The following is a 144,179-nucleotide window of genomic DNA, read 5'->3' as shown; positions in this document are numbered from 1 at the left end:
AAACTTTTAATACAATTTTTTTTAAAAAGTAATTTTGCTTTGTGACAAGAAGGGGTTGGGGGGACTTGCTGAGTTGAACTTTAGTTGAGATTTGATGTTCTTTGTACTTCTAGCAAAGAACATACCATCATTCTCCTCCAATCCTCCAACCTCCTTCAACGTATCCAATATCTCCAGTACCCTCCACCCTCCCCAAAAAAAATCACCAACCACTAACAAAGACCCATGATTATTTTTAGTTAGCATGTATTATACCAAAAAAAATGTTCTCAGCAATATGATATCATGACGTGTTCTCAGACTTCTTAAGTCTCGTTGTGGCTTCTTTATTTCCCATCGCCCACAGGCCATTACGTAGAGACTTGGTGTAAGATACCAGGAATCAACTCCAGGTTCAATGGCCTCTTGGCAACGTGAACTCATGACCTTTCTCCAACAAAACTATTTCTCCTTGGTAATAATCAGCAACAACATAGTATAGTGTTGACATAATTTCTGACTTCTGCCTGTTGATCTGAAGGTGGGTGTCATGGGCTGAATTGTATCTCCCACAATTCACATGATGAAATCCTAACCCCCAGTACCTCAAAATGTGACTGTATTTGGAGATGGAGATAGAGCCTCTAAAGAGGTGATTAAGACAAAATGGAAGTCGTTTGGGTGGGCCCTAATCCAGTCTGACTGATGTCCTTTCTAAAAGAAATTAGGACACTTCTAGAGATGCACAAGCACAGAGAACCATGTGCACAAGCACAGAGGACCATGTGCGGACACAAAGAGAAGGTGGCCATCTCCAAGCCAAGGAAAGAAGTCTCAGAAGAAACCAAACCTGAGACACCTGGATCTCTGACCCCTAGCCTTCCCTGTGGGAAAATACATTTCTGTTGTTTTTCTTTTTTTAATTTTTTAATGTTTATTTATTTTTGAGAGAGACAGAGTGTGAGCAGGAGAGGGGCAGAGAGAGAGAGAGAGAGAGGGAGACACAGAATCCAAAGCAGGCTCCAGGCTCCGAGCTGTCAGCACAGAGCCCAATGCGGGACTCGAACCCACGGACCGCAAGATCATGACCTGAGCCAAAGTCGGACGCTTAACTGACTGAGCCACCCAGGTGCCCAAACATTTCTGTTGTTGAAGCCACCCACCCTGTGGTGTTTGGTCACGGTAGGCCAAGCAGACTAATATAGTGCGGATCAAGTCTCTTATCTTGGACACTTCTTTTATCCACCTACCCAAGGAGGAAGAGGCTCTATGGATGGTCACATCTGAGGATACTCATTAGGCCACCGTCTTAATGAGCAAATGTGGCTATCTTGGCCATTATTATCTGTATTAGTTTTGGCTGTGGTACTGGGTACTGCAGGCTTTGGAGTGACACAAACCTGGGTTTAAATTCTACCCCCAATTCTTGTAGGCTGTGTGATCTTGAGCACATTTCTTAACCTCTCTGACTCTATTTCCTTATTTGAAAATGGAAATAATAGTGGTACCTGGTAAAGTTCTTAGGAGAATTAAACAAATACATGTAAGGTGCTTAGCACACTGTTAAGCACAATGTTGCCTCAATAACTCCCCATCCTCCCCCCAAACCCTCTCCCCTCATAGTCTTTTTCATCTTGTTTAAAGACAACTAACTCCCTAGTTCAAGGTAAATTCCTGAAGTCATTCTTCACTTATCTTTCTCTAAATCCTCACATCCAATGAGTCAACAAATTCTAGTCTTGTTAAAATTACAAGTCAGATCATTTTACTTCTCTGGTCAAAAACCTCCTGTGGTTCCCCATCTTGGTTAGAGTAAAAGCCAAAGATTTCACAAGGACAAACCAGGATCATTACTTCTTCCACCCACTTGCTACAGCCACACTGATGCTTGTGCTGGTCCTCAAAAAGCCCGTAAGTATTTCCACTTGCTATTCTCTCTGCTGAAATACTGCATTAAACACTGCCATTTTATTTATTTATTTAAGTTTATTTATTTTGAGAGGGAGAGAGAGAGTGGGCATGCATGGGGGAGGGACAGAAAGAGAAGGGAGAGAGAATCCCAAGTGGGCTCCGTGCTGTCAGCACACAGACCGATGCAGAGCTCGATCTCACAAACTGTGAGACCATGACCTAAGCTGAAACCAAGAGTCAGATGCTTAACCGACTAAGCCACCCAGGGGCCCCAATGCTACTATGTTAGACAGAGCTCTTCAGAGAAACACAACCAATAGGAGATATCTCTATTCTAGATATCTAGGAGAGAAATTTATTATGAGGAAGTAGCTCACAATTATGGAGCTCAGATTATGGAGGCTGAGAAGTCCCATGATCTGCCATTTGTAAGCAAGGACTCGGGCAAGCTAGTGACATAAGACCCAGCCTAAGGGCAGGAGAAGACTGATGTGCCAGCTTGAACAAACAGAGAGAGAGAGAGAGAGAGAGAGAATAAGTTCTGCCTTCTTTTTGTTCTATTTAGGCCCTCAACAGATTGGATGATATCCATCCACATTGAAGAGGACAAATGGCCTTATTCAGTCTACTGATTCAAATGTTAATATCATCCAGAAACATCCTCACAGACACAGCTAGAAATGGTGGTTAGTCAAATATCTGAGCCTTTTGTGACCCAGTCAAGTTGACACATAAAATCAACCATCAGAGCTGCCTCTGACTTCTAGAAACATGCAGTCTAATGTAGAATTAAAATAAACAAATCTGGAATGTTTGGAGTAGTTGGTATCTCTCGGTAGAGAGAGATGAGATTATGAATCAAGAGTCAAAAGATATGAGATGTATTTTCTGCTCTGTCACTAGGTAGCTCTGTAACCTTGAACCATTCATGTAACCACACTGGAATGATGATTTCCTCAGATTAATCTTATGTAAAAATGGGTAACACCTACTTTCCAGAATCCCTATGAGGATTAAATAATCAGAGGAAAATGCCTGGCTTAGAGTCTGATGCTATGTAGGCATTTAATAAATATTAGGTGCTACATGGGAATACTAGAGAAATATCCACACCCTAAAAATATTTGAATTAAGCTTGCCTTCTTAGAGTTATACTATAAAATCAATCCATAACAAATCAGAATAGAGATGTGAAAAGTCACATCAAGAGGAGAAAATACAATAGTTTCCAGGCTTAGCAAAACTTGAGGACAGATATTAAAATATGAAAAGAATTTATTAGCCAAAGTGAGGTGGTGGGTCATTTTTATGAGCTGAATTGTGTCACCTCAAAATTCATATGTTGAATTCCTAATGCCCAGCACCTCAGAATATGACTGTATTTAGAGAAAGAGTCTTTAAAGAGATAATTAGATTAAAATAAGGTCATAATTCAAAAGGACTGGTGTCCTTATAAGAAAAGATCAGGACACAGACACACACAGAGGAAAGACCATGTGAAGACATAGGGGGATGATAGCCATCTACCAGACAAGGAGACAGGAAACCAGCCTCAGAAGAAACCAACCCCACTGACACCTGCATCTCAGACTTCAAGCTTCTAGAACTGTGAGGCAATAAATTCCTGTTGTTTAAGCCATTCACCCTGTAGTGCTTTGTTATGACAGCTCTAGAAAATTAATACAGTCATTAATGGAAACTTAGAAAATTGAAGCCAGAAAGGTCTATAGAAACACACAAATATTCACGAAAGAAAGGGGGCTGTCAACCCCCAAAATGCCACTTTCCTATCCTTGGGGTGTGCATAGCTTGAAGAACTCCGCAAGCTATCTTGCCTGAAATCATTACACTTTTGAATCCTCCAACTAAATCCTTTTGCTCCGGCTAGATTTTCAGCAAGCAATATTCTGACTATAATTTGATCTTCTATAAGAAAGTTGATATCAGTTCTTTTCTGTCTGTCCAACTGAGGCCAGCTCCTCCTCCACTTATCGTGACCCTAACATGGCTGTCAGTCTCACAGCCCTGCCTGCCTCACTGAGCCAAGGGCAGCCAATCAGATTTCCCAGTCCCTTGGATACAGTGACTGGCCAGGGTTAGTCACATGACCTTCACAGGCAGCGTTTTTCTGGGAGAGTGATATGAACAATCGAGAGAGAAGGACTGCTCTCTTCTCCCAAGGTTGGGCAACCAAAGGCTTTCATAAGTCTGTAGCTGCCAACGCCATCATGTTGCCTATGACAAAATCTATATGGGAATGAAATCCAAGGAAGAAATCCATGCAAGAGAATCAGAGAGGCAGTAAGAAAGAACTGATAACATCACTTAAACTATTGGATCCAACTATGCCTGAAATAAGCTTCAAACTCATAGGCTTCTCCATTATCAAAGCAAAGAAATTCCATTTTCTGCTCAAGCTAGGTTGATCTGGATTTCTGTCCTATAAAACCATAATAAGTCCTGACTAATATATGCACAGGTCTTTCCTTCTGCCATTGTGAATCTAAGAAACCATGGCTTCCTGGAAATTTGGGATAACATCATAGGTAAAAGTTCAATTCAATGAGTGGAATGTTTGAAACTTTAGAGCCTCTCTTGATACCGGTGGGACACATAAAAATTGCAAACTTTCCTGAGTTAGAAGAGCCAATAGCTCCTTTTTTTTGTTTTTGTTTTTGTTTAACTTGGTCAAATTTGGGTTTCTGACTGAAGCAAGTGTCTGGCTGTCTTTTGATCAGGTGTACAATTATTAATCAGCAAAACCAAATAAAATTAGTCTTTTAAAAAAACTAATTAAAATGATGTTCATTGCGTTTGTTACGAACAATTTAAAGTAATGTAAATGTCCATCAGCAGAAGAGCAGAGGCAGGAGGAAGTACAAATCAGTACAGAGTGCATGAACAGCAATTTGGCAATAATTGTCAAGATTACTTATGCACTGTAGTAGTCTATGTGGGTTGCCATAACAAATACCACAGACTGGGTGGCGTACACAACAGAAATTTATTTTCTCACGGTTCTCAAGACTGGAAGTCTGAGATCAAGGGTGGTAGCAGGGTTGATTTCTGGTAAGACCTTTCTCCTTGGTTTGAAGATGGCTGCCCTCCTGCTGTGTCTTCACATGGTTTCTTTGTGTGCGAAGTCTGGTGTGTCTTCCTCTTCTTTCTTTTTTTTTAAGTTTATTTATTTATTTTGAGAGAGAGAGAGAGAGAGAGAAAGAGAGAGATGGCCTATGTGGAGGAGGGGCACAGAGAGAGAGAGAGTGAGAGAAGGAATCCCAAGCAGGCTCCATGATGTCAGCACAGAGCCCAACATGGAATTCGAATTCACAAACTGTGAGATCATGACCTGAGCTGTAATCAAGAATCGGACACTTAGCCAGCTGAGCCACCTAGGCACCCCTGTGTTTCTCTTCTTATAAGGACATCCATTCTACTGGGTTAGGGTCTCATCCTTATGACCTCATTTATCTTCAATTACCTCTTTAAAGGCATTATCCCCAAACATAGTCACACTGAGGATTAGAGCTTCAAGGTGAATTTGGGGACCAGTCCATAACATACACTACTAATACTTTGACCTAGAAATTCCACATCTACTAACTTATCCTAGGGATATTCAAATATACTTGAATGCAAACAAAGTGATATATGTACAACATTCATTAAGACCTGTTCGCAATAACAAAACATTGAGAACAACTAATGTTGTCACTGGTTAAATGAATACTGATCTATCTTCTCAATGGAATATAATGAGCACATAAAAAGGAAAAGAAACAGTGTGTTTATATGGAACAATCCTTAACAGTTCTTGTTGGAGGCGGGGTGGGGGGGGAAGCAAGGAACAGAACAATGTACATGGTACTGTACAGCTAAAAGTATGAGAGAAATATGTACAAATGTAATCTGCTTGTATATGTATCAAATATCTCTGGAAAATGAGCAAGAATGTAGGAACACTGGCTGCCTTCAGAAAGGGGAACTGTGTTGAAGAGAAGCTTTTAGATTCTTCTAGTAAGTTACGAATTTTGGAAGATTCTGGGAAAGAACTGAAGAATTGGTTTTTGCTCCTTCCAGTCCCTAGAGCAGCATTTCTTACATCCCCTTAGAGTGGCCACATTCTAATCTCTGCCTCAGTGGTCACATTGCTTTCTCCTCTTCATTCTGTGTTAAGTATTTCTCAGCCTCTCCAGAGCCTAAGAAAAGCATCTAGGATTGCACTGAGGGGCCATCTGGATAATGCAGGATAATCTCCCCACCTCAAAATCCTTAACTAAGTCACATCTGCAAAGTCTTGCCATGTAAATAACATTTGCAGGTTCCAAGGATTAGAACCTGGAAACTGTGGGGCCATCATTCAGTCTACTGAAGGAAAGGCTGAAGGAAGTTTACTGGTTCATTAAGTGTGGCAAATATATTATCTTTATGTAATAGAGGAAACTAGGTGAGGGATATACAAGAGTTCTCTCCACTATCATCTCAATTTTTCTATGAATTTGGGATATATGAGAGTTCTCTCTACTATAATCTCAATTTTTTTATAAATCTGAAACTGTTCTGGAAAAGTCCATTAAAAAAAACTAAACATGCAACTGCCCTAATGACCCAAGAATTGTACTCCTGGGTATTTATCACAGAGAAATGAAGACTGTGTTCATGCAAAAGCTTGTACACGAGTGCTCATAGCAGCTTCATTTGTAATAGCCAAACACTAGAAATAACCCAGATGTCCTTTAACTGGTGAATAGCTCAAAAAATTGTGGTACGTGCACACTTTGGGACAGTACTCAGCAATGAAAAGGGACAAATTAGTGATAGACACCATTTGGATGAATCTCCAGAGATTATGCTGAGTGGAAAAAGCTAATTCCTGGGGTGTCCGAGTGGCTCAGTTGGTTGGGCATTCCACTCTTGATTTGGGCTCAGGTCGTGGTCCCAGCATTGTGAGATCAAGCCCCACATCAGGCTCCATGCTGAGTGTGGAGTCTGCTTGAGATTCTCTCTCTCTCTCTCTCTCTCTCTCTCTCTCTCTCTCTCTCTCCCCCTGCCCCACTCACGCATTTTCTCTCTAATTTAAAAAAAGAAAAGAAAAAAAGCTAAGTCCAAAAGTTTATATACTGTATGATTCCATTTAAAAAATGTTTAATGTTTATTTATTTTTTGAGAGAGAGAGAAAGAGCGAGCATGAGTGGGGGAGGGGCAGAGAGAGAGGGAGACACAGAATCCGAAACAGGCTCCAGGCTCTGAGCTGTCAGCACAGAGTCCCACGCGGGGATTGAACCCACAAACTAGGAGATCATGACCTGAGCCGTAGTCAGACACTAAACCGACTGAGCCACTCAGGTGTCCCTGTATAATTCCATTTATATAACATTCCTGAAATGACAAACTTCTAGAAATGGGGAACAGGTTAGTGGTGGCCAGGGGTTAAGGAGTGGGGGTGGGAAGGAAGTGAGTATGGCTACCAGGGGGCAATGCAAGAGATCCTAGGAGTGCTGGAAAAGTCTGTACTTGACTGTATTAAGGTCAGTATGCTGGTTGTGATATTGTACCATACTTTTGCAAGATGTTGCCATTCAGGGAAACAGTTAAGGGTATGTCGTATCTTTATTATTTCTTATAACTACATGTAAATCTGTAGCTTCAAAATAAGTTTAATTTTTTAGTGCTTATTTATTTATTTGAGACACACACAGAGAGAGAGAGAGAGAGAGAGAGAGAGAGAGAGAGAGAGAGAAGGTGAGTGGGGGAAGGGCAGAGATAGAGAAGGAGACAGAGAATCCCAAGCAGGCTCTGCACTGTCAGCACAGAGACTGACACAAGGCTCAAACCCATGAACTGTGAGCTCATGACCTGAGCTGATATCAAGAGTCAGACACTTAACTGACTGAGCCACCCAGGCATCCCAGAAATTTATTTTTTAAGTGATACTGAATAAGAAATAGTTCTAAATCTGAAGGGAACAAAGCAAAGAATTTTATTTAAGTTCAAACGTGAATGGGAAAAAGTTTTGAGAGGCTATTTAATTTCTCTAGAAAATATAAACTGCTAGCCAGCGCTAGATAAATTTTGAATCATGAACCAATGTGTTCCCCTTACCAGCAAGAGGAACTCAGGCCACTGCCACTGCCTTGAGAGGAAGAACAAAGATAATTCTTAATGTATGACCTTCCAATTAGCCTGTTGAAACTCATTACTCAGAAAATAAGTCCAAAAGAAACAAAATATTTTGATTTGCCTTAGCTTGGGCCGTTTGAGTTTAGTGTATCTCATAAATAACAGATTTGGACCAAGCACTAGGCCATCCCATTTCCAGATGTGATCAATATCTTGGTGAGCAGACGGGGTTTGGAAGGAGAGGTGAAGGAGACAGGCCCAGCAAGAGAGAGATGTTGATGAAAGCCTCCAAGAAGGGACCGTGGGTGTCAGCCCAGCTTGAACGAAATCGGCAGAAGGGGAGGTGCCTATGGAACCGTGTCCCAATACTTTTGGGGATCTGAGAGCACAGAGTATCTGACTTCCCGGGTTGAGCCTGGAAAAATGGGCAAAATCTCCCAGCTGCACTGTAGCAAGGCTGCATGAGTCCCAGCAGCTGAGTTGGTAACACTGTGTGGGGTGCAGGGGATCAGGGGTCAGAGACAAGCCATGGATTCTCTGATGCTAGACTCTGGAAAGGACACAGAGAGGTCGCAAGAGGACCTCACTGTCGCAAGGAGGAAGAGGCAGAACTAAGTCAGATGACCAGCGCTGAAAAAGAGTTCTGTCCGCAAATACGGAGATGTGATGAAGTCCATACCCAAAACCCTGAGCAGGTGTCAGCCAGGTCCCCATCCCCCACCTCCAAGCCCTAATGTCAGAAATGTAGGAGCCACCAAAGACGAAGGGCAGAAGACAAGAGGGAAAATACAGGAGTGACTGGGAAATGACTGGGAAAATGAGGCACTGTTTACATGCCTGCCTTTCCACTAAATGGGAGTTCCTAATGGCCAGTCTGTTGGCTTCTGAAAGCAAATAAACTCAGCGACTTGCACAGCTGAATTTTGTAACTGCTCTGCCAACGGATTTTATATGTAGTTTCTATTTTCTCCTACTTTTCTACATGGAAGTATATAACATGTAATAATAATTGACGGATTAAAAGGAAAAATCCAAAATATGGTTTAAGGCCCCAGGATCCACAACTCGTGGCAGCAAGCTGTATTGCCTCTGCACAGCATTGCCAGCTCATATGCCCCTTTGATACGGCTTAAAGTCCCTGGTTTCTCATGCCTTTTAAAAATTTTTTTTTTCAACGTTTATTTATTTTTGACAGAGAGAGACAGAGCATGAACGGGGGAGGGGCAGAGAGAGAGGGAGACACAGAATCGGAAACAGGCTCCAGGCTCTGAGCCATCAGCCCAGAGCCTGACGCGGGGCTCGAACTCACGGACCGCGAGATCGTGACCTGGCTGAAGTCGGACGCTTAACCGACTGCGCCACCCAGGCGCCCCTCTCATGCCTTTTAAAGCCACAGGGAATACACTCCCAACTTTTAATATTCTTTCCCCCAGCACTGTTCTTCTCTCTTTCTTCTGGTGACCAGTAAGAGGGTGGCCACTGGGAGACCTTGTCTGTGTGTCAGGCGTTGCCATTGTGAAGGTCCATCCGGATGCCAAGCTCGGTTGACTCCTAGAGAGCCTCTCTTTTCTCTTGGATCCTGGGCGGAACATCAAATATCACCTGCACTATTAACATTTGCCTTAAAATTTTTAAAAATTTTTTAAATATTTATTTATTTTTGAGAGACAGAGCACAAGCTGGGAAGGGGCAGAGAGAGAAGGAGACACAGAATCCGAAGCAGGCTCCAGGCTCTGAGCTGTCAGCACAGAGCCCGTCGCGGGGCTCAAACCCACAAACCACGAGATCATGACCTGAGCCGAAGTCAGACACTTAACCAACGTGCAGGCGCTCCTTAACATTTGCCTTTAAAGGAAGTCACCTTGTTTACATGAAGAAAGACTTTCATATGCTTTCTAATGGTCGTAGCAGAAACACAATGTAGGAGGGAGAATGCTTTCTCTGTTAGAAAGGAAGGTTATCGGGTGCAAAGGTCTGCCAGCACCAGATGGTTTCTCTTTTTCAATACCAAAAGGATTAAAAGAAAATTGGAAAAGCAATCCAGTGTTAATGCACACCCAACGTGACTATGTCTCTACCTAAAATCATTTCATCTGCCACAACTGGACCTTGTAAAACACCAAAGCTTATGATGGGTAATAGTCCTCCCAACTTAAAGACTCTTTTACGTTACAAATCATTCAACCACCTGTCCCTGAGCCGCTGACTGGGGAAAGTCAGTTCAGGAAATGCCCAGTGGGTGGCAGCATTGAGACCAGGACTGCCCATGCAAGACTTTTCTTAATATAGCTCCCGTTGTTTACAGCCTCAGCCTGCTCCAGCCTCTTCCTCCTCACCTGCTGTTTGTCTGCGCTGGCTCTGGGTCCCCAGGGAAAACAACAGACCAGCTCATCACTTCATGTGGAAACCAGAACTGGGGGCTTCAAAATGTTCCCATCTGTTGGGAGAAGGCCCAGCCCCCCTGCCTTCACTCCTCCAGGAATCTGAATTCACCAAACAGAAATCTGAACCTACCAAACAGAAAGGATCAAGATCTCTGTGCCCTGGATCCAATTCGAGGTTTTAAGTCAATCAACCAACCCTCCAGCATTTTTAAGCAGAGCATGGCATTAGACAGGAATTACAGAACACGATAGCCTGCAGCTTGCAAGCTGTGGGTGAATTGGGCAGATGATGTTAAAGCTGCTACTATAAATGAGCAAAACAGGATAGGGCGTAGCTGCTAAATGATATGCTAGAGACCATAAGCAATGTGAAGTTTCAGAGGGGATTAAGGGAAAGCCAAGCAGAACCTTCTTTCCCAGGGCTCATTAAAATGCCCATAGGGCACCTGGGTGGCTCAGTCAGTTAAGCGTCTGACTTTGGCTCAGGTCATGATCTTACGGTTCGTGGGTTCGAGCCCAGCATCGGGCTCTGTGCTGACAGCTCAGAGCCTGGAGCCTGCTTTGGATTTTGTGTCTCCCTCTCTCTCTGTGCCCCTCCCCACTCAGGCTCTTTCTCCCTCCCTCTCTCTCTCTCTGAAAAATAAATAAATAAAAAATAAAATGCCTATAAAACATCTAAAATGCCAGAAAATTTCAGCAATATCAGATATTAGGGATAAAAATTAGATACCAGGATACCCAGAAGGAGTCTCCACGGATTAGCAGCACGATGGGTAGATGGGGTGTGTATTCATCTCCTAGGGCTCTCATAACAAATACCACAGACTGGATGGCTTCAACACAAGTCTATTTCTGACAGTTCTGGAGGTCTAAGACCAAAGCATCAGCAGGGCTGGTTTCTCCCGGAGCCTCTCTCCTTGGCTTGCAGATGGCCGCCTTCTTGTGGGGCGTTCTCCCTACAGCGTCTTTCCTTTGTGCTCACGTGTGCCTGCTGCCTGTTCTTCCCCACGTCAGGACACCAATCCTATTGGATGATAAACCACTCATATGACATCATTTAACCTTAATTACCCCTTGAAAAGTCCTGTCTCCAAATACAGTCACATCGAGTGTTAGGGATTCAACATAACAATTTTGAGGGGCACAACTGAGACCCAGACAGGGTCCCAAGCCACTCTTTAATTTTTGCAGAGAAAATTGTCTGGAAGGAAAACAGGAAATAAAAGGAAAGGAGGTAGAGGGAAAGGAAGGGAAGGGGCAGGAGAAAAGAGAAAGCCCATTGATGATTGAATTGAGGCCCCTTTTGTGATGGCCCCAGGGACACCTCCCAACTTGACAAAGGGAAGGGAGACTGCCCTAATGAGCAGGGTTGCTCAAAGTAGAAAGTCCTTGAAGCATAAGGCAGAAGAGAGAATCTGCCTCAGATATGCTGCGGTTATAAGTATCCGGGAGGCTGACTCCGAAGGCAAAGATAAAAATCCGTTGCAGCAAGCAGCACTGCATTAACCAGAAAAACAGGCCTAGGGGAAAGGTTAAAGAGCCCCTCAGAAAGCTCTCCTATAATCCTGCCTGCCTCTTTCAACTACAGGTTTAGATGCACGTAAGATTTATTCTGAGTTCAGTGATTATGTATTTGTTTTACCATATGAAAAAAAAAAAGGCAATGACAGTAAAAGGGGTCTGCAAATATACAATAAGCTAGGTGCCTATCCATATTTGCCTTCTTATTCTGTCAAATAAGAACCCATTGGGGCGCCTGGGAGGCTCAGTTGGTTAAGCATCCCACTTCAGCTCAAGTCATGATCTCATGGTCCATGAGTTCGAGCCCAGCTTTGGGCTCTGTACTGACAGCTCGGAGCTTGGAGCCTGCTTTGGATTCTGTGTCTCCCTCTCTTTCTGCCCCTCCCCTGTTCATGCTCTCTCTCTCTTTCTCTGTGCCTCTCCCCTGATCGTTTTCTCTCTCTCTTTCAAAAAAAAGAACCCATTGATATTGAATCAAGTAAGAACTATTTCAATATGAGTCTCTTTGCATTCTCATTGAAGAGTCTTACGTTTGGAAACAAAGCCAGCATTGTTTTTTCCTATGGAGGTAGGTCCAGGCTGAAACTCAAGCTGAAACTGCAGGTAGCCCCTGGAAGGAAAGGTCTGAGGGTTCTGACTGACATTGACATAAGTATTCTTGAACATCGTCTCTACACAGAATTCTCCTCTTTCTAGCATGAATAATAGAACAAAATCAATATGAGATCTATGCAGAAATTCTACAGCACAAAGTAAAACCTTTCTAATGACCAAATCTTTCAGTGGAAAATGACCAGATCTTTCAAATCTTTTTTCCGAACCAGAAGAAAAATGGGAAAATATTTATTTACTTTTGTTCCTATAGGGAATTGTCTCTATTGAACGAGAATGAGGCCTTGATGAGGAGATAAGCTGAGATCAGAAGGAAGGGCAATGAAACTAACGCCCAGGGAGAAGACATAAAATAAATACATTGGGTGCTAGAAAAGACAAGTTTGCAACCTGGTGATACAGAAGGCAAACTGGAGAAACACTCTCTGATCACACAGGAAATGAATAAAGAGACGAAAATGACAACAGAAAAAAGAAAGCAATAGATACTCTAGGTTAAATGAAACGGTGACGTGAAATCCACAGAATGGTAGGTGTTCCCCCCAAAGTTAATTGAATCCAGTCAAACCAAATGGAATGAAAGCATTACTCCAGCTATAATTGAAGTCAATTTCCAAGCACGAAACAAAGCTTTAGCTTTAGAAGAGCTTGTTACCATATTTTGATAAAGATAATGAAGAGAGATCTCTTCGAAGACACAGACTATTAAAATTTTTAAGTTTAAAGAATAATAAAGGGTCTTGAAAATATTCATTCTTGGAAAGAAATTACCTTTGAAAAACAAAAGTTATGAAGTATGGTCAATATAAAATGACCTTCATTAGGGGCACCTACGTGCCTCAGTTGGTTAAGCGGCCGACTTTGGCTCAGGTCATGATCTCTCACAGTTCGTGAGTTGGAGCCCTACGTTGGGCTCTGTGCTGACAGCTCAGAGCCTGGATGCTGCGTCAGATTCTGTTTCCCTTTCTCTCTGCCCCTCCCCTACTCATGCTCTGTTTCTGTCTCAAAAATAAATAAACATAAAAAAATTTTTTTTAAAAACCTTCATTATTGTATTTGATGCTTTTTCTTTGAGTTCTACTATGGTTAGGATAACCATTGCTGCCCTGCATTGGTTTGGGTTTTTTTTGTTTGTTTGTTTGTTTGTTTTTGTTCTTAATTGATAATAGTTAATAGATAATCTCCATTGTTTTACCATCCATGCTATTTTATCCTTTTAATATAATCATTTTAATGTACTATAAATATATTACTCATACAAAGAGTGCATAGAAACGTTTATGTGTCAATCTCTTCCTCTTGAATTCAAATAGAACCTGTGACTTGCTCTCAGCAAGGGATTATGGTCAAGATGATAATCAGGCTTTTTGACTACACTATGTCACAAGACCCTATCTAAGCAGCCAGAAGAGAGAGACTTTCCTCCCTTCCATATGGCAAGAGGGCCCACAGATTTCATCATCTGGCAGGGAAAGGCTGGCAGCCTCTCGTAACTGAGAGCAGGCCACTGGCTAACAGCCTACAAGAAGACAGAGACAAATACTGTAGGACTCCACTTACACGAGGTACTTAGAAGAGTTAAATTCGTAGAGACAGAAAGTATATTGGTGGCTGCCAAGGGCTGGAGGGATGGCAAAAACTGGAAGTTGTTTAATGGGGACGGAGTTTCAGTTTGGGAAGATGAAAACGTTCCAGGGACGGATGGTGGTGATGGTTGCACAACGATGGGAATGTACTTAATACCACTGAACTGTACCCTTAAAAATGGTTAATAGGGTAAATTTTATGTTAAAAAATCACATACTGGAATAGAAGGGTTAGCTAATGCTATAGTGGTAATCATTTTGCAATATACACAATATATCACAACAACACATTGTACACCTTAAACATACACAGTCCATGTCAATTATATCTCAAGAAAGCTGGGGAAAAATTAAGAATAAAATAATTTTAAAAAGAAACAGTGACATAATAAAGGGATGCTGTTTTCAGCTGCAAAATATGTGATAATTTATGAAGCACCATAGGAAACTAACAAAACTCTCTATTCGTGTGTTTCAAAAAACTTATGTGCAGTCTGATGAATGCTTATACGGAGCTACGACTCAAATTAAGAAATAGTATATTGCCAACCTTAAATGCCTTTGTGTGTCCTTTCTTATTCACACCTTAAAGCAAACACTCTCTCATTTTGCTTTATGCTTTTACTATCTGGGAATACATCCCTAAGTGCAAGTTTTTGAAATTTGTATAGATAAAATAGTAATGATTTTCTTTTCCTGCCTGACATTTTTTATTCATCTTGATGTTTGAAGATTCACTACATTTGCTGTGGCTTTAATTTCATTGCTATAAAGTATTCTATACACCACAATTTCCTTAAGCATTTACTCTTGGTGGCCACTTGAGTTGTTTCTTGTTTTGACTAATAGTAGTTATTTCATTTAAACTGGGATTTTTATAAGTAGTATCTAATTGGATTCAGTATCTTAATCCAATCCTTCCCTTTTAATAGGTGAGTTTCATCCATCCATATTGATTGTGACAAACAACACACTTGTTCCTACTTTCTGTTATCTTAGTTTCCCCAAGATGTGAAAGACAAGCTAACCATTAACTCTGTATCAGATGTAGGGGCCAAGGGCAGGCTGTCCCAAGCTGGGCTACTTTGGCATGCAGATTACTGTGAGTTAAAAAGTAATTAAAACTCAGCAAATTCAGGAATAACTCTTTACCTCCCTTCACAACTGCCTAACAAGATTTTTTTTTCTTAAGTAGCTACACACTCAATGGGAGCCTGAATTCACGACCCACAGATCAAGAGTTGTGTCCTCCCTCAACTGAGCCAGCCAGGCACCCCTAAAAAGAATTTAGATAGAGGACCTACTCCAGGAAGGGAGCTATCACCATAGATAACTACATTATGATATGAACTAGGTATACTAGGGAGGAAACTAGCCAGACCTGTTTGATCAAAGTCCTCTATGAACCATTGTTTCCAAGTGGCCCAGCAAACACTTGTTTACTGAACATTTACTCTTTTCCCTCTTCCTATAAATTGCATTCCTTCCCTTTGAAGTCCCAGACCCCTGGGGCGCAAGGGTGGCTTAGTTGGTTAGGCATCCAAAGACTCTTGGTTTGGGCTCAGGTCATGATCTTACTCTTGAGTTCAACAGGGGCCCTGCTTGGGATTTCCTCTCTCCGCCTCATTCTCTCTCACTTTCTCTCTTTCTCTTTCTCTTTCTCTTTCTCTTTCTCTTTCTCTTTCTTTCTCTTCCTCTTCCTCTTTCTCTCTCTCTCTCTCAAAAATAAATAAATAAACTTAAAAAAAAAAAAGAAGTCCCAGGCCCCTACCCCCTTCTCCTTAATTCATAATGACATATACCTCACTTTGCCTGTATTTGGAATTTCCTTATCCACATGGATTCCCCATACAAATGCTAATAAATTTTATTTTCCCCTGTCAATCTGTCTCATGTCAATTTGATTCTTATTCCTGCTAGAAGGACCTTTAAGGGGACAAGAATTCTTGCTCCCTGACACAGAATAAGGGAACTTGATAGGTATGCACCTTAGTTGAGCAGATCTGAACAAAATGAATGCCTGATAAAGACCAGAAATTAAACTATACATAATCTAAACTGATGAACTAACAATAATTATCTTTCATATATTAATGACAAAGCACTGAAATGTTTAAAACAAAAAAAGAGGATAAATGGACAGAAACTTGTTTTTCATAGAATCTTTAAGAAGCCACTCTCTATGATAAATTATATGGATGTGTGTACTTTAAGATTTCATATATTCTAATTAATGTGTTTGATCTTACATACAGCTCTATCTCAAACTTCTTGTATAATTTAAAAATACCCATGCCTTTTTTTCTGGCATCCATGAAACATTTTCAAAGATTGCTCATATAACGGACCTCACTGCAACAAAATTACATGAAACATATCCTCCAACCAAAATGTAATATAATGCAGTCACTAATAACAAAGATAAAGAGAAAATCCTGATGATTTGAATATTTTAAAACATAACCTTATGGGCTATTAGATCAAAAAAGAGAGTACAATGAAATAAAACTACAATTTTAGACTATTTACAGCATAATAAAAAAAGAAGACCACCACATATTAACATGTAGTAATTGGTAAGATATTCAAATGGAAATTTGCAGGTCTAAATATTTTTGTGATATGATGATATAATAAGACAAATACATCTGATCTTTGTCCCTGCTTCATGACACAGAGCTCCTACAACCCTTGGAATTTCCTGAGTGATAGGGTTAAGAGGAGCATTTTTTATTATTCATTATAAGCCCCTTTCAAGCATACCTGAGTTTGGGTTTGGCTTCAGGATAGGGGCCAGTTGCCAGAGGGACCATCTCAGTGATTAGAAGGTTGAACCTTTCAGCCCCACCCCTAATAGGGTCTGAGGAGCTTCTGAGCTGGTGAACACATGGAGGTTCTGGGAAGGTGGCTTGCCTAGAGAAGGCATAGAAGCTTCTTGCCCCTTCCCACATACCCTGCCTTATGCATCTCTTCCTTCCATCTGGCTGTTCCTGAGTTATATCCTTTATAATAAACCAGTAATAGTAAGTGAAGTGATCCTCGGGGTTCTATGAGCCATTTTAGCAAATTATCAGACCTCGTGGGAAACCCTCAACTTCATAGCTGGTAAGTCAGATGTATATGTTGCCCAGACTCGGCACTGACATCTGAAGTGGAAGCCATCTTGTAGTACTGTGGGGTCTGTGCTAATTCTGAGTAGTTAGAGTCAGAATTGAATTAAATTGTGGTACACCCAGTGGGTGCCCAGAAAGCTGCAGAATTGGTTGGTGTGAGAAAAAACCTCCACACATTGGGTGTCAGGAGTGTTGTGCGGGCAGAAACAGATCAAAATAGTAGTCCTTAAAGTTTTTGTTCTTTTTTAAATACACATGAAATAGCTACTCAAGTGAAAATTTTTAAATGTTAAAAAAAAAAAAAACAGATTAGGGGTGCCTGGGTGGCTCAGTCGTTAAACATCTGACTCTTGATTTCAGGTCAGGTCATGATCTCAAGGTTCATGTGATCAAGCCCTGCATCAGGTTCTGTGCTGATAGCATGGAGCCTGCTTGGGATTCTCTCTCTCCCTCTCTCTCTCCCTCTCTCTCTGCCTCTCCCCTGTTCTCCTTCTTCTCTCTCTCTCTTTCTCTAAATAAAACACTGAAGAGAGATTTTAAAAAGGAAATCTTAAAAATCCAAACAAAATAATTGTGGTCTGTTGATTGCAAAATAGTTACAATTAGTCACCCTTCCCTGAATCTACACCTTTTGCAATATGACTTTGCAACTCCTCTCAACAATTCCTCCAAACCCTGATACCGGCTTGGCCTTGTGACTTTCCTATGGCCAATAAATTGCAGCAGAAATGAGGGTTGCTGTGGCTGAGGGAAAGAGTAGGTATGGCAAATGATACACCCTGAAGTGACACAGGACTTCTGTCCACATTTCAATGGGAAAACAATCACGTGGCCATATCTAACTCAAAGGGGCAGAGCCATACAGCTCTACCATGTGGTCAGAAGGAAAACTAGAAATTTTTAGTGAGCAAATCAAACATAAGTTTCACTGTGACCTGAAATCATTTTATTCGTTTGTTTGTTAAATATTTTCTTACTCCCTCCACCAGAGCATTAGTTCCGGGAAGGCCAGGTTCTTGTCTGTTTGTTCCTGCTGTATCCCTAGCTCTTAGAACGTTCCTTGCCTCAAGGGAGGTTTTTAAAAAATAAATTATCGTATCATATAAGATTATTTGATAATGAATTAGAAAATCTTACTAATGTGGAAAGTTTTTGGAGAATATAATTTGAACCATAAATTAAGCTTAAGAAGTAGAATATCTGAAGAGAGCAATTATGCAAGTATAAATATTTAAAAATTACCTCCAAAAAAATCTTCAGGAAGCAGTGAATTTTTAACTAATGAATTCTTTCCAAATTCTAACAGAGTTAATTATAATGCTACATACATTTGATTCAGATTATTTAAAAAGCTAGAAATACATTTGTGAATCACGCATAAGCCTTTTAGCACAACCTGACAAAAAGTTACGTGAGCAAATAAATAAAATTGGAGCCAATCAGGGGTGCCTGGGTGGCTCAGTCAGTTGAGCGTCCGACTTCGGCTCAGGTCATGATCTCTCAGTGTGTGAGTTCGAGCCCCATGTCGGGCTCTGTGCTGACAGCTCAGAGCCTGGAGCCTGCTTCAGATTCTGTGTCTCCCTCTCTCTCTGCCCCTTCTCTGCTCATGCTCTGTCTCTCTCTGTCTCAAAAATAAATAAAAACATTAAAAAAAATTTTTTTTTTAAATTGGAGCCAATCAAATTCAGCATGGCATTACTAGAATTACTGCACCTGTTTAAGTGAAATTTTTTGCTGGATGGTTGGATATTAGGACATCTATTAGTAATTAAATATATTTTGTATCATACATGTGGTCACCTCAATCAAAAGCAATGTTTATCTCAATATCAATAACAAATATTCTTATCCCAAATCAAACCATTAGCCAACATACTGTTCAACAATGAAAGAGTAGAAACAACCCCATTTAAAAACCAGAGGAAGGAGGGGTCAGTTAAGGATTCGACTGTTGATTTTGGCTTAGGTCTTGATCTCACGGTCATGATCTCATAGTCATGAGATCCAACCCTGCTTTGGGCTCAGCACGGAGCACAGAGCCTGCTTGGGATTCTCTCTCTCTGCCCCTCCCTTGTTATACTCTAAATACACACTTACATATATAAATAAATACCAGAGGAGGGAGAGAGCAACAAAATACAAAACACATTCACCACTATTTAACATTTTCAGAAGGTTTTAAGTGAGATAATCCAACATGAAATAGAACTAAGAAATTGAAAAGACAAAATTACCATAATTTCTCTTCACTGGGGTTGCCTCTTTAGAAAACTCAGTGACTAAATGGAAAAAGTATAAGAATTATTGAAAGTTTAGTAAAGTGACTACATATAAAATCATTGCCCCTGAGTGTAAAAGCTTTCCTGTATTCACAACAAAAGAGACACTAGAAATGAATTTCTGGGGAGCATTTCTCAGATGAAACTATTAAAATTATGCTGTTGAATGAAGCAGATAAATGTTTAGAATTATTGCTATGTGAAGAGAGTAGGTTATGTGACAACAACATGATACCATTTTTTGTAAAATATGCATACAAATACCTGTATTTTTAAAGGATACACATAAAAATACTAACACACAGTATTCTGCACAAGACACGTGAAAATATTCCAGATGGACTAGAAGGATAGACATAAAAATATGAATATATAGGATCTCTCTGCCAGAGAATTAAAAATAACTTTTAGGGTTTTCTTTGCACTTCCTAGCATGTTCTGCTATTTCTGCTGCTTTTTTAACAATACAATATTTAAAGAAAATTCAAAGCCGATATATTTGAGGAGAATATCTCATTAAAAAATGCAAAAGAAGATGTGAAACATCTAAAAATAATTTTAGTAAGAGATGTGTATAACTTCTCCAAACCTGAATCACACCTACATTGCTAATGTGAATATATAATAGCACAGCTGCTCTGGAAGAACATTTGGCAGTTTCTTAAAAAGCTAAAATGTACATACCACATGACTTAATGATTATACTCCTGAATATCTGACCCAGAGAAATAAAAATTTGTATTCACACAAAAACCAGCACAGGAGAGTTTACAGCCAATTCCAATCCAAAAGTTGCCATGCTATATGATTCCATTCATGTAACATTCTTGAAATGACAAAATTATAGAACTGGCAAAGAGATTAGTGGTTTCCAGGTTAGGGGGTGTAGAGGCAGGAGGGAAGGAGAGGTGACTAAAAAAGGCGAGATGACAGAACCTTGCGGTGATGGAAATATTTGGTATTTGATGGTATCAGGTATCCATGGAAAGCTATTGTGATACCACTCTATAATTTTGCAAGACATTATCACTTGTGGAAACTGGGTAAAGCATAAACGGGATTTCTCTCTATTATATCTTACAATTACATGTGGATCTACAATTATCTCAAAATTGAAGTTTAATTTTAAAAAAGATTATATAGGGGTGCCTGGGTGGCTCAGTTGGTTAAGCACCTGATTCCTGATTTCGGCTCAAGTCATGATCTCACAGTTAGTGGGTTTGAGCCCCACATTGGGCTCTGTGCTGACAGCAAGGAGCCTGCTCAGGATTCTCTCTCTTCCTCTCTCTCTCTGCCCCTCCCCAACTTGTGCCTGTTCTCTCTCTCTCTCTCTCTCTCTCAAAATAAAATAAATAAATAAATACAAATTAAAGAATAAAATTAAAAAAGATTATATAATGATAAGCAAATGCAGTTGCAAACTTGGATTGGATTGAATGGAAAATTAAATGGAAGAAACAGCTCTAAAGGAGTATTTGGTGCACAACTGACAGAAAGTTAAATATAGATGTGTATTGGATAATATTTATTGTATATGGTAAATTTTTGAGTGTGAAAACAGTATTGTGGTTATACAGGAAACTATACAACTGTCCTTGTTCTTAGTATACTTAAGTGTTTAGGGATAACATAAAACAATGTCTGCACTTAACTCTCAAGTAATTAAAAAATAAAAAACTCTCAAATAATTCACAGTAGGTGGAAGAGGGAAAGAAAAAGAGTCTAAGCACCAACATGGAACATTTCTGAAAGATAAGCAAACAGGCAGACACTCTAAAGAGTAGTGATAAGGAAAACAGCCTCAATAATCAATTGTTATGAACTTTGTTCCATACTAAGAATCTTTAATATTTTACTTGCCTACACAAACTTTCCACTCTCTTAGATAAATGCCGTAAACTTTTTATAAACCTTAAACGTTTTAGTGACTAGAAGCTGTAACCTTTCCCAAACCCAGGTTATCAATACTTGTAAATAGCCATTTTCAAGTTTGCCAATTTATGGCTCCAAAGTCCACCTTCCCTTCTCCTCTGAATGCACTGGGGTCTCATCTTCCTCAGTGGAATGTCAGCAAAAAACAGAGGCCATTTTTATTATTTATTTATTTGTTTATTTATTTATTTATTTATTTATTTATTTTTAATTTTTTTTTAACGTTTATTTATTTTTGAGACAGAGAGAGACAGAGCATGAACGGGGGAGGGGCAGAGAGAGAGAGGGAGACACAGAATCAGAAACAGGCTCCAGGCTCTGAGCCATCAGCCCAGAGCCCGACGCGGGGCTCAAACTCACGGACCGCGCGAGATCGTGACCTGGCTGAAGTCGGACGCTTAACCGACTGCGCCACCCAGGCGCCCCAAGAGGCCATTTTTAGAGGTGGCTGTAGACTGGATTCATGTCAAAAGTCTTGGGACGTTTGGGGTGCCTGGGTGGCTCATTTGGTTAAGCGACACTCTTCATTTCTCTCAGGTCATGATCTCAAAGTTTGTGGGTTAGAGCCCCGCGTTGGGCTCTGCGCTGACAGCATGGAGCCTGCTTGGGAGTCTCTGTCTCCTATCTCCTCTCTCTCTGCCCCTCCCCTGCTCATGCTCTCTCTCTCTCTCTCTCTCTCTCTCTCAAAATAAATAAAGTTAAAAAAAAAGGTCTTGTGAGCTTAATGAAGGTAGGGATCATGGTATAGTGGCCCTAAAGCTCACTCCCCTCCTTCCCAAATATAGATTATGGAAATAGCAAAGCCTTGTTTTTAAGTGCTAAGTTGGTCATATTTTTTTTTTTATCACAATAGGACTTGAAGAAAGTAAACTAAGTTTCAAAAATATAAGGGGAAAAATCACCTTGTATTTTTCACCCTTCTGTAGCATGACTATGTTATCTTGTATGTGAATTTTAAGTTACTGGGGTGTGTAGGAGGGCGGAGGGAGGGGGAGTTTTCCCTGGGGGCGGGTGTTGATTTGTTTTTTTAAATAATACTCAATCCTAGAATCGTAGGAAGAATGAACAAAATACACACCAAGAACCAGATGGGACACAAATTGACAGTCTTTCTGCAAAGTCATTTGTAACAGAAGTAATAAATATTCATAGCCTTTGACCTATCAATTTCCATTGAAGGAAACCATCTTAAAGTCATAATTTAAGATATGGACAAAGATTCATGGACAAAAGTTCATTGACACATTATAAAAGCAAATTCAGTAAAAAGAGCCTTAGAGGAATAATTTACCACAGGCATAGCCATGCACAGGAAACTGTACATTCTTTAACATTATTTTGAGGCATTTTAATTACATAGGAAATACTTGATATAAGAAGTGAAATAAATATAAACTATTTTAAGAGCAACGGAACTAAAGCTGATGAATCATTCTAGTTTCCAGTTTTGTTCCAATTTCTAACACTTTATTTCCTCTCTGGAGTATGATATTTGGCATTTTCTCAATTTAGTTCTGAGGGATTTCCTATCAGAAAACATGCCTGCCTGGTCATAGCTAAAATTGTCTCTTTTTCATTAACTTCCGGCATTTACTGCTCATATTCCTAGTTCACTGATGCAGAAAACAAAAAATGCAAATGATCTTTAATAAATACCTTAAGAAAAATTTACCATCGCCACCACCCTCAAAAAATTTTGGAAATCTTCCAGTGTGCATGTATCAAATCTTCAAAGAGTATCGTTAATTCACCATAATTATTAGAATGCTGTACCCCTACTGAATCTCCTTCAGAAAAGCAGTGGAGTATTAGCTGTTATTCAGAACATAAAAATGACTTTGTTATAAGGAAGTGGTCAGTCTCATTATTTGTTAATGAAATGTTCTACTTAGAAAATCCAGAAAGAATCTGTTCTGTTTTTGCAGAAATTGGGGTGAAAGTATGGTATTTTGGTGGGTGAAATTTTGGTGGCTGAAAGTTTAATTTGAAACTGAAAATCATGTTGTTTGTAACTATCACAATGTATTAACAACAGCACCATATGAAAAAAGCAAAGATAGGCAAAAGCCTCAGGAACCTGGAAATGTCCTACTTTGTGTGATAAGAAACTAAAAGGTGTGATCGCATTAACCAAACACACCCACGCATACACACACACACACACACACACACACACACACACACACACACACTTCCTCTTCATTCCCTTTTAGTAAAGCAGCTTTTAATTCGCTTAATTTTATCATTGTAATAAACCTCATTGTAGGCTGTTCCCAATCTATAAAAGAACTGTATATTCTCCCCAAAGCATTTTTATTTAGTTATTTGGAACAAAATACATATTTTCTATAAAAACAATGCTATAAATTGGGACTAGTTTCCCAGTCTGCCCCACAAAAGACTATTTGACTCATATTGTATCTGAAATAGTTTGCAATGAAAAGATACAATTACTGAAAATAATTCTGTTGTATAAAAGACATTATTTCAACTACATTGTGGGCAATTCAATGAAACTAATCATTACTTATTTAATTGCTTTTTGGGAAAATTATATTATAAATTCTAATCAGGAACACTGGAAATATTTTCCTCTTCTTCCTAACAAGCAAGCTCAAACCACAATTCAGGACACTTGCTATTGTCCTGCATCAGATACTCTGCTCTCCAGTGCTGGTGTGAGAATCTCCATACCCAGCATCCAGTGGGAACATACACAAATCAGGCTTTGAGCTCAGAAACTTCCTAAATGGTAAGTCTCCACGTGTTCCAATTTACAGATAAACCAAAATCTAATATATACATTTTTGGTTTTGTGTTACATTGCCATGATTAAAGTCTTGTTTTGTTTTATTTTTTTACGAATCTTCATGTCCTAAGAGGTCCAACCTCATCCGATTCAAAAGATTAACCATCAAACATGCAAAAATCTGAGTAATTTATTCCATTTGTAAACATTGGAAAGAAGCAGGGTTGAGTAGGAATGTTATAACATTAAAGTAGACTTTTCAGAAAGTTAAACACCAGATTACCATATAAATATAGAATGAACACATGTCTAAGATTTAATTCAAACTATTAATGAAAGAATAGTTAAGATAATAAAGCTGGTGCAAAGAAGACTTAGAGAAGCAGAGATTTTATACAGTTGGTCAAAGGAATGCTGAAATGAATTCGCCTGCTTACTTGATACAAAATTGGTTAACATCCTATTGTGCATTAACCTCTGGAGTTACATTTTTTTTGATAATTTTTTTTAAATTTTTTTTTCAATGTTTTTTATTTATTTTTGGGACAGAGAGAGACAGAGCATGAATGGGGGAGGGGCAGAGAGAGAGGGAGACACAGAATCGGAAACAGGCTCCAGGCTCTGAGCCATCAGCCCAGAGCCTGACGCGGGGCTCGAACTCACGGACCGCGAGATCGTGACCTGGCTGCAGTCGGACGCTTAACCGACTGCGCCACCCAGGCGCCCCTGATAATTTTTTTAATGTTTACTTATTTTTGAGAGAGAGAGTGTGTGTGAACAGGAGAGAGGCAGAAAAAGAGGGAGATGCAGAACCCAAAGCAGACTCCAGGTTCCAAGCTGTCAGCCCAGAGCCTGATGTGAGGCTCAAACCCAAGAACTGTGAGATCATGACCTGAGCCCAAGTCGGACGCTCGACTGACTGAGCCACCCAGGCGGACAGAAATCTGGTTTTAACTGGACAGAAATCTGGTTTCTGGAAACCAGAAACCAGTGTCTATCTGGTTTCTAATCAAATAATAAACAGCAAAGTCAAACATAGGCAAATTCTCTGATGTAGATAAAGAGTTATTAGGCAAACATGTTTAAAAATGACACTGAAAGGACATGTAGCCCTCCTTCTGCTTTATTTCAAGTTTTGGATGATGTTTCTTAATAGTAATTTTTAAAAAATGTGTCCAGAGAGAATGTACCAAGGGAAGCCATAAGGTATCATTTATCTTGATGAATTAACCTGACTCTCAGCTGTCAGTTCAAAAACTGATTTTTTCCACCCAGAGTGCCTGCACATTAACTCAGCTCATGGCAAACAAATCTAAACATCAGACAAAAGCAATTCATTTACATTGAAAATACAACTCACAAATAGATCAGATACTGACCTCCTCTGGCTGGTACATTCTTTCCCTCAAGGAAAGCAATAAATTGGGTCAACTTATCATCTCAACATTGCTTGAACAATGGAAATTGTTGCTTGAACAAGGAAAAAACTTGTCCCAATGCATTGGACACTCACCCATCATTTCCCGCTCTCCCAAATGAATAAAAAAAAAAAGGAGATCCCCTCCTCTCCCCAAGAGTAGAAAAAAATGAGCGTACCCACAAAATGTCTGGGTTCTGGCCTGGGATTTGGGAAGAGGGTAGAGAAGAAGGGCAAGTATTTTTCGTGCCTGCTAGTAGACTGGCTTTACCAAAGAAAACTCATTGCCATAATGACTTTTTAAAATTTGTTTTTCTTAGTAATCTCTACACCCAATGTGGGGCTTAAATCAGAAATCCTGGGATCAAGGGTCTCATATTGCTGTGAATGAGCCAGCCAGGTGTCCCTGCCATAGACAATTTTGGGAACTTCTAATTGAAGGCAGGTTCAAAATTAAACTTCTGTCTCCTAGTGGCTCAGAGTCTGCTCTCAACCTGGACAGTAGACTGAGCCAAGTGCACAGCCCCAGAGCCTGTTATTAGTGTCTGAAGTTTCTCCAGAAGCCTTCCCATACACATCTACCTGTCCACACACCTCACTCACTTCCCTCTGTGCTCCCCATGACCTACCCTCACTCCTCACTACTTACTCTCAACCTTGTTATGAGAACTTTCCCTTATTTTGGTGGAATGGGGGTGGGAGGAGCAAGAAGGGAGAAATGATGGGGTTATCCTGAAACTTATACTCAAAGTGTATTCCAAGGCCGGAATCTTCTGTTGGATAACATTCCTTCATATGCTCCTTTGGCTTTGTTTAGCCACTGTTAGCAATCATGAAACCGGTCAATAGGTAACTGCCTCTACAACTCAACGATTAATGACATCAGGCCATTTCCAAAATTCCTGCCTTTGAAAATGGACAGCTAGGGGGAGATTGGACCCAGGGCACCTCCTCCCCCAAACAGAACGTACATGGGAAATGCCACGCTGGATCTCTGACCTTTTTCTAGGTTCCATCTCATCTAATTCCTCTTCTGATTGATTGATTCATTCTTGATCTGTAATTTTATCAAAGGTTAATCTATCTACTTTCTTGCTCTTCCTGCTTCTGGCATGAGAAAGAATCTGACTGTAAGGTGCCTCTACCCACATTGCAGATACCAGATTGCATCTCTTCCCTAAATATGGTCGCCCTAGATGATATCATTCAGGTGATTCGAAACACTTTATGTGGTGGTTGCTCAAAAATTTACAACTCCAGATCTGATCTCTCCCTCAAGCTTCAGAGGCCTTACTTCCACAGCTTACTAAAAGTCTCTAATTACATACTAGCAAACAATTTACGCCTCAGCAGGTCAAACATGGAACTCCTGATTCTTTCCTTTCCCAACCTGGTCCTCTTTCATTCTTCCCCATCCACTCAGTTGCTCGTCAAAAATATCACAGTCCTTTGTTATCACCAGCTCACACCCAATCAGCAAGTTTTATGACATGGCTGTCTCCCTCTAAAATGTATCCAGAATCTGCCCACTTCTAATCACATCCACTGCTACCCACCAGTTCAAGTCGCTGTCTTTCCTGGATGACTGCAGTCTTTCTTTTCCCCCTACCTCTTGTTTCCGTCCTTGTCCTTACTCTTCATAAAGCAGCCAGAGTGATTCCCATACATGACATCATATCCCTTCTCTCCTTATAAATCTCCTTTGCATGGATTACAAGACCCTGCCTGATCTAGCCCGCACCTGCCTTTCTGTCTTCACTTTTTACCACTCTCTAACTTAGTAGTCTTCTTTCCCCCCCCCCCACATGTCCTTTAAAAGTGATTTTAGGGGCGCCTGGGTGGCTCAGTCGGTTAAGCGTCCGACTTCAGCTCAGGTCACGATCTCACGGTCTGTGAGTTCGAGCCCCGCGTCGGGCTCTGGGCTGATGGTCCAGAGCCTGGAGCCTGTTTCCGATTCTGTGTCTCCCTCTCTCTCTGCTCCTCCCCCATTCATGCTCTGTCTCTCTCTGTCTCAAAAATAAATGTTAGGGGCGCCTGGGTGGCGCAGTCGGTTAAGCGTCCGACTTCAGCCAGGTCACGATCTCGCGGTCCGTGAGTTCGAGCCCCGCGTCGGGCTCTGGGCTGATGGCTCGGAGCCTGGAGCCTGTTTCCGATTCTGTGTCTCCCTCTCTCTCTGCCCCTCCCCCGTTCATGCTCTGTCTCTCTCTGTCCCAAAAATAAAAATAAAAAAAAAAAAACGTTGAAAAAAAAATAAATGTTAAAAAAAAAATTAAAAAAAAGTGATTTTAAAACTGTGCAACCACTACCCTATAATGCCTCCCCTTTGCAGAGCCACCTTTGCAGAGGTGGATGAAAATCTTTTGTTTATCTCCTGCAAAGTGCTTGTTACATTGCTTTGACGTTTGCTTCCAGTTAAACAGGGAATTCAAAATAGCTTTCTCATGACAGTGACAGAAAAGAGGATGATGTCATTGGCAGCAGTTTCAGAGAAATGTTTAATATATGGGCTTGACTCCCTCGGACTGGTTGAAGGAGAAGGACCAGATGATAAAAGAGCGTTCTAAGTACCTTGGAAACTTCCTTGGCAAGGAGGGTGGAGCTGGGGAGCTATTTAAGAATTCCCGAAGGTCAAGTGATCTAAGCCCATTTGGGGTTTTCTCCTGCTTGGATAGGGAAGCTATAAAAACACACCACCACCACACACACCAGTTCAGGACTGCGGTGCAAGGAATTCCCAGATGGATACCTATCCAAGCGGCAAAGGAGTCCCAGGTGGAGTGCACGAGACCCACAGCTGGCCCTGCCCCGCGCCTGCGCCGAAGCCAGCGCGCCCGTGGAGGACCGCCTCCAGGGGGAGCCCCACCCCGGCTCGGCCGCTCTGTCCCCGCCCCCGCCCGATCCCCGCCCCTCGCTGCCCAGGGCAAGCAGAGAAGGCGGAAGTAGGGGCGTCCGCGGCTGGGGCTGGGGCTCCGGGCGGCCCGGGGTCGCGGCCGAAGAGGCCTTCGGGTGGAGAGATTGGCGTGCAGGCAGTCTCAGCTCGGAGTGAGGAGTCTTGGCGGAGCGGAGTCGTGCGGCCGGGTGGAGTCGGCGGCCCAGCGGACGGGAGCGGTGAGTCTTTCTCGGACGTCTCCTCCCAGTGGCCGCGGCCTCTCTTCCCAGAGGTTGCCGACGCCGCCCCCTCTCCCGTTTCTCACTGGTTGGGGTCGCCGCGCCCTATCCTCTTGCTTCCCCGAGGTTAGGGAGGCCGCCCTTTGTCCCCTCGCTCCCCAGAGGTAGGGCAGGCCGCTCTCTGTCCCCTCGCCGCCCCCTCTCCACTCACCTCTGCTCCCCCTGCTTGTGGGGGCCTCGTCATTCCATCCTCCGACGGGAATCCCGCGCCCTCTTCCTTAGCCCTGCCTCTCTGCACCCCGCGTATTCCCCTTCCCAGAAAAGGACATCGCCTCCTGGATTTTCCCGTCCCTCCGAGTTGTTACCAGCTTTTTTAAAAAGGGGGGTGGGGGGGACCTTTTAAGTTCCCACCGTTTTCTGTCACTGTCATGGGAAAGCTGTTTTCAGGTTCCCTGTTGAACTCGATAGACATCCCAGGCAGAAAGTAAAAGAAAAAAAAAAAAAAAGGTTCAGATGACACGAATGTTTTCTCCCCCGCCCCTGCATTCGGCAGTGGTAGCGATTGTTCCAGACGCGGAGTTGATAAAGCTGTTCCTAGTGTTTGGTTTTAGGGGAACTCCAGTTAAGAGCTAGGACTGTCTTGAATGTGAACAGAAAGCACCTAAAGTATGAGCAGCTTGAATGTATAGCCTTGGCGTGTTTCTCCAGAGAACTTGTTACTAATGTCTTGCTACACGGGCGTAGAAACGAGAAAAACTTGTAAAGAAAATCTGAATGTTGGCCTTGTGAACCTGACCACTGCCATATTATCCGCTCCCCTGTGATTACTGGGGAAGATAGAAGAGGTTTTTCTGATTTTGAGGTTGGGGTGGCCTTTTTGTGATTCAAGGAAGGAATGTGTGTGTGTTTCATTCAGGCACTGGTTGCCCTTATCATGAGCAGGGTGTCAGTCTTCATTCATTATATTCTCAGTAAGTCAGAAGTGTAAGGGCGAGGTCTTTGCAGTTTGGGCTACTTTGATTTCAAAAGAAGTTGTTCAAATCCTTGCCTCCAGAAGGAAAATCGTTCGTGCCTAGGAAGGGGAATCCCTCTTGAATTTATATTCAAAATTAAGACGTAACGGTGGACTATTTTGCAGCACTTCTTGGTCATTGCAGGACATTTAACAAGTCTTTGCATTTTAGGAATAGATTTTAAAGAGGTGGTGAATAGTTCTGTTTCTGAAGCTAGTAGCAGATTAAAGGTACTTGCTCAGTATTTTGCTTTATATCATTTTACTTCATAGGAGTTCTGTATTTCGCCATGAATGAATTTTCCATTGACTTAAAATGGACCGATTCGAGACCTACCATGTTGATTTCTTTATCTTAGAACCTTTCTCCTTAGCACCTGTTGATCTTAGAGGAGCACATTTTTGTGCATCACCATACTACACCTGTCCCTTGCCTAAGATATTTAACAGTATACTCTTTGGATTATAATATATACCCAGATACCATGGATGTAAGCCATGATTTATGACAAGGCCGTTTTCAATATTTATTCACTTTGCAGTAAAAATAAGTGGTTGCATCCCACAATATTTAATTAAGGCAGTGCTTTGTCAAAAGTTCAGAAATAATAGAGGTAAAAATCAGTGAATCACTGAAGTAGTAACTGGTAAAAGTTTATTGTACACACCAAAATACTTCTGCAAACTAGGAGTAGCCAAACCAAAACATGGAATGAGGCCCAGGATATTGTTATAAAGCAGCTTACATAGTGAGAAGGCCATGACTGTGTATTCCTAACAGTAATTGGTTATAATATTAGAATTTTTTTTAATGCTAGGGAATTGGTCAGTGGATGCTTCGTATGAATGTTGGGAAACAATTCAAGTATTACCTGTAACTTACTAGCAAGTTACTTAACCCTTTTATGCTCCATAGTTTCCACTTTGATAAAATGGGGACAATAAAATTATTAAATAAAATTACTGTATAGAGCTGCACATAATAATAACTCATTCTTTCAGGCACAGTTCAAGTGCCTTGCACATATAATGCATTTAATCCGCAGTAATTCTGAGGTGGATTCTGTTATTATCCCCATTTATAGATGAGGAAACTGAAGCATAGAATGTTACCTAACTTGTTCAGGTCATACATCAAATGATGGAGAAGAGAGTGAAACCCAGATCGTTAAATTCCAGTACCTAAGCTTCTCATCACTTCACACACTGTCTCTCTAGCCAGAACAGTGCCTCCTCCTTTGTAGATCTTTTTGAGAAGAAGAAAAAGGTATCTGTAGTCGTAAAAAGATGCAGGATTACTGTCTTAACCCAGTGTTTGGCATAGTGGCAGCCAGGATTTTCATAGGAGAATGAAGCAGGCAGGGGGATAATTGTCTACCATATTGACTAGAGGCTTACAGTAGTTTCTAGAACTATAGCATATGTTAGCAGTTTCCCTCAGGTGTAATTATCTACAACAGAGACTTGGTTACATAGGCTGTGAGTTGCTTTTAGACATTAGCTTATACTTCATAAATACTATAATGGTTTAGAATTTAAAGGTTTCCCACCTACCCGTGAAAGCAATAGTTTTCCTTAGGCAGATGAAACCTCACGTGTTTTTCCAGTCATTGATAATGAGACACAGTCACTTGATCTGACTGAAGGCAGAAGGACATACACGTATATATTTTTAATTCCATTTTTTCTACGTAATAGAAATCCCCACACTGAATATTTAGAAATACTTGGAGAATTTTAAATCTAGAAGAAACCAAGATCCAAATTGTTAGGTTGCCCCAAATCACGCATCTAGTAGGGCAGGTGATCACTTGATTCCTCGTTTAGTGCTCTTCCTTGCAGTGCTTGCTGGTCACACCATGCTCTTCGGTTTAGGATACTTGAAGGAACTTCCGTAGCATAATTCAGTTCTTCAGTAGATGCTTAATGAATACCGATTATGTGAAAGATCTTGTGCTAAGTACTGAGGATATAGAAATTCTTGACTTCAGTGACAGGAAACAGACATATAAGCAGATAATTATGATAGAGCTAAGCTTTACAGTTGAGGTGCTTCTCTTCTGTTAACTTCGTATTCTCTCTTTCTCCTAGATCATGGACTCCTTAGCTCATTATAAAATCATAGTCATGGGGCGCTTGGGTGGCTCCGTTGGTTAAGCGTCTGGCTTTGGCTCAGGTCATGATCTCATGGTTTCTGGGTTCGAGCCCCACGTCGGGCTCTGTGCTGACAGCTCGGAGCCTGGAGCCTGCTTCGGATTCTGTGTCTCCCTCTCTCTGTGCCCCTCCCCTGCTCGCACTCTGTCTTTCTCAAAAATATAAAAAATATTTTTAAAATAAGAATCGTAGTCATGAAGCAAAACTCAAAGAACTTGGAAAGTCTTCTGTGAATAACGTTAACTTAGCTAATGCATATCAACCGAAAGGTGAAGTGTACAGGTAGGCTATGGCATACGTGTGTGCCTGTGTGCACATGTTAATGCATTCTTTTCTCATTGTTCCTACAGAGCGGTTGATAATTACGTTACTATGAGTCTGCTAAACTGTGAAAACAGCTGCGGATCCAGCCAGTCTGAGAGTGACTGCTGTGCCGCCATGGCCAGCTCCTGTAGCGCTGCGGCGAAAGATGACAGTGTGAGTGGAACTGCCAGCACGGGGAACCTCTCCAACTCTTTCATGGAAGAGACCCAGGGGTATGACGTGGAGTTTGACCCGCCCCTGGAGAGCAAGTATGAGTGCCCCATCTGCCTGATGGCTCTCCGGGAGGCAGTGCAGACACCGTGCGGCCACAGGTTCTGCAGAGCTTGCATCATCAAATCAATAAGGTACGTAAGTGTCAGAGCCGTGTCCTGTAACGGAGCCAAGCACAGACAACATTATCACCTAGAACACAGGCCCTTCTGGGGCTAGTCTTACACATAACAAGTTACTTAGGGAAAAGAACACTGGACAGCAAGTGGAGAAATTTAGATTCTTATTTCAGTTTCTCCTGCGGTGGGAAAAGTAACTGCTGTCTTGTCGCCTCCTGACCCTCAGGTAAATAAACAGGTAAATCAGCTACTTCTACTTAAAACACTTCTGTTGCACACTAGGAGGTGAGTCTCTATGCTCTAAGAAAATAATATAAAATAAATGTACCTTAGGGGCACCTGGCTCGCTCAGTTGGAATGTGCAACTCTCAGTCTTGGGGTTGTGGGTTTGAGCCCCACATTGGGTGTACGGATTACTTAAAAATAAAAGCTTATAAAAAAAATAAATGTACCTTAAATGATGATGCTACTAGAATCTGACAGTCTCAATCATACAAGGAATGCTACTCTTAAGTGATCAGTTATTTTAGTAGCCCTGTAAAATTGTGTTACCTGGTGCCTATAGACAACTGTAAAATCACCAGTATTTTTATTTTTTATTTTTTTAAGTTTCTATTTATTTATTTGAAAGAGAGAGAGAGCAAGCACGAGCAGGGGCGGGAGGGAGGGAGGGAGAGAGAGAGAGAGAGAGAGAGAGAGAGAGAGAGAGAGAATCCCAAGCATGCTATGCATTGTCAGTGCAGAGCCAGACATGGGGCTCGAACTCACAAATCTCAAGTGAGATCACGACCTTAGCCCAAATCCAGGGTCAGACGCTTAACAGACTGGGAGATTCAGGCACCCATAAATGACCACTAGTTTTAAGGGAAGTATTAGTTGATGGCTGTACCTTCATAATACACCTAAAATCGAACTCCTTCTCATTGCCTCCACTGCTATTGCCAGCTGAATCACCATCAGCCATCACAGGCCTCTTGCTTCTACCCTTGCCTTCTTCCAGACTGTTCTAAATAAAACCTGGTAAAATAAGTAGGATGATGTCATCTCTGCTAAGAATATGGCATCAGGTCATCTGGGATGATAGGCTCAGTCCATTTGCTGACTGCCTCTCTGCTACGCTCCCCTTCCTTCCACCATTCATTCTGCTATTTCTTGGACATGTCAAGTGTGCTCTTGCCCTGGGGAGTTGGCTTTAACTCTTCTCTCTGCTTGGAGCCCTCTTACTTCAGCTGACTGCTTAGCTGACCCTTCCCTTCCTCCAGTGTGGCTCACATCTCACCTTCTCACAGGTACCCTGGCGACCCTATTTATACCACAGCATGCCTACCTTCCTCCACACTCCCAATGTCCCTTACCTACTTTTCTTTTTTCCTTAGCAATTTCCATCCTCTGAAATACCAGACAATTTGTTTGTTGTCTGCTGGTTTAACTGGAAGAAGGCTCCTTAAGAGCAGAGGTTGAGATCTGTTTTATTTCTTGATATTTTCTAAGTACCAAGAACAATGGCTGACACACAGTAGGTACTCAGTAAAACATGAGTAAATCATGGTTGCTTTAACCAAATGAAGGTGTATGGGATTTCCACAGGTGATTCAAGTTCATCTCCTGAGAAATAGATACATTTTACTATAATTCAGAAGTAGATGGGAATATTTCTAGGTGACTAAGGAGTTCTATTCAGAGCAAAAATATTGGAAGAAGTGGGGGTATTTTATGTTCTTCAGTAAATATCTAGTTATATTGGTAAAATCATTCTTAAGCTGACTATTCACTAGTCTTCAAGTTTTTCTCTTTCAACTTTTAAATTAACTTTGCTATAAAACTTGAATTTGGGATAACTACATCCATTTTTGGGACTTGGCTTAATTTAAGTTAGAAGGGAACATGTGGCTTGTATCACTTTTTGAAAAAGATGTGTCACCCATTATTGAATTGCTAAGGTCTGTTTAGGGCAGGTTTTCTTATCCTCCTCACTTTCTGTTTTGGGCCAGAGAACTTTTGTCATGGGAAGTTATTGTAGGATGATTTAGCAGCATGCCCAGCCTCTGCTCATAGATGCTGTGGTATCTCCGTCCTCCCTAGCTCTGAGACCCAGAGTGTCTCCAGATATTGCCAAATGTCCCATAGAGGACAGAATTGTCCTGGTTGAAACCACTGGTTTAGAATATACACGAGAATGATGTTAAAGGCTCAATTTTCTGTTGTTGTTTATTATGATTCTTATCTATATTGTATGTAGGTAACAAAAATGGATTGTTGATTCTCCTATAGGTAGAAATGTATAGTATTTTACCAAGTGTCATGCATCCCAGGAAGGTAACGAATCTTTAGCAGTTTTTTAATAGCAAAATATTCATGCAAGTAGTGGGACAGTGGTCTGAAAAGGAAGTAAAACCCACAAAAGGAAGTCTGAGCCTTTTTTTTTGTTTCTCTCTCCAAGTTAGAAATGACCACTTAGCTTTAACTCTAAAATTCTTAAAGAAACAGCTGTGAAATTTTTCATCTGTTATGGTCATTCAAGGAATCAAAATACATCTCAATCCAATTCCATTTCCATTTGGAGTGATTGCTGATGCTGTGGACAGTGGTTTCCAGTTTACTCTGTAAGATTGTTCTTATTTTCTTTTAGTCATCCGTCACTTAGGTTTGGGGCACCTATTTATTTCCTTTTTTTTTTTTTTTAAATGTTTTTATTTAATTTTGAGAGAGAGCATGTGCCCAGGAGCAGGGGAGGGGGCGGAGAGAGAGGGGGCAGGGGATCTGAAGCAGGCTCTGTGCTGGCAGCAGACAGCCCAGTGTGGTGCTCAAATTCACAAACTGTGAGATCATGACCTGAGCCAAAGTCAGACTCTCAACCAGCTGAGCCACCCAGGCACCCCTGAGCATCAACTTCTATGCTTATCAGAAAGTATTTGATAATGTAGTAACAGTATGCATTCTGAGACAGGCTCCATAAAGACCATGCTTCTCACCTTTACTGCTTCTAAGACATTTGACAGCAGACCCCATTTTTTTGCAGTTTTTTACCTGCCAAAGCAATTAGTGCTATCGGTTTATACATAGGAGCTGCTCAACAAATTTGTGAGTGATTGTCTAGCCTCCCCAACCTGCCACATTTTGTCAGTTAAAGGTTGAGACATCTCAGAAAGTTAAAAGGGAGTGGCAGACGACCAAGCTTCCTGGGGATGGCTTTTCCATCATAAGATCGAATAAACCACTGGGAATCAGGACATAGAGGTTCTCTAACTTGTACCGTGAACATAAAGGAAACCTTCTGTTGCCTGTGAGCCAGAGGATTGTTCAGAGTCAATCTAAAAATGTGGTCTGGTAGGGGTACTGCTAATTGGTTTAACTTTTACTTGTAACCGAGCAACACATTGTAGACATGTTAGCACGTGAGCAGCACATCGAGCTCTGTCTCACTAGTACCCGGTACGGCTGCTGACAGAACAGAAACCTGCCAGACTGCCAAATTCCCACCCTGAACTCTCATTTCAGCTCATGCCAGTCAAAATAAGATTTCATTCAAGTATTTTTTCTCGTTTTTTACTTAAAATCTATCCCCGAATCTAAAATCCCATAGTTTTTGATAGGTAATCAAAAATTGGTGCTAGTTGTATTCATTCAGTGAAGAACAATTGTTGAGCTGTCCACCGAAAGACAGTTTATTTTGGTGATATGCAATATAAGGTATTAAATTATTTTCCATAGGAAATAGTAAGTGGAGAATGTGTATGTGGCAAATGAAAGTTTGTGGGTTGTGTTTTCTTTTTTTTAGTTCTTTTAAATTTATTCAAGTTGTTAACATAAATTTTGTGTTTTCTAACGTTAACATTTGTTTAAATCTAATAAATGTATGTATCTTACTTGTTTTCTTTTAGGGATGCAGGTCACAAATGTCCAGTTGACAATGAAATACTGCTGGAAAATCAACTATTTCCTGACAATTTTGCAAAACGAGAGATTCTTTCTCTGATGGTGAAATGTCCAAATGAAGGTTGTTTGCACAAGATGGAACTGAGGCATCTTGAGGTATTAAAAATTATTTTCTAGCAGTTAGCATATATGCAAGGCAGTTCCTAGAGAATAGGCACTTTGCTGTGTCCCATCTGTGCCTAGCATATAGTGATTGGTTAATAAATTTTTGCTTATTATCCCGATTCTTTCATAATTGAATATAAATATAATTAGAAACCATAAATTTTTAACGACCTTTTTTTAAAATTTAGTTAATTTTTAAAATTTACGTCCAAGTTAGCTAGCATATAGTGTGACAGTGATTTCAGTAGATTCCTTAATGCCCCGTACCCGTTTAGCCCATCCCCCTCCCACAGCCCCTCCAGTAACTGTCTGTTCTCCATATTTAAGAGTCTCTTATGTTTTGTCTCCCTCCCTGTTTTTATATTATTTTTCCTTCCCTTCCCTTATGTTCATCTGTTTTGTATGGTAAAGTCACCATATGAGTGAAGTCATATGATAGTTGTTTTCCTTTGACTGACTAATTTTGCTTAGCATAATACCCTCTAGTTCCATCCACGTAGTTGCAAATGGCAAGATTTCATTCTTTTTGATTGCCGAGTAATACTCCATTGTATATACACCATATCATCTTTATCCATTCATCCATTGATGGACATTTGGGCTTCTTCCATACTTTGGCTATTGTTGATAGTGCTGCTATAAACATTGGGGTGCATGTACCCCTTTGAAACAGCACACCTGTATCCCTTGGATAAGTGCTTAGTAATGCAGTTGCTGGGTCATAGGGTAGTTCTATTTTTAATTTTTTGAGGAACCTCCATACTGTTTTCCAGAGTGGCTGCACCAGCTTGCATTCCCACCAGCAGTGCAAGAGATCTTCTTTCTCCACATCCTCACCAACATATGTTGTTGCCCAAGTTGTTAATATTAGCCATTCTGACAGGTGTGAGGCAGTATCTCATGGTTTTGATTTGTATTTCCCTGATGATGAGTGATGTTGAGCATTTTTTCATGTGTCGGTTGGCTATCTGGATGTCTTCTTTGGAGAAGTGTCTATTCATGTCTTTTGCCCATTTCTTCACTGGATTGTTTTTTGGGTGTTGAGTTTGATAAGTTCTTTATAGATTTTGGATACTAACCCTTTATCTGATACGTCGTTTGCAAATATCTTCTCCCATTCCATCGGTTGCCTTTTAGTTTTGCTGATTGTTTCCTTCACTGTGGAGAAGCTTTTTATTTTGATGAGGTCTCAGTAGTTCATTTTTGCTTTTGTTTCCCTTGCCTCTGGAGACGTGTTGAGTAAGAAGTTGCTGCAGCTAAGATCAAAGAGGTTTTTGCCTGCTTTCTCTTCAAGGATTTGGATGGCTTCCTGTCTTACATTGAGGTCTTTCATCCATTTTGAGTCTATTTTTGTGTATGGTGTAAGAAAGTGGTCCAGGTTCATCATTCTGCATGTTGCTGTCCAGTTTTCCCAGCACCACTTGCTGAAGAGGCTGTCTTTATTCCATTGGATATTCTTTCCTGCTTTGTCAAAGATTAGTTGGCCATACGTTTGTGGGTCCATTTCTGGGTTCTCTATTCTGTTCCATTGATCTGAGTGTCTGTTTTTGTGCCAGTACCGTATTGTCTTGATGATTACAGCTTTGTAAAACAACTTGAAGTCGTCTTTTTTTTTTTTTTAATGTTTATTTATTTTGAGAGAGAGAGAGACTGATCATGCACGCATGAGCAGGGGAGGGTCAGAGAGAGAGAGGGAGAGAGAGAATCCCAGGCAGGCTTACCACTGTCAGTGCAGAGCCCTATGCGGGGCTTGATCCCACAACAATGAGAGCATGACCTGAGCCAAAATCAAGAGTCAGGCGCACAACTGACTAAGCCACCCAGGTGCCCCGAAACCATAAATTTCTTATTCCATTTCCTGTGGCTTTGCCCCAGTGATAATAAGAAAGTCAGGGGTGCTTGGGTGGCTCAGTTGGTTAAGCATCTGACTCTTGGTTTCGGTTCATGTCATGATCTCGCAGTTTCATGGGTTTGAGCCCCAAGTCAGGCTCTCTCCCTCTCTCTGCTCCTCCTCCACTTTGCACTGTCTCTGTCTCTCTCAAAATAAATAAACTTAAAAAAAAAAATCTAGGATAATCTTATTAAAAGAAAAATCAGTATTCTACTACAAGTTTTTTAGGTGAACATTATCTGCAGTAAAACTGAGGAGCATAACAATTTTTTTTATTTAATTTTTTTAAATGTTTATTTTTGAGAGAGAGAGAGGGAGAGAGAGACTGTGAGCAGGGGCAGGGTAGAGAGAGGAAGGAGACAATCTGAAGCAGGCTCCAGACTGTGAGCAGTCAGCACAGAGCCCGTCACGGGGCTTGAACCCACAAACCGATCATGACGTGAGCTGAAGTCAGACACTCAACCAACTGAGCCACCCAGGTGTCCCAACACATATTAATATATTAACTTATATTTGAAATGCACATATAATCACCAACATCCAAAATATGTCTTGGGGCACATGGGTGGCTCAGTGAGTTAAACGTTGGACTTCAGCTCAGATCATGATCTCTCGGTTTGTGGGTTCGGGCCCCGTGTCGGGCTCAGGAAACTGAAATCAGAACCTGAGCCAAGATTAAGAGATGGGCACTTAACCCACTGAGCTTTGAAGGTGACCCAAAAGCATTTGCTTTTAAATTAAATAAGTCAGTTCTTAGCTTAGTTATTTTATAAGAAATTAAATATTGTTTATGTTCTATTTGAGATTAAGTGTTTAAAACATACTTGTAACTTGCCCCCCCCCCATAATTAGTTCCTTTTGAAGGAATGGTCCTTTTGACACAATATTCAATTGATCATCAGAAAATCTGACTTCTTTCCCTAATTGGATAGTTTTATTCAAGTTCAAGTTGCCTAATTGGATCCTTTTTGTTCAGGTTCAATTGTGAACTTGAGAATTCACATTCTTTGTATAAATAGTTCACAACCGTTATTTTTAAATTCTTTAAGGCCTTTATATGGTGTGTGTTAAAGCAGTCTCGGTAGCCATTTCTATAAAAGAGAACAGTACATTTTTGGAAGAGATTATTTTAGGAAATATCAAAAGATTGGCAAATATTAATCAATTATTTCTTTCTTATTATAGGATCACCAAGCACATTGTGAATTTGCTCTTATGAATTGTCCTCAGTGCCAGCGTCCCTTCCAAAAATGCCAACTTAATATTCACATTCTCAAGGAGTGTCCAAGGAGACAGGTTTCTTGTGTAAACTGTGCTGCATTGATGGCATTTGAAGATAAAGAGGCACGTACCAGCTTGGATTTGTTAATTTCCCTACTTCTTAAAAAAAAAATGTTAATATACATTTGAGGGTAAGAGATGAAGATGTTACTCCGAATCCGGGTCTCTGTGATCATTTGTGGGAAGCTTGATGTTTAAGAAAGAAGGTTCAGTAAACCAGTTAAGTAAGTGTAGGGTTTATACTTGTATATCTTTCTTAGAAAACATTGTTTATACGACGTAACCACTATAGTAGATCTGTGAGTAACACAAGCTTCTAGGAAAGACTTGCTAATCTACTTTCCTATGTGATATGTTTTTTTAATGACCAGTCTTGGATTAGAGACAAACAAGTAGAATGATTACTTTATCAGACTCACACTTTTCACTTTGAAAAGAATGGGTTGTTAAAACCTTTAGGGAGAATAAATTAAATTCCACAAAGTGTGTTCCTTTGGTGATAATTCATCGAGCTGTACACATGTAATGAATTCACTTTTCTGTACATGTTGCACTTCAATTAAAGTGTGTATCTTTAAAAAGAAACTTCATGGTGCTTGGCCACACCGTAACCATAGAACAGTTTTCCATTCAGAAACTGAGATGTGGAGAGGTTAAGTAATTTTATGTTAGTGTAGTCAGTGGCAAAGCTAGCACTGAGATCCTAGAACTGGATCCCTGTCTTATGTCTTTACTGAAATAACCTACTTCTAATTTATGTCTTTTTTTATAACTAATAAGATACTTCTTTAAACTTTATTTCTTATAAATTCATCTTGGTAATTTTTCCTACTTTCTTAGAAGATCAAGCATATTCATTAGGTTGATGAAATACTAAAAAAAGTCTGCTAACTTGCTAAAAATGTAGAAAGGTTTGAGGCATAATGAGAGCAAATTGATGTCTCTCTAAACTTCAGTAAATTAAATGGACTTAAACTGGAAGCTTAATGATTTCTCGGCATATCGACTGAACAGATCTATTGTATTCTGGAACACAGAGCTCTCCGTCTGGAGCACATGAGAACCTGGGCACTAAAGCCTCTTGCCGTAATAATACTTGTCTTCTTTTACCCTTCTTGAAAAGAGTTTTACCTAAGTCATCATGCGGCTATTTGAAATTTTTGGAAGGGGGCCTTTGGAGACTCCTAGTATTGGTAAATTTTGTCCAAACTAGTCATAGATGCTGTGCCTCGGTTCAAAAGTGGTGTAGAAGATTCTCTTATGTGTACTCATACTCTGTTAAAGAGCTGGAAGGCAAGATGGATCTCTCATTACTCCACTGGCAGAGGGAGGGCAAATAACCTTTGTATATCATTCTTACATTTTTGTTTTGCACAAACTGAGGTCCTTAGTTTGTTTATAGTGAAAGAATTACTTTTTATAAAAATAGACTGTTCTTACTTTTTCAGATTTTCTCATGCTTTTTACATATTTTTTTAATAAAATTTAGATCCACGACCAGAACTGTCCTTTGGCAAATGTCATCTGTGAATACTGCAATACCATACTCATCAGAGAACAGGTATAATGATTCCCTTTCCTAAGTTAATATTTCCATCAGATGAAGTAAACAAGTTAGGTTTTCAATTAAAAATTTAAGTCAGTAAAGCACAATGAATATAGGTTGAAGAAGTATTAAAACTGAAAAAATTTTCATGTAAACTAATACAGTACTTTCAGAAAGAACAAAATATTCAGCTGTAAGTACTTAAAATTCCTGTCATTAACATAATACCCATGTTTATGTGTTTTCTTAAAAATTCCCACCAAACCCAGGTACTTGTCAGGTAAAAATAAGAAAATCTCCATGTAAAGAAAGAAAACTCTTTGAGAAATACATACTTGTACGCTGTGAAATAAGGATCTTGGGTCTGCAGAGAGAACAGAGAGAAAGAGTGAGAGAACAGTGAAATAGAAGAAAGCAAACCTGGTCAGTAGCAGAGCACTACTTGTAGCTGTAGGCCCTGAGAAATGTTGGGACATTTTGAGATTTCCAGGATTGGTAGCGCCTCTGTCATTTGTGCTATAGGTCACTAATGGGCATCATCAGAAGTAGTAGTTATAGTAGAACGCTGTACATTTGTATTAATAGAGAAAGGAAAATTCCATCTGAGTACTATCTTTTGACATTTGGAGAGTTTACCCACAAAATATGAATATTAGGCACTAAATATTTACACACCCATGAAATCTGCAAACCCAAAGATCATAATTGATTACCTTACTAAGTAGCAGCAAGCAAACCAAGTTTAGTCAGTTGACTAAACTTTTCCATTTGTTTTTTAACAGTCTTTTAGTTTCTTTCCCAACAAAGCCTTAATTTGAAGGTGTTAAACTTCTTTTTGCTTATGAAGTCTCACCTCCTTAGTTTTTGTTTTCTCTGTTTTAATATTTAATATGTATCACATATTAAACCCAGTAAAAATAAAACAATGTAGGAAAAAACTCTAGCTTAAGAGAGAAAACCTAGGTTTTGATTTTGGCTGTGCCACTAACCTGCCCACTGATCTCTGACGAGAAAGTTGACCTTCTAGATCAGGAATCAGCAAACCAACACACCAGCCAGTCTGGCCTACTGCTCGTTTTTGTAAATACATTTTATTGGAACACAGCCATGCCCGTGTGTCTGTGTGTTGTATATGGCTAGTGTACCACAGTGGTAAGTTGAGTTGAGTACTTGGGACAGAAACCATAAGGCCCACAACGCTGAAAATATTTATTATGCGTCTCATTACACAACATTTTGTAGACTGCTGTCCTAGACTATACAACATGAAGGATTGGAGTAAGTGGTCTCAAAGGTCATTTCTGATTGAAGTATCTATGAGGAGAGCCAAACTAAATTTCTAAACGGAATTTGGTACCACTTTCAAAGAACATAATTTTGCATAATGGGTGTCACCTTGAAGAATGTGTTTTAGAGTCCCCAAGTCAAAGGCTGTGACTTTCTTTAAAACTGTTATTAATGTGCTTTAAAATACCTTCTAACATCTGCATCTTCCCATGGTAATCAAGGCATGCCCTGGTTAAAAAAAAGTAAGAGGACATATGAGACAGTCATGAGGGAAATAATGGGTGCAGCCAGTGGTGTCAGTGCATAGTCCCTATTAACTGGTCCATGCAGTTAACTGGTCCCTATTAAATGGCCTGGACCACAGCAGTCCTTGAGTTTGCAGTTGTAGTTGACATTAGAAGATGTTTTTTCTCTGAAGTGTCCCTAGAGGGCGTTCGTTTCCCAGCAATAGAAACAAACTCGTTATCTGGAATTTTGAGCGATTTGGGGGGATGGTATGAGATGTTGCTATTTCCTTTCTCTGTGACTTTGGAAGTAAATACTAATCTTTGTGGGCTACACGCTTTCTGTTGTAACCACTCAACTCTGCATTATGCAAAAGCATCCATAGACAATACATGATTTTGTTTAGATGAAATGTAAATCTTTATTTCAAATGTGATCTCATCAAACTAGAACATGACATGCAAGGAAAACCATTTTTTAACCTTTGTTTTGATTTTCAGATGCCTAATCATTACGACCTGGACTGTCCTACAGCCCCAATTCCATGCACATTCAGTACTTTTGGTTGCCATGTAAAGGTAAAGCTTGTTGTTTCTTCTTTAATTATTGAATACCGATGAAGAAAATTCTGTTACATAGTGGATTTGAGAGTACCAGTGGACAGGGAGATGACTGGCATGCACTGTTGTATGAGTTTGGAGCTCCAAACAGAAACTGGGACCCAGGATATTGATGGGATGCCTGATGGTGATGGAAGGTGCGATTGAGATCATAGAGTGAGTGTGTACAGGAAGGAGAAGCAGACCGTCATAGGAATCGTGAACAAACTGTATTAGAAATTGGAGGAGATGGTATGGTTATGTTCTCCAAAAAATTAGTTTCAAGACTAATGATCAGTTGTGTCATGTTTGAGATCGATGATTATTGTAAGTCATTCTTTCTGGAGAGTACAACTATGTTTTTGCTTTTCCATTATACTTTTTTTGTCTGACTTTTTTACAATAAGCATGCATTTAGTAATTTTAAGAATAAAAAGAAGAGGGCCGCCTGGGTGGCTCAGTTAAGCCTCGACTCTTGGTTTCAGATCACGATCTCGTGGTTTTGTGAGTTCAAGTCCAGCGTCAGGCTCTGTGCTAGCAGCACGGAGCCTGCTTGGGATTCTCTCTCTCCGTCTCTCTGCCCCTCCCCACTCACACTTCTCTGCCTCTCTCAAAATAAATAAACTTAAAAAAAAAAAGAAAAAGAGGAAATGATATATGCCGAGATTACATTTCGTGAGAGGATTCTGTATGTGTGCGTAGAGAAAAAGACTTAAAGGAAATGTATCAAAATGTTAATGGTAGTTAGGTGAGATAATAGGGAACTTTCATCTTGGTCGTCTATATTTTGTTTTTCTATAATATACACAAATTGCTTTTATAATAAAAGTTACCATAAGTATTTTTTCATGTAACAGGATGTTCTTGACGACCTAAGAAGAGTGTGGAGACAGGGAAGATTATACTTTGCAGTAGATTTATAAAATAAATGACTTGGGGACAGTGCAGACGGACTGCTCTTGGTCGTAAAAGAAAGAGGGAGAAAATGGTATTAGCTAAAGAGAGACGTGAGATCAATAGAGAGGTGTGCCTTTTTTTCAGTAGGAAAGACTAATTGGAGGGAAGGGTCAGGGGGAGAGAATGAAGATAAAGGAAAAGGGGCATGACTGAGCAAAACCTCTGAGGTGTTGAAAATGCGAGTGCCAGCAAGAGCCCAGGTGAAGCATTAATGTTGGGCAAGCAGAGCGTCGTCTCTGAGTCAGATGAATGGGTATGGATCCTGATACTTCCGTAGGTGGGAGGGAGGTTTATCTGAGTGAAAGGTGAGAGTATTTGGCACATAGCCTCACTTTTCCAGTGGATGAAAAGATAAGATCGTCTCACTAGGTCAAGAATTTGTTGAAGAAGATGGTAGGGGACTGAGGGAAGTGATGACATTACTTAAAAACCTTTTATTTGGCTTGGCTAGGTCCCTTCCTAGTCCTCACAGTATCTAGTCCCAACCTAAGGCTTGTGCTTGGTTTTTAGATGCAGAGGAATCACTTGGCACGCCACCTGCAAGAGAATACCCAGTCGCACATGAGAATGTTGGCCCAGGCTGTTCAGAGTTTAAGCCTTGCGTTACCTCCTGTACCTCAGTGTGATATGCCTCCATACGATTCTTCCTCTGCGTCCCGGGTTTCCACTGGGTGTCACCCAGAGGTCCAAAATTTCCAAGAAACCATTCAGCAGTTAGAGGGTCGCCTTGTAAGACAAGACCATCAAATCCGAGAGCTAATTGCTAAAATGGAAACTCAGAGCATGTACGTAAGTGAGCTCAAACAAACGATTCGAACCCTTGAGGACAAAGTTGTTGAAATAGAAGCACAGCAGTGCAATGGGATTTACATCTGGAAGATTGGCAACTTTGGGATGCATTTGAAATCTCAAGAAGAGGAGAAACCTGTTGTCATTCATAGCCCTGGATTCTACACAGGCAAACCCGGGTACAAACTGTGCATGCGCCTGCACCTTCAGTTACCGTCGGCTCAGCGCTGTGCTAATTACATATCCCTCTTTGTGCACACAATGCAAGGAGAGTATGACAGCCACCTCCCTTGGCCCTTCCAGGGTACAATCCGCCTTACAATTCTTGATCAGTCTGAGGCACCTATAAGGCAAAACCATGAAGAGATCATGGATGCCAAACCAGAGCTGCTTGCCTTCCAGAGACCCACAATCCCACGGAACCCAAAAGGTTTTGGCTATGTGACTTTTATGCATCTGGAAGCCCTGAGACAGAGAACCTTCATTAAGGACGATACTTTATTAGTGCGCTGTGAGGTCTCTACCCGCTTTGACATGGGTAGTCTCCGGAGGGAGGGTTTTCAGCCACGAAGTACTGATTCAGGGATGTAGCATCCCTGCATGTGTTTAAAAAAAAAAAAAAAAAAGCTGTCTGGAGAAAGCCGTCTTTCCTTGCCTTGTTCTCAATAATACGCAAACAAAAAAAGAAGTGGAAAGACATTGTACCCAGCAGCGAATGCTATTACTGAGGTCACTTACCGCTTCTTCCCGTTACAGATCTCGGAAGTGGTTTTTCCCTTGGAACCTACATGTTCCACAGTTTCACAAAGACTGGAGTGCCTGTGGCATATTGCAGCGGCTGTCTGTCTGTCTGTCAGTCAGTATACCTCTTTGTTGCACTTCATGGGCTTTTTTTGCTCCAGTGTGTTTTATTGTCAAAAAGCCCAGGGTTGGAGTAGTAAAGCTCAAACCTTTTAATAATAATGGACATTCCTTAAAACTTCAGCTTATTTTTATATTATATGTAATATATTAAATTTGAGAATCACTACTGCCTCGTGCTGGTGCCAGCGAGAATTATTACTCTGGAGCTGAGTTCTCATTTATTTGACCTTCAGATTTCAGATTTCAGAGGATCTGAACCTTAATCCTTGGAAAGTTTAAGTTCTCATTTACTCCGTTTCCCCCCCACCCCCGGGGTGCGACTAAGGATATTCAGAAACTAGTTTAAACCCCAGGTATAACCTTACCTATTTAGTGCAGACATGTCTGTTGAATAATTCTTATTTGTTTCATTCTACGTGGCTTGCATATTTCCTTGAGGCTACATGTAGCATCTTCTCCAGAGTTTCGAATGCTGAGGACCATATGGATACCAACTGCCCAGTGTTATGCCATAAATCCGTTTTTGCCTGTTCACTGCAGATTGAATTCCACAGCCTTACGTATGTTCTCTGCTCCTCACGGCTTATACAACAAGGAGATGCACATATATAATCACCAACATACAAAATATGTCATGGGGTGCCTGGGTGGCTCAGTCGGTTGGGCGTCCAACTTCAGCCCAGGTCCTGATCTCACAGTTCGTGGGTTCGAGCCCCGCGTTGGGCTCTGTGCTGACGGCTCAGAGCCTGGAGCCTATTTCAGATTCTGTGTCTCCCTGTCTCTCTCAGCCCCTCCCCCACTTGCACTCTGTCTCTCTGTCTCTCTCAAATACAAACATTAAAAAAAATTTTTTTTTTAAATATATCAACTAGTCAACCAACATGGCATCTCCTGGTGGTGGCAGAAGCAATCTGAGCCAGAAATTTTCAGCTCTTTTGAACACTCTCTGGGAGTTAGTTAAATGGAACAAAACTGATTTCCTAAAGGCAGAATTTCTTAATATCTGGGAGATCCTTGGAGATACCTGAGAGGTCATCAAACCAGGGTGGGAAATCCTGGTGGTTCTATCAGGACTTAGCATGAATAGGTTCTTTAGTCCAGCAGTATATACCTGAGGAGAGTCATGTGAAATGTATCAAAGTGGCTAAGTGTTCCTAATAGAGATGGTTTTTAGGCCATTTGTTGGTTAAGGCCTATAGATATAAATATGGTGAAATCTCATTCTCAGGGAGTCCCACAGCTAGTCTAGGCTCTTAGAAGACTCTGAGAGGACCCACACACTCTGCTGTTTACACAAGATTGTTTAATAATATCTGGTCGTGAGAGATGGTACTTTTGTTTAGAGAAGCCAAATCTGAGCGTTCAAGATCAGCCTTAATTTCAAGAGAAAGCCAAGAGACCTTGTCTGTGGAGCAGAATGGTTTCAGTTCCAGGCTGACCCAGCAAGTGTCATTGTGGCCTTTCCCTTTACCTGTCTGTCTGCCCCTCTCCCCCAACATTTAGACTTCCTCTCTGATGGGTTCATGTTCTAGAGTAAAAACAAAGGTCGTGCAGGGATCCTGTTCCCCAGAGTTACCAACCGTACCACCTGCTCATCACCGGTTCCCAGTTTGCTTCCTTGAAGTCTGTGTCCCTCAGCCGCCGTGCCTTCCATCTAGCTCCCAGGAAGCGCTGCGGCACCACCATCTAGGTTCGAAACCCTGCACTGCTGCCCTTCTTGTGACTTTTTCAGTGAATAACTGTTGAGTTCCATTTAAGAAGTAAATGGTAGTTACTTTCATTACATAGAAAAAGCCTGAAGGAAATATACTGAACTATTTTTGAGGACTTATTTTTTTCTTTGTGCTTTCTTCATATGTTTTACATTTTCTACTGCAAACGTAACTTTTATCAGAGGGGGAAAAAAAGGGGTTGCCACAAAACATTCAACCCTACCAAAAAAGGAAATGCTATTTAAAAGCTTCCTGGTCAAATTTCTATTAAAAGCATGGCTGTGCTTTAGGTTCTGAGGCCAGTCATTTCCTGCTTTGGTTATGTTATTTTTTTTCCTACTATACTTAATCCAAACAAAAACAGTTTTTGCTTGATTTCAACTTCTAGCTTCAGGTTTCTCATCTGTAAAATGAGTTGGTTTAGATGTTTCTAAGGTCCACTCCAGCCATAAAATTCTGTTTTAAGAAATTAAGTTGTAACCAGCAGAGTGTTGACAATACTTACTAAAGAGTTTTGCCAGTGGGAAATGGCCTAACCTTATTTTTTGCTGACATAATATTCTACTTCAAATGTGTCCATCAGCTGGGTCTCCTCTTAATTCAAATAAGCAATTTTTTTTTTTTTTTAACCCGCAAACATTTTGTAAGAAACCAGGCACTTATTTTATACTGGCCATTCATTGTGAATATAGAATAAAAGTAATGGTCAAACTGTCATTCTAAATAGAAACTTTTGTTAAGATTTCAACTCAGAATCAAGCGTGGGTTTTCAGATCCGCCCCACTCGCACGTGCTGGTTTCACTCAATTGGCTCACCCAGTGTTTGCCCCATGTATTTTTACTTTATTGACCTTTTAAACATGTTTATCTTCTGACGTCATCTTGAACTTAGCGAAATTGTTTCCTCTTTTCCCAGAGGTGTCCAACCCAGTGTTGGATGAAACTTGTTGCAAGTCATGTATTTTGCTGCAGGAAAACAAGTCAGGATGTCGATTGGTAGTTTGGTAGTTTTTACCGACCCTCAGCCCTTGCAGCAATGGCGGTTTCTGGCTATGCTACAGTGGGATGCAACTTTTATTGTGGGGATGAATAAAGTGAAGTAGAATGAAAGGCAAGTTTTGTTCCTCTAATACTGGATTAACATAGAGACGTTGGATGATACCTGGCAGTTTCTGTGACAGGTGTAAAATGATGTTCTCCATTACTGTTTCTGTACCCAGTAAGTCTTAGATGAGGTAAGCAGGAAGAGGTGAGGAATTATGCATCCAGTTAGATTACATTCTCCATAAAGAGGAACAGTTATCCAGGGAACTGTCAATTCTCTGGTGACCAGAAAACACTTTTAATTAGTAGAGAAGTTTTTCTAACTTAAGACTTTAAAGCAATGTTCTTTACTTGTTACTCCTCATTTTTTTGGCTTGCCTCGATTAAGTCACACTCATCATTTTATACAAAACACCATTAGGTGTTTTTTGTGATGCCTAGCTCTACAACGCCTAAGCAGTGCAGTGCCTTAAATGAAAAATGGACAATAGTCATTTGTATATTTCTTTTGGAATACATTTTTCTCTAAATTTCCCAGATTCGCATGATAAGCTTATAGTTAGCTTCACAGTTGATACCATTGCCATCTATGGAATGGGGTCAACACTTCCAAATTCCCAGTATCCAGAAAGATGATTTGATGAAACCTGGTTAGATGGATCTCTACAGATTGTAATATTCAATTCCAGCCTTCACTTACAGTCATGCACTTGCAAGGAGAGGACTACTGGTTTCTCTAAATGTCACCTAAGCCTTTAATGCTTTAAAGCTTTTTCCTCCCCCCAGATTGTTACTATAAATTTATAAGATACTAAAAAATAATGCCAGATGGGGCATACATTTTGTAGAATGAGGAGATGTGGTGCTCTTTTTTTCTCTCTCAAAGTGCTTTCTCAGCAGGACACTAGCCCCGCCTTGAGGACAAGAGGGAAGGAGAGGCCGACTCTTCTGCTCCCTCCAGGCTTGCCGCTGAAACAGCCCTCCTGGAAGGTCAGCAAAGCACACTGCGTTGCTGCTGCCCAGCGGGGTTTCTGGAAGGGAGCACCTGCTGGAGATTCCCTGCCCCTGCTGACTGATGGCATCTGCCCAGTGCTCCTGCCCATGGACTTCAGGGTCCAAGCTAAAGTGCCAACGGGGAAGAGAAAGTACGGATTCCTGTGTTACAAGAGAGAAATGCCGCTGGTCTTAGAAGCCTGTAATGACTTACTCCAGTCCTCAGGAGAGTGTAAACATTGAGGGACAGGGACAGTGTCCCGTTCACCACCGAAGTGGTGAGTGCCACTGCACAGCGCCTGGCACAAAGTACATGCTCACAGACTTTTAGTAAGGAGCAGCTAACGAAAATTCTGGTTCACGCCAGCCAATTTCTGGTAGTTTATTTGTCGCATGTAAGTTTTGGGTGGAAGTGTATAGACGGGTTTTTTTTGTTTTTTTTCTTTTTTTTCTTTTTTTGTTTTTTGGTTTGTTTGCTTTTTACCTCTGCGCTTCATGATATTTTCAAACGTTCAAAAATGTTGAATGAATTGTACAGTGAACAACCACCACCTACGAGTAACATTTTGGAACATTTGCTTTCTTACTTAGAAAGTGTTAATTTTAGGGGCGCCTGGGTGGCGCAGTCGGTTAAGCGTCCGACTTCAGCCAAGTCACGATCTCACGGTCCGTGAGTTCGAGCCCCGCGTCGGGCTCTGGGCTGATGGCTCGGAGCCTGGAGCCTGTTTCCGATTCTGTGTCTCCCTCTCTCTCTGCCCCTCCCCCGTTCATGCTCTGTCTCTCTCTGTCCCAAAAATAAATAAACGTTGAAAAAAAAAAAAATTTAGAAAGTGTTAATTTTAATGAGACTTCCTCAAGTTTGGTTTCTCTTTAAAAATCTAAGATAATTAGCCTCTACCGAGTCATCTTAAACTCTTCGAGGAAACGTGTGATATGTGAGTTGTAGCTAGAATTGTAGTCCTCGCTTTCAGCTCGTCTTCAACTTGGAAATTATTATGCTGAATTTTAATCTTATTTATTTTGCCTGAAGTGATCCTTTTTATAATGGATTTATGTGAAAGTCCTCGATCAATTGTGCAGAATATTCTGATGTTATTTTCGCACTTGATAAATTATCCAATTAATTTCTCTGGTGAGAATGTAATTTGGGGCCCATTTTGCTTACACAGGGTTCCAGGATTATGTTCCCAGAGGGCTGAGGAGGCAGTGTAATTTAGCATATATACCAGTAAATTAGGAGTGAAGAGACTTCGGTGTTACTGCTGACTGACCACGGGCAAATCTGTTCTCTTTGTCTCGGTGTCTGTTTAGGTACCTGTAAAGAGGAGGATAACATTTGAAATTTGGATATTATTAAGTAATGGGTAACATTTATTAATGCTTGGATCTGTTCAGAAAGATGCTTTATGAGCCCGGGAGGCTCTTCTAAGTGTGTAACTGTATGATAAGCTATGGGATGAAAGCTGACTTGAAAATGAAAGCATGGGCCGTGGTCAGAGTATCTTATCAAAAAGCCTGCTGTTGCTCAGAATTTACTATTGCTGTGGAATTTGTGAGCAGTTTTGCTAATCCACCTGGACTCAAAATAATGTGCTTTGTGAGAGGGAGTGAAGCAAAGGTGGCAGGGGGAGGCTAATCACAGAAAGACCGAAAATCAGTGTTGAGCAGGACATATGGAAGGGCGTGCGTTAACGGCATTACCAAGATTCACTGCCACACGCCCTCCACTGCCCCCCCTCCGACCACCCCCATCACCATGCACAACACAGACAGCAAGCCCTGCTGCTGCCCCGGCTCAGCCTCTGGTGATCTCCGTCAGGATGGCGGAGTGGCCGAGGGATAAGCAGGGTCTCTACTCCATTGGTAGATAAGCGTGACCTGTTCTTTCCAGCCCAAGGTTATGCATATAGATTCACATGCATCTCACAGAGGCACTTGGAGGTTTTACAGTAGATCATGTATTAGTAGTGGTTACAAGAGTATCACCAAAACAGAGTTTCTGGAATGGCACCTTAACTGAATATTAACTTAGAAGAAAACATGCCAGGGGGCGCCTGGGTGGCTCAGTCGGTTAAGCATCTAACTTTGGCTCAGGTCATGATCTTGCAGTTCCTGAGTTTGAGACCCGTGTTGGGCTCCGTGCTGACATCTCAGAGCGTGGAGCCTGCTTCAGATTCTGTGTTTCCCTCTCTCTCTGCCCCTCCCCTGCTTGCACTCAAAAATAAATAAACATTAAAAAAAATTTTTTGTAAAGAAGAAAACATGCCAGACTGACCTGCCTACCTGCTCCCACCTGTTGTGGATATTGTCAGCCTATATATAGCACCAACATCTTTACCAAAGGAGTACTCTTAATTAAAGTGAAATACATGTATTAAAATATAACTGGTATTCTGGGTGTTTTAATAAAATAACTATACTGCTTGGATTTTTGCTTTATCTTTGTTTTATTTTGGAGACTGTAACTCACTATATTGGGAGGGAAGAATGATCCCAGGCGCTGGTTTACACATGAAATACAATTAAGGCTCCTCCAGGAAATGGTAAATGAGGATTCATTCTAGCGCTCCATTTAGGCTGTGGTTTTCTTCCTAGGGCTTTTAAAACTGCATTTTGCAAAATAAGACTAGGCCCAAAGAGAAAACTTTCCTACAACCATCTTAGGCCCAGTGAGAAAACCAGGTAAATAGAAAGTATGAAACCAATTCCAGGCTGTGGCTGTCCCCAGCCACCCCCTTGCTGGCAGACTGTCCAGACATGGTTTTAAGTGATAGCTGCCTCTACCATATGCCAAAAAAGCATTTTCAGGAAGCTTCCTGTGGGTCAGTCCTTGTCTTTTCTAAAGGAGGCTCAATTTCCCCAAGTGGGATACGAAAGCTGGTAAAGCATGCACGTGCTTCACAAAATGCCGCCTTCATTTTTAAAGTTCCAAAAGTGAAATCCTGGTATTAATCCCAGAATAAGCCATAAAAAAACTTTTTTTTAAACATTCCACCTCTAATTTGGGTTAGCTTCTTGACACTTACTTCTAGTCCATTCTTGTAGATGTGCTGTTACACTTGTCACATTTTTAAAATTAATTTTTGCATGGCGACCAACAGGAACCAGGATTACTTTATAAAGTGACAATTGTAATCTTTTCAGGAAATGATGCATGATCGCAATAATTTTTGCTTGGTCTGGGTGGGGATTTGCACATTTTAATATAAAACGAGTCAGCAAGTCTGAGCTTCCCAGAATTTATACTTCTGGCAGCTAAATAATAAAACCTTGCTGAGATGGTTTTGAAATCCTAAAAAATAATCCTCATCATTATCCCAGACTTTCTCCTGGCCGCTCCACCCTGACTGGCAGAGGTTGATTTAGAAAAAAAACAAAAAACAAAAAAAAAAACCAACTCTTTGTGGGAAGGTCTGGCGTGGTAATCCCAGCTCTGTTTCCCTCTGTCCAGTCCTCGAAGTGTCTAGATGCAGACAAAGCCCCATCAGCAGTGCTTAAGGAAGCTGAAGCTAACTAGTCATTCCCTTTAGAATAGTTAGGGGCTTGAAAGTCAAGTTTATTTCAAACCTAATCTGATACTCTTTTGGAGCCTTTGTGAAAAAAGAAAGCAGATTTTCTGGGTACAACTAGGGTCAGTGTTTTGCAACGGTTTTTGTTGTGTGTTTTTGTTTGCTTTTTGTTTTTGTTGTTTTGGCTCATGAACCACAGTAAATGATATAGATATATAGATAGATAAAAGATAAATAATAGAGGTAAGATGAATAAATAATATGTACCCTGACTAAACTGTGACAAAAGGTATTTGAAAAACTTGCTTTTACGCCATCTGATGCGTTCTGATATTTTCTGTTCTTTTTTAAATGTAGCCCCAGAACCCAGATGAGTTCATCAGAATGCAACTTGTCTTTTGAGTCAAGATCTGAGGATTTAAAATAGCCCAGATTGGAGGCCAAATTCATATGCGTTCCATCTCTCTCCACCTAGTAGGGTGCTACCTGTTTGAATACAGGGGGGCTGGAGGGAGGGTGAAAAGAGGAGAGGCAGATTGCTTCCTGCTATGTCAGAGTTACTGGCAACCATTAAGTGTCTCCTTCATCAGACTATGAGCGAGCCTTCAAGGGAAGGGCCAGCCCTTCTAATCTCTGATATGATCCTGGCCCTCTCAAAAGAGAGTCTGTCTCCTACAGATCTCAAATGAACACAAGTTAAATTTTTTATTTAATTTTAAATGAGGGAACGAGGTGGACGTTAAAACTAGCAGAATCCAAAGAACAGACACAGTCCAGGAATATTTAAATGAATGTCCAAATGGACGCAAAGCTAGCTTCTTCCTCCACTGGGGAGGGATGTCAAGTGAACCTCTCCCCACAAGAACCTCTCCCCACAAGATATAATTTTCGCTTCTAAAAACAAGAATTATTTTGCATTTTCTCAGTTATCTACAGGACAGAGCTGAAAAATAGCTTCCTTAGAGTCAGAATGAAGGGTGTACTCTAGACAGGATAATGCAGCGTCTCATCAAAACACAAAATTTCCCCCACCCCTGTCCTAGTAATAATTCATTGCAACATGTGAATTGTAAGTAAATACGTCTGGAATACCTGTTCCTGTACCTAGAAGTGGACTACTCTGACAGCTGGAGTGAGGGGACAGCTGGTTGTAGCTCCTACAAAGCTCCACACTGGGAGAGTCACAAGCCAAGCAAACCCAGCTTAAGAACCACATAGCAGTAGGGGGCAGCAAAGCTCCATCCCTAAAGATTGCAGACTTCGGAAAGAAAGTTGTAAAATAGGAGTGACCATGGACTTTTGAGTCCATAAATCTCTCAGAGATTGTATGCAAAAAGTTGTACTTTGTGCATTTTTCTGGTAGGAGAGTCTTTTTTTTTTTTTTCCCACTTTAAGTCTGATGAAACTACAAAGCAATTTCCCCAAATAGTGGAAATTCCACGTCCCGATTATTATAGTCACAACTTAGTTGCCAAATTAGCTTCATATTGGAAACACCTTAGGAGTTATTAGGTTGGCCCCTACAAACCTGTTTTTGTAAGGTCACTAGAAGAGATGAATATTGGCAATTTGTCAAGGTTCAACTTTCATGTAGGGATTCCTGGTCATCCTCACTGTGATACAGCCAATGGGTAGAACGTCTGAGATCAACTACCGTCTTCAGGTTGAAGTTTAGGAAAATGGACTATTGGACTCCAGTCCATCCCAAGGCCTAGAGGTTTAAGCCCAGCCTTTTCTGGCCACTCTGAACTGTGAAAACCAAGATGGCCTTAGGGCCATGACCCCCTACCCAGGTTACTGAGGGGCTTTCTCAAAGGGTCGGATCTCTGATCAAGGGCCTCAGAGTCTCCTGGGGTGCTTGTGAAAATGCATATCATTAGACCCCATGCCAAACCCTAGAATTAGAATGAGTAGTGGGCAAGGTAATCTGCATTCTAAATAGGCTCCCAGGTGACTCTTCAGCAAAACAAGAGAGTAAGTAATCACAGGAGACCGGAGAGAGAATGAGCTGAGGTTGGTCAGCTATATCAAAGTATAATTGTTAAAATGGTAAAATCATGGCTCTCATTCAAATATAGGATGGACACGTGTCAAAGGTTTTGTTCAGTTCATAAATTTACAACAGAACCAATAGATGGCAAAGCTGATTCCAAGAGCATTTGAGGAAAAATGGTTGATATAATCTCCCAGGGAAAGCATTTCAAAACAAAAGAATGTTAGAATAAGATTGCTAGGTTAAAAAAAAAAAACTAGTTAATATCCTGCAGGCTAATATAACCGTAACCTTTGGGGCTATCTTTCCTACCAGACAGAAAAATACAAATTAACCCATAACTTTGCAGTGGCTATCACCAAACAATAAATAGCGAAGTCAAACACAGACATATTGTGCTAGAAAATTAAATAATCCTGGGGTGACTTAGTTAAACAATTCCCCAGTAGGACTTTGAAAGGACTTGCAGCCCAACTTTTTGCCTTATTTCCAAGTTTTAAACACTTCTTTTTTACAGTGAACGAAGACAACACAATATGAAATGTGTGGACTCTGCTCCCAGAGGAGCAGCGAGAAAATTCAGGCTAGAGCAGATCTATTCAAACACAAGAAACACTTGATTCAGAGGGGAGAAAACTGACTGATATTCAGAATTCACGTACAGCCTTCTTGGATTTATTTCAGACACCAGCCACAATCACTTCCTCTTGTTTTGTAAATAAAGTGTTTGGTCCTCTTTCTAGTTATCTGGCTTACAACTTCGTCATTCCCTAATAATTTCTTAAAGTCTCTCTGAACAGCCTGCTAAGGTTTTCAGCTTTGTTCTTTTGTTTTTAATCTAAAAATTCAGGCACTTTATTTGCTTAAACATGAAAAAATATCCTCTGATTTTTCCAAAACAATTGTTCACCTTGGGTGAACAATTAAACTTTCAGCTTCAAGAAACATGAACCAGAATGGAAATATCGCGTGTCCCAACTCAACCTCCATATTTTTTCATAACTTCTTTTGCCTTTAGAGGGCTAGTTTAGGAATGAATGTATCTCTGTTGTGAGTAAACATCTGAGGTTCAGCAGTATTTCATTTCATTTCAGTTCCTTCTACTAATTTCAGGTAAAATTAAAATTTAGTAATTTTTGTAAAGTAACCTTCCAGCAGGTTTTCTCTACGTGAGATTACCGAGATTTTTTTCTTTGTACTTTTTCGTGTTTTTCCTTTTTGAAAAAACCAAGAGCGTATCTTTTTCATTATTTTCTTAAAACTCACTTTATTGGTCAAATTTACCATTCCTTAAGTTATTGATAATAACAGCACCTACCATCTATTGGCTCTTTAAGTTTTGACAACAATAAAGTCTTAAAATTTTTTTATAGTTTGTTGATCTTTGAGAGAGACAGAAAACATAAAGTTTTATTTTAAAATAACTTTATTGAGATATGTGCCACATATCATAAAGTCCACGCATGTCAAGATATTTATACACCAATGTTCCCAGCAGTATTATTCACACTAGTCAGAAGGTGGAAACAACACAAGTGTTCATCACTGGATGACTGGATAAACGAGATGTGGTCTATACATACAGTGGAATAGTACTCAGCCTTAATAAGGAAGGATAATTTGACACGTGCGACAACATAGATGAACCCTGAAGACATTATTCTAAGCAAAGGAAGGCAGTCACAAAGGACAAATACCGTGTGATTCCACTGACCTGAGGTGTCTAGACTAGTCAGATTCAAAGAGAGTAAGGGACCGTGGGGAGCTGAGAGGGGGGTTTCTGCTTGACTGGGACAGAGTTTCAGTTGGGGAGGATGAAAACGTTCCGAGGGTGGATGTCAGTGATGGTTGTACAACGATGCGCACGTACTTAATGCCAGCGAAGTGTACATCCCAAAGTTATCAGAGTGGCAAAGTTCAGGCTCTGTGCATTTGCCACAATAAAAAAAAAAGGAACCCCTGCAACCTCAGAGGTACAGTTCAGGTCGCTTTTTGTAACTTTACCCAGTGATGCAGCAGCAGCATCAATCAGTTTTAGGGAGTTTTCATCTCTGTGCAGGATCCCTGGTGCCCATTCCCACTCCACCCCCAGGGCAACCACCGATCTACCTTCTCTCTCTAAACATTTGCCTTTTCTGCACATTACGTGTATATGGAGTCACACAAATGTGGCGTTCTGGGTCTGCCTTCTTTTACCCAGCGTCACATTTTTGAAGGCTGTCCGTGACGTAGCACGCGTCCATAGTTTGTTCCTTTTTCAGTGCCAAATAGAACTTGAGTGTGTGGATACACCTCGTTTATCTACCCGTTCATCAGTCGAGAGATGTGTAGGTTGCTTCTAGTTTCTGGTTATTACACATCATGGCTGCCAAGAATAGTCATGATTTCACCTAACCCAGAGACAGCCTAAACCTTTTCTATGCCCTATGCACACACATATGTATGTGTGTATATATGGGTGTGTATGCATATGCACATGTCTAGATATTATTATTTTTCTCGAATCCTGCAAGACTGGCATAATTAGCTGCATTTCACAGAAGAGAAGAAAGGTTAAGTAACTTGTGAAGGGTCACCCAGCTCGTTTTGCTGGGCATCGACGAAGGTCTGACTGACAGCAGTGACATGAGGGTGACAGAGGAGACAGAGGTCTGTCTGGATTGTCTGTGGACTTGGCCCCCTCCCATGTGCTCACTGGCTCTCAGGCGGCAGGTTTTGGAGGCCTGGCCTCAATGTGCCTCACACACACGGGTGGGGAGCCTCACGGAGGGAACTTCCCTCAAGTAGAACAACTTCCCTATGGGAAACCAGGAGTTCCAAGGGGCTGCCCGGCAAGCTCTTGCTTTTCTCAGTGACTGTAATTCTCCTTGGTAATTTAAAAAAATTTTTTTTCAACGTTTATTTATTTTTGGGACAGAGAGAGACAGAGCATGAACGGGGGAGGGGCAGAGAGAGAGGGAGACACAGAATCGGAAACAGGCTCCAGGCTCTGAGCCATCAGCCCAGAGCCTGACGCGGGGCTCGAACTCACGGACCGCGAGATCTTGACCTGGCTGAAGTCGGACGCTTAACCGACTGCACCACCCAGGCGCCCCTCTCCTTGGTAATTTAAACTTTTTTTTTTTTTTTTTTTTGAGAGAGAGATCCTGTAAGCAGAGGAGAGGAGAGGCAGGGGGAGAAGGAGGGACAGAGGGAGACAGAATCTCAAGGAGGCTCCTCCCTGTCAGCGCAGAACCCGACACGGGGCTCAAACTCACCAACCATGGGATCATGACCTGAGCCGAAGTCGGACACTCTGAGCCAACTGAGCCACCCAGCTGCCCTCTGCTTGGTAATTTAGGTTACATTTTCCAAAGAGTAGAGGAAGAGCGTATCACGGTTAAAAGCAAGGCCTCTGGAGCTGGACAACCTGAGTTCACATTCTGCTGTTGCCAGTTTCTAGCTCCCTGGCCTCGGGGGCAAGTTATTTACCTTCTCTGTGCTTCAGCTTCTTTATATGTAGAATGTGAATAATGGTGTCTACGCTTCTGGGTTGTTCTAAGGTTTAAATGAGATAATAGAGGGGCATCTGGGTGGCTCAGTCAGTTGAGCTTCCAACTTTGACTCAGGTCATGATCTCACAGTTTGTGGGTTCGAGCCCCGCGTTGGGCTCTGTGCTGACCGCTTGCTCAGAGCCTGGAGCCTGCTTCAGATTCTGTTGTCTCCCTCCCTCTCTGCCCCTCCCCTGCTCTCTCTCTCTCTCTCAAAAACAAATAAACATTAAAAAAATAAAAAATAAATAAGGTAATAGAGAGGGGCGCCTGGGTGGCTCAGTAGGTTGAGTTTCCAACTTTGGCTCAGGTCATGATCTCACAGTTCATGAGTTCATGCCTTGCTTCAGGCTCTAAGCTGACAACTAGGAGCCTGGTGCCTGCTTCAGATTCTGTGTCTGCCTCTTTCTGTCCCTCCCTTGCTTGTGCTCTCTCTCTCTCTCAAAAGTAAATAAACATTAAAAAAATAAATGAGGGGCACCTGGGTGGCTCAGTCGGTTGAGCAACCGACTTCAACTCAGGTCATGATCTCGCGGTTTGAGTTCGAGCCCCGTGTCAGGCTCTGTGCTGACAGCTCGGAGCCTGGAGCCTGCTTCGGATTCTGTGTCTCCCTCTCTCTCTGCCCCTCCCCCCCACATGCTTTGTCTCTGTCTCAGAAATAAACATTAAAAAAAACATTTAAAAATAAATGAGATAATAGAGAGCAAAGACTACACTAGCACCTGGCCATAGCAGGTCCTGAATAAGTACTAAATGTTGTAATTACTTGCTACAGAATTATCCTTGGAGTCCCAGGAGCTTAGAAGACACTTGGGGCCCCTACGTCATCCTGACTATCCATCACCACGGCACATTATGCCCCAAACTTCAGCCTGTTTTCTCTGTAGGCTTTTCCAGATGCGCCTGCCCAGGTAGTAAGGGAAGTGGCAACTGGTGGCAATACCCTCTGAGGGAAATACCCCTGGAGCTCGAGGGCAGAGAGGGCTGCAGCCCAGACTGCCCACTTCAGAGAATGCTTCATTTCATGGCTGCCTCCAGCTTCCCCTCCCACCCTAACGATGGGCCCATCTGTCCCCCACTCTCTCTTGGGGCTCCCCCAGCCTCTTCTGCCTGATCCTGCTATCTGCCCCCCCCCCACTCTAGGCATCTTTGTGTTTTAGGTGAAGACCAGAGCTAGCAGTGGCTTGGGAAGGATTCTCTGGGGGTTTTCGACTCTGATTCCCACCCACCCACAAACGCATGACTTCATCATGGAGTAGGTGAGTCTCTCCTCTTGAGAACTGCCGAACCCTCCCCTTCAACTCCAAAGGATTGAAAAGCTCGAAACCTAAAACCAGATAAGATGGCGCTCCTGAGCAGCAGGCAGCTGATCAAATCGGGAGTGGATACATGATTCTTTTTTTTTATTTTTTTTTCTTAATGTTTTTATTTATTTTTGAGACAGAGAGAGAGCATGAGCAGGGAAGGGGCAGAGAGAGGGGGAGACACAGAATTGGAAGCAGGCTCCAGGTTCTGAGCCATCAGCACAGAGCCCGATGCAGGGCTCGAACTCACACACTGTGAGATCATGACCTGGGCTGAAGTCGGATGCCCAACCGACTGAGCCACCCAGGCGCCCCCATGATTCTTAAACTACACGAGGTTCTCGAGAATTTGGACTGAGAAAGTCAAAGAATCAGGCTGCAGTAGCCCATGAATTGGAAAGTCTCTGTACCGCTTGGAGACCATGTGTATAGAAGAGCAGCGCATTCGTAAAGTGTGAGAGTGTGTGACAGAAAATCTAAGGGTCTTAGTTCTTGAAGGCTTTCCAGTCCAGCGTCCCAGCAGTACCCACAGTCTGCTTGTGTTGAAATGGTCTCCTGCGCCCTCAGGGGTCCTCTCCAACTGGTTCGAGAAAGCACACCACAGGCAGCAGAGCTGTGATTCAAGCCCATTGGCAAGAGGTCAGACAGAACTAGTTTTGAATCTTTGCTACCATTTTCTAGCTGTGTGACCTTAGGAAAATGGTTGTCTCTCTGAGCTTCAATTTCCTGGTCTAATGGGGATGATAAAATTTACTTCATAAAATCACTCAGATGATTACACACAACAATGAATGAAATACTTATGGTGGTACTTGGCATATAGTTGATGACCAATAAATGATAATTTACGTATTATCATTTATTGAATCATCCTTTTATGAAATATGCATGACTCTAGAGGCGCATGAGTGGCTCAGTCAATTCAGTGTCTGACTCTTGGTTTCAGCGCAGGTCAGTTTCATGGGATCGAGCCCGGAGTCAGGCTTGCACTGGCAGCAGTGAGGAGTCTGTTTGGGATTCTCTCTCTCCCTCTCGTTCTCTACCTCCCCCGCACTCACATGAACATGCACTCTTTCTCTCTCAAAATAAATAAACTTAAAAAAAAAAAAAAGAAATATGCATGACTCTAAATTAACAACACCAAATTTCTTTAGTTAGTGTTTACACGGTATATGTTTTTCCATCTTTTAAATTTCCAATATTTCTGTGTCCCAATATTTGAAGTTATGTCTCTTATAAGCAGCCTATTGTTATTTTTTAATCTGATGTGACCATCTTCATCTTTTCATTGGAGTCTTTAGCCCATTTACATTTAATGTAATTACTGCTGTACTTGTGTTTACGTCTACCATTTGCTACCGTGTTTCCTTCCTGGGTTCTCAACCAAAAGTCCAGGAGGTTTGCCAAAGCTCCTCCCCCTCGGTGGGACTCAGGCCTCTGGCTCCTCGGCATTATGCAGCAGGTGAAATCCGTTCAGCTCTTTAGTTCCCAGCTTCTGTTCTCAGCTGGTTCCCTGGAATTCTCCCTGTATGCTCAGCTTAGGAGTCAGACAATAACTTGAGGGAAACACGTTTGCAGATTTTTCATTTGCTCCTCTCCATCTTTCTCCCTTCGAGTTCCAGCTCCTCCGGCAGCCTTCACCTCTGATCTCAGCCCAGTAAGACTGCAGTTCTCTGCTATCACCCACTCCTCCCCTCCCCACCCCGCCCGTGATCTGGGAAAATGCCTTTGGGAAAAACCGGGATGACTGTGCATTTTGCTTCTCTCAGGGATCATAGCCACGTGGACTTGCACCCAGTGCTCTTCAGTTCCTTCAAACGGTTACCCTACATATTGTGTCCAGCTTTTATAATTATTTTGACAGAAAGATTAATCTGATACAAGCCATTGCCCTCTGGCCAGAAGCAGAAGTGTTACCGTACTTTCATCTATTAAGCCCTTCTCACCACTGCCTTAGAGTGGACACCAGAAGTTTCCGTTGGCAGGCAACTGACTTGATCCTAGTTCAGTCAACGGGGAGGGAGATGACCTCGTAAGTTGGCTCCCAGACAAAGCTATCTGAGATGTTTCATTCATCTCAGACTGAAGTTTAGGCATCTGTTAAGTTATGCGGCCCTGAGAACATGCAAGAATTCAGGAGCCTAGTAGGTACAAGGTATTTATATTGCTTAGGATTCTTCTCAGAGGACCAGACCTAGGCCAAAAGATCATGGAAAATGAGAACGAATTTAATGAGTGGCTTGGTGAGAGGGTCATATTTCCGAAGGGAGACCAAAGAACGAGGCAACTGGATAAGGCAATTGCCTACAAGATCACTTCTCTTAGGGTTATGAAGTCACTGAGTAAGCCACCAGAAATAGCATCCAGTATCTCTTGGGGATTCTGACAAGAGTCAAATATGCTTCACCAGTAAACTCAAGGATGCAGAGGAACAGTCACCAAAGTTACCTGAAAAGATGTCGTGGTGTCCTTAGGTCAGGGCGACCAAGAATCGCTGTGTGTGTCTGTGGCTCTGGATCGCATACCCAAAGGAAATTTCCGGTCATGAGTAACCTGGGTTAACTGAGAGGATCAGTGTCTTCTTTTTTTTTTAAATTTTTTTTTTTCCAACGTTTATTTATTTTTAAGACAGAGAGAGACAGAGCATGAACGGGGGAGGGGCAGAGAGAGAGGGAGACACAGAATTTGAAGCAGGCTCCAGGCTCTGAGCCATCAGCCCAGAGCCCGACGCGGGGCTCGAACTCACGGACCGCGAGATCGTGACCTGGCTGAAGTCGGACGCCCAACCGACTGCGCCACCCAGGCGCCCCGAGGATCAGTGTCTTCTTTAGTGAGTGGTTTATCAGTCAGGGTCTATCATGGGGCAAAAGCCACGCCAACATCCAAACGGAGAATTTAACACACAAAAAATTGTTCATCAGGTATTGGACAAGTCAGTTGGCAAAGAGGAGACACGGGGGAATCGCAGACGTGGTGAGTACAGGGAGCAGCAACCACCCTTAGGAGCCGGGACACAAAAGGCAGAGGTGGGGATGGTCGACGTTGAAAGGGCTAGAGGAGGGGCCCAGGCCGGCTGGTGCTGCTGCCTCTGAAGGGACACGTCTGAGGCTGCTTCTGAGAGTGAGGAAAACTTGAGGCTGATCCTAGCCACTGCCATTGGACCAGCCATGTTGACAAAGGCAGGAGACTGGGGTAAGTCTGGGTCTTCTCTTTCCCTGGCTGCCCAGCCGCCCTCCAGCGCCCCCTGCAGGCAGAGCCTAACAGGAACCCAGCCGACCAAGCAGAAATGTGGTTTTAGATTTCCAGCCCCAGCATCCCAAAATACAGAAAAGAATGGAAGCTGAGAGACGACAGCTTAACAACCAACATACCAAGAAGATTTAGACTCAAGTGTAGGAAGATTTAAAAGAAAACAAACTAGAGCACTAAGACTTTTGTGTGAGGAAGGAATCTGTGCATATTTGGTATTTTAGACACATGATATTTAAGAGAATAAGGCCCTGTTCAGGGACAGTTTTATAATTCCACTTTAAAATGTATAATTGAGTAATTAATTAAGACTTGTGTTGTTTTTTTTTTATGATGTCTTCTAAGCTTAAATAGAGTATAAAAACATTTAAAGTTTCCCTTAGTCATAAGTTTAACTTTTGAGTTTCTATAAGAATTTAGGATTGGGGAAGATTTTGTATGCCGTCAGAAAAAGTGAAGTACTTAAAAAAGAAATATTAAATTTATAAATGTATTTAGAAGTGTTTGAAGCGCTGAGCTACGCTTGTAAATGGGAGCAAAGCATTATTCAAAGGCTCCTCCAAAATTAATGCTAAAATCTGCTAGACTTATAAACAGAATAATAAAATTTGTGAGTTAAACTTAAAAGCCTAAGACTTTTAAATTTGTATCTTAAATTGAATATGGACTCTGAAGACATTATTACCTGAATTATTTATTAAATGAATACTAATTATTAAACTTATTAAAATATTACTTTTAAATCCAAATTTAAACTTACTAATTTTTAAACAAACAAACCAAAACAACGCACTGCAATCTTTCCTGCACGGGAAATCAGCTGTTCAGGACGGCAGAATCCCCCCACTCCCCCCCACCCCTCCCCCACAAGGTTTTCTAGAAGTGGCTGGAGAAGAGCCAGAGAGGCAGCTTTGTTTCTCGGCTCTCTGGAAACGCTGAAACCATCCCACTGTGTAGCGGGCTGAGGGAATGTGCCCCTGGCTTAGCTGTTCTGCCTCTTCATCCTCTACCAAGCCAGGACACCTCATGGAACACAGGAAGGATGGCCACTGGACGTGGGGCAGGAGAACCCAAGCCTCGGTTTTCCCATCTGCAAAATGGGGGAGACGCCTGCCGCGCACAGTTGTTGTGGGGATCAGCATAGTGCTTGGCACACCGGGGCAGAGTCTGAAGCTCCCTCGTGTTGGGCCTTTCTTGGGTTAGGGCCGGGAGGTCCTTGCCTGAGCACACGGGCCAGGAATACTCCCGCTCACTTCTTGGCAGGAGAACTTCAAAGAGATGGCCTCCCGCCAACAATAAGCACACGTTTCAGGCCCTGAAGGAATCTCTCACCACAGACAGAAAGGGGACAGGCGAGGAAGGAAGCAGCTGGCTCGGGAGCAAAGCAGCAGCCTGATGGACAGGGTCCGAGAGCTCCACAGGGACCGGCAGGCACCGGCTGGAGCAGGAAGGGGAGGGGCCGCAGGGAAGGGCCTGGTCCTGGCCCCCAGCGGCGTCCACGGGTCACCGAGCCACGTAGCCTCAGCTGGAACATGGTTCTAGAGAGCGGCATGGGGAAGGTCTCTGCCTACAGAGAAAGGAAAGGGGATGAAGGGCTTCTGTACGAATACATGGGAGGGAAGGAGTGGCGGTCAGAATTACCACCATCTCACTGTCCAGTGCACCTGACTTAGAACTTTCTCTGTATTGCTAAGCCCCTTAGAACTTTCTCTGTATTGCTAAGCCCTAGGCATGCAGACACAAGTCCCGCGTATCCTTGCCTTCCTGGGGAGGCACCTGCACATGTAGAGGCAGAAGTGTCTACCCAGAGAAGCAGTGGGCAGGGCGCCCGGGGTGTGGGGGCAGCAGGAACAAGGTGGGGTGCGTGCACGTGGAGGACGCCTTCCAAGACAACGAGCCATCCAGTGAGACTGATGCCTCACAGGGAGGGAGTCAGGGGGCAGCAAAGGAGGCCGGGAAGGCAGAGGAGGGCCAGCTTGGGAAGGACTTTAAAGTCACGTTCCAGTGTGTGGATTTTATTGGAAGCTAGGGAGAAGTTTTAACTACGTTTTAGAAAAATCTGCTGGGGACGTGCATGGGGAGAGATGGAATCTGGAGACAGATACAGGGAGTACCCAGTTGGAGGGGTCCAGACGGGGGAGGATGAAGGCTTGACAAGCAAATGAGATTAGAAATCAGAGAAAGGTTGGAGCAAGAGACTCCAGAATCATGGTTGGCGTGGGAGGCTGGGCCAAGGCACCTGCCCGCCCACTACAGTCTCATCTTTGTAGGGTCCCCAGCACACTCTGTGGTGGCTCTTCTCCTGCTGGGACAGGCAGGCAGTGGAGACAGTGCCCATGACATCTCGAGATGGAGGTTATGCTGTGTCATCTCGGGGAGGGTGGGCAATGGAATCCCAGGGCCACCGTCGCTGGCCTGGAAACCTCAGGAGGTGGCCCATGAGCCCAGGCATGCAGGCGGCTTCCAGAAGCTGGCAAAGGCGAGGGGACGGATTCTCCCCCAGAGCCTCCAGCCAGGGCCGCAGCCCTACCGACGCGTGGATCTTAGCCCAGTGAGACCCATGTCAGACTTCCAGTCCCGTGAGGCGATAACTGTGTGTTGTTTTCAGCCACTCAACGCCATTGCCATTGGCGGCCATTTGTGATGGCAGTGACAGGAAACACAAGCAGATCATAACGCTGGGTGTTTTAGAGAGAACTTCTCTAGCCACCTCACCCAGGATTGCCCTCTCATCGCACCCCCCGGCCACTGAGGTTTGCATTTGATTTCTTCCGGTGTCTTTTGTTATTTGAAACGCCTGTATTGAACCGATTGCCCACCTTCCCCCATTAGACTGTCTCCAGGAGGGCGGGCACCTTGCCTGGCTGTCCATCACCGCATCCCCAGCTCCAAAGCAAGTGCCTATGACACAGTGGCCGCTCCACAAACTCCTGGTGGATAGATGAGCGAGTGTGACGGTGCACCAGTGACATGACCAGAGATCTGCCAAGGCACAACATACAGCAGCTCTTTCCCACCACATAGCCTCTGAAGGCTCAACACAAGTGTACATGCGCTCCCCCCCACCCCCAACCCCCCACCCTCCCCCGGGATGCTCAGCTCAGGTCCCACCTCTTTGAATGCTCTTACTAACCAGCCTTCAATCTCAGTCCAACTCTGCTCCAGCCCTCCTAGGAAAACACACGCAGAGAGTAAAATATTATGGATTCCCTCTGCCAAACAGATCGGAGGGGAGCATATGACGAGAGAGTCCGTGAACAGACACGGTTAAGTGTCCCCCTCCAGGTTAAAGGCTCGGGAAGAGCCCAAACTGGTTTTAGAAGAGGCCTTGCCTTCCCAGACTTTGTTCAGTGTTTTCCAAGCTCCGCAGACAGGCCGCCCCTCCAGGAAATGACTTGCCGATCCAGCTGAGGACGGCAAACAAAACCCAGGGGACACTGGCTGAGGTCAGGCTGCTGCCTAATCCTGGAGTGGAAGCCGGCACAGAGAGCGTGAGGACAGGATGCATGAAGAGCTGGGGGCGGTGGCGCTTGCAGATTCAGTCCGGCCACACAGCATGGGGACAGGGAGGACGTGTACCAAATGACGTTTATTGAATCTATTTTGGAAACAGGCAACATGAAAGGTTTTTGGTTTGTGAGCTCACTCAGAGCTCCGAGTCGTGTTAGCTTCCTGTCATTAGAACTCAGCCACTGGAAGATTCTAGCTTCATCTTCTAAAGGGGCAAAAAAGTGGTTGCAAACACAGCCATCACTCTTGCCGTAGCTCAGATGGCTAAAATGCCCATAAGCATCAACAAAATGGTGTGTGTAGTCTGAAATATTTACAGTACGAGATCAGGCAGGTACATCAAAGGTGAAGTTGTAAACTGGCTAACAGTCATCAGCAAGTAAGTACAGTGGGTCTGGACTGACACTCCCATTCTCATCCTAAGAGCTGACATGTTTAACCGATGACTGCTGTCCTCATCAGGGGCATTTAGTATACGGACAAGGCATTTAAAAGCATATAGATCTTGAACGTTGTAAACTAAAAAGCAAACCCAAGCCTGATTAATTACCTTGCCTGGATCAATGAAGTGCCAAGTGTACCAGTAAGGACACACACCATCAGTTAAATAAATCATCATGTTGTTACTTACTGACGTTCTATTTGCTAACGCACGTTAGTCAATTTGTGGACTTTATCCAACACATACACAGAGATAATTTTTTGTTTGAAATTCTCAGAAGACCTCCTTTGGACACTTCTCTTCCACCCTCTCTTAGAAGAATAAAAATGAGACAACTTCTTAAAGTTTCCAAATCAGAAGCCATCAAAAAAGCATGACTCTGGTCACGTTCCAGATCTTCACCCAGAAGGGATGTGCCATCAAGGCTTCGATGTGCTTAGAAAGCCTCTTCCCTGCTGGAAGCTTACACTGTCCTCGTCCTCTCCCAGCCTCCTCCTGCCATCTTGGAGGCCAAGCTGGCTCCTGTCTCTGAGATTTCATAAACAGTTTCCAAAGACCAACAGCACACCTAAAAGGTGCCAGAAGGCTTCAGGGGATCCTCCTCGCTTTCCGGGATGTGTTATCAGTGAGGCCAACAGGCAGATACAAAGAGAAGAACAGGGGTTCTAGGTGGATCAAAAGCCCAGACTTAACACTGGGGGAGCAGTGTTAAGGATTCAGCACAGTACCAAAGCCTGCTGCCCCAAATAGCATTTTGAGAGCTCAGATGTTGGAAATTCCAGGCACTTCTGGCATCGCTTTAATCACAGGGAATGAACATCTCTCCAAAAGGTCCTGCCCACATTCCCCCCATCTCCCTCTATGGTGAAGCACTGAGACATTCCATTTGCTGCCACCCTCTGCTCACGAGGCAAAGTGAGGCTCCCAGCCTCAGTGCTGTCGACCGTGACACTCACAAACACAGGCCGTTCTGGATTCAAGTCCAGTGGCTTCCGGCGCTCAGCAGCTGATGAGCCCTGCCCACCACGGATCCCCTGCGCCCTGAACAACTTCCAGGCTCCTTTCCTAGGGGGGCTATTTTCTAGTTTGAGGACACACCCCACTGGAAATGAGCAGTGCAAGATCCTACGTGCAAATATTTGCAAACACTTCCTTTTGAAACGATGCACATTTACAAAATTCAAGTCAAATCCAGGAACAGACTAATTGGTTGGTCATCAGCTGGCCCCTCACCCACAACAGGAAAATGGTCAGTGTCTGAAATGAAAGAGGAATGAAGGCACCAGCTACTCCACCCAGGAGGTTAGTTCCTTGAGCTTGGTGGGGAGGCCTGAGAGGGAAATGCTGAGGCTTTGTCAAAGAGGGGACTTCCCCAGCCCCGTAGCCCTCCTGGGCCAAAAGGCAAAGGTGGCAGGTAGGATCTGGATCCGGGTGAGAATGGCCCTCACCCGCGTGAGGGGGGCAACTCTTTCCAGTAATTGTGAAACTAAAATAAGGAAGGTACACTCCCAGAGTCGTGCTTGGTCGGGCTGCTGCCTCCTTCCACTCCCCACAGAACAGGCGGGAAGGACACCCCTCCACTACCTGTTCTCACCTGTGAGCCCCGCATCACAAGAACCTAACGGGGAACTCCAGAGGCCGATGCATCCTCGCTGGCTTTGTGTGTGGCTCAGCCGACCTCCTGCTGTCATAACGCCAGGGGGGCCCCGGGCTGCATCATTGGGAGCGTCGGACAGTCCGCTATCTGGGAGAAAAGCCCAGAGAGGGGGGTCTGGAGTCAGGCAAGCAGAAAGTGAACATTAGGCAGTTGGGTCTGTGTGGCTGCAAAGAGATGGTCACAGTCACAAAAACAGAGAGGTTCACACCCGGGATTTCCACTAGGGCACTTGGGCTAGGCCTGACACGGGCAGCGTCACCCGCAGGAAGAGCCCCTTGGTGAGCCCCTGGGGATGGGGCGGTCCTCGTGTTGGTGACCAGGCCGGAGCTGGGAAGTCCCAGAGGCGGGCATTCAGCCGAGGGAAGCACAGTTCAGCTCAGAGTCCCCCTGGCTGCCCCCTGTCACCTCCTCCAGCTCATCAGGGCTGTCGGTGATGTTGGGCTCACTGGAGCACTGTCGGTGGGGTGGGGAGAAGCTGGGCGGCAGGAGCAGGCACTTGTCCTCACCGCCAGGCTCCTCGCCTAAGCCTGAGTGCATCATGGTGGCCATGGCCAGCAGCTGGATGTCTGAGTGGGCGTTGGCCACCGTGTGCCTTCGGACGCTGCCACATTTCTCCAGGTAGGCTTCCCCCTCTTGCTCCGTCAGAGGGGTCAGAGCCATCTCATTCGGCGGCCGGCTGACAGTGGTCGTTGGGGAGGCGTAGTTCAGGACAGCCACCTTGGGCCGGACCCTGGAGTGGCGTCTCGCTGCAAGACAAAAACCAGCAAAGGCGGTAACTGCCAGGGACACAGGGCCAACCGCGCCTACTCATCAATTTGGGAGAAGAGGGAGGTGGTGGCTCCACCTTCAGGAGTAGCTTCAGGCACAGTTCGGCTGGATGCAAGGGAGGAACCAGAAAGGTCTGCCTGCTTCCCTCGCAGCCTTACCTGCGTGCGCCCGACACCGCCCCGCCGACATTCCCACCGTAGTAGGGGTCGCCAAAGGGCTTTCCGGGACAGACTAGCTTCAAGGGGATCTCCCCTCCTTCTCAGCTGCTGCCTGAACTTCACTGCATTTGCCCTAAATCTCCTTTCAACCGGTCTCCTCCAAAGGCCTGGGCACAGGCTGGACCAGCTTCTACAAGAAAACCCCCAGCTCTGTGGAGCAGGAAGTGGCCTCCCCAGTGTCAGCAGATGAAGTGGAAAAGGCCCCAGGAGCTTAAGGTCCAGCTTACCCGAGGGGGCCTTAAAGCTAGGGAATGGGACGTCCTCCAAATCATCTTGACCAGGGCTACAGCGCTCCCCTCCCACCAGGCCACTGGCCCGAGACCTATGTGCTGTTCACGTCCTACTCGCTTCCAACAGCCTCTGGCACCATCAAAGAACGGGCTGGGCTCCACGGATGGCCCCGTGGAGCCAGACACACAGAGGAGGGCTGGACATGAATCATCACCAAACCACCGCTGCTTGAGCTCTCCCCACATTCTAGAAACTACGCTAGGCCTTGACATGCACTCATCTTTTGACTCCTAAAAACTGAGCTTAAGTCATGATAGGTTTATTGGCTCCCACTTTACAGATGAGAAAACGGGAGTATCAGAGAGGTGATGACTTACCGACGTGCGCGTCGCTAGAACACGGTACAGCGGGGAGTTAAGGGTGGCCTCCCTGCAGACGCTGCTCTTCCCGGACACCCACACAACATGCACGTAACTACAATAGGCTGAGTACCGCCAGGGAAGGAAGGACAAGCCAAGTGCATGGGCTTCAGAGGCAGGGACAAGTGTATCCATGTGTCAGGGCGGATGTAGCCCGGAGCCGGTCTTCAGAGTAGCAGAGCTCCCAGAAGGGAGGAGTGACAGCATTCTGAGCAGTGGGAACAGCCCGAGCAAGGTGCCGAGACAGGTGCGCCACCGGGCCCCAGCCTGGCCGAACACTGTATGCATGAAACAGTGGGGACGTGCACAAGCAGGCGGATGGCCCTTGGTCCTGCAGGAGGGCCCCTGAAAGCCAGATGGAACCATCGGTGATCAGACAAGCCCGGGGATACGGCGCAGGATGGGGGCTGTGCTCCAGGAAAATGCACCCTGCAGGAGTTATGCAGGGTTGGAGCCCGAGGGCCCAGAAGTGAGGAAAGCCAGGATCACGACAAACCTACATCCCCTCTGTGTCAGGGAGGTCTCCTCCCCACGCTCCTGGAGAGGCAGCCCATCTCTTCTCTCACGTGGGCCCTTCATCTGTATGATGAGTGGGATGAAGGACCCCAGCGAGAGACAGGACTGAGAATGGAGGGCTGAGGACCAAGTGGGTTCTGTTCAGCCTCTCTCTTTCTACCGGGGCATACTTCTCCCGTCTTTCCAGCCACCCACCCCATTTTCCCATCACGACTTTCCACAGCTCCCATGTCCTTGAGACCCCGAAGGCCCCCCCAAAAGCACCCTCTCTCAGCAGGGGGATGCAGCAGGCCGCAATGGAGAAGTGTGACAGGGCTGCTATTCCTGAACACTGGCAGGATCAGAGGGGAAGACTTAGTCCCTAAAGAGAAAGCAAACAGTGCTGCTCAGAGACTGTCCTTGGGGACACACGGCCCACTCTGCTTTAGTTTACTCTTGGCTCTTCCTGTGGGTCTGGAGGGCCCAGACGCACACTGTCGTCACTTCCGGAGCTCACGCTCCTAGACGGGCATCACAGTGAGATGGGCCATGTCCCCTGCAAAGCTCTCCGTGACCCCTGTCACTGGACGGTTCTGCATGTCCTTATATACACATATATGCACAGGCAGCGACAAGAGAATGAAATCTTAAGCCCTAGGATAGAGTCACCAAGTCTGCTGGCTCTGAGCCCAACAGGAAATCTTTGGCAGGTAACTAATTATTTCTCAAGACCCAAGTAATATGTAGAATTTTACTGTGTTCCCATCCACTTTCTCACTGCTGAGTCCCAATCTCCCTTTGAAACACCAAGGCTACTCTCATTATTCCCATTGTTCAGATGAGGAAGACTGAGGCTCAGCCCAACTCTCACAGGCTCTCAACAGCCATGCCCAGACTTTCCCCACTGCGTGCTATTGTGTCTCAGGGTTCCACTGCTGCCTGACCCCCCCACGCCCCCACCCTCTGATGCCAGGTAATAGCAAACACTGTCCCCTGAGGTGCCAAATAAGAGGCTGCTACTGGCTGGGAGAGGCTAGTTCAGCGGCCTCTTTGGGGAAGAATGAAAAGGAGAGATGAGGTGGCAAAGAGCGACCAAGAAGCAAGGATCTCATTAAAGAACCATCCTTAAAAAAATGCCCTCGAAAACCATCCATTTGTCCCCTGCTATTAGAAACAAGCACCTACAATAGGTAGTTGCAAAGATCTGTGTTGTGGCCCAAACCTTCAACCAGCTGGGCAGGAGACCGGGCTAGACTGTTCGGTGAGCATTTACTACACGCAGATCCAGGAAGGGGAAAGAGCTAGAGCAAAGGCTGGGCTGGGCCCAGGACACAAGGTAAGTTGAGGGCATGGGGGATAGATGGGGGACACACACAGCATCTCTGGAGGAAATGAGGATTGTTTGATCGTTTCCAGGGGCCCTACTCCAGTAGAATGAGCCAGGAAGGGTGTTTCAGATGAGTGCCTGGATGTTCTCCGTCTCTCTCCCACACTGTTAGCCAAGAAGCCCAAAGTCCTGGGGGCAGTGGGGGGGGGGGTTGGGGTTAACAGGCAGAAGAGACAAGAGAGGCCACTTTAGCTGCTGCTGCAAGCTGGAGCCAGAGTGAGAGTGGCCAACATGGAGGAGGGGGTCTCCATAACATCTGCCCTCTCCTGCCCCAAACATTCTGAACTGCAACATGCAAAACGCTGTGGTCGCTGCTGGGAGGGAGAAATGTGAATCTGACATGGGGCCCGCCTCAGGGGCCCAAGCCCAGTGCACGTGTGTGTGTGTGTGTGTGTGCACCTGTGCATGTATGTGGTGGGGGCTGGGTCAATGAGCATCTAGTACGTGCCATATACTGTATCAAAAAAGGAGGTGCCTCACCGACATGGTCATCTTCTGACCATTTTGTAGAAAAGGAACCTGAAGTGAAGATGTGAAATAACTTTCCAGCCAGTCAGCGGTGTAATCCGGATTCAAGCCCAGGCCTCAAGGCAGAGCTCCTGCATGCCCACTGGGAAGCCTACACACAAGTACCTGTTAAAACCAGATCAACAAGTGGGGGCACCTGGGTGGCTCAGTCGGTTAAGCGTCCAACTTCAGCTCGGGTCATGATCTCACGGTCCGTGAGTTCGAGCCCCGTGTCGGGCTCTGTGCTGTCAGTCCAGAGCCTGGAGCCTGCTTCGGATTCTGTGTCTCCCTCTCTCTCTGCCCCTCCCCCACTCACGCTCTGTCTCTATCAAAAAATGAATAAACGTTAAAAAAAAATAAAACAAACAAAAAACCCAGGTCAAGTATGGAATTGTTGAATCACTGTATTGTACACTTAAAACTAATATAACACTGCATGCTAACTCTACTGGAATAAAAAAAAAAAAACGAACAAGGTCAACGAATGACAGGGCAGAGGTACAGGCAGGAGCTCTCTGAGGAGTCAGAGGAGGAGAAGTCTTGAAGAGGAGTCATTTCGGATGGGCCTGCTCCAGAGTGACTGACGGATGGAACCCAGACATTCACTCACACACTCACTCAGAGCAGACACCTACGCTAGGGCCTGGGGTACAAGAGGAACCACACGTTCCCTGCCCTCGACGAGCTAACAGTCTAAGGGGGAGACTGACAAATCATCAGGCATGACTATGCAGCATGGCAAGGGTCGGGATGTGGTCCGGGGAGAGGCACATACAATTTCTCATCTGGAGGCATTCCAAGGGGGCCAGGCTGCCTCTAGCTGGGGACCATATCATAGCAGGTAGCAGCTCTGCCTGGGCCCTGCCCTGAGACAGGGTGGCATCTTCCTTCTCTGTGTTCAGCTCTCTGCAGCTCAGAGACATCAAGTAACTGACTCTAGGCCACACAGCCAAAGCGCAGCCCTTGTGGTTTCTGAGGCCCCGCTCCTTCTGGCCTTGCCTCTCTCCTTATGGCTGTTCCCTGCTGATGACTCACGGGAGAGGCCTAGGACTCTTCCTTCTGCCTGCTGGGTGGAGTGTTTTGGTTCCCAAGACTGGGTGTGGGCAGAGTGGAGACCACAGGGGCCGCTGGGCTGTGCCGAGTCCCCCGGGGCAGACAGCGTTTCCTCGATAAGCTCCCACCAGACTCCAGAGTCAACCTCAGACAAGCACGTCAGCGGCAGCCCCAGTGGGGTCAGACCACAGGCCAGGCTGGAGCTGAGACAGCTACCCACACTGTTGTTGCCTATCATCTTCCCGGCCTTCTCATTTGTACCAGGGAAAGTCAGGCCCTGCCACTCAGAGAAGAAAATCTCCCTTTAAGAGGCTGATTAAGCTGTGGTCACCCCTCGGGGGCTGAAATGGGTCCTTCCCTTGCAATGGTACCCTTTGAGCTGGGAGAGGAGCTGTGTCCTGCCACCTGGGCAGGCACCCACCTCCAGACCTCCTCCTCCTCCTCCTGCCTTTCACACGGGGTGGGGCAAGGGGAGCCTTTCTGCCTTCATCACTCCCCAGGCGCCCCACTGAGCTCTGGCATTCATCCCCCTACACCGGAGCCAGCAATGGCAGTTCCTTTCAAACCCCAGAGAAGCAAAGCCTGGATGAGGCGGTCCTCGGGCCCTTTGTGGGGGACTCCGTTCCCAGGCCTTTGATCTCCCAGGCTCGAAGGAGTGGCCGCCATAATGCGGGTATTGTGCCCTCTGCACGCCAAGCCCATTGTGGACGTCCCTCTCCAGGCCCAGGCACCTGAAAGCCCATGAATGCCTACTTGTCACGAGGAGAAGTTACAGGGTCTTGAGGAAAAGGGCCCTCCCCTGGAGACACAATGGAGGAAGATCTGTGGGAGGCCAGGGCTTTTGTGTGAGAAAAACACAGCACTGCTGAGTGTTCTGAGTGTTTGCTGGGGGGCCCGGGAGGCAGCCAGGGCAGCAGCTTGGAGACTTCGGGAACTAGAAAGGTAGGACAAAACAGTTTTGTTTTTGTTTTTGTTTAAAGATTTTACTCCTCACCTCCACCTCCCCACAGCTCTGGAAAAGGGACTGCTTTGGAGGAGAGCCACATTGCGCACACAGTTGCTCCCACGAGCCTCAGAGTCCTCTCCCTCTCTCTGCCAAGCCTCGTATATCAGGGGGTGAGGCTCGCTCCTCACACCCATCGGCCTGGCTGACAGGAAGAGAGCTTTCCCCAGAATCCCCGTGGGGTCAAACGTGCCTGGACAGGCGCGTGCAATGAGGGGCGCCCCCTGGAGAAACTGCTTCTCTGTCTCTGGTCATCTACTCCACGCAGCCCTGGGGAGGTCTCTTCCGGAGTCTGAGACTGAGACAACCACAGCACTCCCCCACCCCTCAGTGGGCTGTGCAAAGAGGACAAGTGCCTGGTCAGCACCTGAAATATGACAGGCATTTTGATAAGTGGTGGCTTTTGAGATGAGCGCTCCAGCTGCCCTCGACCGCTCCTCACCCCTGGATGCCCCCCCCTCCCCTTCCCCTTCCCCGCCCCACCTTTGCTCCCCTCACCACCAACCCCGCCCCCGCCCCAGTGGACCATGGCAAAGCCCTCCTGTGGCTTCACACTTCAGTTGGTGGTCTGCACGCTCCTCTCCTTCAGGCAGGATAAACGTCATGGTCTCCATGTTTTACTGAGGGGAAGACTGAGGCACAGAGAATCCTCACTTTATCTGGCAAAGGAGTGTCCTCAACAGAGAAGAGATCCATTGTAGCCATGTCAACTTTTTAGTATCCAGAGGTTCGGGGTGAAATGTCTGGCCCCGGAGCCCTGAGGAGCTAAGGAATAAGGGGGAAGGATCACCTCCTCAGCTGTCCCTCAGTAAAATCACAATGACCTTCTAGAAACTGACAGGGGCGGGGGGAGGCTGGAGCATGTAGGATAACTGGTAAAGTGCAAACAACCTGGGGCTTTCAAATCCCAGCTCCAACAGCCAAGTGACCTGAACCCTCAACTGTAAAATGGGAACAATGGTGCCCACTCTGCGGTATGGTCTCCAGCCCACCCAGCATAATGCCCAGGATGTAATCTGTGGCCTGTGCCTTCCCTGGCCACCAGCCGCTTTGCAACTCTGACGGTATCTTGGTTTTTCAAATGCTCCAGCCCCTCCCCCCGCCCCTGCCCCGTTCACCACTCTCCCTACCCCAAAGGCCTCCCAAAGATCTCTCCCTCTCCCTGGGATAGCTCAGCAAACAGCGAAGGGAGACTACCTCAAATCCATCCTACAGGACTCAGCACAGGTATCACTTCCTTTGGGGAGCCTCCCCTGGTTCCCCCAGTCCAGGTGAAGTGCCCCTGCCCTGGGCCCTGTGGCCGATGTACTTCCCCCATTCAGAGAACTTGTTCATTAATGAGTCATGATGTACTGTCTGAGACCTCCTCACTGGACCGTGTGCCCCACAGGGCAGAGATGGGTCGGTTTTACTCATGGATATACCTGCAGCACCTCCTAAGGTACCAGGGGTAAGGTTTCAGTATACATTTGCTAAAATAATCATAATCAAACAATCCATAAGAGTCATTTTCTTCCCCTTCTGTCCCTCCTGAGACAATGCCCCACACAAGGATTGTCCTTGGTATAAAAAAAAACAAAAACAAAAAAAAACAAACAAAAAAACCTCAGACCTTTGCTTTATACTTTGACAAAAGAATGTACTATCCTAACTGGGAAGCCAAAGGTGTCCCCTCTTGGAGTAAGTACTCCCAGAGCAAACTTCCAAAACTGTCCCTGTTCCTGGCTCTAGGCCCAGCCAATGGCAAAGTCCCCGACGTGGCCCAGCTCACCTGATGGTGTCCTGACATCTACCCGGATCCTCCTGTCCCAAAGTGGGTGAGCCGGCAAGCCAGTGGGCTGAGCTGAAGTAAGAAGGTGGGCTCCAGGGAGGGCGTAGCAACGTGGCGCCCCGCTCACGGCCAGAGAGGCAGGGGACGGTTTGCCCTCAGCCGCCATTGCTACTCTGGCTCGTGCCAGCCCCTGGGCGGAATGAGTGAGTGAGCAAGGGTGGAAGAGAGGGCGGGGGAAGGACTGGGCAGGCGGGCTGGGCCAGCACCCCAGATGTGCGGTGGCTGTGGCTAGGCTGGTGTCTCCAGAGAAAACACACGAAGGGGCCAGGAAGACTGGCAGCCAGCCCTGCTTTGCTTGCAGTAGTGAGGCCCAGGAAGGGGTAGGAGCCAGGCTGGAGGCTGTTCCTCTGCCCTTTCCTTTGACGCTCGGCTGCAATTCCATTAAAGCAAGGAGAGGAGGCAAAAGATTCCCAGTTCAGGGAATCGCTTTTCACCTCTGCAGCTCTGTATGGGCGCCAGTCAGCCCCGCCTTGGGGTGCAACTGCCTGTCGTCCATCCACTAAGTATTTTTTGAGTGCCTACTATCGCCAACCACCATTAAAGTCACTGGGGATAGAAAAATTCCTGCCTTTGGGGGACTTTCATTTCAAAGAGTGACAGGAATGTGTCTTATGATAAGCCTGTTATACGGCTATTTCCCCATCTGGACCGTGGTTTCACAGAGAGAAGGAACAGATCCCGTTCACCTCGAGATTCTCCAGGGGGCCAAATGCAGAGCCTGACGCTAATGCTAGCCTTACAGCCACCAACAGGATTTGTCCCCCAGTCCAGGAGCCCCTTTCCTTGGCATGTGGGCCCTGGCAGTACCTACAGACAAGGAGGTGGTGACAGCAGCTCAATTTCATCTGTCCCTGGCCGCACATAAAATGAGTTGGCTTCACATTTCAAGCTGCTTTCAAGGGAAAATCCATCATGGGTGGTTTCTGCACTCGAGTGTGGGGCGTGTAATAAGGTATAGTTTCTGGTGATCAGATACAGGAAAAGTATTGCAGGCCCACAGAGAAGATCAAAGCCACTGATCAAAGATGCGGATCAGACAAGCAACACCACAGAGGCACAGTCCCTGGGGAGGCATCGTCAGGCGGGGAGGGTTACGGCCACACAGGCCAGCAGGACACACGAGTGATTACCAGGCACAGATCTGCACGGACCCACATCAGAAGTCAAGGGCTTGGACATAATCCAGGCTCAGGAAAACAGAGCTGGCAGCATTATCACCAAAGCACTCGGCAGCCCGAGAGCCTTGCCCCTTACCCAACATAAACGCGGGACCCGAGACACCACGGTCCTCACTGATGCCGAGGAACGGAGACACCACTTGCTTCACCAGTTCCTCCAGCTGCAAATAACCCTCACTTGGGCCTGTGGGCTCGTGAACGCTCTGGAAATAAACATCCAAGAGAGACAAGGGTCAGTCAAAAGTTGCCAGGGCCAGCTGGCACTCAGCCACCAAGTCCTGATTGCCTTCCTACTACATTCAAAGTGGTGACACCAGCAGGCGGCATCTCTGTGGCTGGAATGAAGGAAACTGAGGCTTAAAGCCCGAGTCACTTGCCATGGGTCACAGGGATCAGAACTGTCCAGGGCAGGTGGGACTGCCCACTTTGGTCCCAACCATGTAATCCCACCCCACTGCCACAATGCAGGCACTTTACACGGACCAAAGCAGAGGCCTCTCAACAACGCAAGGAGCCAGGGACGCTCCCTCATCGTCCACCTTCTACAGATGAGGAAGTAGCACCCAGAGAGCTCAAGTAACTTTCCCAGGAACACTCAGCTGGTGAGTGGCAAAAACCTGGGACTGGAATGCCGGCTGTCTGGCTCTGAACCCATCTTACTGCCACTTGTTAAGGAGGTTAGAAAAGAAAGGGGGACAGAATATGGAAAAATCCAGAACAGTAGAAGAAAGGGAGACTCACTGCAGAGCCAGACAGATGTTAGGCACCAAGATGAAGAAGAGTTAGTTCAAAAGCCCAAAAGGACAGGAGTCCTCAGGGCTAAGCCTGAACAAACACCAACTAAAACACATGACAACGGTCAAAACCAAAAAGGAGACAAAACATGACGAAGGTTCTCTAGAAGACCAGTAGACTCCTAGGGAATCCAATATCTTGCTGGAAAGGGCTCGAAGCCTTGCTCTGTGTTGAGGGACTGCGGAAAGACAGAGAGAAAAGGCTCCGTGGGGGCTCCCCCCGGCCCAAGAGGACGTCCCACCAAATTCTCAAATTGAAATTGATGTTACAATCACCTTTACCTAAAAAGTAAAAACTCCTCACTGTGCTGGAGTTTTCAGGGATTAGAGGAAAAGATGGTGGAGGGGTAAAGCGGGAAGGGCCCATCCCACAGGTGGGGGAGGCCTGGGTGGGGTGGAGCCTCCCCTGCACACAGGCTGACTTGGCCCCTTGTCAGCTCCCCCCACCACGGAGACAGGGATGGCTGGGGGCAGTGACAGGGAAGGAGTGGCTTAAGGAAACACAAAGGAGGTTGCAGAAGTGGGCTGTGGGGACAGAAGACTTGGAGGCTGGGGCTGGGAAGGGGTGGGAAGGGAGGAGATGCAGAATAAACACGAGTGGGCCTCAGACTCCCTAGCACTGGCAGGGGACAGGGGACAGGGGACAGGGGACGGTGGGAAGAAGGCAGGATGTTTCTCATGCCCCGCGGGCTCTAATACCCCTCAGCGTGGGCCGAAGCCACGGAAGCAAAGGGGGAAAGCACAGGGCCTGCTTCACTGGGGAAGGAAATCCTCAAGGCCACAGAGGGGAGAGCGGAGCCTTGTTAATGCTCCCCGGGAACCACCCAGGCCTCAAGAGTGCAGCAGTTTCAGCCCCAAAACCACCTCGACTGGTGTTCAGAGCTGAGGAGACTTTTTTCTTTTTCATTTTTTTCCTCCTTGTTATTTCTCAGGGATATTTCTCTGAGATATTTCTCTGTTATTTCTCTGCCTTCTCCTCCCACCCCCCACCCAAGTGTTTCCCCCACTACGATTAATAAACGCTAAACAGAGAGGGGCAACAGAGAAAGGAGAGGAGGCAAGAGGTGGGAAGAAAATGGGTTAACAAGTGCATGGTTTGGAGCTGGATGGTTTTCTCCCAGGGTAGCTGCTGGACAGCCTGGCTTGCACACAGCCCTCAGCCTGGCCGCCGGACTGCTATGTATTTGCAAGGCCCAGTGCAAAATGAAAATGTGGGGGTCCGTCACTGAAAAATTATTAAGAATTTCAAGACGGCAGTGGGAGAGAATTAAACCAAGCACAGGGCCCTGCTTGGCATGGGACCCCGGGTGACTGCACGGGTATCCCTCAGAAGGCACTGTTCTAGGATGATCTCAGAACCTGTCTGTACCTGCCAGGAGGAACCAGATCTCTCTAGTGGTCAAAACCGCTGGTTCAGCCTCTCCCTGGGGTAGCTTGGGAGCATACAGCCCATAGCAGGGAAGTTGGAGCCCCTTGCGTATTTTGGGGAGGGAGAGGTTTGTTCAGTGACATTTTGGAAGAGCACTGGAAAAGGGAGAGAAGGCCTGAGAAATGGCTCTTTTCTCTGTACGAGTCAGGCAGGGAAAAGCCAGCCCCAGATCTCATGGCACTGGGGAGAGTGGGGGTCTGGGGAGAGAAGGGAGCAATTCTAACTACTGGGACCCAAATTTCCTGCAGTTGGAATGATCCCAGGGCATGGCAACCTGCAAGTTGCATTCAGACCCAGCAGCTGCCATCCTGCTATTCAAGACGACAGACCTGGACTGGCCAAACATCCCAATTCATCACTGTCACATTCCCAGCCCCGGACTTTATAGCTCCCAGGGTGAGGAAGAACGTGGGCCAGAACTAGTCCCACGAGACCCTTGGGGGAAATAACGCCAAATGCCCAGCATTAAAGGGGACCATCTTAGAAGCTTATGTAGCATCTCCCAGGACCCTGGGGGGACTACTGGAGGGCAGGCAGTTGTAGCTGGGCACGGCTCGGTAGGCAGGTAGCAAGAGCTGAGGACTGGATGACAGATCCAGATCTTACAGATTAGGACGTGACCTTAAGCTGGTTGGCCAACTCTCTGAAACTCCATCTCATCTGTGAAAACAGGAAAACAGGGACTGTTTCCTTGCCCAACTTCCCAGACCTCTGTCACGACCATGGAGTTTCTCCGACTGTACTTCTGTCCGCCAAGAGACAAATCCCAACTACGTGATGGTCACTGTCAGGGGATTTGAGGCCAGAGACCTGGGGTCAGTCCTACTCAGGCTCTTTCTGGCTGTGCCATCACTTGCGGAATGGGTGTTTAGTTCACCCTTCCCCGGGCCTGCTATGTGCTGAAGGAACAAGAGGGAGGAGCAAACATACAGACCTGCCTTGGCCTGAAGGGGACCGTGGATCCTGGAAGACTCTGCTGTGTAGGGAGACACAAAGGGGGTGCCAGTGTGGCCGCAGTTTCCAGGTGAGGCTGGGGAGGTGGGAGGACCGGAGGCCAGGGTACAGACTGGGCTGCTCTCCTAAGATCCCACCGGGAACCCCACAGACAGCGGTGTGGACTGGGGGCCAGGATGGATGAAGGAAGCATCTCCCAGGCAAGCAGGCTAACCCCTACGGGGCTTCGGGGGGATGACGGCGGCTTTCTCATGTGATTCTTGGGTTGTCCAATGTGGGAATGTGGTGGGCGTTTCTCATTAGTACAGAGACGGTCCTTTTTGGTCTGCTGTCAGCAGGTGGGGACCCCCACCCCAGTTCTCCCTCCAAAAGAACAAACAGCAACAACAACAAAGGAACACCTGTCATCCCTAAAATATTATAAATGGAAATAAGAGGGGGAAAGCCCAACTCCTCTTTCCCAATTGTCCTATCCAAACCCTAAAGGGCTCATTTTCTAGACTTTTTCCGTGGGATGCAAGCTCTGCTTTATGCATCCCAGACATGAGCCCACACACACACTTTCTGACCCCCACGCCTTCTCCTTCCCTGCCATAAACATGCCTGAGCTGGTTTTCCAGACATTTAAGCGCCCTCTTGTCCTATTAGGCAGCTCTTGCTCCTCTGACTTCAGGAAAGGGGGAGAATGCCCAGAAGGACGGCCTAGCTTAGACAGCCAGAAGGCAACAGCAGCTGGGGGAGGGGGAGACCAGGGCCCCAAGCCTGGTGTTCTAACCCTGCTAAGAGGGCAGCGGGGTCACCACCAGCCTGACCAAGGATGGAACCGGCTGCCCTGGGGAACGGCTCAGACCTGATGCTGTGGCAGCTGAACTTGTTACAGAGGTGGAGGCATAGTTGCCATCTTCTGGGGCTGTCCCTGGGCTGCAGCTCTGTTTCTTGGGAACTATGCACCCCCGTCCATCGGATCGGGCTCCCTGACGCCATGTTTATGGTACTCGACCCAAGGTCATGGCTGACTGGCAAAGGGGAGTCGTGTAGCCAGAGCTAGACAAATCCAATTCTTTCCCCTGAGTGTACATAGCTCTGAATCTTACCACCTCTTGCTGAGGGAGCTTGGACAAACACACACTTCCCGGGTTTCCATTTCTTCATCTGTGAAATGGGAATAACAACACTGTCCACCTCATAAGGTGGTCGTTTGGATTATCTGATTCAGAAATCAGCCAGTAGCATTAGCTCATCTTCCCACTGTTGATTCAGAACTGGGATTAAGAGACAACCATCTGGGTCAGCTCTTGGTGGAAACACGGGAGTTGTGTGTGGGATGCCACGTTTGGTCAGGTGCAAACCAAAGTACTGAATACAATTCTGCAGAAGGAAGGAGAAAGGGAGAGACACCAAGTCCACGAGGCACCGGGCAGGGCCAGGAGAGGTAGCAGCAGAGAGAAACAAGGCAAGACTGGTAAGTGGTGAAAGGCTGGCAGCTTTGGGGCCTGATGTGGTCTCACTGTAGTCTCTTAGGGTGCCCACCTGCCTGGGAACCCTCTAGGGAGTTCCTGGTCTGGCTTCAGCCAGGCTACAGCACGCTCTTGTGGTCGCGTGTGACTTATGGATCACTGACATGCAGGAGAGCGGGGAGGGTGCTTCCTGAATGACAAGACCTGCTTCTCTGGCCCCCACTGGGATCCCAGCATGGAGCACGGTGCCAGGGGCCTCACAGGCACTCAGTGGAGGTACAGCAAGGGAACAAATGCGCTAAGGCACAGGAACAGCTACACTGAAGAATACGAGCTAAGCTAAGACGTTCAAGTCGTTTGGTCCCTCTGCCATCCCACAGGGTCTCTTCCTCCCTTGGCCACGTGGCCACATCTCCACCGGGGCCTCACCCACCTGCAGGACAAGCAACATCTGGACAATGGATGAGGGCGGCTGGGATCGGGCCAGCAGCAAGTCACCCGGCTTCACCTTCAGCAGGACCAGGTCGCGGAAGCCCAGCAGAGAGATCTGGCGGATGGTCAGCTCCTGGCCCTGGAGAGGAGAGAGGGGGCAGGGCTGGGAGGTGAGAGCCCGCTGGATATGCCACTAACCACGGGGGTTCCAGGACAACCAGTGTGTACAGAGCACCACGATGGGCCGGGATGAGGTGTCTGCAGACCTGGGTGGGGAGAAGACTGCCAAAAAGTCGAAGATTTGGCCCCTTCCTCCCCCGTCCTTCCGAATGAAAACTTCATTTAAGATTAAGGTGTGACTCAGAGGTGTCTCGTGGCTCAGTCGGTTAAGCGTCTGACTTCAGCTCAGGTCATGATCTCACAGTTTGTGGGTTCGAACCCCGTGCTGGGCTCTGTGCTGACGGCTCGGAGCCCGGAGCCTGCTTCCGATTCTGTGTCTCCCTCTCTCTCTGCCCCTCCCCAACTTGTGCTCTCTCTCTCTCTCTCTCTCAAAAATAAATAAAACATTAAAGGAAAAAAAGATAAGGTGTGACTCACTCAATCTGCCTAAGTGACCCAAGATGGGACAAGATACATGGGGGCTATGCTGTCATGGGGGGCAAGGGGCATTCAGGAAGGAGGAAGAAAGGAAGATGGGGGGAAGCGAGAGAAAAGATCAACACTAGCCCTGCCCCCCACTTTCAAGGCTGCTTCCTCAACTTTGCTTAATATGTGAGCGCCTGGCGCATGACAGGCAAAGAAGGAAAAACACAGGGACTCGTTTTGACCGTGCAGGGTGCAGGCGGAGGATGAACATAACTAATAATCCTAAGAGCTGATACTACCCAAGCTCCATGTGCAAGCCATGACTCTAAATATTTTAGATGGAAGTAACACGTTTAGTCGCCACCCTTTCGGATAGGTACTATTACAAAACCTACCCCGCAGATGAAAACCCTGAAGGACAGGGCTATGGTACTATATCCAGGGAAGAGCTGGATCTCAAACATTAACCGGTTGATTTTAGAGCTGCCAAAGTTTCCCAAAAGAGAGAGGAGGGCCTCTTTCCTAGACTCTCCTTTGCACATATATATACAACACACACCAAAGATGGGTTGCTCTTGGGAGAGCCAAAGATATCATCAAGGCACCTGCCAAACAGGATGTAGCTTTTCATCCCACAAGTCTGCCAAGGCTTAAGGAAGTTTTACATTTCCCGTAACTCCTTAGGGTTGCCATCCCCGCATCCCCCCCCTCCCTCCACCAAGAGATGCACACAACCACCACCAGTGCCTTCCAGGCTCGGGTCAACCACCCCTCTCCCTGATTGCCTTCCCCACCTCCTTAAGGTGCTACAGTTGCTACTTTTTGCCCCACACGCCAGCACTTGACACTGACCGCCTGTCTCTTAGGTCTCTGCCCTCGATTCCCCTCCAGGGTTCCTTTCCCCTTATGAGGTAGGAAGATGAAGGCAAGCTTCCACACCCTTGAACACAGTAGGTACTCAAAACCACACCTGTCCAATGAGGAAGTAGGTGTCAGACACCCATCCAGGCAGGGGGCTCTAAGAAGGATCTAGCCGGACAAACAGACACCTTGGTGTGTTACCACCAGTAGTGAGAACCGCTAACTCAGGGCTTCCCGCGGTGGGGTGTCTGGAACAGCAGCGGCAGCAACAGCACTTGGGAAACCGTGTGTGGGGAAGCGGATGGACGGGCAGCATCACCTGTCACCGGAGCTTCTGATTCTTCGAGAGAAGCAGGACAGTAACGTCCTCAGACCCTCACAGCTGGGCTCCCGCATGGATGTATGTGAGGGCCCTTCTTGGCCACCTGACGATTGTCCCAGGGCCATGCTCACTCAGGTGCCACACTTCCATCCTAAACCCATCTGGATACACCCACCCCTTGAAATTCCATGCCCACCAGGTCCCAAGAGAGAGACCCAGGTCTATACACCCCCGCCAACAGGATGCCAAATAAAACAGAGGATGTCCAGTAGAATGTGAATCATTTTTTAGTAGAAGTACGTCCCAAATGTTGCATTATTCATTGTTTATCTGAAATTCAAATTTAACTCAGCATCCTGTCATTTTATTTGCTAAATCTGGGAATCCTACCCCTAGGTCTGTCTTCTTAGGACCCAGTGCTGGCCTAGTGACTATCACAGGGTATGGGGGCTCAACTGTCTACACAAATGCTTCAAACCCCCTCACGGGGGTAAAGGATGGACCTGAGGATAAAGGAAGGGATCAAAAGAGCAGTGAGCTGTGCGGGCCAGAGGCTTCTACTAAAAATTGTTAGGGGCAGGCCAGAAATGGAAAGGAGCTCTGTAGGCATAACTTCCCAATGTTTAAATATTGATACATATTTAAAAGAATTCCAAGCTCCCATAAAATACCATTCAGAGCAAACAAAGCATGTGGGCCCTTAGGTCTGGTACCAGGGTCATTCCTACCACTGTTAATGGCTCAGCTGCTATGCCCCACACCCACACTTCCCCAAAGCCAGGTGAGATAGGAGCCTTAAGCCCAGGGGCGGGGTGGGGGGGGCAGTGTTAATGCAGGATGGAGAGGTGAGTCTGGGAGAGGAACATCGATTGGTACACCTGCCTTTGGGGGCGTCTACTCTGCAGTGGCAATGCCTCGTCCTGCTATTAGACTCTGCGGGAAGATGGAAGGAAATCACCTCAAGTGTTAGGAGAAGCCCAGGTCACACAATAATACCAAAGAGATGCTACTCACTGCTCACACGAAATTCCACATTTTGCAGATGAAACCGAGCTATGCTCAGAGAAGTGAAATGAGTTTGCCCAGGACCAACTACTGATTCTCAGTCTAGTGTTCTTTCTGCTACATCATGTGGCTACTTGTCTTCGGGAATCCCTTACAGAGGGCAAGAAACATTATTCCTTTCCCACAGTTTGGTACAACAGGAACCCTGCCTTAAAATTGTGCTTCAAAGAAAGGGAGGGGGGAGCAAAGAAAGAAAGGGACAGAAAAGAAAACAGTCTCCCTACCCCATCTCTGCTTCTGAAAAGCTGGAAGAAACAAACCACTCCGAGAACATACAAGGCATATTCAAAACCAAGAGGGTGAGGAGAGCCTACAAATTGCTAGTTACGCAGGCGCTCTCTCTTTGCTGGAGGTCAGATGCTAAACACAGACCAGAGAGCCCTTCAAAGAGCCCCAAGGTCCTTAGCCGACTCAGGCACCCAACGTCCTGCCTCTCCCCGGTTCACCAGGAGGCCCGAGCTGGCAAAGGCCAAGGAATGAGACAGAGTGCTGAGGCCGGCAGGAGGTCGTTCCTCCGAGACTGACCTGAACTGGATAAAATATTGCCTGCAGGGTGGGGAGAGTCTCAGTGAAGAAGTGGTCCCACACTTCAGCCAGAACCTCAATGCGATTTTCACCTACACGAGGGCGAGAAGATGGGAGGGGAGAAAGAAAGAAAAAGAATTTGTCATTACTTGCAGGAGAGGCTAGAGACCGCTCCGTGTCAAAGGGAGCATGGGGGCAGGTAACTCATGACCTACATTTCATCTAGGAGGCATTGCTACAAGTAAACGTGGGAATGAGTGGAAGGACTTAACCGAAAAGAGGCAAATATGTCTTCTATCCCCTAATCCAGGAAAGGGAGCTGAAGTCTGGAAATCACAGAACAGTTGCCGCTGTGGTGAGAATGGTAACAACATTCTCAGGCACTGTACTAAACTCCTCATCTACATTTCATGAATAAACTATTCCCTCACTTTACAGGCTCAGAGAGAGAGGCCAGGTGTCTAGCCTAACATCACACGGCTAGAAGGCAGAGCTGGGATTCCAGAATCCATGCCCTTGACCAACATTATCTGGGACGATCACGTGCACAATTATATATTGTTTTGATTTTCTAATCACTACGACACTGGGTTTTTATTCTGGATTTGAGCTGTTGGGACAAGGAGGTGAAAAGAAGGGCCTGGAAACTGTCACTTCCACCCACTGGTTTGCAATAACCAGCGGGGAGAGGGAAGCAGCACATCACCTGCAGAACTCAGGCCCCGCCTCCTGATGCTATACTTACGCTCACCCCTGGGATCCTGAGCCACTGGTCAGGCACCACTCCCAGGCTGGGTGTACATGGGTCACCCAATGCCACCAGAAGGCCGTGCCAGGAACCCCGCACCTGCAGGAAAGGCCGGCACTGGCAGAGAGGAGCCTGCACGGTGGCTGCTTTTTAACGACCTAGATAACAGAGCTGATTGGGCACCGTCTTTGCTCATCTGAGGCCGAGAAACTGGGTCGGCCAAGATTAGACACTGAAAGATGCGTTTGGCAAAACACTGCCAGTTCCACTGAACAGATCTTGAAAGATTCATTTAGCCTCTTCCGCCTATTAATTTAATGGACAATAAAAGCAGCGGCTGGGAGAGAGAACAGAACAAGGGCAGAACCAGCAGCTAGCGGGGCCAAAGATGCATGGATTTTTGAAAGCTTGGAGAGACACACGCTAGGGGAAAATGCAAATCCATAGTCCCCTGTAATTTGCCTCACAAAGTGCTAATTACACGTTGTTGGAATCATTGATTGACTTCTCTGTCTCCTCTCCTAGAATGGGATGGGCGTCTGGGTCCTGTCTGTCCTGCCCCACCATTATTATTTCTAGTGTCTGGCATGTTGCCAGATCAATAAATTACTTTTTAGAAATCTCTGAGTGAATGAATCACAAGTAACAAGGGTACAGGCTTTCGCAGATGCTGCGGCTGGTGAGTGAAGGGGGTTAACATTTAGCCCCAGCATGGGACAGGACACAACAGGACTTAATAATTAGCTCCAACATTTTCCTTTGGTGTTAGATCAAGGAAACATCCGCAACACGGGCAATCTGGAGGGGACAGTCTGTTTCCTTCTTCTGCATCCTCACCCTCCTTCTCTATTCCCCTAAGTATGTGGATTTTATTTCAGCCCCTCAGGCTCACCATGCTCTGTACACCACAGGGCATTGGCATGTGCTAGTCCCTTTGCCTAGACTATTCTTTACCCCTCTTTCTGCCTCACCTACACCTGCCTATTCTTTTAGTTTCAGCTCCAGCATGACTTCTATAGCAAAGTCTCGCCCATGGGTCAAACCTCCCTCCTACAAACTGTATTCTTTTTTTTTTTTAATCTTTTAAATTTTTATTTATTTTTGAGAGAGAGACAGAGCAGGAACAGGGGAAGGGCAGAGAGAAAGGGAGACACAGAATCCCAGCAGGCTCCAGGCTCTGAGCCCGATGCGGGGCTCAAACCCACGAACTGCGAGATCGTGACCTGAGCCAAAGCCGGACGTCCGACCGAGTCACCCAGGTGCCCCAGACTGTATTCTTAGTACCTGCTGCAGTTACAGTGTTATATTTCATAATGATTTGATTAATCTCTCTCTTCACCACTGGGTTATGAGCTAATCCACGAGGGCCTGGAATCCTAGGATGGTTTTGTTCACCACCGTGTCCCCAGCACCTAGCAAAGTGTCTGGTAGATGGCTGATAATCAACCAATGTCTGAACGAACCAATCTTTTCAAATGTAGGCTATGCTAGTTCGTGGCAGGGAGGAGTCGGGGAGCTCAAAAGGAACATCTGACATGTTAAGCCATCCTGGTACCCAAAACCAAGGTGAACCCATCACCCGGGGAACGTACTGCACAGGAGAAAAGGCCATATTCCAGCTGCTTTATTGACGGCCTGTATCCTAAGCCTTCCATTACAAAGCCCAGCAGAGGCCTTCCCGACACGAAGGAAGGGCAGGAGAATCCTGCAGATCCGTGCCGGTGCCCGCTTATTCCCCTCCACCGCCAGGATGGAGAGCTCATCAGCACATGAGGTAATCTTTCAACCCAGCAGCAGGAAGGCACCTCTCCTGGGAACTCGGGTCTAATTGCTGGCTTCGAACTTCACAGAGTAATGGAGGTTTTGGAAAGTGTTCAGAGAAGAATGTCCGACTGACACAGGCTAACAAAACAGGGTGACCCCGGGGAAGAAAGAGTTTCAGGGAGGTGACTTCACCTCCAGAAACAGCCCCTAAGGACTTAGCCTCCCGCAAAGATGAAGGGGGCTGCACAGAAGCTTCTAGACCACCACCCTATAAAAACTGTCCTCTAAATGTGCCACAGGAGTTTAGATCACCGGAAGCCCATAGAAGGGGAATCAGGGACTCCTTACGGTCAAGGCCACAAAAGCTCTGGGAAAGATTCCTGGAAGAAACACGGCAGATCCTGCCCACAAAAGATCAACACAAGGATAAGAGCTGCCTCTGTCCTTTCTGCGGCCATAAGGGACACATGTACAATGTGTCCATAAAACAATCAGGTCAACAGAGTACGGTCTGTTCAGTGATAGGATGGATCCTATAGCAAGGGAATCCTTTCTGTCAAATAAAATCTTTTGTGGGGTTGTAATACATGAAATAAAAAAGTGGAGAAGTTCTGGCTGAAGACAGGAAAGGCCCTTCAAGGTTCTCCACCTCTTTCACTGTGCAGAGGTGACATGCAGACCTCACGGCCAGCATGGACCCGGGGAGAACCCCCGCCCTGGTGCCCCATGGCGTGCTTTAGGGCAGAGGCAGAGAACCTCAGATGACCTTCATTTACCCCATTCAGCACCATTTCTGAGCCTTCACTCCAAATGTATCCGTGTCAAGCATCACTGGAATAAAAGACATCCAACTCTTCCCTGAAAACACTTACAGACTTGGTTTTGCTCGGTATCTTTTTCATGAAGCTGGTTTCCCACATTTGCAGAAGCATGTACTAACCCCTCAGGTGACTTACAGACAAATAATGTGGCCAGAGACCACGCTTCCCTTCCCCCCCTTTACTAGGCAGCCACCTTCCATACTTGTGTACTGGCCCGACTGTTAAATGCAAAAGGGGCACAAAATCCCTGTCAAAGCCACTCACTTAAAATTAAGGCCCCGGGCTAGTGGGTGTTTATAAGGTTGAAAAAGCCTGAATACAGCTATATGGAAGGAAAACAAGGCTACAAGTTCAGTCAGCTGTCACATATATGGAAGTTAATTTCTAATCTCTATTCTTCCAAAGGTCTGCTGAGCACTTACTGTGGGCGAAGCACCGGAACTTTCCGGTGTCAGCTTCTCAAAGTCTCCTACTTTGCCTTCCCAGGGGACACTTCATGGAACAAGAATCTCTTTCCCAGGGAATGGAGGTGAAAAAAAAGGGATGCTCTATGGCCTGATATGTCTGGGACTAGTAGTAAATTTGACCTACAGATAGAGGTCTTTAGGCTAAAGTACCAAAAAAAAAAAAAAAAAAAAAAAAAAAGAAACCAGTTTGTGGACCTACGGCATGCCAAGTATGATGCTACGCCAGGTACACTCCTTATACTCCTTATAACCCCTAGCCCATTTGGTCATTTTAAAAATGATAAAAAACTGGGGTGCCTGGGTGGCTCAGTCAGTTAAGCATCTGACTCCTGATTTCAACTCAGGTCATGATCTCACGGTTCATGAGTTCAAGCCCTGCACTGGGCTCTGTGCTGAGCATAGTGCCTGCTTGGGATTCTCTTTCTCTCTCTTTCTATTTCTCTCTCTCTCTCTCTCTCAAAATAAACTTAAAAAAATTTTAATAAAAAATTTTCAAAAATAAATAATCAGTAAAAACCAAGGCTCAAAGGAACTAGAAACTTGGCCAAAGTCACCGAAGAAGTAGGTGGTAAGCTAAGGTCAGAATCCACCTTGGAGGCAGCTGAGAGGTAGCCCTTGATAGAGTCCCGGGGTTGGCCACTTCTTGCCTTGGTCCCATCTCCCATCTCCATTCGGTCCCTTTCTATTCTGTCTGCTGGGCTCTAAAATCTTTTCAGGCCAGGAATCTTCCATTGCCTATCAAATCATACGCCATTCAGCAGGGGCCTGTTTAGCCTAATGCCCCCCAAACAGGTAGGCCTCCTGTCATATAGGACCTCAACTAAGATGAAAAAGGCCAGTTAGAAGTAGCCTGGGTCAGACCAGGGAGAACAGCATGTCAGGATCCGTGGTAGAATTTATCCCTCCACAGGGGACCGCCAGCACGCATCCCGTGAAACACCCTCGGCGAGGGTTCTCGGAGAAGACCACCCCAATCCCACCTCATTTTTCAAAATACAGATCTGACTGGCACAGCCACAGTGGCTGGCTCCAAGCAAGTGAGGCCGCTCGCGGGGGGAGCGAGAGACAGGGTGAATCACTCACTTGGAGCCTGCCACTCTTGGACAGAAGCATTTCAGCTGTCCAAACAGCAGAGGCTGAGTCACAGGGCCCACTGTACGAGGGCTGCCTTGTACTTGCCTTCACACAGCTTAATCTTCTCCTCCACAAACAACAGGCCTTTGGCAAGAAGCTGATTCTGTCAAGAGAGAACAAAGAACACAAGGGTTGGGCTACTTCACGTACCGACAAAACCTCTTCCACGTCCAATGGGCGAGGGTGCGGGGCTCTGGGCCCTTGGATGCCAGTCACGCTTCCAAGTACTAGAAGCCATCTGTCCTCTTGGAAGATCAGGCTTCGGGAGAAGTCAACAAGACATCCCACGGCAAACGAGGGAGACGAGAGCCAAACTCAACCACTATTCCATCCCTCCAAGCACGGAGGAGGCATGCCACAGGCTTGGCTGAGTCCTACGGCAGGCCTGTGGTGGACACCCGATGTCCTTCAAGCCCTTCATCTAAACTCAGAAAAGGGAGCGTTGAGGTAATGGGAAATTGTGCAGAGATAATATATTTTTTTAAGAGATGAATTTAGGGTTTCCCACGCAAGCATGAAAGAGACTGTATGCAAAACCTTAAGCAGCCGTGAGTATGTGTCCACCAGTGAGGGTGTGCATGGAAAGCTGTGGAAAGAGAGAGTATGGTTAAGTCCTTGTGCAATTGTACCTAGCAACTGCTGAGTGTTCTGCGCATGTCAGAGGGTTTATATCCTTCATTTCACCTAATTGCAACCCTCCCAACAGTCCTAGCCGGTTGGTGCCATGACCCTCACTTTACTGATGGTCAGTGAAGGGACCGCCTACAGGAGACAGACCAGGTCTTCTTAGCTCCAGAAGCCATGTTCTCTCCACTCTGCTTTGTTGCCTTCTAGCAAGTCTCCCCACCCAGAGCCCCCTTAAAGGGCTAGCGCGGTCCCATAAGAAGTGGAGCAGCCTCTTCACAGGTCACAGAAGCTCCAAGAGCAAGGATGCACTGGTGCCTCTCCACTCACCTCACATTATCAGATTATCAAAGTCCTATGCTTATGGGACAGGGGGCCCATGGTGATCTGTATCCTACAGAAAACCTAATGCATTTCTTAGTATTCTCCTTTATAAAACCTTAAAACCCTGTTGCAACGATGACAATGATGCAAACCCTCGTGCATAGCAGAGTGGAAACAATTTGGGTATCAGACGGGGGCTCAAGTCCCAGCTCGGCCACACTCGAGCTGTGTGATCTTGAACTTTCTCTAATACTTGAATTCCTCAGCTGTAAAATGGCACCATACCAGCAACATCATAAAGTTCTTATAAGACTTAGTCATTACACACACACACACACACACACACACACACACACACACACACACAGTATCTCATGTCCTTAGTACTCAGTGGTAATGGGCATTGATGATAATAGCTGTTCTCTTAGCCCATCTATCTTCACAAAGGAGTGGGAGTTAAAGAGAGTCGGTAATGAATGGGCCTACATCAAACATATTAAAATATTTTGTCAAAGGAACTGTCACATTTCTGTGACTCACACATATAAACCAAATTTCAGAAGCCCTATTAAAATTCACAAGAGATGATCTAACTTCAAAAAGTAGTTGGCCAGCATTTAGCGTCAAGATGGAACCCCAACTCAAAGTCAGAATGACATCTTCTAGGAGAACACCAACTCTGTTAAAGGAGACAAAAATCAATTCCTTTACACAGAACGATGGAACAGAGAGGTAGTTCCAGCGAGACCCCACCTGCATTCTCCACCTTCCAGCCAAACAAATGAATCCCAACAGCTTCTGGGTCAGAAAGCAAGAAAACACCACTGCACCAAATTTAGACTATCAGAAGCAAGGCTCTGTGACAGCCGGGCTGGACAGGAAAGGACTGTGCAGGTGCTTCCAGAAGGCAGTCGCTCCACCTGCATGTTTCTGAGCAGCTGGGGCCTCAAGTCTCTGTGTGGGTCCCTATCACCCATCCAGGTGAAGTTCTCAGAACTTCCCCTGGGTGCTCTGTGCAAGGGCTCCTGATGCCATTAGTCTCTGTCACCACCTCTGATGCCAACACAGATGTCCCAGGCTTCTTCCAAAACAACTTTACAACCTTCCAAGATGTCATGTTTCTGCAATGCACCTGTGAATGTGATTGCGCCTCCGTCTTAATGCAGTTTTTGTGACTTTGTCCTATGACGTCTACATTTTAAATGGCAGGGGTGGGGGTAGAGTGGTGGGAGAACAGGAAGTACTGACAACAGAGAGATAAAAGCCTAGTCCAGGCGATGTCATGAGTTAAAGAAACAAATTCAAATCTTGTATCATACTCACTAGGTCCTTAGCGGTGAAGGCCATTTCTTACTGCTCTGAGAACAGTGTCCCAAACATAGCAGATGTTAATAAACATTGGCTGAATATATATATTGCCTGTTTTGGTGCTGAAGCCCATTTTGAACTTTTAAGAAATCAAGATAAGAGACAGAATATGTAGAAGAGGGGAGAAAGTGATACAGGGTCCCTAAATCTGTTGACGTTTTCTTTACTTGATAAAAATCACTCTGTATCTGTACCTTAAGGGATAAGCTTTAAATGATGGCCCAGGTTCTTCTTCCCTCTCTCTCCTACTTCTTCCCCCTTCAAGGAGACATTTGGGGAAAGAAAAAAAGACATTTTTTTTTTCAATGCAAAGGAATGATTTGTGTATTATGGAGAAATGGAAAAGAAAATACTCTTTTAAAATCCTCATGATACACAGTTCTATAACTTAGGCCAAAATAAAAGCAATAGAAACTTGGGCTCAGGAGGGGATTTAAGGAGCCTCTAGCCATATTCTGCCATCTCCCCAGCCCTGTGGTCAAAATCCACTGGTCACACGCAGTTTTGAGGCTATTTCGGTGGACTCGTCCTTTTCCAGGAAACTAAAGCACCTTTCAAAAGCATCTTGCAGATTCTGCTATCCGCAAGCATTTGTAGATTTTGCTCTTATTTTACAGCTGAATGAATAACTGGTCTCCAGCTTTTGTTTGTCACGTGCACGCAGAGGAGGGATCACTGGGCCCAGCCTAGCCCACAGCCCCTGCTCTCCAGAGAACCTCCCGCCATGCACTCAGTGGATCTGTGCCCCACTGTGCAAGCTCAAACCCCTTGATCACAGCCTGCATCTCCGGCTTAGCTGATTGGCCTGTTTCCTATCCCATTGCTGACCCAGGTCTCAAACTGAGCCAACAGTCTTCTCTCCTGGGAATCTGCAGTCACACAGGCTCCTACCCTCCAAATGGTCCTATGTTCCTCCGGGCCTCATGGCCTGAAGGGCTTCCTGCTTGGGGTTTAATGCTCTGCAGTTGCCATTTTAATTCTTAGTATTTTTTATCTTCAAACTTGTGTTTTGTAAGTGAAATCTGATTGGGTTCACTTGTGGTCCTGCCTCCTACCACCTCCCCAGGAGGATTTTTCAACACCTGCTCGCCCCCCACTCCCCCACCCCTGCGTGTACTGGTCCCACAGGGTCTCCCTCACCCTGCCTCTGGCCCCACACTGTCCTCTTATTCCCCGAAATGCTGGGGGGCCCAGGCCCAAATGCAAGGAGGGTAGGGTTGGGGCAGGCCCTGCAGCACCTGGGGAGGGGCCCCGGGGGCAGGCTTCCCCGCCCCAGGGCTGGCAGAGCTGTGGCTCAAGTGCCGGTAACTCAGGGAGGGCCTCTTGACCATCCCGGATGTGTGTACTGAGGGTGCAAAGGTTCCGATCTCTCGTAGGGGGGGGGTCTCCTGTCCACCACAGGCTGCAGCAGCAGGCCCACGGGAAAGGGAGACCGACCTCCCCAACCCTGGCTGCGGCCACTCTGTGTGCTGCTCACTTCACCTCAGGATACGCCAACTGGACATCTGTGGGGCTTAAGGCTGCTGAGACATCCCCCTCCTTCCCCCCAGAAGGACAAAGGAAAACGAAAAGAACCAGCCTTGACTCAGGCATCCATCTTGGACGGTCTGTCCTTTTAAGCATCTCTTCCTGGAACTCGCCTCACCGCATTCCCGGCCCTTAACAAAGGCATGATTCTGGAAGGCGCCGAGGACATGCTTGCTGCAGGCTGTGGTGATGGAGCTGTGTGGTGCCAGGGCTGGGAAGAACCCGACCTTTCTCTGGTCCCGTTCCCTGCCCAATGGCGGCAACCGCACCAACCCCGCCCGATGGCTTGGAGCCAACGACCGTTTACATTAAATAGCAGCCACCTAGGAAATGACTTGGGACTGGGAACGAGGCCCATTGTTACTTGGTGCCTTGCCCCCACCCCATAAATGAACTTAGACGTGGAATACACATCACTTGAATCAAGAAGCAGAGGAGCCTGGACGTGAAAGACAGCTGACACGTCTAAGACATCAAAAAACACGCCACCAACAGAAAAATGAAGTTCAGCTAGGAAAAATGCAAAAAAAAAAAAAAAAAAAAAACAAAAAACAAGGATGTCTGGGGAAAGGCATCCAAAACCACCCAATCTTGAGTGGGTGGGACAGATTCAGCTCATCCTAGCTGATCATGGAGGGCAGGCAGGAGGAAGCAGGGGAGGACAGAGGAGAAGGTGGGCTTGTCAACAGTGTGCACCTCTTGTCAAGCAGGTACTTTCCCAAACCCACCGGAGGGACTCAGGGAAACAGGGAACCCACAGGCTGGGGGGTGGGGGTGGGGAGAAGGACACTAACCCATCTTCCCAGAGGAAAGAACTTTCCAACAGCAGGAATCCTGTAAATGCTAAGGCTGCCTGCCACTGCTTTAGCGATGAAGAAGAAGAAGAAGAAGAAGAAGAAGAAGAAGAAGAAGAAAGAATGACAGTAGAGTTATTCACTGGTTTTTACTCTTGTCAGGCACTGTATTAAACCCTTTGCATGCACTAACTCATTGTACCTTTGCCACAAACGATGCCTTTTGTACAGATGAAGAAATGGAGGCTCAGAGTAGCAACTAGCAGATGTGAGACCAGAACTAGCACCCAGATTGGTCTGAATCCAAACCCCCATTATATTCCCTTGGTTTATTTTAGCAATAATAAAACAATATATATAAAGATACAAATAGCTACCGTATGTTGACCGCTCCCTAAATACCAAGGACTTTGCATCTACAACATCTCAACCAGTAACCGCATCAACTTTTTGAAGTCGGTACCATGATCTCAGCTAGCGTATCACTAAGAGAACTGAGGCTCAGAGAGGTTAAGTGACATGCCTGCAGTTACCCAGCCAGTGAGCGTTCCAGCAAGGATGGGAATCCAGACCCACCCGGAAGAAGGTCTGGTGCTTTTAGCCATCCTGTTCTTCTGCCCTGTCCACTGGGGAGGTTTCTTGTGTCCTTGCCCAAAGGGGAAGGGAGAGGAGATCCACTTCAGGATCACACATATGGAGAGCAGTCGGTTTAGCAATCTCGGGTGACGGGACGGAGTTCCGCCATGAAACCTCTATCCAGCCGGGCCATTTCCGCTGCCCAACCCTGCTACCAGCTTCCCAAATTCTGCCTCCCCCGAAGTACTTCCTCAGGGCCTCCCTCTCCGCTATCCACACACACTCACTGTCCAGCAAGGCTCACACGTGGCTCCTAGGTGGGTTCCATTCCCAAATGAGACCTTCTTTCCTACCCCGGAGGCATCTAGAAGCATGCCACTCTGCCTACGGAGAACTCTTCTCAGCCAACAATTCTTTTCTACTCCAGGCATGTTTCCAGTGATATCAAGATCCACAAAGGTTCCTGGCACTGGCACTAAGCCAGGGATGGAAACTATGGGCCACCTCCTTTTTTCCCCGCTGCAGCTTTGAAAGTACAGCCATCATATCTAAGGATGTCTGCATTTCCTGTGAACCTGGATGCCTTCCTAGATAAGCAACAAAAAGCCTTATAAACACGACTCGTCCCCAAGCCCAGTTCCTAATAAACCAGTCCTGGTGTGTGGATGGGGGCGGGGAGGGGATGTGGCAGTGTGATGAGACCAGACAGAAATCCCCAGATGGGAGTGTGAAAAAGATGAAAAACTTGCTACATATGCGAATCCTTCATTCAGCACCATTTCAGTGGTAGAGGGTGAATTCGGGCTTTTAAAAAAGTCATTTTAAAGGAAGCTGGAAAACAGTCCCTGTTTCTCTGGACACCAAAAATAAATAAATAAAATTTAAAAACACTGAAATTTCTCTTCCATGGAGTTTTTCAGGGAATGCCTTACGGGCATTTTAACATTTAGAGTATAATCCAGAAGATTTTTCTTCCATGGCCAGAGGGCCTGAGTCTGACACTTGCTCTACATTTTACCAGCTGTGCAATCTTGGATAACCTCCCTTCTGAGAGCTGCAGTCATAGTATCTGCAGAACAGTAATAACAAAATCTTCCTCATCAGCTGTCAGGAGGAATAAGTGACTTGGCACAGGGAGAATGCTTCCAGCATTTTCTCAGACTTGATTAGGTATCAGAATCACAGAGTTCTGGGCCCCATCCCCAGTATCTGATTCTGTGAGTCCGAGGCGGGGCCTGAAAATCTGCCTTGGCAACGCGCTCTCAGGTGGTGCGGAAGATGCTGGTCCGGGGACCACACTTCGAGAACCATCAGCTTTAAAGAGTGGCTGGTGCATAAATGCATGATAATGTTCGCCGTCCTGACTATGGATGTTTTTGTCCTCCATATAACCCTTTTTTTAAACAACAACAACAACAACAACAACAACATTTACTTATTTTTGAGAGAGAGACAGAGACAGAGTGTGAGTGGAAGAGGGACAGAGAGAAAGAGAAGGAGACACAGAGTCCGAAGCAGCCTCCAGGCTCTGGGCTGTCAGTACAGAGCCTGACACAGGGCTCGAACTCACTGACCATGAGATCATGACCTGAACCAAAGTCAGACGCTTAACTGACTGAGCCACCCAGGCGTCCCCTCCATATAGCTCTTAAGCAGCCTCAGAGACAGTTGCCCTGGTGCTTTCCATGCCTAACAAATACTTCTCAGCCCTTCCAACTCAGTCTTTACCCCTCATGGCCACTGAACTGCTGAATGTTTGCACTTACCGGAACACATGTGCATTTCTAGCATCTACCTCTGCCTTCCAACCTTCCTTCACTGGTGCCTTAAATCTGGCTGCTGCCATTCCCTGCCTGCTCTATAGGAAATCACCCAATTTCACCCATAGTGGGTTCCTGAAAACACGTATTCGTGTGGAACAAGACGCTTACATGATGTTCGGAGTTCTGTTCCCACAGAGCTAAGAAGGATTATAAAACCCCTAATTACACCTCACCTTCGGAGCTCATCTTCGGGTGATAGATTTTCAGCATTTTGTACCTACGTGTTCCTTCTTTAACAATAGAATGTGCGGGGCGCCTGGGTGGCGCAGTCGGTTAAGCGTCCGACTTCAGCCAGGTCACGATCTCGCGGTCCGTGAGTTCGAGCCCCGCGTTGGGCTCTGGGCTGATGGCTCGGAGCCTGGAGCCTGTTTCCGATTCTGTGTCTCCCTCTCTCTCTGCCCCTCCCCCGTTCATGCTCTGTCTCTCTCTGTCCCAAAAATAAATAAACGTTGAAAAAAAAAATTAAAAAAAAAACAAAACAATAGAATGTGCAATCACCCAAGTCCAATGAGGCTAAAGATCCGCCATTGCAGCATGCCCGCAGATTTTCATCTTTATCTCAATTATATTAAGACCTATGGTTATCAACTTCAAGGCCCATTTTCCCACTTATCCTCATAAAACGTGAGAGAAAGTACAATAAAAATATTCAAATAATTGCACAGATTCCAGGCAATCGCCGAGGAGATTAAGCATGGCGGAGCTGCTGACAGGGAACGCGGCTGGCTGGCGGGCAGCCCCACACAGTGCAGCCTGGGACATCCAGGGGTCCTTCTTGCAGCCCCCAGACTGGCACCACCCCATTCCCTCCCCTCACAGTGCCCAAGCAAAGTTTCTGAGCCACTCCCAAGTTTACAGACTCCACAAGGGCTTTCTTCCAAGTACTGGCCAAATCCAAAACGTAACCTCGCAACGATCTTCTCCCCTAAGGATATCATCTTCCCCCCTTGTCTTTTTGCTGGAGCTCAGTCCACTTGTTCAAAGCCCCATCTCTTTTTTTTTTTTTTTATATGAAGTTTATTGACAAATTGGTTTCCATACAACACCCAGTGCTCATCCCAAAAGGTGCCCTCCTCAATACCCATCACCCACCCGCCCCTCCCTCCCACCCCCCATCAACCCTCAGTTTGTTCTCAGTTTTTAACAGTCTCTTATGCTTTGGCTCTCTCCCACTCTAACGTCCTTTTTTTTTTTTTTTTTTTTTTCCTTCCCCTCCCCCATGGGTTCCTGTTAAGTTTCTCAGGATCCACATAAGAGTGAAACCATATGGTATCTGTCTTTCTCTGTATGGCTTATTTCACTTAGCATCACACTCTCCAGTTCCATCCACGTTGCTACAAAAGGCCATATTTCATTTTTTCTCATTGCCACGTAGTATTCCATTGTGTATATAAACCACAATTTCTTTATCCATTCATCAGTTGATGGGCATTTAGGCTCTTTCCATAATTTGGCTATTGTTGAGAGTGCTGCTATGAACATTGGGGTACAAGTGCCCCTATGCATCAGTACTCCTGTATCCCTTGGGTAGATTCCTAGCAGTGCTATTGCTGGGTCATAGGGTAGGTCTATTTTTAATTTTCTGAGGAACCTCCACACTGCTTTCCAGAGCGGCTGCACCAATTTGCATTCCCACCAACAGTGCAAGAGGGTTCCCGTTTCTCCACATCCTCTCCAGCATCTATAGTCTCCTGATTTGTTCATTTTGGCCACTCTGACTGGCGTGAGGTGATACCTGAGTGTGGTTTTGATTTGTATTTCCCTGATAAGGAGCGACGCTGAACATCTTTTCATGTGCCTGTTGGCCATCTGGATGTCTTCTTTAGAGAAGTGTCTATTCATGTTTTCTGCCCATTTCTTCACTGGGTTATTTGTTTTTCGGGTGTGGAGTTTGGTGAGCTCTTTATAGATTTTAGATACTAGCCCTTTGTCCGATATGTCATTTGCAAATATCTTTTCCCATTCCGTTGGTTGCCTTTTAGTTTTGTTGGTTGTTTCCTTTGCTGTGCAGAAGCTTTTTATCTTCATAAGGTCCCAGTAATTCACTTTTGCTTTTAATTCCCTTGCCTTTGGGGATGTGTCGAGTAAGAGATTGCTACGGCTGAGGTCAGAGAGGTCTTTTCCTGCTTTCTCCTCTAAGGTTCTGATGGTTTCCTGTCTCACATTTAGGTCCTTTATCCATTTTGAGTTTATTTTTGTAAATGGTGTGAGAAAGTGGTCTAGTTTCAACCTTCTGCATGTTGCTGTCCAGTTCTCCCAGCACCATTTGTTAAAGAGGCTGTCTTTTTTCCATTGGATGTTCTTTCCTGCTTTGTCAAAGATGAGTTGGCCATATGTTTGTGGGTCTAGTTCTGGGGTTTCTATTCTATTCCATTGGTCTGTGTGTCTGTTTTTGTGCCAATACCATGCTGTCTTGATGATGACAGCTTTGTAGTAGAGCAAAGCCCCATCTCTTGCTCCCCTCCATCCACCTAATCACCCCTTTTCTTCTGGGGAACTCCATGTGTTTGGGAAGACCTCCCAGGCTGACCAAAGAGGAGCTGAAACTTTTCGCCTCTAGTCAATTTGGGTTTGGAAAAAAAAAAAAAAATCACATGAAAGTGATTTTCCCCAATCTTTATCATCTCTCCACCCAGGAAGAATCTGTGGATTCTTACAAGTCCCACCCAGCTTTGTCCCTACAAAGTATACTTATCCTGGGCCTGTTTGTAAGCCTTTACCATCCACTCAGGTTTTCAGGTAACACTACCCTGTGTGGTACCTGCATAGAGGTATCCACATCCCTGCTCTGTCTTCAGTGTCGAACTCCACGGTGACCCTGACACTTCCATGGGTCTCCTCCTTTGGTTCTGCCCTGTGCCACAAGCCCTTAATGAATCTTCCCTGATAATGATGAGCTAAGAGGGACTGGCCTCCTGGGGCTCTCACAAGACATGAGCAGTAATGGAAGTATTTAGATCAAACACTACCAGGCCATCTGTGGCCTTTGGGCACTGGGGTGACTAAATTTCCCCTTTTCCTAGGTACTATCTTGTTCAGAGCTACTGACTAGAAACTGAGTTTCTGTATCAAGCAAAACTCTAGTTTCACCAAAGGGAATTTAACTTTCCAGGCTTGGGGTAAAAACTTTCAACAAACACAACACAGCCAGCAGATACAGGAGCACAGAATACTCTATCTGCAGCCACTCCCCCCCGTGCCCATCCCCATGCCCTGCACCACCGACGTGGTTAACCATTAATTAGGTGATAGAAAAATGTAGAGCACTTCCGATCATCATTTCCAAAGTTCTAAGGAAACAGTTCTCCCACAGAGCTGTCTCTATGATAGAGTTCCCCTGGGAAACCCCAGCTTTCCTTCCAGGCCCAAAACAGAGGGAAAGAGAAAATCCAACACTGGAAATGTCAGATTTTTTCCCGCCAGTTTCTTATGGAAATCTCTCTATGCTTCTGTGGATCAAATGGCCTGTCTTCTCTGTGTGCAGACACAAGATAAGCACTCTTTTCCCACCTGCTTCCCCTCTGCCTTCACCTCAGGTCATTTTCATTATTCCTGACTGAAGATACCCTTCAGTGAATCTTTCCTTGAAGCTACAAGTTGAGAATGCTCACCTTCAAAAGCAGAGCCACAGAGAAGGTTCTGCAAGTAGAGATCTCTGGGTTGGAGAGATGCGACCCAACCCAACCCAGAAGAGATCTCTCTGGGTCCCAGGAGATGCGAGTTCATCGCTAAATGCAGACGGCAGGGAGGGGGCCCCCCATCCTTCATGTCACACAGAAAAGCCCAGAGCCCAAAGAGCCCATTCATCGTCCTCTCCAACAGCCACATCCGTGGCTTTGGGGTCTCACCTCCACCCTCATGTTCTGTTCCTTATTTGTCCATGGACTTCCTCCTTCCTCCTTGCTGGAGGCGTGTTCTTTCTGGAGCCCATTCAGACTTTTCCTTCTTCACAGCACGTCTGCTAGTTGAATGTGAAGGCTGGCCTCTATAGCCCTCCCTCCTGGACCTCCCTCCTCCCTCCCATCCTCCTTCATGGACAGTTCCTTCAAGCGGTGCCCAGCATTGGGCTTTCCAAACCTGACTCTCTCTTGAACCACCTTCACCATCTGGCCATCGCCAGGGTCCCCTAAACTGTTATTCTTTGCATACTATTTTTCTTAAATCAGTCCACTTTTTAAAACATAAATATGTGTAAAAAATGAAACTATAGCAACATCATTTGCCATAAACAGAATGTAACTCAACCATCAACTCGAGGCAAAGAAAAAAAAATTTATGAAATCCTAATCAGTATTCCTAGCTGAAGACACTAAGTTCGAGGCGTGCTCTCTCTTTCTGAAACAAGGGAGATCGCCAAGTCCTGCAGGAGCGTCAAAGATACAGTGGCGCAAAGCGAGACTCTCCCTGGGCACAATCCGAAGCATGAAAGGAAAAGAAAGGAAAATACATTCTAGCCACGAAGACCAGTATTACTTAACGTCATTGTGCATACCACCTAATATCATCTCCTGTATCTGTGGTAGACAACCCCTCCCTCTCTCCCAAGAAACTTCACTAGGCATCTCTTATGTTCCAGGTACTTTCCAGGCACTGGGGAGCCAAACACTTTTTTTTTTTTTTTTAAAGGGCTCTGCACCTACAGGAAACTTAAAACCTACATTTAAATAAACAGCGTCCAGGATAGCTTTCTCTCCAGTCTAGTACTAAGGAAAATCCCAGATTCAAAACTGTGAAAACCAGTTCCCACCCCACACCCCCAGAAAGAGACTCAATATTCACCAAGCCGTTTCTCTGATTAAGCTCTCGATGGAAAATGACATGTGGTTATTAGTTAAGTGGCTGGCATACTTTGTAAGCAGCATTAACCGACCCCCCCCAAACCTCAGGGCTTCCCAGATAAACAAGTCCCCACCCAAGTGCCCTTCCCCACCCATCCTAGGGGTAGCCCCCCCCGTGCCAAAAGACAACTGACATTTAAAACCCGATTGAAACCACACCAAACTCTGTCTACTTTAAATGTCAGCGAGGAAGGCTGCCGGCCTGGCAGGTTTCTTCAGGACCAACTGAAAAATCACTTCTCTGTAGTTGGATTTAAAAATCAATCAGTACAGACAGCAAGAGAAGAGACTGAGGACAAGGCTGACCTTTGAGTCAAGGGCAACTGAGATGATTCACATTTGTAACTAATTACCTCTTTCTTAATCTTTATGTTTGTCTCTCCCTGGACAGGAGCTTTTTCTTTCAAGCAGCTGAGACATCTGACCCGATAGAATTCCAGGCTGCTGTTGGGTCTTGCTTTGTCCATATTTATAGTGGCTATTCTCTGGTGTGTGTGTGTGTGTGTGTGTGTGTGTGTGTGTGTGTGTGTGTGTGTTTTAAAGGACTAACATCTGTCATTCTTTAAAAGTGCACATAAAAATTTAAGCTTCCCGAATGTTGGTAAGGAAGAAAAAAAAAGAATGTCAGTATTGTTTTTAAGATCTAAAAATTCTTTAACCTGTCTTAAATAAAAGTATGTTCTCCGTGGGTATAGAATAGCACCACCAACCTGAAACCAAGATGTTAGGTATTTTTATGTTAGTTTCCCATTAAAAGGGTTGGACAACACTTTAGAATAACAAATACGCATACAGTTAAGTTTAATAACTGCGTTACTCTGTCTTCCTCTGTGCTAGTCACTGTTCTGAGCACTTGACAAATAACACTTTATTTAGTCTTCACGACAATCTTATAAGGTTAGGTCCTAACACCCCTGGTTTTATAGAACAGAAAACTAAAACACACAGAGGTAAAGCAACTTGCTCAAGGTCACACAGGTGGTAATGGGCTATGCTGGGCACTAAACTCAGGTAGTCTGGCTTTAGAGGCCACGATCTTGACCACTCCCCTACTCTGTCTCCCACCCAACACCCACACTATGCGCTGAATGCTTTGCATGTGTTATTTCACGTAAACCAACAACGACCTCTAAGGTAGGTCATGTTTTTGTTCCCATTTTACAGATGGGGAAAATGAGGCATCTTGCCCAAGACCTACTCAGCTAATGAGCAGGGAAAAGTAGTAACTCTGACTTCACTAAAGTATCACTCAGTCAATTACTCACTGTCAAAGAAACGTCCCCATGCCCTCTCCCACATGCCTGTGGGTGGAGTCAGGAAAACAACTTGTGTCAGTCGATTAGAAACTATCCTCTGAGGGGCATCTGGGTGGCTCAATTGGTTAAGCTTCTGACTCTTGATTTCAGCTCAGGTTAGCATGTCACAGTTCATGAGTTCAAGCCGCAGGTCAGGCTCTGCGCTGACAGCACGGAGCCTCCTCGGGATTCTCTCTCTCCCTCTCTCTCTGCCCTTCCCCTGCTCATGCACACACAACACTCTCACTCTCAAAATAAATAAATAAACTAAGAAAAAACGAAGAAGAAAAATAAACCATCCTCTAAGGGAGTCTGGAACCTTGAGTTCATTAGCCTCGTAACAACAGTGTTTGGGCAGAGGGGTGTCAGATCGCCGGATCCAATCATCTTTAACAGAACAGACTAGGAGGCTTAGCGACAAGAAGTCAGTTGGCTGAAAGGTACATACAGTTACACCGAATTAGATGCCATCCCCGGGGGGTGAGAGGGAATGTTGCTAGAGGAGCAGTTCCCACAGTGTGGTCTGAGGTCCCATATCCCCAGACCTTTTCCACAGGGTCAAAACTAGTTCCTTAATGACACTAAGCCACAATTTGCCCTTTTCCTTGCATCTTCCATCAGTGTACCGTGCAGGTTTCCAGAGACCGCATGATGCGCAATGTCACAACAGACTGAATGGGAAACAGACAGGAGGATCCATCCAGCTATCTTCTATGAAGCCAGATGGTGCAGAGATTTGCAAACGTAAAATAATGCCTCTCTTCTATTTTTTTTATTCTGAAAAGTTATTTTTCACTAAAATGCTATTTAGACTAACATGTAATAGGTTTATTATTTAAATGACTTAAATATTTTTAAGTTTCTCAGGTTCAGTTTCCAATACGGTGAAGACAGAGATAACCCAAATAACCGATCATTTTTAAGAGTGTAAGGATGACCAAGAAGCCTGAGAACCACTACCCAAGACTGTAATCTCCATAAAAGCAGGGACCACACTGGCCCTGTGCATTATCAGGGACTCGGCATATGTAATCTTGGATGTTGAAGGAATGCCCAGATGTATGGTATTGGCCATCCCTTTAGGTGCATGTATCCCTGTGCACTATAATGACAGATACTCAGACTCACACAACTTACCTGGAAATAGTCTGTAATGAATGATCCAAGTTCACTCTTCAGCAGCCTCCTGGGGAGAGAGAAACACCATCAAGCAGCCCATGATAGTAGAGCTCCCGGTGCCTAACTCACAGACACATACAACGATAGAGTGCTCCCCAGTGGCATAGGGGCCAAGGCCAGGTCTAAGAAAGGAGTGTGCTAGGCTCTAATAATACCTCTGCACCAAAGTTATTATGGGATTCAGGCAATGGAAGTCCTAAAAGGGTATCTGTTCCTTAGTTCACTCTACAAAGACAACCATCGCCAGAGGGCAGTCGCGGGAGATTCTAATTCTAATAGAGTTGGCAGAAGCAAGCTAGGGGACTCTGGCTTCATGGGAAGCAAAAAAAAAAAAAAAAAAAAAAAAAGAAAAGGAAAGAGAGAAAGACCATAATTTTGTAATCTTCCATATTTGTAGACTTTATGGTTTAAAACATTTTTCATGCATTCTTCAGTCAAGGATTGAAGAACTGTAAAGTATGTGTGAGAGGAGGGCAATTACTATCTTCCAATATAAGTAAAGAAACAGAGGCTCAGAGAGACCCCCAGTGGCAGAGTGAAGATTCAAACCCAGGCCTTCTGCAAATTCAACATCTTTCCCCATAATCCCACTCTGTCTCTCCTCCAAATCCATCAGAGACATTCAACATGGTGCCATAGTTTGGATGGTCTTACCACCCCCCCCCAAGTGACTGAGGCAGTCGTTCAAAGGGGGCTACAACAGGGAAAACAGATTTTATTTATCCAGTTTATTGAGCTTCCCTTGACGTGCCAGACACTGGGCCAGCACCAGGTGGATGGAAGTGAACAACCAAGACAGATGATGTCTCAGTGGTATGGAATGATAGTGTGTTAATAAATACACTCGCAGGATAATTTCAAAGAGTCTTTAGAGCTAAAAAAGAATTTTAAAAATAGAGGTGTTGGCACCAGGTCCCCATCTCCTTGTGACAAATCATGGGACCGCCCTACTGATCTTTCTTTAACTTGATCCAAATAAGGCAATGAATCAAAAAACATGAGTAACTGGCTTTCCGGATCCAACGTGCTCCCTAGAGGGTACACTCCTCATTGACTTCAAATTGTTTCACCCCACCAGCCACGGTCATTAAGGAGCAAAGGCTCAGCCTTCTGACAACCCCCGCTGGATATCAACTCCCCCGCCCCCAAAATGTGTTCCCACATGTTCTCCGTGTCCTGGAGAAACAGGAAGTGACAGTGAGGTATCATTATGTGCAGATCATCGATGCAACGGGATCAAAAAAGAGAAAGAGACACCCATGATCTCAATTCTCACACCAGAAAGAGCCCTGGAAAGCTGCAAACACGGGTTGCACACGGAAAATACCTTCTTTTTCCCAAGACAGACAATGTGCCTGTGTGGATACCGCATCTTGAGATCCAATTTAATGGCAGTCTCCTGGAAGGCTGCCCCATCAACACAACCCAGGAGCTCTCCCAGATGGTGGGCAGGTCTGACAGAAACAGGGGAACCTTCATCAGTCCGGAGGCTGAGGGCAGGTTGCTCATCGCTGCTCTTGGAGACTAGAAGTGTCTCTCAGACAGAAAACAGAAACCTGGCGGGCAGCTCCAGATGGGGGCTCTCAAACAGGAAGAGTCAGAGAGGCTGCTTCTGACTGCTGGCCACTGGGAAGTCTTCATGGCCACTGGGAAGCCTCAAAACCATAGGTGAAGAAGCCAGGCTTCCTCAAAAGGACTTAGAAAACCAAGTCCTAACAATGGGCTACTTCAAACGAAGTTTCCCACACACATCTCAGGTACCCATAATGCTGAGGGGCTGACACGGCTCTGAGACCAAATAATACGCTATGGAGTTGGCGTTCTGAGGAATCTGTGCTGGGAAACTCTGTGCTCATGAAGATGCTTTGGGTAAAATGGAAGGAGAAAGAGGTCAGGGGTAAGGGTAGTCCTTCAAGGTCAACAACCATGGAAAACCCTACTGGAGCACGTTGGAGGAGGGACCTATGCAAATGTAACAGTTGTTAATGGAGGCTAGACATGGTTAAACAGGCGATGACTGCCCAGGGACATTTCACAATGGCACTCTGAGTGCATCCTGATGTTACCCAAGTGAGGAATCCAAGAAGTATCTTCCCCTACCTATCAGGACATGCAGAAAGGCTGGGGCCTCCAGTGAGGGGGAGATACAGCACCTTATGGTAAGGCGAGGGCTGCAGCAAGCCATGGCCACAGCCAGAATTCTGCAGAGCGTTAAGGGAACACAAAGCGTGGGGTAGAAATCAGCTGATAAAGGAGCGGAGGCTAAGGAGTGAACCTGACATAACCACCAAGACAAAGGCACAGAAGAAAGGACTCTGAAGCTACGAGCAGCCGCACCAGGAGCGATGGGAGGGTGATGGATGGGAACAAGCCACAGAGCACAGAGAGCTGCTTCCCGCACACTGATGAGGGCGATCCTCAGTCCTTTACCGAGGGGGAACCAGCACAGGAATGTGCACAACAACCCACTTTATATACTTAAAGCACCATGGACCAATTATAACCAGGTATGGTAAGAGAATGAGACACTTGTCCTTTCATCTATCCTGAGTTTAAAACCCTGTCTGCTAGGTATTACTGTTAGACTTAGCTGAACAGAACTGACCCCATCGGTTCACTGAAGCCAACATTCTGTTATCGCGGGTAGGCGTGTCAGTAAGTTGCTCTGTCCCTTACAAAACCTGTCGGACTTCTGGGCATGCTATGCATTACACAAGGTCACTGCATATGTGTACAGAGTTTTTGCTGCAGGAAAATACAGGAATCGATAAAAATGGGCACCAATAGTGCTCATAAAAAATTGTGGTTCATTCATACAATGGAATTTTATGCAATTGTTAGAGACAGAGAGAGAGGGAAGAACTCTAACAATACAAAAATTAATTTTTTAAAAATGCAGAATACAGGGGCGCCTGGGTGGCTCAGTCGGTTAAGCTTCCAACTTTGGCTCAGGTCATGATCTCGCGGTTTGGGAGTTCGAGCCCCACACTGGGGTCTGTGCTGACAGCTTGGAGCCTGGAGCCTGCCTCGGATTCTGTGTCCCCTTCTCTCTCTGCCCCTCCCCTACTTGTGCTCTGTTTCTCTCTACCAAAAATAAATAAATGTAAAAAAAATTTTTTTAAATGCAGGATACAGAATAGTGTGTATAATACGCTACCTTGTGAAAAGATAAGAGAAAAGGAAGAATATATATATATTTTTATTTACAGAATACCAATGAACTCAGTTGTCAAATCTGCTCTCTTCACTTGCTGTTCTGCAAGAGCGATGTGATTTGGTTTCCAACAGGCCCTTTGAACTAAAATAGCACCTTGATTTTTAAACCATGAAGTGTGTATGCATTTAAAAAATTACATAGAGGATTATATATAAATACTGGGTTTGGTCTCCTCTTCTCCATCTCCCCAAGTAAGGACACGGAGGAAGCAGACGTTGTTGCTGGAAATTTGGTGGGGCAGCAACAAAACACTTTAGCAAACTTTATTCCCTGAAGTTAGGGGATATTCTCCTACAGATCAACCCAGTCTGTGGACCTCCTATGAACTGTTGAATATCCCCAGCTGCTTTTCCATATCGATGTTCCTTACATATGCCTAAGGAAGGTCTGGGAGAAAGTCCACTAAATTGCTGTTATAATAATTATCTTTGTGGGGGCTTGAATGAGAACTGGGTTTCTGGGGTTCAGGAGAGGGAGATTCTTCAAGGTACAACTCACTATATAAATGTTTCGTACCCTGTGAACAAAGTCCTATTAAATTTTTAAAATTTAATTTTTAAATTTTAAAATTTAAATTTTTAAAAATTTGTAATTAACAAGAACCACCCCCAAGGTTACCACGAGATGCAGCTGAGAAGGAATTCTGGGAGTGAGCTCCCATCAAGGGCGTGATGTCAGGAAGAAGGCAGTCCTAGGGAACGGAGAACCCCACAAGCAGAGAACCTGCCAACGCAAACCCTCCTCAGCCTGGCAGCCTGAGAATTCAACTCAGAGAGAAAAGTGGGGAGGAAAGGCCAGAGCTGGCCCAGCCATGGGAGAGCAGACTGCCGCTGAGTCATACCACAAAATCTCCAACCTGTGTCTCTACTCGGTGTTTATTCTGCTTGCACTGGGTTTACAAGGAACGAGTACTTCTGAAAAACACGATCTTAGCTGAACTGAGAGAAAGAGGGATTTTCCACCCCTCTGTCATGATACACGATCCCCAGGGGGAACTCGGCAGTCGCTTCCCTCCAGAGTGACTGATAAGAGAAGAGAGATCCATGAATTCATTCACTGAATCACAACCATTTCCTGAACACCTGCAGTGTGCCAGTCACGGTGCTAGACTAGACGCTAGGAGAAGGGATAGGCAGGGCTCGGACAGTGATTTCTTCTCACCGGGGCCACGGTCTCAGGAGGCACCAGGTGCACCAACGTCTCCAAAAATGGAGAGCGTAAGTATCAAGGCATCAGAGGTATGCGGACCTACATTCACAGAAAAACAACTCACCCTGTAACTTCCTCACCAACTTTGCCAGTTTAGTCTGTAAAGCACGAGAAAGAAGAGCAAAGCAGGAGGAAGACAACAGAATTAACGAGCCTATGGTTTGTGGTTCCCTAGATGCAAAAGACAGGAAATCTCTGATCTCCAATCCTTACGACGCGTGCTCTGTCTCAGGCACGGGGGCCAAGAATCCAGCATCCCCCTTCCACTTTTTCCACCCTTTCCTAGGGTGTTTTCCCTGAAGACAGGAAAGTAGGGACTTATTGCAGCAAATAAATAAGGAAGAAGAAATAAACTGCTCTTAGGATGGAGCTGGACGATCTTTTCCCCCGGTTGAAGTTTCACTAAGCACTTACTGGGTGCCAGGCACTGTTTTCCACAACACACACAACATGTGCTTCCTCCTGTAAGCTAGAAACAAAGCCATACGGTTGTAGTGACAGCTCCACTTTTTAAGGAAACCAATGCTCAGAGGTCACTCAGGAGGGTGTGCAGCAAGCACAGGACGGAGATGGGAGGAGCCTCACGGAGTGTGAGGACCAAGAGGCAGCTCCTGGGCCTGAAAACTGTTGTCAGCAATAACCTTTGCAAGTCAATGTCCCAGGTGAGTCCCTTGTATCTGCTCCCCAGCTGGAGTTCAGGCGTAATGAGGATGCCTACTCCGCAGATAGCGTAAGGGTTAAGGGAGTTCATCCTAGACCAGTTAGTTCCCAGAAGAAGCCTGGCACACGCAAGACTCAGCAGGTGCATATGCTACCCAGGGCTGCAGACCCTGAAGCCCACACTCCCAAGGACTCAATTTCACTGCTTCTTGGCATCTTTTTTTTTTTTTTTAAAGAGAGAGAAAGTGCATGCATGAGCAAGGGAGGGGGCAGAAGAAGGGAGGGAGGAAGAGAAAGGGAGACAGAGAGAGAGAGAGAGAGAGAGAGAGAGAGAGAGAGAGAGAGAGAATGTCAAGCAGGCTCTACACTCACCACAGAGCCTGACATGGGGCTTGATCGCATGACCCTGGGATCATGACCTGAGCTGAAATCAAAGAGTTGGATGCTCAACCGACTGAGCCACCCAGGAGCTCCAGCATCTTCTTAAAAGGACAGCCGGGCCAGCATTTCCCAGACCTGACATTAAGGACCCAGGTGAGACTCATGAAGGGGGCTGGACACTAGGGCCAGACCTCACTGATTTAAGGGTAAAGGCAGAGGATGGGGCCACACTTGGGGGGAAATGTGGCTGTGACGAAGATGGAAGTAACATCTCAGCTTAATGAGATGCTTCATCTGTTTCACGTACGGGGCCTCCATGCCAGGTTTCGTGTGGAAACCGAATCCTGAGCTAACCACCACCACCCCTAGTGGCAGCTGCAGCCACGGAGCCAGAAGAAGGAAGTGGGGCCTCAGGAGTAACGCGCCCCAGGAGTAATGGCAAAGGAACGCTTACGTGGACCCGGCCCCAAAGCGAAACAGAGCATGAAGTTCAGTCAGAAGCCAAAAAGGCCACAATAGGGAAAAAAATGGGGAACCACTCACTGGTCTGTATTATCTCACCCCTTCTCCCTCCCAGGCTGACTGGGCGAGACACCACCCCAGATGACAAGATTTCCTGTTATTACACAGACTCGCCATCTCGCCCCTCACCGTCTTGTCAACTTCCCACTTCTGTGGACTCGAAAGTAAACAAGGCCCTGCCGGAGCTGGATGCTGGTTGGGGGGCGTGGGGACCACAGGGTGACAGGCAGCGCAGGAGTGGCACGAAGGATGTAGAGAAACCACCTCGGGTATGAGCCATGATCTCCCTTGCACGTGCGGAAAGACCCACAGCAGCAAAATCCCAAGGGATGACGAAGCAGTTTGGAGACAGATGCCACGGGGCTCGTGTTTAACCAGCACGCGTCAGGACAGCCAGATGAGTTCTTCGACGTTTCTGTGCCATTTGGCAATTAGGGGCTGCCCCACGTACTCGGGCCCTCCAACCTGGCCCCCTGGCGGGGTCCCACCCCACTTCCTCAGGGGACCTGCAGACTCGGTTACTGATGCTATGCTGATCAGTGTCCCGCCGACCCGACTGCGAAATCCTCTGAAGATGAGAGACGGGGCAGAGACAGAGAGGGAGAACGAGAGAGAGAGAGAGAGAGAGAGAAGTGCGGCTCGAGCTCACCCAAAGCCGGGCTCAAACTCACAAACCGTGAGATCGTGACCTGAGCTGAAGTCAGATGCTTAACTGACCGAGCCATCCAGGCACCCCAAGGAAGTGGCATCTTTAAGCACTAACATGGAAATGCCCCATTTCCTCCTTGGGTCCGTTCTATCGGGGCCACTGGAAGTGGTGTCCATGACTCGGGTAAAATGCCAGGACTCCCATACATCTCAGTTTCCTGCACCCCAGTGGGTGGCACTGGGGACAGTGAAAAAGATGGAGGAAAGGTTGACCTAATTATGTCACACGCACGTTGCTAGGCAGTTGACGCACAGGGCTGCTGATTCTCCAGTGCCTCTGTGGTAGGAATTTATCCTCATCTGCAAGATGAGACAGACGCTCAGAACCTTGCCCAGGGCCATGTATACAGATCCTCACTCAACGCGAGGCCAACCTGAAAGTCGGTCCGTGGCACCCCACAGGCTCACAGGGGCAGGTCGGCAAGGTGGGTGAGGGAAGCAGGTGGGCATGAGTAGCGGGGGGCTGTAGTGGGCTCCTCTAAAGCCAGCAGCCGGGCCTTGGCTCCTGGAGGGGAGCTGATCAGTTCCAGCCCAGACTGCACATCCAGCACTGCCCGACGTGAACTTTCCAGAGAGGCCTGGATTTTTAGGGGAGATATCCACATTTCTAAACACTGTGCAGACCAACCACCACACGGGGCCAGCCCCAGAGGCTTCCCATTTGTCACTTCCCTTTAGCTACCCTTCCCTCCCCCAAAATCAAATGTGTTTACCAACCGGAGCAGAGAGAAAAACAACACACACTCAGGCAGGGCCACCTGGGCTGAAAAGAGACTCCACCTTAAGCCCTCCCAAAGTAGGGCCCTCAGAAGACAGCGCCCTGCTTCCCTCTGATGTGGTAACGATTCTGTGCCCTGGGACGTCAGGCCTAAATCTGGACAAGGCCATCTCTGTGTGCCTCCTGCAGCCTACTTACTAGGAGTTTAAGAACACGGGAGGCTCGGGTTCAAATCCCAGCGGTACGACTCTGCGCAAGTCGTCCCATTTCTCCGTGCCTCTATTTCCTCATCCACAAGACAGGGATACAGTACCCGTCTCATAGAGGTGTGGTGAGTTTTAGAAGAACTGACACAGTGAAAGCACTCAGAAGCAAGCCTGGCACGTACTAAACACTACGTAAATGTCTGCTATTATCATCACCTCAGGGAGTCTCGCCTCAAACTCTACCAGCCTGTGGGCCGCGGCCAAAGTCTCCTCCTTTTCCAGCTCTTCCCAGCTCTTCCCCGGGGTTGAGGGTCCTGCCACAGTCACCAGGCTCCCTCACAGAGATGGGAAAACCTGAGGTGCGTTCCCTTCGGGGGGGGGGGACTCGGGCAGCCAAGTGACTCAGAAGGAGGGCGTGTCGACTCAGAGCCATCAAAGATCAAGCATGGTTCTTGGAACCTCCTCTTTCCTTGAAAATCTCTGGGGTTTCCTCCATGCCGCCTCCCTCCCAACAAGAACAGAAGCAGTGTGGTTGGAGACAGAAGGAAAATGTGAGTTTCCTGCCTCAGGCCAGCTGCAGATAACTCATCTCTGGTTTCCGGAACCCTTGTCTCTGAGCATTCATTTCTGCAGAGAGAGAAAAAAAAAAATCCTCCTGGGGGGAGAAGCAGAGGGTGGGAGGCCATGGAGACAGAAGTACGGCAAGGAGGTCATGGCCTCAGTTGCCCTTTCCACCTCACCCTTGCCTGCTCATCCTTCAGATTTCAACTGGGGTGTCACCTTCCCCCAAATAATTACGTGCCTATCCTCTGCCCTCCCCCGGCACTCTGGATTCCGCTAACACCCCACTGAAGACACAGTAGGGTCACGACCTACGCAGGGCCCCCCACTCACTCTGCAGGAAGCTTCCCAAGAGCTAGAACCACCTACTTCAATAGCTTCCTCCAAACCTGGCCCAGTATCCGGTACAGCATCCACCAATATCCACTGACTACATGAATAAAAGCACCAGTGGCCTCTCCCTCCACACACACCCCCCCACCAATCAAAAACTGAAAGCACTTTCAAGAATCTACTTGTACAGGTTCTCGTAAGAACCAGCAAATGTAAATCATAGGTTTCTCATACTTCTCTAACTCTTTGTAGTCACACACAATCCGTAGAACAGTTGGCTGAAAAGGAAGGAGGGTGCTCCTGTGTCAGAGAGGTTTGGACAGTCTGGTTCCTGGGAAAACCCAGGGAACCCAAGCCTCAGACCCAGACGTGTCCCCACTGCCAAAATGCAGCACATCAGGATTGAAGCTGGGAGGGTATTAAAAACCACACGGGGGCACCTGGGTGGCTCAGTCGGTCTTGATTTTGGCTCAGGGCACGATCTCACGGTGCATGAGCTCGAGCCCCGAGTCAGGCTCTATACGGACAGCGTGGAGCCTGCTTGGGATTCTTTCTCACCCTCTCTCTCTGCCCCTCCTCACTCACGCTTGCTGTCTCTCAAAATAAATAAGTAAACTTTAAAAGCAAACAAACAGAAAACCACATCAATGCCCCATGGAAAATTGAAACCAACAGGACACTCAGGGCCAGCCCCAGTCGGCAGATGGAATTTGAGGGCAGGCAGAATTGTGGACGGTGATGACCAGCGATCTCACTAGAATAGGTCTATTCTAAACAGTCATTTTCTTGCCTCTAGGGATGTAACAATATGCAAGGCCTGCTTTAAGGCAACTCTGATTTACAGTCTTTTTTTTTTAATTTTTTTTTTCAACATTTATTTATTTTTGGGACAGAGAGAGACAGAGCATGAACAGGGGAGGGGCAGAGAGAGAGGGAGACACAGAATCGGAAACAGGCTCCAGGCTCTGAGCCATCAGCCCAGAGCCTGACGCGGGGCTCGAACTCACGGACCGCGAGATCGTGACCTGGCTGCAGTCGGATGCTTAACCGACTGCGCCACCCAGGCGCCCCTGATTTACAGTCTTCATACTGAATGACCATATGCCTGGACGTATTTGGGAAATTGCTGCTTTATTGAGGTGTGGACATTCCTGATCAATTTGCTCTTAAAAGGTCTCCACATCTTACTCTTGATCTAATAATGTGTTTTAGAACTTGCCCATCCTTACCAAAGTTCTTCCCCGTAACTACCCCAAAGTCTACCTGTCAAAATTTAAACTGGAATTCATTCTCGATAACTGAAAGACCAACTGTTTGTACTGACTGCATTATAAAACCTAGTTACATAAAGCCTCTATCTTCCTGGTCATCCTTTGCATCGGCTAATGTGTAAATGAATTCACATTTCCTGGGTACATACTAACTCCGCCATTAGAAAGAAGGCCAGGGCTGGCCAGGGTGGCCTGAGGAAGCTGATTTCTGGACTTGGACAGTCCATCAAAGTTGATTACCATTTGGCTTGAGTAGAATGGAGAATGGAGTCATTTCCTCTCACTCTTGTCTCTGAGGAAAGGAGAAACAGCTGGCTCCTGGTTGGAACTCCGGCTCACCCAAATTTCAAGTCCAGCACATTCTTGGAGGGGCCTGTCCCGGACTGCTCTCATTCAAAGTGAGCTCCCCGCATCCAAATTGCTAGAGAAATCTCTACACAATTCCATTTATGCAATGAATCATCATACTGCCCCTCTGCTCTCACCCATCATTCATCACTTCATTATTACTAAAATCTCACAACAGTAGGAATAATAATGGTTAACATTAAAAAAATTTTTTTTCAATGTTTATTTTTGAGAGACAGAGAGAGACAGAGCGTGAACAGGGGAGGGGCAGAAAGGGAGGGAGATACAAAATCCGAAGCAGGCTCCAGGTTCTGAGCTGTCAGCACAGACCCAGATATGGGGCTTGAACTCACAGACCATGAGGATCATGAATGACCTGAGCCGACTCAGGCACCCCAATAATGGTTAACATTTCTTATGTACTGGATCCTGGACTAATGGTGTGTGTAGCATTATCTCAGTCTCCCCAAACCACCATCAGGTTGACGCTATTATTATCCTCATGTTATAAAAGGAAAAACAGAGACCAAGAAAAATGAAGTAACTTGCCCAACGTCACACAGCTAGTCTAAGTCTCGACCCCAGTCTCTCTGAATCGGGACGCTACTCTCTTAACATGTTCACAAATTCTATTGGACCCACACAGATCTTCTGGGACAAAGACCTCTCACAACTGATTGCAAAGTGGGCTTGAGAATCACTAGTCTCCCCTCCTTCCACATTCTCTTCTCTACGTGCCTACTGTCCTGTTCCCCCACCCTTACATACACCCTCCCCACCGGTCATGCCTCAACCCTGTTGAGTGTATGGACCTATTCTGTGAACAGGTCTTCGAAAAGAGCAAAGAAAAGGAAAATCAAAGCCCAAATGTCTACCTGAATGTAACCAGCAAGTGGCATGCCCATTTTGGCATTTTAATTGCTGAACTAAGGGACAGTGGCATGTATTTTTGTGCAGGCACTTGCAGATGTGGGCACACGTGCCAGGCCAGCTCACTTTACTCAACTTGGGACCAGGTCACACATATGCCCAGGATGTGTTTCACATTCTCAGTCATGTAACTCTGAGTGTGATGTGAAAACCTATCTCTATTTTAATCACTATCCTAGAGAAGGCCAGAGAATAGAAGGTCCACAATAGCGGCAACTGAAACTCTGGTTTTTTGACAGTTTTGACTTATTCTGGACTCAGGTCATATCTGGACAATCAGTGTCAAATCCCAACTACATGTACTTCTCACCAGCCTGAAAACTGCCCCAAACATAGGGAACTAGACCCAACACTGGAAGGGAGTTTGGGGGAGGGTGTTATGCCTCTCAGAGCGCATGATGAAAGATGGGGTCCCAGGGGCCTCGTGAAAGGAATGCAGAAGGAAACACCAAGACCGCCAGGTTAACCTTTCTTCCAGCCTAAAACCTCTTGGACTCTACAATATGGTACAAAGAACCTAAAGCCCTACCCTCCCAGTGATGATATTTGGAGATGGGGCCTCTGGGAGGTCATCAGGTTCCGATGCGGTCATGAGCGTGGGGTCCTCAAGATGGGATTAGCGGCCTTATAAGAAGAAACACAGAGAGGCTGCTAAATAGGAAGGAGAGGCCTGTAAGGACGCGGTGAGCTGGCGGCCAGGAACTGGACTCTCACCAGGGGCCGAACCTGCTGGCATCTTGACCTGAGACTTCCCAGCTTCCAGAACAGTGAGAAATAAATGTCTATTATTAAACCCCCAGTCTGCGGTTTTTGTTATGGCAGCCTGAGCAAACTAATACAGGTGCCTGAGTCAGCCAGGAGTTCAGATCCTGACTCCACCCTTTACACAGCTAGGTGACCTTGGACGAGTCATTTGATTTTTCTTATCCACAATTTTATGGATAAACTACGAGAACAATGGTTGCCTCACAGGGTTGCAGGGACAGTTGAATGGGCCGATGTATGTGAAAGGTGCCCAGAGCTTTTCCTGGAACGTCCATCCCTCATGCGGCCTTTGTGCTAGAACAGCCCCCATCAGCAATGACCTGATGCACGCTGTGGTTCATCTTGCCAATAGGTAGCCTATTGGTCACATTCAGCCCACAGATGTGTTTTGTTTGTCCTGAACTAATGTTTGGGGGAACTTTGGGTTATTTATCAACATTTAAAAGCCAGGAAGTTTCATGCAAAAAAAAAAAAAATCTCAAATTCTGTTTGAGAGATAGGTTGACATGTCACCGGCCCTGCGTTCTGCCAGGGCAATCCCCTTTCATCAGAAGGTGACCTCTCACCTCCATGCACCCAGGAGACCTCACCCATTCAGAACACCCACTTGGCACCTGAAGGCTTCTGAGTTAGCAGCCCCTGGGCTGAAAGGGCTGGTGGAATCGGTGTGGCCGGTACTTTTCCTAGCTGCCCACAAACAAAGATTTTAAGTACAATTTCAGGATCAGTCTTCCAAAGTGAGGAACAATTAGCACATTCCTGAGTCACTGTTTTATTTATTTTTACTTCCACTGTGAGCTCAAGAACCCTCACAGAGAGGCCAGGATCTTAGTTCTTGGAGTAAAATAGATTTCTTACAACCCAGAGGCTGGCTGACCTAGCTTTGCCCCTGTCACTCAAGTTTGTGGGGCCTCAGTTTCCTCCTCTGTAAAAGGAGGCCTTGGGCTAGACAAGCTCTATTGTCTCTTCCCATATTTGTGTAATTATTAGGTGGAATTCAAGCTCCTGGGTAGAAATTCAACACACCCTGGTTTATTTCGGAGCCCTAAAGGTTTTAATGAGCTCTTAAAACACCTCACTGACCCTTAAAATAAGACTTAACTAAATGTAAACAGGACTCAGATAATGGCCTTGTTTATTGTTCTGCTCCCTCCAGGGTTGGGGCTTTAGCCTTGATGTTCTGCACTTAACACACCAGCGAGGAAAGAACACGAGGGCATTAAACGGCTGATGTGCAACCTCCTGTCCCCAGGAGGTCCTAGTGCTCTGGGCCCTGCCTGCCTCTCTGCCCTCATTTCACCAAGACACAAACACAACCACCCACCCCACAGCCTCTGGTATTCTATGCACGTTGGCCTTCTTTTGGCTTCTTGCTCACTGCCACCACAGGACCTTTGCACCTGCAGTTCCCACCAGCCGGAACCCTCTTCACCTAGTTAATTCCCACTGATCCTCCAGAAGACAGCATCGGCAGGACATCGCCACTCCTTGGCAAGAGCAAGTCACGCTAACATGCTTTCATCACATCAGCTGCATCACAGGAGCTGTCAAAGCGGATCTTTAACATCTTACTTGTATGATTAGTTGACTAATGATCATCTCCCTGACTGGATATAAATGCCAGAAGAGCGGGGTCCACATCTATCTCTGCTCCAAGTTGTCTCTCCAGTGCCTGGCCAATAAGGAGGCACTCAAATATTTGTTGAACGAGTGAATACATTTACGAAAAGCTGACACTATTCTACTGGGAAGATCCTGGAAGGCAATAAACCCCTCAAGGACCACGTCCTGTTGAGGGCTGTATCTCCAAGACGTAACAGTAATGACAGTGACAACATGGACAGTAATAAGAGCTATCAGTTCTCAGTGTGCTCCAACCCTGTTCTAACAGGTCATTTATAGAATAACTTGATTTAAACCTTCATTAAGAATCCTATGGGCGCACCTGGGTGGCTCAGTCGGTTAAGCATCCGACTTTGGCTCAGGTCATGATCTCACAGTCTGTGAGTTCAAGCCCTGCGTCAGGCTCTGTGCTGACAGCTCGGAGCCTGGAGCCTGCTTCGGATTCTGTGTCTCCCTCTCTTTCTGCCCCTCCCCTGCTTATGCTCTGTCTCTCTCTGTCTCAAAAATAAATAAAAACATTAAAAAAAAAAAAGAATCCTATGGAAGGAGGCACGTTTCTCATCCCTGTTTCATGTAAGAGGAAACTGAGGCACAAAGAAGTTGGTAAGTCACTTGGCCAGAAGTGTTAAGTCACAGACCTGTATCTGTGAAAAGCTAAGTGAGGGGTATAAACCACTTTATACCAAGTGGGTAAGTCACTTGGCCAGGTCTTAACAGAAGTGTTAAGAGTGACAAAATCCCAAGCAGTCTGGTTCCAACCACGAGGCCATCTTGCCTACAATGGCACCAAATGGTTAAGGAGGGCACAATACATCTTTACACAGTATGTGATATCTGCCTGTGTATCAACCCTCTGCCCCCCTTACAGATGTTATATACATGAATAAATGGATGAACCATCTATGGATCAGAAGTCTAGACAGGTAAGGGTCTCAGAACTTAATAGCCACATGAGCCACATCAAAGTCAACAGAAGCAACAAGAGCCAAGCAGACAAAAACCTTAAGATAGGGCTCCCCGTGGGGGACAGTCCCCCTGCCCCAGCTCAATCCCACCAGGGGAGAATAGTCCGTGACCTGGCCATCCACGTACCTGATGTTTTCGTTCAGTGCATAGAGTTCGTTGCTTTGCAAGCCACCCCCTTTGAAGACATTGATCACGGCAGTCTGCACACTACAGGGTAAACAGAAATGACCCCTGGTTAGAGGATCTGCCTGCCTGGGGCAAACTCAACAAGCAGCTCTGAGCTAAAGGCAGGTGTAAGGGCCAGGAAGCACATGGCACAAAAATGGCCCACTGTCCATCCCTGGAAACCATCATTTCCTTCCCAGGGTCCTTGGAGAGAAACAAAGACCGAGGCCAAAAGGATCCAAAAGCAGCTCCTCTCCCTCCACGCTCTCAAAGGCCAGCAGGTGTTCCTCGCTTGCCTCGCTGGTGGCCCTGATGGCAAACAGCACTGATCGAGGGCAGGTGGTGGGATCTGCTCTCAGGATCTGTGCCTGGAGGAATCCAAAATGGCGCTTGCCTCCCTCTCTCTGACCCTCCCCCGTTCATGCTCTGTCTCTCTCTGTCTCAAAAATAAATAAAACGTTTAAAAAAAATTTTTTTTAATTAAAAAAAAAATGGGGCACCTGGGTGTCTCAGTCGGTTAAGCGTCCGACTTCAGCTCAGGTCACGATCTCGCGGTCCGTGAGTTCGAGCCCCGCGTCGGGCTCTGGGCTGATGGCTCAGAGCCTGGAGCCTGCTTCCGATTCTGTGTCTCCCTCTCTCTGACCCTCCCCCGTTCATGCTCTGTCTCTCTCTGTCTCAAAAATAAATAAAACGTTAAAAAAAAAATTAAAAAAAAACAAAACAAAATGGTGCTTGCTACAAGCAGGAGCCAACTGGGTTCCTTCACCTAGAAGGTCCCTGTCCTCACAAGGCAGCCTCCATGCCTGGGGCTAATATGAAATGCTAATTCCTTGCCTTTAAACAGTTTTTCTTTGGAAGAGTTTCACCGAGGCCAGCCTCTCTTGCCCCTTCCATTCCCCCTCCTGTGAGGTGTAGGGGGTTAGTCCCTCGAGGAGCCACAGTTAAGTCTTAACTCTAGGTGCCCTGAGGCTCCAGCCCGGTATTTCAGCAAGGAGCAGATTACAATCTTGTCTTTATCAAGGATCCAAAGCCTTTTTTAAAGAACATGGATCCATCCATAGCAGAACGTTTCACAGCCCCCTCTTCTTCCCCATCAGAAGAGGTGTGCATTCACTGAGAAAATCCAAAATGAACCAAAGGACAAAGAATTCAGTAATGCTTTAAAATAGTGATGCATTTAATTCATCCAAAGAGTAACTGCTAGATTTGAAAAGTAGTAGCCCACAGGAACACAAGACACAGTGCTGATTCAGTCGCTACTCGATGCTTGGTGTACAAAAAGTCAGCCAGACACCCATAAAAGCGCAGTGTCTCCTTTCCCATCCACCTGTGGCTCACAGGTACGGCTAGTCCTTGGTTTATACTCCTCACTTAGCTTTTCACAGATACAGGTCTTATCTTCCCAAACAGGTTATAGATGACTTACATGGCCCCAGCCCTGGGTACTCGAACAGTCTTGGGCGTGACTAAGGAGCATGAACTGTCACTGTAAATTCCAACCCAACTGTCCCAGGCTGGCTAACAGACTCTGGTAGCCCGGAGGCCCCCAGTGGCCCACCTCGTCTCCACCCAAACAAGGCAGGCCAGTGGATACGGTCTCCACAGGAAAACGTGCCTGTATACATAATGCCGACCTTCTGAAGCAGGGCTCTCAGGAGAAGCAGACGCTAAGCCAGTCCCCTGGCCCTCCACCCCAGGACTACCGGCCCCCGTTACCTGTTCCAGGCCGAGCTGGAGCTCAGCTGCAGGGCCTGCCGCGTGGCTTGGAAGCGGGGCAGATCGCTGAGCACCGGGGAGCTCATGAAGCGTGGCCGGGGCCTGCGGAAGGAGCCCATCTCGTGGAACGCGGTGGGCACACTGGGCGCGAAGCCACGGGTCATAAGTCCGGAGGAGGGGATGGCTTCTCCTCTGCACCACAAGGTTCCAACAGCCCACGGACAGGGGCTTCTTCCGGGGCTGCCTTCCGGCCCTCAGGCTTTCTTAAAACCACAAACTTAGCCCACACCTGAAAAGATAGGGAAGCTTTTATTGAAAACTCCCGCGTCGGGCAGAACATTTCTTAGACGAGGTTGGCTGGGATTTTCCGGCCGCGCTATGTTAAAAACAACTCCAGTGTCCTGAAATAACATCTATACCCTACACGCTCCCACTCATGCATTTATACGGGGCTCCGTCTGGTTACCCCAAAGTGGGAAGGCAGCAACAATGGGAACAGGTTGAGTCAATCCTACAGAAAGTGATTTCTAAGTTGTGCTTGAATGTGGTTCTAAATGCCTACAAATGCCAAAGCATGGGCACTGGCTGGGTTTCTGTAGACCCTGCAACATTGCGCATTAAAGAGACGGCTTTTTCAAAAATGCCTGGGGGCGCCTGGGTGGCTCAGTCGGTTGAGCCTCCGACTTTGGCTCAGGTCATGATCTTGTGGTTTGTGAGTATGAGCCCCGCGTCAGGCTCTGTGCTGACAGCTTGCCCAGAACCTGGAGCCTGCTCCGGATTCTGTCTCCCTTACTCTCTGCCCCTGCCCCACTCACACTCTGTCTCTGTCTCTCTCAAAAATAAATAAACATTAAAAAAAAAAAAGTGCCTCAAGGAGAACACAAAAACTCCTTCTCTTGGCACTAAAGACCTTCCATGATTTGCCCTTAGCATGCCAGCCCATGTGTACTGCTCAGTATTTTCCAAAGTATCAATGCCTCCTCACTCAGGCACTTCTCACCATCCCTTACCTGCCATTCATTCATTCATTCATTCATTCATTCATTCTGTAAGAGCATATTTACTGAGTGTTCATTATTTATTAACCACTGGGAGCTGTAAAGCATCCAAAGATTTCTAAGACGTGATCCCTGCCCTCAAGAGGCTCAAGGTCTATTGAGAAAACAGCTATCTGTGTATTCACACACAATCAATATTTATTTTCTCTCCTGATTTTATTTTTTTAATAACTTTTAATTCTAGTTAATTAACTTACAGCATTGTATTGGATTCAGGTGTACAACACAGTGATTTAATATTTCCATACAACACCCGGTACTCATCATGGGAAGTGTATACTTTTTTTTTTAATTTGTTTATCTTGGAGGGGGGAGGGGCAGAGAGAGAATTCCAAGCAGGCTCTGTACCATCAGCGTGGAGCCCGATGTGGGGCTCGAACTCACATCATGACCTGAGTGGAAATCAAGAGTAGGACGATCCACTGACTGAGCCACCCAGGCACCCCAGTAAGTGTACTCTTAATCCCCAACACCTACTTCACCCACCTCCCGTCTGGTAACCATCAGTTTGTTCTCTGTAGTGAAGGGTCTGTTTCTTGATTTGCTTCCCTCTTTTTTTTCCTTTGCTCGTTTGTTTTCTTAAATTCCATATAGGTGAAATCATACGGTATTTGTCCTTCTCTGACTTACTTCACTTAGCATGATACTCTCTAGCTCCATCCATGTCATTGCAAATGGCAAGATTTTGTCCTTTTTATGGCTGAATAATAGCCCATTGTATATATGTATACACCATATCTGCTTTATCCATTCATCAGTCGATGGACACTTGGGGTGTTTCCATAGTTTGGCTATTGTGAATAATGCGGCTATCAACATACAGGTGCATGTATCCCTTTGACTTAGTGTTTTTGTATTTCTTGTGTAATTACCTGGTAGTGCAACTGCTGGATTGTAGGGCAGTTCGATTTTTAAGCAATCAATATTTATTGACCACACCCTATGCAACAGCCACTCACTTACGTATCCGGGATATAATGGTGGCTCTGGACAACGTGGTGGCTGCCCTGTGGAGCTTACAAACCGGTAGGCATGGTTCCAGCCTATGCTTCCTCCCTCTCCCCACCTTGACTATATTTACTGCTTCCCTTCCCTGGAATTCCCTTCCTTTTCCTTCCCCTATGCTTATCTAAATCTACCCTACCTTGCAGAACTAGATTCAAGGATACTGTCCCCTGAGCAGTTCCTAGGACTTAACGACTTTGTGGCTAATGGCAATGGCTTTGGAGTGAACCCGGGTTCGGGTCTTAACTGGGCCCCTCCCCAGCTGTGTGACCTGGGCACACTGAGTCCAAGAGTCCACAGGGGTTAGCAGTGCCAACTGCACAGGACCGATGAGAGACGACATGAGATGGTGTGATGTGTGCCCAGCAGAATGGCAGACCCAAGACCCTCGAGCGTGGTCCTGTTTCTGCTGGAGCCCAAAGCTTGCTTTCCTCAGAGCCTCTGTTCCTTTCATTTCAGTCTCTGATTCTCCAGTGAACCTAAAGTCTAAATCACTGAGTTAAAACGAGTTTGGGAGCCGGTCGGAGTAAAGGACAGAGGAAACGGCACCAAGGTTAGAGTCACTTTTTTCTCGAGGGGTTAGGGTTGAGCCCGGATGTATTCTCAAGGCCACCTCTCCCACCAGCTAATGCTGCTGTTTCCCACGAACCAGAGCTGGAAGAAAAAGATGGATCCCAGCCATACATGTCAGTCTCCAGGTGGAGAGGGGAGTACATTCTGCAGTCCCAGCTACAGCGTCTGAAGCAGGAGGAACCAAGGGGCCGCCCCCAGATAAACACGCTGCTCCCGTCAGCAGAGGATTGAGGCTTGAGGACGGGCACCCAGGCGATCCATCAAGAAGGTGTGGGAGGTGCCAGATGCTGTCTGCAGACAGCGGGCACGCTGGCAATGAACTGGCAAGACCGAGAGCCAAAAAAGGAATGGCGTGGACTACCTCTTGGAAAAAATTTTTTTAAACGAAAGCAGGCTCATGTACCATTTCCTTTTTGAGTGTTCTGCCCCTCCACCTGCTTCTCAGGGTGAACCAACAGTAACAAATTTATCGGTAAGTACCACAGAAGTCAAAACAGGCCTGCTCCATTTCAGAGAGTCTCAATGGCTACGCAAGAGCCACTAGAATTTGGAAAGATCTATGCAAATCAGTGAATGAGGCAAAGAAGAAATAAAACCATGGGGCCCCTTCAGAATCCTTACCCCGGATGGCTTTGGGATTTAACTTGCCTGGTAAAGGTCATACTATTAAAAGAGGACCCATTTTGCTGCCCTTCTTTAAATGGGCCTGCTAAGTGCAATACATCTGCGTAATTACAGGATATTAACTCCATTTACGAGGACCTTAGACTCGAGGTGAAGGAGCCGCCTCCCACTCAGAGGCACTCGTGCAGGGAAGTGGAAAGGTGAGCTGAATGGATCATCCAGGTGTTTACTTCCCGGCTTCCCGCTGCAACAGCCACTTCTCCAGGAGGCTGTGCGACACTGAGGACCACGGGGCCGGCTCCCATCCCCCTCTGCCGCTCAGCCAGCAGCCCCCAGGCTCCCCACTGTGAGCCGGGCTGCATATCCAGCAAGGCACACAGACGGGCAGCCCCATTGGCCTGCGTCCCCTTTTAAATAAGGATAATTTTCAGCAAAAGAACAACGAGCGCGGCTCCCATGACCTTGTCCCTGGGTGTAGAGTCATACACGACAAGCAGGTGCCTCTGACTCATTTCTCACCCATACCATCTGCCACCCTCAGACCCTGACTGGCTGAAGACCATTGGAAGCCACCTTTGTTTCCACCATTCCTGCTTCCGGAGAGAGCCACGAGGCCCCCCCCAGAGCCCTGCTGAGAGGGGCTGCCAGCAATGCTGGTGGGATGACAGGAGCGGCCTCAAAGTCAAAGCCGGTGCGCCCTGGATCCACCGGCTACCACGCTGGCCCCTCAGGCACAGGCATGTCCTGACCCAAATAGGACAAGTCAGAAAATGACAAGACGGGCGGGGCCCCCGTTTACAGATGACAAAAGTGAAGCCCAGAGGAGCTTGGCCAGTGTCTCTGAGGTCGGAGAGCCAGCACTGGCCAGAACTCAGGTTCCCTGACTCCCGATCTAGAAAGTTCCCCAGGCCCCACCTGGGCCATTCTGTAAACTCCTCAAAGAGAGGCCCCAGCACTTACTCGTCTCTGTATCCCCAGGCCTAAGCTCACTGCTTAAGATACAGACCAAGGAAGGACGGGAACGAATAAGGAATCAACTGCCTGCCTGTCGTGGTGCCAGGTACTGTCACAGCCAGTGACTGCCTCAGGGATGTGTGAGGATAAAACGAGTACCTATTTGTAAAGCACTTAGGACGGTGCACGGCAAATAGCAAGTGCTAGGTAAGTGCTTGTGAAATAAATTAAATACTTTGTTATTTCTAAATCTCCAAGCAATGACAGCAGTTGAAATACAAGAACACGTCCCCCCTGCTTCTGGCGACCTCAGCAACATCTGGAAAATACTCCGCTCGGAAGGATGCGAGGCCTCCAAGCTGCCGTTGTGGTCACAGAGTACTGAGGCCTTGCCTCCTCAGGCCTTGGGTAACTCACTTATTTACTGACCCTTCACCTCCGTGTGGACATCCCTCAGTCTCAGAGTGTTTCCACACAGCCCCACACTTGTAAATCTTAACCTAACCCTACAAGGCAGGTTGAGTAGGGATTCCATAGGATCGGAACTCTAAGGATACGTGATATGGCCATGGCTGGGCGGCTACGTGGTCAGGGAACCAGATCCCACCCAAAGTCTCCCAACCTCAAGCCTGCCCTGCCAGGAAATTCTTCTTTTTTCCCTATACATTTTAAAATATTTTCATTAAGCAACATACGTAAAAAAGAGTTCATAGACACATACAAACACATGTATCTTAGGGGCACCTGGGTGGCTCAGTTAGTTGAGGATCTCAGGTGATCTCAGCTCAGGTCTTGATCTCAGGGTCATGAGTTCAAGCCCCGTGTGGGGCTGCCCGCTGGGCAAGAAGCCTAATTAAAAAAGAAAAAATCAATTGCATGTATCGTAAATAATAATACACTACCACCTGCTTAAGAAAGAATGTTTCCTTGGAAACCCCATGTGTTCCTATTTTTCTCATAATAGCACACCTACTTATTTATCACGACAAAGGTACACATGCACGTACACCTGTAACATGCAAAGTGAGAAAGGCTTCTCGCTCTGGCCACTGAATGTGGAGAAGCTCTCTGCCCAGAACTTTCTAAGATGACAGAAATGTTCTATATCTGTGCTGTCCAACGTGGTGGCTACTTGCGGCAGCCACGTGGCTATTGAGCACTTAAAATGTGGCTAGTGTGGCTGAGGAAGTAAACTTTAATTTTGTTTTGTTTTAATGTAATTTTTAAGGCCATATAGATGTGTACACACGGTATTTCAATTAAAATGGGTAATTTGTTCTTTCCTTTTAACACATCATGGCTACCATCCCACAGCACCATGGATTGATCTATTTCATTCTTTATAATGGTTTCTTTATTCCATTTAGGGGACACCATATTTGATTTAACCAGTCCCCTATGGATGGGTATTTTGGTAGCCTCCAGTTTTTTATTACTGCAAAGAATGAGCATATCTGCCAGTCTCAGGGATCCTGCCTCTTACACCCAATGCCACGGCAGCCAAAAATAGCACTGCAGAAAGGGACTTGAGAGGTCTCTTGCCTGTAGCTCCGAAGGATGGGTGGCTTGGGAATCAGGCAAGCCCTGGCACCAATGTTCATTCTGCTGCTCACTGACTGTGAGAGGCAGAAACACTGGTGTCCCAAAGGTATACTCACTTCCTAGTCCCCAGAACCTGTAGATATTATGTTAGGTGGCAAATGATGCAATTAAGTGAAAGATCTTGAGATATGGAGCTCATCCTGGATTATCCAGGGGGGCCATAAATATAATCACATGTCTCCTTATAAGATGGATGCAGAAGGAGACTGGGGACAGAAGAGGAGACACAGATCCACAGGAGGAGGTGATGTGAGGACAGAGGCAGAGCCTGGAGGGATGCTGTTGCAAGCCAAGGAATGCCAGCAGCCACGAGAAGCAGCTAGAAGAAAGTAGATTCTCCCATCGTGCCTCTGGAGGCAGTATGGCCCCGTGACACCTTGATTCTGGCCTTCTGACGTCCAAAATTACAACAGAATAAATTTTTGTTGTTTTAAGCCACCAAGGTTGTGGTCATGTCTTATTGCAGCCACAAGAAATAAATACACTTCACTGTGTGGCCCTGGGCCACTCTGAACTGCAGTCTCTACGTCGGAAAAAAGGGGAACAGGAAGTGTGACCTTGGAGCGTTGCGGTGTTGAGAAAGATGATTTAGGAAGTGCAGGGCAGGGATCCGGGAACTACTGGGCACGACACAGGTACAGTGGAGGTTCTGAGCACAGCTGCCAGAGCCGGGCTGAGTGCCACCACTTACGGTGTGACCTGGGCAGGTGACTTAGGCTTGGTCTGAGGGTTGAATGAGATGACTCAAGCAAGGCTTAAAACGGTCCCGGTATACAGTAAGTGCTGGATAAATACTACCTGTTGTTTATTCCCATCACCACCACCACCACCACTGTATCAGTCTGCTCAGGCCACTGTAACCAAAGACCACAGACTGCATGCTGTCAACACCAGAAATGGATTTTGTCACAGTTCCAGAAGCTAGAAGCTCAAGATCAAGGTGTCAGCAGGTTTGGTTTCTCCTGAGGCCTCTCCTTGACTTGCAGGTGGCCACTTCCTCGCTGCGTCCTCACATGGCCTTTCTTCTGTGGACACGCATCTCTTGCTGTGTGTCCATGCGTCCTTTTATAAGGACACCAGTCAGACTGGATTAGGGCCCACCTGACAGGCTCACTTTAACTTCATCACCTCTTTGAAGGCCCCATCTCCAAATACAGTCACATTCTAAGATACTGGGAGGAACACGACTCAGCCACCACCGTCATCATCACAAAAAGTTCTTGGCCTAATGTCTCTGAGTTAAAGAAACCGGTGTTTTGGCGGATATTCTCCTGTGAAGGGCCAATGCAGTTAACATGTAGAGAAATGTGCATCTAAAATGATTTACATGGTGCAGCTTTGGGTGCTGACATTCAGCGATCTGGAAAGCCGGGGTCCTGGACACGGGAAGGGCTGTGGTGGTTACAGGGTTATTGGGTGTTATCACTGGCCTTACTCTCCCAGGCTCACCGCACAGGGATTTCTTTGAAAACTGCCACACACAAGATCCAGAATATGTTTCTTGGAGAAAAAAAAAAAAAATGTGGTGCCTCTCTTTCTTCTCCCAGCGGCCAGGGCACGGGGAGTGGGGCACAGCCCCGCAAACCAGCCCCGCGGGCAGAAGAAGGCAGTACACTTGGTGGAAAATGCAAATAAATTCCACTCAGGCTCCAACCCTTAACTCTGAAAAGGGAAGTAGAACCATGGCACAACTTAAAATAAAGAAGTGAGTGGCTTATAATGACTCTGAGGCTTCCAGGAAAAAGCCATTCTGAGTGTAAATAACAAAGAAGTCAAAGAAAACGGAGTCGGATGTGACCGCCCAGAAAACAAGGAGAAGCTAGTTCCCAGGGAAACTGTACAGATGGTACAATTTCCACGTTCCCCTCAGCAGTTCCTGCAGCCAGGAGGCCCCAGGTGCAACTCCTTTCCCTGTGACCCGAACACAGAGATGAAGAGCCAGTGTCCTTCAGCATCGGTCAGGATTTGGATACTGTCCCTTAACGTGACCGATGTGTTCTCTAACCGCAACCAGCATCATCTTCATAATAACGCCTGTGATGAGTGAGAGCACAGTTTACTGAGTGCCAGCTGTGAAGCATGCACTTGACATATATTATCTCAGTGTTTCTAAAAGGATCGTAGGGGTCTTAGCCAAAACCTTTAACAGACTAGGATAGAAAATATCAGCGTGCCTCACATTTTGGGGACACGTGTATACGACACACATGCCCATGTGTACAGAGTCTAAGTGAATTGCACATTTCGTATGTATGGATGTAACACTCAAAATGTTTGAAAACCCCTGTGTGCTGTGACCATCCTCACCTTACAGAGAAGAAAATGGATGTGCCCAATGTTGACCTTGTCTAAGGTCATACAGTCCATGACAAGAACCCCACAGGCCAAGGCCCTTGGTGCTCATGTTACTTCAATGTCTTCAAAGGCTCCCCACAGCTCTTAGAATAAATCCCCACACCCCATCCTCCTACCTTCACCAACCACCTGCTACTCTGCATGCCAGCTCACTGATCTTCCTTCATTTCCTCCAACATTACCAGTTCTTCCCTGCCCCAGGACCTTTGCACATACCATGCCCTCTGTGTGAAATACTTTCCATCCACTTCTCCAGGCTCAAACCCACAGACCCTTTATCAGTTATCTTGATAAGCACTTGCTCACAGAGCTCTCTTTCCCCTGATTTTTTCTCCTGATTAGGAGACCCCAGTGAACACCCTCCTCACCTCCTTTGTTGTCTTGTCATCCAATAAATGACTACAGAATTATTTCTTATTTTTGTGAGGTCCATAAAGGCAGGGACTATGTCTATCTTGTTCTTGGGTGCTTATTACAGTGCAGGAATTCTTCAGACACTTGATGAATGAGCAAATGAACCAGCCACATGAGAGGTACTACCGGGAGACACAGGAACTTCATGCATGTGTCAGCTGAGAATTCCAGCACCTAAAATTACATAAGGCTTTCCCATATGAAAATATCCTGGTACTGAAATCTGACAAGCCTGGCCTGGAATCCAGCATCTACAGTTTATTAGCTGGGTGACCCGAGTAAATGACTCCCAAGTTGCCTTATCTTCAAATGAGTGGGGTATGCATCTCCACGAGATAATCTAGAGCATAGCTGGGCCCGTGAAGGGGCCCCCCAAATTATAGCTAGTGTCAAGATTTTTGTAACACTCTGTGTTCTTCACAAAACGCTCGCCGTTTCCAAGAGGTGACAGAGGACTAGGGTGTTGGGTGACAGGCACTCTCACACATTACTGGAAGCACAGCAGTTTGGGGCAGCTGCTGTGGATGGAAATGTGACAAGACCTACCACAGTGACAAAGGCTGTGCCCTCTGACCTAGCAGCTCTACTTTCAGAAATTTTACTCGAGGCACATCCAGCGACTTACATAACCAGGGTTTTTACTACGGCCTCCTTTACAACAGCAACAGGTTGCAAATAACCTAAATGCCCAGCCACAGAGGACCGACTAGGTGAACTGGAGTATCTCACACTCTGGAAGCCCGTGCAGCTCTAGGAAAGAAGGGGAGGGCTCTGTGTACCGACTGGCATGCTCTCCAATCCGAAGGAAAGTGTGCTAAACATAGAACCGCACGTGCAGCATGCTACGATCTAGGTAAAACAGACAAAAAAGAGCATTTACAAATGTCATCGCACGGCATAAAGAATCTCTGGAAGGGGCAAACCAGAAACGGAGAACACCTGTTTCCCCCAAGGAAAAGAGCTGGGTGACAGGGACACAGTAGGGAGATTTTTCTCTATAAACCTGTTTGTGCCTTTGAATTTTGAAACACGAACACGTACGACTTATTCAAAGAAATAAGTAAAAACAACAGTGATGCCTTCCCCCAGCCCCTCAAGAGAAAGACAAAAAAAGGTTATTGATTTGTTCAAAGTCCCTCAGCTGCTCGGGAGAAGTGAGGATTTGAACTTGGCTCTGATCCCAAATGCGATGCTCTATCAATTACAGTTCGTTCGTTCATGCATTCCTTCGACATAAGTTTATTTCTTTTTTAAAAATTTACCATCATAACCATTTTTTAATGTTTATTTATTTTTGAGAGAGACAGAGGGAGAGAGAGCACGCGTGTGCAAGCAGGGGAGAGACAGAGAGAGAGGGAGACAGAGGATCCGAAGGATCAGTAACCGACTGAGCCACCCAGGCACCCCCACAGATTTATTTCTTTACCACTTATTCTACAACAGGAGCTTCCTTGTATATATACAGGGACACACAGGCCAGAAAAACAAACCCTGGGGAAAAAAGCAAACAAAAGGAAGACTGATTTCTTTCCTTTCTGCACGATATGCCACATACTTGCCATACTTTGTGGAACATCACAGAGAGTGGGCAGGATCTGCCCAGGCTAAAGGAGGCAGTCACTACTCAATCCAGTCTGGTTTTTGCCACCTCGGGGCACAAGTTCAGTTTTGCCAGATCTGAATTTTCCAAGAGATGCCAAAAACCTAGATTTTTTAAGATGCTAAACCATGTGACTTGTAAGTGTTAGCAACGAACTCACCAAGCCCACTAGCACTTTAGGGGCCTAACATGTAGGTTTGGGACCTTTATTTTCTCCATCACAACTATGACCATCAGCCTTCTCACACCCCTTTCCCAGGGTCTAAGTCAAGTGTAACATAAGCCCTCACAAACCAGCCACTATGGGCTTGGGCACACAAGTGGTCTTCCCGAGGTCTGCTGGCTTATCAGTTGATTAAGAGTCTGGCCTGGGGCACCTGGGTGGCTCAGTTAGTTGTGCATCGGACTTCAGCTCAGGTCATGATCTCACCATTCGTGAGTTTGAGCCCCACGTCAGGTTCTCTGATGTCAGCCTGTCAGCACTGAGCCTGCTTCAGATCCTCTGTCCCCCTCTCTCTCTGCCCCTCCTCTGCTTATGCTCTCTCTCTCAAAAAATGAACATTAAAGAAAAATAAAGAGTCTGGCTTAGCTAGTGGCCATGATTACCTCAGCGTCACCAGCTCTACGTTCAGTCCCTACCCTCATTGCCCTACAGAACTGAGAGCCTCTGAGAGACGTGGCAGCAGATGACCCCCTGACACAGCACAAACCCAGAACTGGTGTTTCAGCTCCCACCTACCATGTCATCTAGTTGACCAGCCTCTTACCTCATCAACTGTCTTCTCTCAGTCTTACCCCATCACTGATTCCATTCTGGAACCACAAGCACTCCTGTAGTATAGACATATCCATATGCACTCTTCAAACAGGGCAAGCCAACAGCTTGCTGGCTTGGGATATTTCTAGAAGAAACACACAGCAAACAGAAGCCACCAAGCCAGCCCAGGAAACTAGATCTGAACCCCACACACCCCACCCCAGCTCACCAGATGGAAACTAAGTCAGAAGTAGGTATTCAAGAATACTGAGACCATTTTGCAAATCGCCTACCGTGACTATTTTGTTAAATTTTCCCTGAAAAGAATATACTACTGGGGAGCCCAGATGGCTCAGTTGGTTGAGCGTCCCAACTCTTGATTTCGGCTCACGTCACGATCTCACGGTTTGTGGGTTCAAGCCCCCCATTGGGCTCTGTGCCCAAAAGTGTGGAGTCTGCTTGGGATTCTCTCTCCCTCTCTCTCTGCCCCTCCTCTGCTCGTGCACTCTCTCTCTCTTTCTTCCTTTCTCTCTCAAAATAAATAAATAAAATTAAAAAAAAAAAAAGGAATACACTACTTTTCATCATGGGCTGGCCAGGATGGTCGGGATGGTATCAACCCCCTATCTGCATCTAGCATCTCGGTCCATCTCCACTTGAAAGTAACAAGGTAGGTTTAATTCATCCCATTTCGCAGACGAAGAAACTGAAGCACAGGGGTTAACTTGTCCAAATTCAGAAGAGTCGTAAGAGGGACCAAGAGTCAGATCCTACCTGATTCCAGGACCTGACCTCCTACACCGCCTGTTTTAAGCAACACTCACGTCTGCCACACGCAGAGGTTAAGAGGTGACCATCACCCATGGCTTCCCTTCATCAACAGCTTCTTGCCGGGCCCGGACATGAGGAACACTCAGTCTCTCACAGGATGAGGCTTTGTTTCTCAGGCCCTTACCAGCTTGTGAGGTCATCGTGTTTGTTTACTTGTTCACTGACTAGCCCCGATGGCGTGTAAGTTCCTCAAAGTCTAAGACCTGCCTCTCTTCCTCCCTGCTGTATCCCACTGCAAGCACAGTGCAGGGCACGTACAAGGTAAACATCTCCAGGGCCCCTGGGGGGCTCGGTCAGGTGAGCCTCCAACTCTGGATTTCGGCTCAGGTCATAGTCTCACGGTTCGTGGGATCAAGCCCCACATTGGGCTCTTTGCTGACTGCTCGGAGCCTGCCTGGGATTCTCTGTCTCCAAATAAATAAATTAAAACAACAACCACAACCACATCTCTGAATGATGGAGTGACATGTGGCTTCTAGGCCACCGGGCAGAACAGGCTTCCTATTTTTCAGAAACCAGAAAAATTCCCTTCCCAGATGACTGAACTGGAGTCCACCTAAGTATCACTGTCCACAGGAATGTGGACCTCGGCCGCGTGGGCCAGGAATCCTGGGTCTGTGTGCCGGTCAGCGGAGCCTACAGACACGGCAGGGGACAGGTGTCTGCTGCATAGCGCAGAGCGTTTGTTTTAAGGACCAAACTTCACAACGCTTAGGAGACAAAAGCCAGCTGAGGGACAGACACTCCCACAAGCAAGAAGATGTCAAGGGTCAAGTGTGGACTATGCAAAAGGCTCCACGGGAAGAATGAGACCACTTTCTCAGTGCTCACACTGGACACCAATGCAGACACAGAGTCTTGAGAATCTGAACTTAGGCAACGGTAAATATTAGCGCAAACAGGATGCAAGCTCAAGCCCTTATCTTTGCTTAGCAAAGTTTTCTTAGTGCCCACACGACTCAAAGCACTGACGATTCAGATGCAGCTAGCAGTAATTATTTCATCAGATCATCACCATCAGCGTGGCCTGCAAACCACTATGTAATCACCAGAAAAATCCCCTCCTCTGGTACAACTCAAGCAAAACTGTGGGGAAGAGCAACACATCTCAGTTACTCATCTCTAAGCCCCACTTTAAGCATCGAGTTTCTTGGAGTGCAAATTGTTAGGGTGTGGCCCATAAATGCCATCCAGAGCGATTCCACAGGGCCTACCAGATGATGAACTGAAAAGTCTAGACACAAGCGGTGGCTGAGACTGACCGTTACGTGAGCAATCGCATTTCTGACACGTACCCTCTAAAACCCTGGTGGGGGACACAGCGGACAAAAGCTACTGCCCGGCAGACAAGAGCTCTCCGTGTGGGGAAGCGTGCTCCAGATTAACTTGTGCTGTTTGTTCAAAAGGAGCTTCACCTTCCCATGGATGAAATGCTTTTTCATAAGAAAACGGGATCAAGGGAAAGGAAATTTCTCTTCATGACACGCAGCCAGGTGTGAAGAGCACTGCACAGAGACTCAGAAAACCGAAGAGGCTCTTGGGATCTGATCACTTCACGGAGCTCATGAGGTCAACTCAATTTCATTCAACAACCAAACATTAGGAGGTCTGGGGGTGTGCCAGCATCTGAGAAGAGGAAGCATAGAGGGTAAAGAAGAATAAAATACGTGCTTCTGTGGGGCTCAGGGGCTCACTGTAAACACTCAGAAGTTAACGTTATACATGCAAGCTGACGACTATGAGGGAAGAACGGCAGTTGAGACAAGACTGAGGCGGAAAGGTTAGCTCGCCTTTTCCAGTTTACAAGGCAAGGCTAATATGCGGTCAACTAAAAAATAAGGCACTCCATTTTCTTCCTCTAAAGAACATGGACACTGGAGCCTAGAAAGGAAATCTGGGGAAGGAAACACAAGCTTTCATAGGTAAGCCCTTCCCAAGCTTGAGTATCCTTTTTCATTTGTGACAGAGAAGGACAGGAATGAAAAAAACCCACACATTTCAACAAATATTTCATGAGCACCTACTATCCCGAACACAAAGACAAGCCAGATATAGTCTTACCAATAATAAAGAAACAAGAAGAGAGAGAATAATAAGTTGGTCACGATTAAAGACAAAGACAGGAAGGCCTGAAGCCAGCACAGTAAACTCGATTCTCAGTGGGGCCGAGGCAGGGAACGCCACCGAGTTAGAGAATCCAGTCCCACCCCCCCCCCACTTTTTTTTTTTTAAAGCTGGAAACCTGAGTTTAGATGTCAAGTCTCCCAATTTTAAAATTTTAACAGTCCAGCAGTAGGCCAATCCCATTATTTTGTAGCTAGGAAAACTGACACCCAGAGCAATCGAGCGACTCGTACAGCTTGCCCCCGGCAGAATGGAGATCAGGATTCAGATCTCAGTTCCTTGACCTGCGTTGTCTCCAAGATGCCAGCTAGCCCCCATGCAGGGACTCTTTCACCAGCTCCCCACTCTTCAAAGTTGACTCCGACACCTTTCGAGGTATCTTGAAAGGAATCAATTGTTCCGCTGGCAAGAACTTTCTTTTTTTTCATTTTCTCAGAACGCCACAAGGGATCACCTTGCTCACCCACTGATTTTGCCTCCAGATACTTTATAGGGAAAGGGGCCATACACCCCCACAGTGGTGGTCTCCAGCAGCTGGCACACTGGGCAGAGTTCCCCAAAATGATGGCGCGGTTGACGTGATCTCCCCCAAAGACGTCTGGGGAATTAAGGTAAACCAGTTCCAAAGGAGTATTTGGAATTAAACAGCAAGCGTGAATGGGTTTCCAGGGAGGATTTACGCGGCTGAGTTCACGAGCAGGTTGCGACAGGGTTTGAGGCAGCTTAGTTCAGAACAACATACACACACATCCCAGCGCTTGCTGGACTCTGGCCCCCAGTCCTCGGGAAGAAGACAAAAACAAATGCTTCCTTCAGGTGCCCTCCCGGGTTCAGCTCAAGCTGACATATATATACTCTAGTTCCTGAACGAGGGAGCCCAAAGCGGTCCCTTCATCCTAGCATTTACTAAAAACCTAACCGCAGTCACAGACGCCTTCAACAAGACACTGAACTCAGCGTGCATCAAAAGGAACGAGCCAAGCTGGACAAAGTTCTGTAACAGGTAAAGAGAAGCGGGAAACTGGAGATGTTGCTGCCATTTGGCAACGAGCTAAAGCGAAACCAGAACACTGATGAACGCATTCAAAAAATCATCTATTTGTACCCCAAAATTGAGGAGAGGGAACGAGAATGAAAGCCTAGAGAGGTAAATCCATGCTTTTAGGTAATGTACAATTATACGCAAAACCAATCGTACAAATACTTACGATAGGTTGTTTAGGGGTTGACCCTATCTTCCCACAGGCCAGGGTCAAAAGAAGGAGAGATCTTTTGGTGAGTTCTACCACTCACTGAAACCCTCTGGGTGCAGTTCATCATAAGCACACCAGGGCCCATGAGAGGAGGAGGCAAGTAAGGCCCTGTCTCTCAGGGTCATGCCCTTCAAGGTTGCAGCCTTGATGCCTACCTAGTCTCAGCCCCAGAGCGTACCCACCACCCACTCCGACAAAGAATAACTCATATTTTCTATTCAAAGCTCAAGCAGAGTAAAGGTGGCTGATTTGCATCACAGGCCTATTCTTTCACTACAGAGATAAAGGAGGAAGCCATACCCCATCCTTCACATAGGTGTCCCTAAATTTCTTTTTTTTTATTTTAAAAGAAACTTGTTATGTTTTCTTTTTTATATTGGGGGGGGGTGCAGAGAGATTGAGACAGAATCTGAAGCAGGCTCCAGGCTCCAAGCTGTCAGCACAGAGCCTGACGCGCGCCTCGAACTCACGAACCGTGAGATCATGACCTGAGCCGAAGTCGGACCTGAGCCACCCAGGCGCCCCTAAATTTCTGACAAAGAATTCATTCCACTGGCTTGCTTTCCAGAGGCTGACAAAGCTGGATGAACCTGGCTGTGAGTGTGCTTCTCAATGAAGCAGGTATATAATAACATCATTCATTATCCTGCTACAGAAATGTAATATTTTCAAAAGGTGGGGAACAAGAGAACGCCCTCTCCACACTTAAAGAATATAAAAAAAGCTTCCAAAATCCCGGAATATGTTAGAACTAGAACTATCCTGGATTAAAAAAAAAAAAAGTCAGCTTAAATTTAATAGACCGTTTAAATTCCTAGTTGACGGTAATTAGAGAGCAAGCAGCATTTCTTTAAACGCTGCGAGACAGAACTTAATCCAATTTAGGTAATCACTAACCTTTGCTGGTTTTTTCCTCCCTCTCTCTCCTCTAAATGGAATCCAAGGATTGATCTACAAAGGCCATAAACTGGCAAAGCATAAGAAAAGAATATTTAAAGCCAGAGATTGGGTGACTATTACCACAAAGGGCCAAGTCCAATTAAAATGGAAACAGGTCTCACAAGCTCCCTAAATTATATTGCCTACGAACTGGGGCTCCTAACCAGGCATCATCACAACAGAAGGTATGCTGAGGGAGATGGGGGTCCTCTCTCTGGGTACGTCATGCGGCATGCCAATTTCCAGGTCTTGTACGGTGTGACAGCCATCCCCTGCCAGACCAATGCTACCAATTCTCTACATTCAAAGTATCTGCAGGGCTTCTCTCCTTCTTCCATGGAATAACAACTGTCAGAATGATCCACACTGTCCCTTCAGTTCCTCCACTGTTCACCCACCTCCTAACCCCTCATTTTAGAGCTCCCACACTGCCCTTGCACCCACTTCTGATCCAGGAACTTCCATGTGAACCGCTAGGCCTTTCTTGAGTACTTGGCACCCTAGGTTTTTCATGAAAGGCCTTCAAGGATAGATATCAAAATGTGCTGCAGAGGACAAGGGGCTTGGGTTAATGGCTGTGTTACATCAGGAAAGTAATTAACCTCTCTGAGCCTCCATTTTCCCATCTCAACATAGAGAAAAGAATATTCACCTGCTTACATTGCCGAGAGGCTCAAATAACATTACTGTGATTGTACCTGGCTCATAATAGTTGCCCAATACATAAGTTGGCTTGTTTGTTTTAACTGAACAAGTTTCAAAGTAAACCTTGGATCCCCAGTCCCTGACAAAAATGTTAATTAACTCAAGTTCACCTCTGATGTCTCATCACTGCTTTGTATCATTTGCACTCCCAACCTCCTTTCTGGTTCCAAAGTGGAATCTTCCTTTGTAAAAACTTGCTTTCTGCTTATCAGGATATCACTCTCTCTGTTCCCAAATTCCTAACCCAGTATAAAATCCACAAAATATTGTGTTCTCAACCTTCCTTCAGCAATAGAGATATTCACACCGACTTGTTAACAGATGATACTTTTCAGCAAGCATTACTTTTAACATTTGCATATAGAGAGGCAGTTCTAGAGAACAAACTTTTAATGGCAAACATTAAACACAGTAGGGATCTTTGAGGGGCCCACACTCTATTTCTCAAATCAATTCTGTATCCGTCTAGCTCTGCAAAAACAATTAAAGGGAAAAAGTCAGTTCAATTCCATTCAATCTGAAATTCAAGAAAGATTTCAGTATACTTGATCTCGTACAAGGGCACTACAAAAGGAATGACCACAGGAAGTAATTAGAAAAGAGAAATAATGAAGAAATCCATAAAGTCCTAACAATCCAACTTTCCACAGATAAACGGTTTAAATGTTGCACACACACTGTCAGTGAACACACTGAAGATTATGACATTGGGGTCTGGGCTCCCAGCATGAAATTGTCAATAACAGTGGAACGAACAGTTTTCTAAATGTAAGATTAGGATTTTTTTTTCTTCAACAATTGAGCCATTCTGTGATATTATGCGACACAGAGAAAAAGTAAGAAAGAAAAAGCCACCAAGTTATTCGACCATAAGATGATCTAATTAACAGCTGAGGAACTGGAGGGAAAGTCATCTCCAATACTGGCTGCCACTATAAGCCTGGAGTAGCAGACCCAGAACTCACCCTAAGCTCCACCCCTGCATGTGTGTGACCTTGAACAAACTACCCAAGTTCTCTAAGCCTCAGTGGGCTCATTGTTATAGTCATGGAGATATAATAGCACCTACCTAAACATTGTTTTGGTGCAGATTATACAACATCCTCAATGTCTCTTAGGGCCAAGTTTAAGACATAATAAGAACTCAAGAGGTGTTTGTCCCCTTCCTCCTTTTTTAAATAAAGGGAACATTTGTATAATGTTCAAATAATAACCATTATTGAAATCTCACCCACTGAAATAAATATATATGCGTGAACTTCTGGATGTGAACGAAATGAGGTCTTCTCGTTGAGAAACATGGTAGTCTCAACCAGGCTCTAGAGAAATAAACCAGTTAGACTAGCTCATTGCTAAGGCCTTTCTTTTTTACACTATTCGTGGTTCTGGATGTTAGAAGAAGCATTAATAAAATCCCAAGAGGACAATCAATGGTTGCGGTTGGAAACACTGAAGACGATTTTGTGGATTGATCAAGCACTGTTTCCTGTATCTGCTAGATTCCTGTAGAAAAAGCTCTCAACAGCACCCTTCGTGGCTTAGAAGGGCTCCACGCTGCGACCAGAGAAAACCTACCAGTCAGGTTCCACGGAGAGGAGGGTCCCACCACACCTTTCTCAGTCACCATTCTCAGCGGTAGAGAACTCACCAGGGGCTAAATTTAATGTGTGGCTAAATTAGCTTCTGCAAGCTCCATTTCCCCTCCTGATCCACTTGCTGCTTTATGGTGTCAAGAGCAGCCTTTCCCCAGAGAGCAGCACTGGGACATTCTGCAGCGTGTAGGCCAACGAAATGTCATGACAGCAACCCACCCACGGTGGTCAGGATGACCAAAGGGAGGTCAAAAAAGGCAGTGTTCGAGGCTTGATCCGCGAGCACCGTTTGAGGGGAAGCGGGGCAGACTATGAAGGCAGTGTGGACCATCGGCGTCCTTGACTGCTTTGGTCCTCCCCGTGGGCCATTTGAATTTGCACGCGGGCAACAGGTCCAGAACCCCGCCCCAGGAGGGATGCCCGGAGACTCCAGCACAGAGTTTTTTTCCATGCGGGTCTCCGGAGTAAACGTGCCTCTGAGCTGCCGCGCGTGAGCCTTCCGTCTTGTGGGGCGCATCGCAGTAATTGAAACCTTACATACCGCAGGACTGCAGCGGCGTCTATAAATACTCACCGCTTTACTGCTGACAAACAAAACGCGGGCTCCCGGCACCGCGGAGGAAGAGGCGGCGGCATGTGACCGAGGGCAGGGGCTGGCTACAACAGGGGAAAAACCCTGTTGCCAAACAGGGAGGTACCCCAGAACCGATTCCTGAAGCACAGTTTGCAAGCACACAGCCTGATCTGACGCAGGGCGCCCGCCCTCGGGAACAGGGGCAGAGGGCGGCGAGGGAGGGTCGCGGCCCCTGGAGCCGAGGCTGCAGAGCGCCCCCCAGCGCGCAGGGGGCAGCCCGCGTGCGCACAGTAGGCGCGCAGGAGAAAGCCTCGCCAAATAGAGGGCGGGCTGGAAAGCCGACGCGGAACCGGGGTGCGGCTGACGCCGACAGCCGCCCGCCCCAGCCGGGTGTCCCGCGGGCTGCGCCCCGGCCCGCCCCAGTCGGCGGAGCCCAGTGGCCCGCGGGACAAAACGGCTGTCCTCCCTCCCACGCCTGCTTCTGCAAAAGGGGGACCGCAGGAAAAGATGGGCTGTTCCTGGGCTCCCAATCGCCCGCGCCCCAGCCGGGGCAGCTCTTTAGATTTGCACCCTGGGGCCGAGGGACAACTAGAGAGGCAAGCAAGCAAACTTTCTTTTTCGATCTCCTGGCCCAGCCTGGGTCCCGCGGTCGGCGGCATCCCCCCGCCCCCAACCCGCGCTAAGCCGCAGACGCTGGGCACCGCTTCCCCCCCGCCTCAACTCGGGGGTCGCCCGTTCGGTACTCTACGCCCTCCTGCTGCGTGGGATCCGAGGATCCTTAACCGCACGGGGGTCCCCATCCAGCTGCCCCCAAATGTGACGCTCTCCCCACGGACCCCCTGCCCGCGCCTCGCAAGCCTGTGACCGGAGTCCACGGCGATTTCGTTCTCAATCCAGAGCGGTTGCTGAGCCGACAACGCCAGCCCCTCCCGGGGACTTCCCCACTCCCCCCCTGGGGGTCCCGGGGCTGAGTCACCTCGAGTCGCACACACCCGCAGCTCCCCTCTGCGCGCCCAGGACAAAGTTTCCGGTGTTCCCGAGAAAGTTTTCTCACCAAAGAGCAACGAGGGACCTGGGTGGCTCTCCCGCCGCGCTCTGCCCAGCTCTCCCTCCTCCCTCCCTGCGTAGCGCTGGCCTCCGCAGGGTCCCGTCTGGCCTCGGGTCCCCCAGCGCGGGTCCACAAACGCCGCGGCCGCGGAGCTCCCCGAGCCGGGCTGGTGACACGTTTCCCTCCTCTCTCCTCTCAAGGCCGCCTCCTCCCCCTGCTTCGTCTTCTCCTCCTCCTCCTCCTCCTCCTCCTCCTCCTCCTCCTCCTCCCACTTTTCCTGTCCTGTGCTCATCGCTTTAGTTTTTCTCCTGCAGCCCCTACCCCACCTCACCCCACCTCAACCCCTCCCACTCCTCCTCCCCTGCAGCGACTCGCACTCTGCTGGGGAGGGGAGCAAGGGGGAGGGGGCGCCCGCACTTTCATCCAGATCAACAATTTCAGGAAATCCAACTCTTAACTTGAAAAGCGGGGGAGGATGCAACAGGTCAAGGGAGCTCCCACAAGACGACACACTCCCCACCCCCCCCAACCTCCACCAAGGGATCTGCTCCGTGTCCCCCGACCCTGGGAAACTCTACCAAAAAGCCATGGGGTTGATTCTAAGGTTCACTAGAGTCCCAGAGATTAGGGACTTTTGTTGTTGTTTCAAGGAACAGTCCCCAGGCCGATTCCAGGAACAGTTGTTTTAAGTGCATTAATGAAAATATAATTCCGGTGAAGTCTCCCTTAGATTTGCAAAACCCTTTTAAAGCTCTCAAATTCTCTTTCCAGCTGAAGGTTTAGTGAGTTGGAGGGTCCCTCAGAGTGTGAAACAAGAGAAAGTCAACCAATCTCAAAATTAAAAACAATGTAAAATTATTTTCAATTTTTTTTTTTTTTTTTTTTTTTTTTGCAGGTGGTAAGAATTTGAGGCAGCTGTTTTCAGGACTCACTGGCTTGTATAATTTCAGCCTATGGTTGAGCAGGAAATACTTTTAAAATGCTGCCCGCTCAAATATCACACTTAGGCTTTGAAACCACAGTGACATTTGCTGAAGAAAAGATGTATGTGTCTTTTTATGTCAAAACTGAGAGAAAAAAAAATAAGTGTTTATTTTGATCACTGTGTCCTAAAAAAACTTATGTTTGAGGATGGGTTGCTGGTCAGGGTGTGCCCAAGGGAAGGGGTTTGGTGAAGTTCCCTGAGCCCCACTTGTCCAATGATATTAAAGTATTCTCAAACCCCAGGGTGATGAAATCTCATCCCAGAAAGCACACACAAGGAAAGGACCGGGCTCCAGCACGTGCCTCGGAAAGAAACGCTTGAGGGGCAGTGACTTGGGAGACATCTTCAAGGCAGCTGTGCTGAGGTCTTCAGAGCCCAAACCTAGAGCCAGAAGGTCAAAGTTTGTATCCCACCTCCTCTTGTAACTAGCTGCAGGATATTAGCCAAGTTACCTAGTGGTGCTATGCCTCAGTTTACTCCTATGAAAACGAGGAGGAAAGTAGTAGTGATCACAGGGTTGTTATGAGAATGTAATGAATTCAGATGGAGGAAGAGCTTAGAATCTCTGCCTGGATTCAACAGAACTTAAGCCATTACTATTACTGTATTATCCTGCAGGTCAGGGAAGTGAAAAAGGAGCTATTTCTACAGGGCTACAGGAAGCCCTTCGCTGGGCTCATTCTACATTCGAACTCATTCTACACTCATTCTACATGGCTAACTCCCTTATCTCCTTCAAGTCTTTGTTCAGTGAGGCCCATCCTCTTCTGTCCGCGTGAAATTGTAACTCATGCAGCCCTCCCTCCCAAGCCCCCTCATTAGACTCTACTTTTTCTTTTTTCCACTGCATCTATAACCTTGTAACATATTACAGATTTTACTTTTTTAAGAAAATTTATCTCTCTCCCACCGCCTCCTACTTCTAGGCCATACCATCAGCTCTCCAAGAATATGGAATTATTCCATTCACTGATATTGCCCAAGATCCTAGAACAGTGCCTGGCACACAGTGTGCACCCAGTAAATATCAGATGAGTGAATCCGTGAATGGATTGGGCACTGTGCAATAAGAAAAAAAATGCAATCACTAGGCCTATCCAGGGATAGGGATAAAAGAGGCTCCCTCTGGAAGAAGTAT

The 144,179-nt window shown here is 46.0% G+C and overlaps 2 protein-coding genes across 17 annotated transcripts; one reads left to right on the top strand and one right to left on the bottom strand.

Moving 5' to 3' along the window:
• The first annotated feature begins 28,544 nt into the window (after positions 1-28,544).
• TRAF6 (TNF receptor associated factor 6) lies at positions 28,545-46,174 on the top strand. Its single transcript, XM_047071324.1, has 7 exons — positions 28,545-28,711; positions 32,228-32,545; positions 36,412-36,562; positions 39,648-39,806; positions 41,233-41,304; positions 43,302-43,379; positions 44,868-46,174. Exons 2-7 carry the CDS (start codon positions 32,250-32,252, stop codon positions 45,735-45,737), a joined length of 1,626 nt encoding a protein of 541 aa, XP_046927280.1. The 5' UTR covers positions 28,545-28,711; positions 32,228-32,249; the 3' UTR covers positions 45,738-46,174.
• Positions 46,175-66,914: 20,740 nt separating this feature from the next.
• On the bottom strand, positions 66,915-142,223 carry PRR5L (proline rich 5 like). Of its 16 annotated transcripts, none has more exons than XR_006960714.1 (11): positions 133,569-133,969; positions 122,049-122,337; positions 120,294-120,374; positions 105,708-105,756; positions 91,447-91,504; positions 86,468-86,559; positions 83,111-83,248; positions 78,120-78,246; positions 75,228-75,401; positions 74,785-74,965; positions 70,841-73,104 (listed from the first exon to the last, which is right to left on the bottom strand). XR_006960714.1 is itself a non-coding variant. In XM_047071856.1 (9 exons), exons 2-9 carry the CDS (start codon positions 122,210-122,212, stop codon positions 69,305-69,307), a joined length of 1,104 nt encoding a protein of 367 aa, XP_046927812.1. In that variant the 5' UTR covers positions 122,213-122,337; positions 142,063-142,223; the 3' UTR covers positions 66,915-69,304. The 16 variants fall into 16 exon arrangements, 12 of the variants coding, with proteins under 12 accessions (XP_046927812.1, XP_046927811.1, XP_046927804.1 ...); XR_006960715.1 differs by having other exon boundaries at positions 70,847-70,934; positions 72,952-73,104; positions 74,785-75,401; XR_006960712.1 differs by lacking the exons at positions 74,785-74,965; positions 75,228-75,401 and adding an exon at positions 69,612-69,699 and having other exon boundaries at positions 70,548-70,934; positions 133,569-133,967.
• Between the last annotated feature and the right edge of the window lie 1,956 nt (positions 142,224-144,179).

The sequence above is a fragment of the Lynx rufus genome, unplaced genomic scaffold, assembly GCF_022079265.1.
Source record: "Lynx rufus isolate CCGP_SWC_20201006 ecotype Redwood Valley unplaced genomic scaffold, mLynRuf1.p SCAF_9, whole genome shotgun sequence".
Taxonomy (NCBI): Eukaryota; Metazoa; Chordata; class Mammalia; order Carnivora; family Felidae; genus Lynx; species Lynx rufus.
Note: the sequence above shows the minus strand (reverse complement) of the source record. Positions and strands in the feature narration are given on the sequence as shown.

Bases quoted from the DNA above. Each gene is read 5' to 3' on its own strand.
- TRAF6 (XM_047071324.1), top strand. From the start codon at position 32,250: ATGAGTCTGCTAAACTGTGAAAACAGCTGCGGATCCAGCCAGTCTGAG. The intron at 39,807-41,232 runs GCACGTACCAGC...AATAAAATTTAG, and splicing joins TGGCATTTGAAGATAAAGAG to ATCCACGACCAGAACTGTCC. The intron at 41,305-43,301 runs GTATAATGATTC...TTTGATTTTCAG, and splicing joins CCATACTCATCAGAGAACAG to ATGCCTAATCATTACGACCT.
- PRR5L (XM_047071856.1), bottom strand. From the start codon at position 122,212: ATGACCCGTGGCTTCGCGCCCAGTGTGCCCACCGCGTTCCACGAGATG. The intron at 86,560-91,446 runs GCAAGTACAAGG...GCCCTCGTGTAG, and splicing joins GAAGATTAAGCTGTGTGAAG to GTGAAAATCGCATTGAGGTT. The intron at 83,249-86,467 runs GTCAGTCTCGGA...TCTCCTCTCCAG, and splicing joins CAATATTTTATCCAGTTCAG to GGCCAGGAGCTGACCATCCG.